This window comes from Heteronotia binoei, chromosome 1 (genome assembly GCF_032191835.1).
Source record: "Heteronotia binoei isolate CCM8104 ecotype False Entrance Well chromosome 1, APGP_CSIRO_Hbin_v1, whole genome shotgun sequence".
In the NCBI taxonomy this organism is placed as follows: domain Eukaryota; kingdom Metazoa; phylum Chordata; class Lepidosauria; order Squamata; family Gekkonidae; genus Heteronotia; species Heteronotia binoei.
Genome location: NC_083223.1, coordinates 240,390,585 through 240,534,763, shown reverse-complemented (window position 1 = coordinate 240,534,763; position 144,179 = coordinate 240,390,585). Strand labels below are relative to the sequence as shown.

At 43.8% G+C, this 144,179-nt stretch overlaps 1 long non-coding RNA gene across 1 annotated transcript; it reads right to left on the bottom strand.

Annotated features, from left to right (window-relative positions):
- Positions 1–77,291: 77,291 nt before the first annotated feature.
- Positions 77,292–133,913, bottom strand: LOC132579465 (uncharacterized). The gene is made up of 3 exons (XR_009555972.1): positions 133,834–133,913; positions 124,489–124,553; positions 77,292–77,418 (listed from the first exon to the last, which is right to left on the bottom strand). It is a non-coding gene; the product is annotated as an uncharacterized LOC132579465 (long non-coding RNA).
- Positions 133,914–144,179: the final 10,266 nt, after the last annotated feature.

Here is a 144,179-nt window from a genome sequence, read left to right as displayed (position 1 = left end):
CCCCCTTCATTTGCATGGATACATGAGAGACCCCTCCAGATAGGGTCTCCCCAGGTCATGTGAATGGACCCCCGACAAGGTCCGAGCAACGTCGGGGATTTCCGTCTGGAGCATGCTCCGATAGAAACTTGGCTTCACTGTGGGCAGCCTGGATCCAAGGGGGGGGGTGGGATAAGCGACGCAGACTACTCGGCGCCACCAACCTCCTCCCCTCCAGGAAAAGACTACAGACAAGCCGAATGAGAAGGGAAGCCTCTTCTTTCCCCAGCGCGGAAGATTATCGAGGGGGGGAGAAGAAGAAGCCTGAAGACCAAAGGTCAGAAAATAGCTAGATGAATTATGTATTAGCATAGTGTTAGGATTTATAAACATGAAATGTAACATGACGATCACGAATGATTGCTTTGCCTCATGAATCCGCTGATAATATGTACTGTTTATTTCCTACCCAATCAACTATTGCAGCCTAGCTGGCCTAGACTGCGCGCATGATTTTGCTTTTAAGTAATCTTTGATTCAAATACTTTGTACTATGTGATTTTACCATGTGTTTTTATGGATTTTATAATGCTACATGAAAAGCTGAGTATGCACAATGTATCCCAACAGGCCTCCCTGTAAGCATGAGCGCCAAGGAAGGATCTGATGGCCCATTGGCATTTTTAAAATTGTGTTTTGAGTAGTCTTAGATAGTGGCTCCAACCTTTTTGCAGGTAGCCGGTATTCCATAGTAGACACCTCACGTTTCATGGGCGCACCGCCCGCTTACTGAAGCCCCCGTTTTTCTTTTTCTATCTTCTATGTATACGAGACTTTGCCACTAGACGGTGACGTCAGTCTCGAGGGGGGGAACTGTGAGAAAATGACCCCTCTGTCACACACACATACGGTTGCCAGGGCGCCTGGAGTAGTAAGCTTGCATCCGCCTGGCCAGTGAATGCGAGTAAAACTATCCAGGACCACATAGGACTCATGTGTACCATCTACTCATTATACAAGTGCTTGAGACAGGCACAGAGTGTCTGCAGACGCACACAAACGTTTCCCCGCTACCGCGTGGAATCCGCCATGGCGAGGAGGAGGCTACGCCGCTACGGAGCTGTCCAGGCGAACGGTGTTGAAGCGCTAAGCATGGAAGCCACTGTGTTTCGCTAACGCCACATGTAGCCATCTTCCTGCCTGGTCGGGCCTCATTCCTTCTTAGTGGGAACCTCACGTACACACCTTGAGTCATTCCTAGCCCACAAGCAACCTATCTAGTTTATGAATGGATTAATGGCTCCACTATTAATCCTGATTGCCAAGTAATATCCTGAACAACAGGCTTCACCCAGGAGATGATGAGAAAGAGGAAGGATCTCTCCTGATATCTCCAAGCCCTTTTGTCTACACCGGAATACCTAGGTCCATATCTGATTCTCTATTGTCACCTTCCCAGTTAATCCCATCTCCTCCCAATCACCCAACCATTCCCATACTGATATCATTGGAGCCGCCCCAGGCCCTGTCGCAACTTGGAAGTTTCCAGGATGCCCAGGATGAAGGTGATGTCCATTGGTTGAAGCATACACCCAATCAGGTGTCGCCATGGACTCGCCATTGGTCTAGCCGATGTCCAGCCTTCTTGGTCATCAGCGGAACCTCCCATTACCACTCCCAGTCACCTCCCATTCCCTCAGGACTAAGGTGACTCTATATAACCTGTGGACTAGCTACCCACAGGTGTGCTCTCTATTCAGCAACCCCCTTAACCCGCTGTATAGATCCATCCCCGATTCCTGATCAGTTTCGGGTCCATTCCCCCATTCCCTCATTCGTCGCCATCGGAGTCTTCCTTGGAGCCTGCGAGAGGTAGTATCACCCTGTACGTCCATCCTTTTTATGTTCCCCTATCGATCTCTCTATGTTTCTTTAGACCTGTGTGAATGTGTGATTGCTTTTGTACCTTGTGTGAAAGAACTATTGTTTCAAATAAATTACAATTGATTTTATTAAATTAGAGTCCTTTATTGAGCATTGACTATCTGAGTGGTTGAGCCTGGTATACACAGATAACAAAGATTCCTATTGGGCTAGCTGTCTCTCAACCTAATTCCCCAATCTCATTTTGAGAGCAGTTTCCCTAACAATCACTGCCCTAGACATAGCGTTCCAGTTATACTTTACAGCTAGTAGCCAATGATGGCCTCAACTCCATATGTTTATCTAATCCTCTCTTGAAGGTGTCCATGCTTGTAGCTGCCACCATTTCCTGTGGCAGTGAATTCCATGGTCCACCTTGTCTATATGCTCCTCCACACTTGAGAGGAGATGTGACAACAGGATCATAAACTGCCTGTCTGTAACCAGCCATAATCACTCTTAATATTCCTAACACTCTAAGACATGTATTTGCATGTCTTCTCTTAGAACAGAGGTGGGGAACAGTGGCTCTCCAGATGTTTTTTGCCTACAACTCCAGCTCTCTCTCTCACTGTCACTCTCTATCCCCTGCTCTCTCTGTTGCTTTTGCTGTTGCTGCCTCCTCTTGCTCGCCCTCTCTCTTTCGCTGTCGCTGTCTCTCCCTTGCTCTCTCTCTCTATCATTGCCTCTCTCTCTGTCGCTGCTCTCCAGCTCTTTCTCTCGCTGTCACTCTCCCCCCCCCTGCTCTCTCTCTCTCTCTGTCACTTTCACTGTTGCTGTCTCCTCTCACTCTCCCGCTCTCTCTCTTTCCCCCTGCTCTCCCTCCTTTCTCTCTCTTGCTCCCTCTTGTACTCTCTGGCGGGGGGGGGGGAGAAATAGTTTGGAGGGAAGGGGGGCTTAAATAGAGTGTCCTGATCTGCTCCCCCATAGCTACAGGCCTAAGCTGCACTCCTGTGAGCTCCTGCTGAATTCAAGCCCAACCAAAACATATAAAGCAGACAGATGGAAATCTTCATCATACCACTGTGGCCACATAGGAGAAAGTAATTTTAAAAGTATGATGCGAGTAATCATTAGTTGCTAGTATCTTAAAGGCTAGCTATGATTAGAGTAGAAGTCATTGCATTTGTTTAAGCAAAAATTATCGACTGGCTTGCTCTTTATATAATGTATAGTGATGTTTTGCAATAGTATATTTTATATAATACATGTTCCCTAATAATAGATATATTCCATTCAACTACATCATGTACCAAGTGTTTTGAATTGCAACAAGAGGAAGATAACTACTAAGCAAGCTAAAAGATAGCCAAGAGGGAGACAATTAATGAAGAATGAAAAGCTATGAAGATGTAACATGAAACAACTTTATGACTAGTTGCTTGTTTAAGATTATTTAATGATTGTTATTGTTATTTCTTCATGTCAGTTAAATTTGTAAATTTACCAAATATACAGTATAGTAGCCTAAATATCATAGTGCTTGGGGTTTTGTATGTACAGTAATTCATTCAAGTCTTGACTACTGTACATGTCTATGCAAGGCTAACTTTGAAGATGCTTCAGAAGCTGCAAGTGGTCCAGAATGCAGCTGCCAGATTGCTGACAGGAGTGTCTGAAAACTGTCCCTAAAATCTAAATAAAAAAAAATTAAAAATGTGTGTGGGGGGCTTGACCTCTCCACTTACTTTTAGACTCCGAGAACAAATGCCAAAGGGCCAGAGGAAAAACAGTTTGACCAGACTCAGAGGAAATTTCCAAAATCCATTACAATGCAAAACCAGAGAATAATGGGGAATTCAGAAAGTTCAATTGTAAAGATAACTGTTATGTATTGGGACTGGAGTTTGGCCTTAGGGCCAGCTGAGACTTGGCTGAGCCTGTGTGACAGTATGTAAATGTTACCTAATTTACATAATGAACACCTACCACTTTTGGACCCAACGTTTGTACCACTTAAAAAGACAGCAGGGAGGGGAAAGGGGCAAGGCTGGAACAGTAGAAAGACATGTCAAGCAGCTTCTCTCACCTATTCCAGGAAGATCGAGATGACCATTTTCTCAGGTGCATGGGGTGAATGAACAAGGAAGGGAAAGGGACATCTATTAGAAAAGCAGTGTGGAAATGTGCAAGAACTAAGTATCTGGGATCAGACTCAAAATGTTCCATAAACACTGAGTCAAGCAGGTAAGGTGAACAAGGAAACACATCACAGAATTCCACCTTCTTTGCAGCAGAACTGAAATATCTCTTCCTTTTGATAGCTTTTTTCAGCATACAACAAAAATTGTATGATCATACAAAGTTTGTATGTTGTAATAAGGTCCAGGGACTGTGATATGGACCACCCATAGCTCTGAATTTCAAGTCCACCATCTGTGGACTTACTGGATTGAAGAAAATCTATTAAATTGCAAGTATGGGTCTGGGGAAGCAGGGCTGGAGAGAGAACAGCCACCTCTCCTGTGTGTTTTTCATGCATACAAAGTGAGTAAAGCACCTACCACTTTAGAACTATGGTACTGATTCATGGTTATAACCTTAAGGATTAAATACCCCATGCAGGGATTGAATAGGCAGGATAAAAAGAATCTGAAGAGTTGAATGGGCATTTCTGCATAAGGTTTGCCTTAAATGCCAGCCTTAGGCATCAAGTTGAAGGTGACTGGTGAATAGTAAATAAATAATTCATCCATGAAAGAGTTTAGATTACAAACCAGAGGGCAAACTTGGCAAAGTACTTTCTTTTTACTTTTTACCATACCTGGGTTCCATACATACATCATCAGCATCAGACCAGTGTATTGTAGTGGTCAAAATATTAGACTAAGAGCTGGTTTCTCCCATGAGGCTCATTGGGTGACCTTGAGCTAGTTGTTTCTCTCTTTCTGCCTAGCTTGTTTCACACAGGTCAAGATGGGTAGCCATATTAATCTGTCTATAGACTGTAGCTGTAGAAAAAGTGTATTTTGAAAAAGGCAAATGCAATTTTGGGCTATATCAACAGAAGTACAGTGAAGAGATGATATTGCTTTACTCTGCTCTAGGGTTGCCAATCCCCAGGTGGGGGCAGGGGATCCCCCGGTTTGGAGACCCTCCCCCCACTTCAGGGACATCAGAAAGCGGGGGAAGGGGAGGGAAATGTCTGCTGGGAACTCTGTTATTCCCTATGGAGATTTATTTCCATAGAAAATCATGGAGAATTGATCTGCGGGTATCTGGGGCTCTGGGGAGGCTGTTTTCTGGGGTAGAGGCACCAAATTTTCAGTACAGCATCTAGTGCCTCTCCCCAAAATACCCTCCAAGTTTCAAAAAGATTGGGCCAAGGGGTCCAATTCTATGAGCCCCAAAAGAAGGTGCCCCTATCCTTCATTATTTCCTATGGAGGAAGGCATTGAAAAGGGTGCAGTCCCTTTAAATGTGATGGCAAGCACTCCCTTTGGAGTTCAATTATGCTTGTCGCAGCCTTGATTTTGGCTCCACCCCTAATGTCTCCTGGCTCCACCCCCAAAGTCCCCAGATATTTTTTAAATTGGACTTGGCAACCCTACTCTGCTCTGGTAAGACCTCACCTAGAGTATTGTATTCAGTTTTGGACACCACATTTTAAGAAGGATATAGACAAGCTGGAATGGGTCCAGAGGAGGGCAAAGAAGATGGTGAGGGATCTGGAGACCAAGTCCTATGAAGAAAGGTTGAAGGAGGGGGGCATGTTTAGCCTGGAGAGGAGGCAGCTGAGAGTGATATGATCACCATCTTCAAGTACTTGAAGAGCTGTCATATAGAGGATGGTTTGGAATTGTTTTCTGTGGCCCCAAAAGGTAGGACCAGAACCAGTGGGTTGAAATTAAATCAAAAGAGTTTCTGTCTCAACATTAGGAAGAACTTCCTGACCGTTAGAACAGTTCCTCAGTGGAACAGGCTTCCTCAGGAGGTGGTGGGCTCTCCTTCTTTTAAACACAGGCTAGATGGCCATCTGACAGCAATGAAGATCTTGTGAATTTAGGGGGAGATATTTGTGAGTTTCCTGCATTATGCAGGGCATTGGACTAGATGACCCTGGAGGTCCCTTCCTACTCTATGATTCTATGAAGTGTGCAGTGACTCCCAGAAGCTCATAGTCTTTAAGATACTACTGGAGTCTTGCTGTTTTTTTTATTATTCAGGGCTTTTTTGTCAAAAACCCCCAGCAGGAACTCATTTGCATATTAGGCCACACCCCTTGATGCCACACAAGCCAGAACAGCGTTCCTGTTCAAAAGAAGCTCTGCTATTATTTCACACAGTTGTTGTGATGATACAGTTGGAAAGAGAGTAGCTGACACTTTAGGATGAAGATTGAGATAAAAATGTATAAATATTAATTCTATGCATTTTTTGGCTTCTAACTCTTTATTAAATCATAATAAACGTTTACAATAACTTGAATAAGAACCTAGTACAAAGGCATAGAAAGGCTTACAAATATTTACAGACCATGGGAATCTGGTGCTAATATTACACTAATGTGGTGGCTTGGGTACATATTACATTGCTGGTGGACATGCAAACACATTCAAACCTACTGGCATCACATTCAAATTCTGTACATTTTCATCCCACGCTCCCAGCAAGTGGATGTTGTTAATGAGGTCCCTGTAAGCTGTAGGACTTTGCTACTACAAGTTCTATAATCCTAGAAGCTCAGATAAAATACATACCACAAGTTAGGAAAGGCACAAACAGGCATAAGAAAAGGCCTGCGTGGTTAACAAACAAAGAAATGGAAGCTGTAAAAGGTAAGAAGGACTCCTTTAAGCGGTGGAAAACCAGTCCAAGTGAGATTAGTAAAAGGGAACACAGGCTGTTGCAAATCAAATGCAAGACTGTGATCAGGCAGGCAAAAAGGGACTATGAGGAGCATATTGCAAAAAACATAAAGACCAACAATAAAACTTTCTTCAAATATATTAGAAGTAGGAAACCAGCCAGGGAGGCAGTGGGGCCCTTGGATGACCATGGGGTAAAAGGATTACTGAAGGAGGATAGGGAAATGGCTGAGAAGCTAAATGAATTTTTTGCCTCCGTCTTCACTGTGGAAGATGAGAACTTTTTGCCCGCCCCAGAACCACTAATTTTGGAAGGGGTATTGAAAGAACTGAGTCAGATTGAGGTGACAAAAGAGGAGGTCCTACAACTGATAGACAAATTAAAAACTAATAAGTCACCGGGTCCGGATGGCATACATACGAGAGTTCTGAAAGAACTCAAAGTTGAACTTGTGGATCTTCTAACAAAAATCTGTAATCTTTCATTGAAATCTGCCTCCGTTCCTGAGGACTGGAAGGTAGCAAATGTCACCCCCATCTTTAAAAAAGGTTCCAGAAGAGACCCGGGAAATTACAGGCCTGTCAGTCTGACTTCAATACCGGGAAAGTTGGTAGAAACCATTATCAAGGACAGAATGAGTAGGCACATTGATGAACACGGGTTATTGAGGAAGACTCAGCATGGGTTCTGCAAGGGAAGATCTTGCCTCACTAACCTGTTACATTTCTTTGAGGGGGTGAACAAACATGTGGACAAAGGAGACCCAATAGATGTTGTTTACCTTGACTTCCAGAAAGCTTTTGATAAAGTTCCTCATCAAAGGCTCCTTAGAAAGCTTGAGAGTCATGGAGTAAAAGGACAGGTCCTCTTGTGGATCAAAAACTGGCTGAGTAATAGGAAGCAGAGAGTGAGTATAAATGGGCAGTCTTCGCAGTGGAGGACGGTAAGCAGTGGGGTGCCGCAGGGCTCGGTACTGGGTCCCATGCTCTTTAACTTGTTCATAAATGATTTAGAGTTGGGAGTGAGCAGTGAAGTGGCCAAGTTTGCGGATGACACTAAATTGTTCAGGGTGGTGAGAACCAGAGAGGATTGTGAGGAACTCCAAAGGGATCTGTTGAGGCTGGGTGAGTGGGCGTCAACGTGGCAGATGCGGTTCAATGTGGCCAAGTGCAAAGTAATGCACATTGGGGCCAAGAATCCCAGCTACAAATACAAGTTGATGGGGTGTGAACTGGCAGAGACGGACCAAGAGAGAGATCTTGGGATCGTGGTAGATAACTCACTGAAAATGTCAAGACAGTGTGCGTTTGCAATAAAAATGGCCAACACCATGCTGGGAATTATTAGGAAGGGAATTGAAAACAAATCAGTCAGTATCATAATGCCCCTGTATAAATCGATGGTGCGGTCTCATTTGGAGTACTGTGTGCAGTTCTGGTCGCCGCACCTCAAAAAGGATATTATAGCATTGGAGAAAGTCCAGAGAAGGGCAACTAGAATGATTAAAGGGCTGGAGCACTTTCCCTATGAAGAAAGGTTGAAACGCTTGGGACTCTTTAGCTTGGAGAAACGTCGACTGCGGGGTGACATGATAGAGGTTTACAAGATAATGCATGGGATGGAGAAAGTGGAGAAAGAAGTACTTTTCTCCCTTTCTCACAATACAAGAACTCGTGGGCATTCGATGAAATTGCTGAGCAGACAAGTTAAAACGGATAAAAGGAAGTACTTCTTCACCCAAAGGGTGATTAACATGTGGAATTCACTGCCACAGGAGGTGGTGGCGGCCACAAGTATAGCCACCTTCAAGAAGGGTTTAGATAAATATATGGAGCACAGGTCCATCAGTGACTATTAGCCACAGTGTATGTGTGTATATAAAATTTTTTGCCACTGTGTGACACAGAGTGTTGGACTTGATGGGCCGTTGGCCTGATCCAACATGGCTTCTCTTATGGTCTTATGTTCTTATGTTCATATCACCCTGGTGGGTGTTAGGGTTGCCAATCCGCAGGTGGGAAAGCATACTACACAATTAAACAAAACTGCCACTCTCTTACAAATTATTCTATACTGTTTATAAAGCTTGAATCTACTCGCATCTCACAATTTATGTTACTAATAAAAAAAACACACAATTCATAACAATATAAAGTGCCACAATTGTTAAATATTCAGTGTCCCAAAAAATTCTCTTAAAGTCCAAACTCCATTCTTGAGAGACAAAAGGTGCTTGTACAAACGTGCTTGTAACACTCAAACTTCCATTTTTTACTGGGTACAGTGACTCCTTGTGCCTCCTCCAAGGTAGAACTCCATTTCCAAGAAGATCTTTATCAAGGAGGGATCTAGAAGAAACTCACAATTCCAATGTCTTATATCGTTCACTATTACAAGCACCCATTCTTTGGAGATAACAATTTCAATCTCTGAAGAATGGGTGCTTTTGTACAAGCACATTTTGTCTTCCAAGTATGGAGTCTGGACTTTAAGAGAATTTTTGGGACATTGAATATTTAACAATTGTGGCATTTTATATTGTTATGAATTGTGTGGGGTTTTTATTAGTAACATAAATTGTGAGATGTCAGTAGATTCAAGCTTTATAAACAGTATAGAATAATTTGTAAGAGAGTGGCAGTTTTGTTTAATCATAGTATTATGTAGTATGTTTTTCTTCTGTCTGTGATTCTCCTGTAATGCTTAGAATCCCCATGTGGGGGCAGGGGAGCCCTCAGTTTGGAGGCCCTCCCCCTGCTTCAGGAACACCAGAAAGGAAGGAGGGAAGAAAATGTCTGCTGGGCACTCCATTATTCCCTATGGAGACTGATTCCCATAGGGTATAATGGAGAAATGATCTGCAAGTATCTGGGGCTCAGGGGGAGGGCTGTTTTTTGAGGTAGAGGCACCAAATCTGCAGCATATATCATCCGATGACTCTCCTCAAAACACCCTCCAAGTTTCAAAAGGATTGGACCTGGAGGTCCGATTATAGGAGCCCCAAAAGAAGGTACCCCTATCCTTCATTATTTCCAATGGAGGGAAGGCATTTAAAAATTGTATGGTCCCTTTAAATGTGATGGCCAGAACTCCCTTTGGAGTTCAATTATGCTTGTCACACCCTTGCTCCTGGTTCCACCCCCAAAGTCCCCAGATATTTCTTGAATTGGACTTGGCCACTCTAGTGGGTGTTATTTATTATTATTATTATTATCAATTAATTTATTTATTTAAGGCATTTTTAGTTCAGCTTTCTCACTTGGGCTCTAGGGGCTGACACAGAGCATATGACTTGCAACAGGAATTCACAAGTTCCCTAATGTTTAGGATGGTCAATTAAATTTTGAGAAATTCCTGGGAGGAAGCTCAGTGAGAATGTGACACCATGGAGTCTGCTTCCCAAGCCTGCCATTTCCTCCAGATTTCTGTTGTCTGGAGATTAGTAGTAATTCAAAGAGAGTGCCAGGCTCCACTTTGAGGTTCATATCCATAATGGTGTTTCTGATATGAGGTAAATGGTTTATTGGGATGTAGGGTTGTCAGGCCTGTATTAGAAAATACCTGGAGATTTGAAGGGGGGTGGATCCAGGAGAGGGCAGGGTTTGGGGAGGGGAAGGGCCTCAGCATGGTACAATGCCATAGAGTCCACTCTCCAAAGCAGCCGTTTTCTCCAAGGAAGCTGATCTCTGCCAGCTGGAGATCTCCAGGCCCCACCTGGAGGCTGGTAAACCTAATTGGAATCAGGGCTTTCTTTGAGCAGGAAGGCACAGGAACACAGTTCCAGCTGGCTTGGCATAAGGGTATGGCCTAATATGCAAATGAGTTCCTGCTGGGCTTTTTCTACAAATAAAGCCCTGATTGGAAGGCTCTATTTCACAAAACCCTAAGAAAGGCAACTCATGATACATGAATGAGTGGCAAAAGGCATGGATGCAGAAACTCCAGAAAGATGTTTATGGCTACCATAAATAATATGGGAAGCATAACAGGAAGTGCATAAGCACAAATTGCAAGAAATGAAATTTAGGTTTAGGATTGATATAATCTCTACAATGAGTTTCCTAGCTGAAGATAGGAAGAAGAGGTGGAAATGCTAATGAACTCCCTGGCCAGAGACAATGAAATAGCCAGCTTGCACTTTAACTGGGGATCTGAACTTCAGAAGGGACATAGAGACTTGGAGGTCCAAGAAGCTAGACTGTATTTTTCTGGAGATTTAAGGAAACCATTCTTTGATCCACAAGGAATGAGAAAACAGAGATAACAAAGTCTTTGGGAATGGAGGGAGTGATCCATTTTTTGCAGGTCTGTCTTGGCTGATTAGCAGCCCCGTGGCACAGAGTGGTAAAGCAGCAGTACTGCAGTACTCTCTGCTCACGACCTGAGTTTGATTCCGGCGGAAGCTGGATTCAGGTAGCCGGGTCAAGGTTGACTCAGCCTTCTATCCTTCTGAGGTCGGTAAAATGAGTACCCAGCTTGCTGGGGGGGAAAGTGTAAAAGACTGGGGAAAGCAATGGTAAACCACCCCGTAAAAAGTCTGCTGTGAAAACGTTGTGAAAGCAATGTCACCCCAGAGTCGGAAATGACTGGTGCTTGCACAGGGAACCTTTCCTTTTTCCTTGGCTGATTATATCTGGCAGAAGGAGCTTTCACACCAGAACTCCATCTGATGACTGCCATTCTCAAATGGAACAGACAAAGGGCTGACTAGACAAAGGCTTCCAGGTAATGGATAGCTTTAAGAACTCTGCAACTTTCAGTTTAATATGACCGACTAGGGCATGTATAGAGTGAGGGACAGAGGAATTGTGTGTTTTCAACTTTCTTTTGTATTTTTGAGCAATCCATTGTTGTGCAGAGAGTCCGCTTGTAGACTTTTTAACTTTAATATATATATATATATATATATATATATATATATATATATATATATATATATATATATATATATATATATATATATATTACTATTTTGAATGCTGGTAGTTGTTCTCTGTTCAACATAGTACACCACCATGCAAACACACTATTCAAAACAGGTACCAAGGGAAGGGAAGTGGTCAATGGAAAAATCATTATTTTTGCAGGTGTATCAGGAACCTATCATGAACCTATCACTGCTCACTTCTTCAGAAAACCCACTCAGTGTCCTTGGGTGTATTCACACACATTAAATAACCTGCTTTGCAACTGGATTTTTACTGTATGAGAATAGCAAAATCCACTTGCAAACAGTTGCTGTGTGAAAGCACCGCTTGTTCTGAAGAACTGAACAGTAACTCATGAAAGCTCACACCCTAATTTTTTTTAGTCTTTTAGGTGCTACTGGACTCTTACTCTTTTCTATTGCTTGTGAGGTTTGTGCCATTAATATTGCAGACCTGGCACTGAGATCTCAGCAAAGGCCCTGTGGTATGCACCTTGGATATGAGGAAAGCTGCTATGTAAGATATGGTTTTCTCAGAATAGCTGTGAATTTCTCATTGCTGCTGCCTGCACCTCAGAATCCTAGTTTTGATTTCATTTCTCCCTTCTGCTGAAGTCATGTTCTATGGGAAGGGCGGGCTAAAAATCAAATTATAAATAAATAAATAAATAAATAAATAAATAAACCTGTGATGGTTTCTTTGCCCTTTTCTGCTTCCCTGCACTGATTTCCTCCCCTATACAATTATGGACAAAATTATTTGTGCATGAATATCAACATTCTACATTAAATGTACATAATGGTGTGTCCAAAAATGTGCAAGAAATTACTCCATTGGCAGGGTGTGTCTTCCTCTAAAGCATCATGCCAGCCTTAGCTGAGCAGCATGGTTGGATACAACCCCAAAGAAATAATGAATGTTTTACAGGTGAATATCACATAAATCAGAACTAGAAACCATGCAACATGCCCACACAACAATGACAAACACAAAAAAATGGAGAACCACATCCACTGACCAACACAGAAATGAGTATACAAAGAAATCTTGCTCATTGCCCTTCTCCAGTCGAATGTCCTCACCTTTACCATATGAGGGAGGGCAGGAGAGGTTGCACTAGTGCTTAGTTCTCTGGCCTTTTCTTACATCCCAGGAAATGCTGATCAACACTTTGGGGTCAGACAGCAATTTTTCTCCAGATCAGTTTGGCCAGGGATCCTGGAGGGTTTTTTTTTTGCCATCTTCTGTGTGTGTGTGTGTAGGGGAGGTATTTATGAATTTCCTGTATTATGCAGGGGGTTGGACTAGATGACCCTGGAGGTACCTTCCAACTTATGATTCTATAATTCTATTATTTAGTGCCTACTCTTACATAGTTGCCAATGGAAAACTTGCTTAGAGAATTTTTAAAAATCTGCAGTAGGAACAACACAAAAAAACAGTAAAGCATCAGAACATATAGGTGATAAAACAGAGGTATTAAGTCTTTAAAGAAGGCAACTGAAACAGGCTGTAAAGCCAGCCAAACAATAAATCCTACTCAACACTAATCATAAACATTATGAAGAGCAATTAATAGTATATGTGTTGTGTATGTGGGCTAATATTACAAATGTTCCTGTCTGGCTCATTGGAGCCTTTAGGACTGAGCTTGGGGACTCAGGAACAATGGACAGTAGGATTCAAATCCCTGCTGCCCTGCTCCACTCACAGGTCCCCTGCTGGTATGAATGATCCAATGGCGTCCTAGCACAGGAATTTTGGTCTGTATATAGTTGGCCCCGTTGGCCCAGTTCAGCAGTCTTCTTTGTTCAGCTGCTACCATGCTGTAACTCAATAAAGAGCTATGATCACTGCAACCGCATCTCCTCCTTGCATTGAACCCACTATATTATAATATGATTTTCCAGGGAATCAAAAAAACACCAGGGACATGAATAAGGAGAAGCTACCCAGGCTGAGACAATGTTACTGTACCATTTCACCCACATCATGTCGTGCACCCACTTTTCTGCCACCTTCATGGGCCAGACTAAAGTCCTTTGTAAAATGTAGCTGCTTCTTGGGGTTTTTTGGCAAGCATTGCATTTGTGAAGGTGGCAGCTGTTTCCTGGTTAATGTTGTTAAAGTTCATTAAACAGACGGAATCCCCATCTATTGGTGCACTGCCAAGTTGTTACCTCTATTACCAATCAGTCCTCAGGGGTTTTCAGCTTCCTTTTATAATGGCAAGTGGGCACTGCATGTGGCCTATAAGCCCTACAGACGCAGTTGCTCAGGTGATCCTGATTGACCTCTGGGTTGTTGTTATAGTGATGAAGTGTGAGTCCAAGAAAACCCACTCAATGTCCTTGTCAGTTCAAGGAACCTTTGCAAATAAAAATAGTTGGAAGGCAACAGCCTGTATCAACCTCAGCCACAAACTACTGATCTGTGACAGATTTCTGGACATGCTGCTGGGGTAGGCAGGCAATGGCCTGTGTCCAGGCATGCACTACTGACCTGTGACAATCTTCTGGACTAGCTGTTGGCTTGGACTTCCATTGCTAGGTTGAAGATAGGTGCAACTGAGCTAGGAAAGATGTTCTCTGGGATGATCAAAACTTGAAATATCAATAGCATTTGAATGAAATTTATAATTTATTGGCTTTATAAGCAGAAGGCCAGACAAGAAAAAGTAATGAATTAAGAACATGAGAACTGGTGTGGCATAGCGATTAGGTCCTGAGACAACAGGGACAACAACTTCTGCCATGTAAGCTCATGGGGAACCTTGGTCATATCACATTCCTACAGCCTAACCTGCTTCATGCAAGGTAGTTGTGGTGAGAATGAGGTCAGGGAGAGGGGAATGATGTGATAAACTTTGGGTCTTTATCAGGAAGAAAAGTGGGATATAAATAAAATATAAAATATATGGACAAATTGATATGGATACAGTGGATCAGACCAAGAAATCTCTAATCTGGCATTCCATCATCAACAATGGCCAATCTGAAACTCAAGATTGTCAGTCCAAACTCTATAGCTGAATTCTACTGATATGAAAGGAGAGAAAATATCATTCTCTTCACTTCCTTCTCACTTTTCATGATTTCATAAATCTCTTATATTCTACTGTAAATTTCATCTTGGTTTGTGTTTAATTGGAGGGAAGGTTGGGCATAAGACCGCCTCATGCCATATTGTCCAGCCTTCCACAAGATCTGCCTTTTAAGCCTTGCTCTCTGTGCTTCTACATTCAGAGGTGAGGCAGGTAACAACCAGAGACAGGGTTTTTCTTTTCCTGAAGTGACATCTCATTTATGAAATGCTCTTCCTCTCAAAGTTCACTTGGTTCCTACTTTGCTTTCTTTTAAGCACAAGGCCAATTTTTTTATTTCCCCCAGGGGGCTGGGCTAAGTTTTTAATGCTAGGTTCACTTTCTGTGAATGTCTCTCTCTGGGTGCATTCACACAGCACTAAATAATGCATTTTGCACCTGGATTTTTGCTGTGTAAATATAATATAGTGGGTTCAATGCATAGACAAGACGCAGTTGCAGTGATTATAGCTCTTTATTAAGTTACAGCATAGTAACTGTGGAACTGGAAGACTGCTCAACTGGGCCAATGAGGCCAACTATATACAGTTCCAAGTTCCCGCACTAGGATGCCATTGGGTCGTTTGAACCAGCAGGGGGCCAGTGATTGGCTCGGGAAGCTCCGTATTGTTCCTCTGTCCCCAAGCTAAGTTCTAAGGCTCCAATGAGCCAGGCAGGAACTCCCAGAAACCAAACATGACTTTGCCCCAAATGTGCATTACCTTGCACTTGGCCACATTGAACCTCATTTGTCATGTTGACACCCACTCACCCAGCCTAAACAGATCCCTTTGGAGTGCCTCACAATCCTCTCTGATTCTCACCAACCTGAACAATTTAGTGTCATCCGCAAACTTAGCCACTTCACTGCTTACTCCCAACTCCAAATCATTAATGAACAAGTTAAAAAGTACTGGACCCAGTACCAAACTCTGCGGCACCCCACTGCTTACCACCCTCCACTGAGAAAATTGCCCATTTATACTCACTCTCTGTTTCCTATTAATTAGCCAATTTTTGATCCACAGGAGGACTTGTTCATTTACCCCATGATTCTTCAGTTTACTAAGGAACCTTTGATGAGAAACTTTATCAAAAGCTTTCTGGAAGTCAAGGTAAACAACATCAATTGGGTCCTCTTCGTTCACATGTTTGTTCACCTCCTCAAAGAACTCTAACAGGTTAGTGAGACAAGATCTTCCTATACCATTTAATTGGTCTCAAAGTTTTCCCTCCTTGCCACAGCTCAGGTGAAGGTCTGGGTGGCAACACACACTCTAAACAGAGTGATATTGTGAGCTGTAGAGGTAGGTGGTCACCTGCATGATAGTCAGCTACCATAAATTCACAAATCCTAGGCAACAAGTAGGTTGAAACCAGTACATAGTCGATTTACGCTAGCTCCTCTATGTGTAACACAGGTGAAATCACCCATGGGGGGGGGGGGGGTCTCAATTCTCAATTCCATTTAGGATTACCAGACCATAATTCATCATAAATTTAAATAGCTGTTTGCCTGCCAAATTTACTTTAGAGTCCTTTGATGTTCTTTGATGTAAATAAGGATATGTGGGGTTAGTCGGAGAGCCCCTGTCCACAGTTGTTATCAGAGCATTGTCATTCTGGCCAATACAGGCATTAAAGTCACCTGCTAATAAGAACATAAGAGAAGCCATGTTGGATCAGGCCAATGGCCCATCCAGTCCAACACTCTGTGTCACGTAGTGGCCAAAAAAAAGGAGGTTCACAAGTGGGGCTAGAAGCCCTTCCACTTTGCCCCCCCCCCCCCCCAAGTACCAAGAATACAGAGCATCACTGCCCCAGACAGTTCCAATAATATGCTGTGGCTAATAGCCACTGATGGACCCCTGCTCCATATTTTTATCCAAACCCTTCTTGAAGCTGGCTATGCTTGTAGCCGCACCACGTCCTGTGGCAATGAATTCCACATGTTAATCATCCTTTGGGTGAAGAAGTACCATATTTTTCGGACCATAAGATGCACTTCCCCCCCAAAAAAAAAGTGGGGGGGAAAGTGTGTGCGTCTTATGGAGCGAAGGTACCTTCCTCGGGGGGGGGATCCGTTGCCCCCTCCACAGCAGGCGCTTGCGAAGCGCTGGGTTGGCGGAGAGGGCGGTGCTTCCTCCGTGCCTGTCTGCCTGGCTCCAGCTCTGATGCTTAAAGCAAGTGCTGGGATTGGAGGGCAGAGGGAGCGATCCTGGTGCTTGCTGTAAGAGTCAGAGCTGGAGCCAGGCAGACAGGCACGGAGGAAGCACGCTGCCCTCTCCGCAGCCGGCGCTTGCGAAGCGCTGGGTTTGTGGTGGGGGCAGTGTGGAGCGATCCCAGCGCTTGCTGGAAGAAGCTGGAGCCAGGCAGGCAGGCGCGGGGGAAGCGCCGGGATCGGAGGCGGACGCAGCGGATCGCCCCCCAGGAGGAAGGTGCGTCCTATGGTCCGGAGCGCCTTATGGTCCGAAAAATACGATACTTCCTTTTATCCGTTCTAACCCTACTGCTCAGCAATTTCATTGAATGCCCACAAGTTCTTGTATTGTGAGAAAGGGAGAAAAGTACTTCTTTCTCTACTTTCTCCATCCCATGCATAATCTTGTAAACCTCTATCATGTCATAGTAGAGCTCTAGGATATTGTTGAGTAACCACATCAAGAAAATCCCTCAAACTCTTCCAAAGATATTCTATTTCTCTATGAATAGATAGAGGGGGAAAATAAACTGTGATGATTATCAGAGAGAAATCTGAAAACTGTAGCAATAATGCAATTGCAAACTGTTCAGCAGTTATTTGGGATATCCCAATATAGTTTAGATCTGAAGAGATGAAACATGTTAATCCAGCCTTTGGATGGCCACTAGGTAGGCTAGGGTGGGCATCTACTTCAAAAACTGTAAAGCCAGGTAGACTAATGCCCTCTCTAGCCCAAGTTTCTTGAACCATAATAATGTGAAAATCTGATATATATGACCTATGACCTAATGACAGGGTCCTTCAATCTACAGCCCCAAGCTGTTATGTTCCAGGATAATATTTTCATATGAACACTTGGGAGTTGTTGCTTCGTAGGAGCCTTAGAGGAAGAGTTAGTTGGGCAGGGGCCATCCTGGGATTTCATGGGTTCCTTTTTTTACTATAACCACTGGCTCCAAAGGGATATGTTTAGTATTTTGTGGCAGAACATCTGATGTTGTTGTAATCTTATCAATTGTTTTGGGAAAGGCAGCGTTAAGCGAGGGGGACTCAGCTGGCAGATGTGGGTTATTTCTAATCTCTTTGAGGGAAGACAACAGAGCCTGATGTCGACTTCACAGGTCATCTTGCTCTGTTGAGGGAAGTGCCCCAAAGGAAGCAAGAAGACCTTCAACATCTTCAGTTGTTTCAGCAGGTTTGGAGGTTAGCACTTCCATTAATTCAGACCCTGGCCTAGACAAAGTTTCAGGCATCATAGGGGGCTGAAGTTTCTCAGTCCCAACAGGAGGATGCACTTTTACAGGAGACTAAAGATCCATTAACATTGATGGATTGGATGATTCTGAAAGTTTCAATCCACTCTGCTTCTTCTGTTTATTCATTGTATTACCTGTCTTCCCTTTCAGTGGGCAAAACTTTGGGACTATTTGTTGAACAGGACTGATTGTTGAACAGCATGGTCTCTAAAATATCTTTGAAACTTAATCCCAAATTTAGCATACTCAGTACAATGTGCCAGCACATTAGTAGGTACTTGGTTAGAGCAAAATAGCAGCAGGAAACGTTCATAGTGTAGTGGATCTGGAATTTGTTCAACCTTAATAAGGTCAATAGAAAATGGTCTAGTTTAAAGAAGAAAAGCTAGATGCTTCCTAGCGGACCATCTAGTAGACCAGTTTATATATCTTCCTTGGTAAGGAAAAACATTTATAACCACACAATTTGGATCATAAATTAGTGAAGCACTCTCTGGCCTCCTATTAGGAGAAGATGAAATAGTTCCATTAGGTTTTAACTTAGAGTTCAAGGTTCTCTCACATTCATTTTCCATTCAGCTTCTTAGGTTTCCTTGATGATTAAAGGAGCCATCTGGTACAAGGTTATTCATTTCACTTCCCGAGAAGTAGGCTGTTATCGAGTAGAGTTTATCATAATTTTTAGGGAGTGACACAGCAATTAAGTTTGTCTGTGCTGCTAATAGGCTCAGTTCCTCAGCTTTACCAAGCTGACCTGCTGGTGGGGTTGAGCAAAGATCATGAATCACTGCTGTTATTTGAGATCAGTGTCTGTTCAGAGGAATGGGTAGAGTCCTCCTCTTGAGCAAGGCAGGCAAATCTATTAGGGGTAAAGAAGTCTTCCAGCCTCATTTGCTTCCTTGCCTAGGGGATGCCATCCTTCCTAAATGGGTAATGTCAGTTTCCCCCCTCCATAATAGAGCTTATGCTACAAGTCTCACAAAGCTGTTCTGGTGAACTGCTGGCAGGTTTTGGCTCTCAATTCAATTTTCAGTTTCAAGGCCAGAAGGGAAATAAACCCCTATAAAACAGCAAAATCAGTGCCACCATTTCCTTTGTTATGAATAAGTGTTAAATCAAAATCTTAACTACTTCAGTCAAATAGCAATAGCAATAGAGCTGGCAAAGAGTCAAGCATAGAGGACTGGCATTTAGTCTCAGGTGCAGGAATCACCTAATTGGCCTCAGTCTTAAAAGATTAGAGATAACATTCAATTAAGAATATAGTTGCTAAGAGGACTCCTTCTCAGCTCCTTCAGTTTCCTAGCAATTGGTTTAAAATAGTTTAGATAAGCAAATGCATTTATCTGTATTTGGAGAAGTCTCTGGAGTGATTCCGTCCTCCTTAGATGCTTCCCTGTAGGTTGGTGTAGAAAAAGAAGGGGGAAAAGCCTCTCAGAACAATTAAATTAGTCCAATTGTTTTACAGCCTTGTCCAAAGTTTATTTTTGTCTTTAAGAGACCTACATTTAACACAAATTACTCAATAAAAGTTAAAGAAAGTTATTAAGACAGTTAAAAAAGTTATAACAATAAACATTTAAGAAAAAACTGTTTGGAATTCTTTCTGAATCTTCGTCTCTCTGTTTTGTTTTTGCTTATTTTGCTTACCAGTTAATGACAGAAGGTACATTGTAAATGGGGGGGGGGGCGGTGAAACCCAACTTTGGTGGGTTAAAATCTAATTCAAAACTAATTTGAAACTTAATTTTCATGGTGGTAGATCACCAGCACTTTTGTCCAGAAAAAATAGATCACGACCTGTTCAAAGTTGGACATGCCTGCCTTAGACCAACAAGATTTCCAGGGTATAGCTTTTGAGAGTCAAATTTTCCCTTGTCAGATACGGACAGAAAAGGAGATTCCTAAGCCCTTATATCCCAGTCAGAATGTGGGGAAAGGGTTGCGCAAAGAAGGGGGTTAGGATTCAGAGGTACAATGCAAATACAAACCAACACAGCTACCCACTTGAAAGAATTAGAAAGCAATGCATTAAAGACCAGAATGAGATACATAATAAACCATGCAATAAAACTGGATCGTAAAGTCAGATGAATACTCAAAAAAACTTCAATACTCAAAAAAACAATGCAATAAACAATCTACTAAAACCTTTTAACAGACATTAAAACAAATATCTGAGATGTATTTGACTACAGCATTCAGCCACTAGGCTAAGACAGACAGCAGCAGTCTCATCCAGGGTAATGTATAGCTGGGAGTCATCAGCATATTGTTGACAACCTATTCCAAAACTGTAGAAGATCTCATTAATGGGACATATTAAACAATGTAGGAGATAACACAAAGCCTCGTGGCATCCCCTTGTCAATTCCCAAGGGGCTGATTCAGCTTCTCCTGCTACAGTCAAGACCAGACCCACCTCAGCACTGCTCTACCCCAACATCTTCCACGTCCCTCAGCAGTTTTGCATGGTCCATCATATCACATGCTGCTGACACATCTAACAACAATAGAGATGCATTCCATTTGCCCATCTAAAGGCAGAAATTGCCCAAAAGAGTCACAAAAGCCATCTCTATCCCAAACCTAGGCCTCAATTCATTACAGTGTTAGTTGCTTAATCAATGAAGTCTAATTTTAATCAATGCAGCAGAGTTGTGCATGCATCATGCTATGGGTTTGTAAATCAAAAGATAAGGAAACACCACCACAGGATGTAATGATAAATACAATGATAAGTATAACGTAATGATACAGTACAGTCCTAAGAATGCTTTTGTGGGAGAAAGCAGAAATCTGAGTAGACCTGCTTAAGGTTGCACTTCATGTTTATTAAATCATGATGATGATGATCCTGCCCTATACTCTGAACTTCAGAGTCTCAGAGCGGCTCACAATCTCCTTTATCTTCCTCCTCCACAACAGACACCCTGTGAGGTGGATGGGGCTGAGAGAGCTCTCCCAGAAGCTGCCCTTTCAAGGACAACCTCTGCCAGATCTATGGCTGACTCAAGGCCATTCCAGCAGGTGCAAGTGGAGGACTGGGGAATCAAACCCAGTTCTCTCAGATAACAGTCCGCACACTTAACCACTACACCAAATTGGCTCTTAGATGTTAGATTAACACCTGTTAAATCATAAATCACCCTAGACTAACACTCAAAAAGGCACCTCTATTGAGACTTTGGTAATAGGTTTAATCAATTTAAAGGGCTGTAAGAATATAACTTAAAATTCTTTTATCTATGGGCAGTTCAGATGCCAAGAAAGGACAGAATCAGAAGGTTAGAAGATCTCTTCTTCATTTTGGAGGCCACTACTTAAAACTGCTTCCCCCATTCACAAAAGTTCTCAAGAGTTTCCCCAATAAATTGGGTCACCAAGAACTCAGTGTGACTTGGATGGTGTTCAAATTATATAATATGTAGAGGGGTTAATGGATATCCATCTTACACATTGCATCATCATTTGTCGCACAGTTGGAAATTTGCAATTTAATGAGCAAGTGCTAGTGTTTTCCCCAAACCATTAGGGACAGTTACTTATTGACAAGCACCCCAGGCCTCTGCATTTCACAATCATTTCAACTCCATAAATACACTAGGAGCTTTCAGCTTCGTCCTCCATAAAATCTCAGCCTGACAGCTTCAAGAGTTGTTGAATTTCTTCCTTCCTTCAAAGCTCAGCCTCAGTCAGTCACTCACCATGAGAGCCCTTTTCCTTTTCGCCGCTGTGATCGTCTTAATCTTCCAATTTTCACCAGGTAAGATGAAAGAGAATTGGGGTAGAAAAGAAACCTCCCCTAAAAAAATGCTAACACTTGAGAAAAGGAAAACAACTTTAGCAAAAAGTAGAGAATATTTATTTAACATAAGAATAGCCATGTTGAGCCAGTCCTAGGGTCTATCTAGTCCAGCAGCATGTTTCCAGCAATGGCCAGTCAGATGCCGCACAGAAACAAGGGCTGATAACAGACGGCCAATTTGGGTCAATTTCAAGCCATTCCAAAGAGAGCCAGCCAGAAATTGAGCACCCCGGAGCTTCCAGATGGTGCTCAGAAAAGGGGTTGGCCGTGGGTGCCCTGGGAGCATCTGGAACACTCTTGCATCCCATCCACGGCTCCCTGGTCACTCTCCGTGTGCCTCCTGGCTTTCCAGACAGCTGGGGAGGCACCCCAGAGGTGCCCCAGCAAAAAGGGACCACTTTGAAAGTGGTGCCTTTTCGAGCTGGCTCCCAGCAGGCTGGGGGCGGGACTGGGGCAGAACCGAGATGGGAGACAGATGTGCACATGTGAACATGTTTTTTGGTTCGCCTGCCTCCCGACCCCTGGGCAGCTTTAAACACCTGTCTGGTATCACTCAAGGGTTGCCATGCCAACTCTGGGTTTGGAAATACCTGGAGATTTGAGGGTGGTATTAAGGCAGGGGAGTGACCTTGGTAGACTATAATGCCATGCAGTCCAACTTCCAAAGCAGCCATTTTCTCCTGGAGAGTTAAAATAAATGTTTTAAATAAATAAATAAGCAATTTAGTTAGTCTGGAGATAAGTTGCAATTCCTGGAGACCTCCAGCCCCCATCTGGAGGTTGGTAACTCTAAGGGAAACCTACTGGAAATAGTTCCCATCAGCTGACCACTCCCTAGTATCTGACAATCAAGGCACTCTGACCCTGAGTCTGAACCCAGAGGTCCCATTCAGCTTTCACAGCCTAAGACAGACTGATCCTCTTTACATATATCCAGCCTTTTAAAATCGTCTAAGAGTATGGCTACTGCCATATCTTATAGCAGTAGTTCTATGCATCAAGTACTCACTGTATGAAGCAGTACGTTCTTTTCTTTGTCTTGAACAAACCTCCAGTTAGTTTTGGTGCCTCTGAGCTCTATTATTACAAAGACAGAGAAAAGTTTCTATATATCCTGAAATCTCAGTCAATAAGGTTCAATTAAGTGGCAGTGGAACAGGATATTAATTTAATTTCATTTTCCCTCCATCTTTCCTCTAAACAGCTCAGGGCAGCATGAATCATGTGTGACTCTTCCCTTTGCTTTACCCTCATAACAATTCAGTGAGCTATGGTACATCAAGGAAGCCCAGTTTTGGTTTTATTTGGAGGGGGGTGGGGTGATATGACTGATGAGTCATTAGAACTAAGGTTCTTGGTCCCTCAGTAATGTATACTGTTTTACTGATCTCATTGAACTGTAAGAGAAAATTAGACTGGGAGACTTAAGCATACATAAAATAGTTAAGTAGAATAAGCACTGCATTTTTAAATTTTTTGCATTGTCCTACATTCTGAATCCCCAAACTGTGAAAGTCATCCCAAAAGATACTTAAGTTTTAGATGGTCCCAGGAGAAAGAGAGTCTGGCTTTTATTGAGCAGTCATAAAGAATGGCTTCCAATAGTACCAACATTTCAAAGGGCAGAAGAATCACCTGACGATCAGATCAATGCCCATTTAGTCTGGCTCTGACAGCAGACACTCAGATGCACAAACAGAGCACAATACTCATCCCCTGTTCTAGAGCTGTTCTGGCTTAAATTAGATGTGGATAGAGGAAAAAAAAAACTAGAGAACCTTCTCAATCAAGCTTTGAAGTCAGTTTGTTGGAGAAGGAAATCTCCTGGGTTTGGTTGGTACCAGGTCAGACGCTTCTCTGCATGACCTAGCAATACATGCTTAGCTGATTCTCCCATAAAATTTGCAACTAATCTGAGAGAAAAATATACAGTAAAGTGGATACTGGATTGTTGCAATGGCACTTTGAAAGGAACGCCTTGAACGGAAGCATGTTGGTAGGTACCGTATTTTTCGCACCATAAGATGCACTTCCCCCCCCCAAAAAAAAAGTGGGGGGAAAAGTGTGTGCGTCTTATGGAATGAAGGTACCATACGTACCTTCCTCCGGGGGAGGGGGGGCAATCCGCTGCCTCCGTCCCGGCGCTTCCCCGCGCCTGCCAGCCTGGCTCCAGCTCTGACGCTTACAGCAAGCGCCAGGATCACTCCCTCCGCCCTCCGATCCCAGCGCTTGTTTTAAGCATCAGCGCTGAAGCCATGCAAACAGGCAGGGAGAAAGCACGCCGCCCCCTCCACAGCTGGCGCTCGCGAAGCGCTGGGTTTGCGGAGGGGGCGGGTGCTTCCTTTGTGCCTGTCTGCCTGGCTTCAGCTGCTGCTTATAGCAAGCGCCAGGATCGGAGGGCGGAGGGAGCGATCCTGGCGCTTGCTGTAAGCAGCAGCTGAAGCCAGGCAGACAGGCATGGGGAAAGCACCCGCCCCCCTCCGCAAACACAGCGCTTCGCGAGTGCAGGCTGTGGAGGGGGCGGCATGCTTTCTCCGTGCCTGCGTGCCTGGCTGGGAGACAAGCGGCGAGATCGCTCCCTCCGCCCCCATAGCAAACCCAGCACTTCGCAGGGAGCGATCTCGCTGCTTGTCTCCCAGCCAGGCACACAGGCGCGGGGGAAGCACACCGCGCTTGCGTGCTTGGCTGGGAGACAAGTGGCGAGATCGCTCCCTCCGCCCCCATCGCAAACCCAGCACTTTGCAGGGAGCGATCTCGCCGCTTGTCTCCCAGCCAGGCACCTGCGTCTAATGGTCCGGAGCGTCTAATGGGCCGAAAAATACGATATCTAATAATTTTATTGACTTCATTTATAGCCCATCTTTCTCACTGAATTTTGAATTGGACTACATGTTTTATTTAAAAAAAACCCCACACAGTTCAAGCCAATGACAAGGCCCTCCAATACACAATATAATAGGACTAGGATTATACAACTGGGCTGTGATCTCTCTCACACACAAGCTGCAATCACACACACTGAATAATGCACTTTTCCAACTGGGTTTTTCCAGTTTACACAGTAAAGTGCATTATTTCGTGTGTGTGGCCGCAGTCAACTGGAAAACCATACAAATAACAGCAACACCAACAACACAACCATGCATTCATGGCATACTATAAGAAGCAAAATGTGAGGTATCTCCTTGACTAGCCACTGTTGTTTTATTGTTTTCTGTGCATCAATGCCAAGAAACTTATGCTGTACTTTCTCTCTGCAGGTTATGCTCAGCCTCCTTCAGATACTATGACATGCAAAATGGGAGGACATATGTGTGCAATGACTTGTCCTCCAGCTAGCACTGAATCAGGAACTTGCCAAGGAGGAATACTGAAGTGCTGTACAAAGTAAGTAGTTTTATCTTTAATCTTTTCCACCCCAATGCTGATGCGCTTTTGCATAAGAATACTGACAAGTCAGCAATGGTCTTTCATCCCTTTTCTTATGTACATCCTTCTATGGGGCAATGTGCTAGATGTAAGAACTGGTACACATGTCCAGGTCGGCCATTCAGTGACTGTAATGCCCAAAACCAGCTTGCATGTCTGAAGTAGCTATCCGAGGCCAAACATCACAGGCAGGATTTTCTTAATAATGCATACAGAAGCATAGGAAAAAGATTAGTGTAACGTATTTCACAAATTACCAAATATATACACGGCTGGTTCCTGGTTTTCATGAGCAAAAAACTGAGTTCCTCTCCCCCCTTGGTATAGCCACTTTCCCTTCTAATCATGCCCTTTTAGTTTGGCCCTTTCCCACTTGCTCTACCATTTCTTCTTTAATTACATCCTTTCCTACTGCAATTTGCTTACTCTGGTAAAGAGAAATCATACCAAATTTTGTTTTCTTGGCTGCATGAAAGCAACACAGAAAAAATCCTGTGCATGCAGCTGTAGTGTGCTTGGTTTTCAGTGGAAAAGTGGCTTACAACTGAAAAATAATTTCCATCACACTGTATGATAAACAAAGCAGGAGTCAAGCTCCACCTTTAAGACCAACCAATTTTTACTTAGAACGTAACCTTTCATGTGCTCTTAAGCACACTTCATCAGATGAGGAATCCAGCACAGTGAGCAAAGCCATACATAGCTGAGCAGAGCCATACATAGCTGGTAGGCAGTGGCCCAGAATGCAACATGGTACAGATTTAAGAACCAATGACAGTGAAGTAACATTATCTGATAGTCAGTAGTTTAGAATGTAAAATGGTACAATGATAGAATAGTAAAATTAACAAATTGAGCAAACATTTGATCTGAGTAGCATGAGCATACATGAGTGATCGAGGAGCAGTAAAACCTTCCATTCCTGTAGATATGTAAAAGGAAATCGTAGTAGGAAGTCTTATGGGAAACAGGGAGGAATGAAGGCATGAGTTATTGATATGGAGCTTGCTTTTATGTTCCTTGCCCTGCAGCAACCTGAAACCTGAATCTCTGCTCTTTATTGAGCTGGGGATTCTTATTTATTTAGACTACCCAAGCGGGCAGCCTTGTTGGTCTGAAGCAGTAGAACAAAATAGGAGTCAAGTTGCAGCTTTGAGGCCAACAAAGTTTTGTTCAGAATTCAGCTTGCATTCAGCTTACATTCTGAATAAAACTTTGTTGGCCTCAAAGCTGCAACTTGACTCCTGCTTTATTTAGACTATGTTTACCAGAAATCTTCCCCAGGTGGCTTAAAAAATAAAAATAATAAAAGCAGATAATGTTGGTGAAGTTTTGGAGTGGCAAATGGCAGCTGTTAGCTTTTAAAGTGCCACTGGACTTTTATTTTATATTGGAATTATTTACAAGTAGGGGCATTTACACACATGAGTGGGCCCCAGGGAGGCCTCAGGCTTTGTTATATGTCCCACCTCACCAATTGCTGATGCTGGATTATACGTATATATGTTCATCAGTCCAAAGGATGAAATTACAGTTTACAAGGGCAGGGAAAGGATTTCAACCACCTACCAAATATTCTTTGCAAATGAATCCCCTGCTGATTTTAGACTGTATAGCTAAATTCTAGGGCAAATAACTGGCATAGGTAGGGAATAATTGCTTCAGGGAGCCTTTGCAGGGGAATCAATAGATGCAGAAAGGGTTAGAGATGTGCCAGTATCTTCTCTCATACCTATAGGAAAATATATCAAACAAGCTTTACAAGGTGTCTGTTCAACCAGAACAAAACTGAAGACAGATGATTCTAGCTTAGCAAGGGCTTTGTTCCCTTTGTTATATTGTTTATAAAAATGGCTGTGTTTATAATATGCAAGGTCCTTAAACAATGAATTTACCGCTGTTAGATAGCAGAGGTTCAGTGAGCTGGAGTTGTAACTCTGTCCCTTTTAAGTCCTTACAGGCCCCCACGTGTTGTACAAGGATAGGTGCAATGATAGGTCCATTCACGCAAGGACCTGTCCTCTTCTTCCGGAAGAAACTTCAAAGCACTCTTGCTGCTCACCACCTGAAGAAAGTTTCTGCAAACCTTATCACACCCATCTGTGGCTTGACTGCTAACCCTTTCTCTGCCATTATCATACCACTTTCCTTCCCAGAGTCTGTTAACTGATTCAGAAGCCAAGACAAGATTATGCATGCTTTCCCTGTCTTACCTCTCCTGGACATGTTTTAATGTTACCTTGGTCCTTTTTGTGCACAGTTCTTTGAAGTACCTCACAAAAGACCAATTTCTTTAAAAAATTATTCATCAAATTAAAAATAAAATATAGGAACCTTGTATCTGTGACCTCTCATTTCAAGTGCAATTTAAAACTGTGGAATCAACGGGCAGAAAACCAAGGCATTGCTGGCAGTTAGATGGTTAATTTGCAAAAATCAAATAGCTTTCATTGACACTTAGGGGCAGATTATATGATATATCATCCAAGTGTTTCACACATGGACTTTCAGCAGGTGGGCTCTGGGTGCATGAAGACACAATTCATATAAAGACCATGGCTTCTCAGGAGAGGTACTTCTCTTTTGACATCATTTCCCCAGCCTAAAATGGACCCAGGGAACCACTATTTACCCATTGAAGGAACTTAAAAATCCTTATGCATTTGACTTATGACAATCCCAACAGAGGGGCTTTCAAAGCAAATGAGAAGCAGTTCACCATTGTCTTTGTTGCCTTCCTTGCTGCCCCCTCCCCCAAGCTGAAGTACCAGCCCTGTTTAGCTTCCAATTCTGATTAGATCAAGCTATACTATAACATTCCAGACCTGAAATGTAGCTATAGCTACCTGTAAATTTCCTTAGTGGAACAAATTGCAGATACCTGAGACAGTTTCAGGTTGGGAAAGTGGCATGGACGGAAGGCTAGAGATCCTTCTCTTTATGTGCCACTATCTTAATCTGAATTGGGACTCATCTGGAGCTGGGCTCCTAGCATGGAACTCCAAATGCATAACTGACCCAAGGTCCTCATGGTAACCACATCTTCTGCAGGGATTATATAACATGTGAATCAGCCCTCAGGCAGAGCATCAGAGACCCTTAATGTCCTGCCTTTAAAAGAACAACCACAAATTGGTGATGCAAGATGTCTGGACCAGTTTAAAGTGGCATTTACAAACACCTAGCATAATTAAAAAATAAGAGCATAAAATGTTTGAAAGGGGGGGAAATGCTGCAATGCAGGTTTGAAAATAAATTAAAAACTGAAAATTAAAAACTAAAAAGAGTGTGTGTGTTAGAACAGTTTTTAAAAAACTATACAGTCATGCATAAACATTTGCAGATATTGGGGGTGGGGAGTTGGGATGACTTGGGGTTGTTGCAACTCAATATGCTGTGCAGTAATGGTGGAGATAGTCAACAAGACTGGATAACTGAACAGACTCTGGATCAATAGAGGAATGGGGAAGAGGAGGCATCCCTGACAACCAACTGCAAAGAGAGAAACTGTGTGTGTGTGTGTGTGTGTGTGTGTGTGAGAGAGAGAGAGAGAGAGAGAGAGAGAGAGAGAGACCTACACCTTTAGGTATGTGGATAAACTGCTTGGGGAGGGAAAGCCAGATTGATGGATGAATAAAAGCAGCAAGCATGAAGTATGGGTGTTCAACCTATGGTTGGAAGAATCAGGCAGGTGGACAGGTAAGGCAGAAAGGAGGGGGATATATGAACATATGAAGCTGCCTTATACTGAATCAAACCCTTGGTCCATCAAAGTCGGTATTGTCTACTCAGACTGGCAGCTGCTGTCCAGCTGAGGTTTTTCATGCCTACTTGCCTGGACCCTTTTTGGTTGGAGATGCTGGGGATTAAACCTGGGACTTTCTGCTTACCAAACAGATGCTCTACCACTGAACCACAGTCCCTCCCCGAAACAGCAGGTGGGTGGATCAGGGTGGGAATAGGGTTGCCAGGCATAGCTTGACAACCAGCAGCTGATGAGGGTAACTTACAGTTGAGGGGGAGGGGTAACCTGGTTTGGCGAGTGATTGGTGTTCCTGGTGAAATGCTGTCACTTTTGTTATAACCTGGCACTGACATTATCATGCAAATGTGATGGTCTAGTTGCAAACAGGCACTACTATTATTAGAAAGGGTTTTAACACCAGTGCACTTTTTTAAAAGATTTCAGATTTTTCTGCAAACTTAGTTTTTTTCTTCTCAGGTATGTAGAAAGATCTGTCTTGCCTGACCATGGCTTTAGTTTCTGGATTTAAGTATCCACAGATAAGCTCCTTTGAGAATTAGATATAGAGATAATAAGATGGAAGAATTCCAGACATATTGTAGAAAAGAAAAAAAAACTATGCAAGCCCAACAAAGTGAACACATGAACCTCTCTTATACTGAAACAGACCCTTGGTCCATCAAGATCAGTATTGTTGTCTTGCCAGAGAGCTGATTTCCAATGTCCCCAACACTTGACTTTGGACTCTGATGGACTGCAACTAAACTGGCATGCATGCCACACCAGCTTTTGGACATTTAGCCTTCCTGAACCACCATGGTGCTAAGCCTAGACAGTTAACAGGCACCCCTCACTAGGAATATCATAACGTGGACAAGAAACCACAAGGACTTTGGACTGTACTTCATCCTCTGGTTGCCCAGCCCTGTTGCAGAAGCCTGCAGTCCTGTCTTCACAGAGACAAGTTCAGCAGCAGACCAGGGAGAAGCCATAATTTCAAAAATAACTGTTCTTGCAGCAGCCATAAAGAGACAGCTTCTTCACCACACATGGCATTCCAGTCTCTGCACATCAGCTTTACTCATGCAAATGGATGCCCAGCAGAGACAAAAGAACTGATGCAGAAGAGTCTTCCTGACATCCATTTAAAACTGCATCTTTGCCAACAGAACATTGTTGGGTTAATCTCTCATTACCAGCTAGATTCTGTCTCCCCTTTTTGTGATCCTTTTTGTGATCCTAGATGACGCTTCCGTTCTTGACCCGTGCCAGTCTGGTTTCCGACCGGGCCATGGGACGGAGACGGTGCTGGTCTGTTAGAGTATTTTGCACGCAGCAGAAGAGCTGAAGGAGAGGGACAGGCAAAACACAGGAATTAATAGACAAGAGAAACAGCTGTATTCAATGGTAGATATATTTACCAGGAATGATCTGACATTTTGGTACCTTATGTCAGTGTATCTATTCCTTGTCTTTACTCCTTCTGCTTTTGCAATCTCAATCACAGCTTGATTGTCTTCCAGAATTTCAACAGGCTTCTCTGCCTCTATATGCAGGTCCTTTAGTAGCTGTCTAAACCATTCTACCTCAGTACAAGGGGTAGAAAGGGCGCAGAACTCTGCTTCTGTGGTGGACAAGGCAACCACACGCTGCTTTTGTGTCTTCCAGCATACTAATACCTCTCCCAAATATATGGAAAGACCTGTTGTTGACTTTCTGGTTTCACAGTCACTTGCAAAACTTGCATCTGTATAGACTTTCAGTGCTAGCTCCCCCCTAGGTTCGATATAAAGACACCAGTCAGCAGTGTTCTTTAAATATCTCAACACTCGCTTAGCAGCAATCCAGTGATTCTGCTTAGGGTTCTGGGTAGCTCTTGCCAACAGATTACAGGCTACTGATATGTCTGGCCGTGTCCAATTACTGATATAGCTCAGACTACCAATTAACGACCTGTACATTTCAACATTACATGGTGGGCTATCTGTAACATCATTTACAAAGCCAGTCACCATAGGGGTTGAAACAGTTTTGCAATCAGTCATCTTGTACTTGTCCAACAAATCTATGATTTTAGGTTTTTGTGACAGTTTAAAACCTTGTGTAGTTTTTGCAATATCTACACCCACATAGGTCTGTACAGTACCAAGATTTCTCAGTTTAAACTTCTTACTTAAGGCTGAAACAATATCATCTGTTTGTTTCTTTGTCTTGGTTAGAATCCCCAAGTCATCCACAAAAGTAAGAACAATACATCTTGTTTCACCACTTCCCTTGGTAAACACACATGGATCAGCAATGCTCTGGGTAAACCCTAGCTGTTTAAGTGTACCCACTAGGCATTTTGACCATTGATGACCACTTTGCTTTAGACCATACAAGCTCTTATTAAGTAACCAGTATCCCTTTCCAGTACCAGGAATACCTTCTGGTCTCTTTAAATAAATTTGGTGCTCCAAATTAGCATTTAGGTATGCCACACAGACATCCAAATGGGTAAAATGGAGTTTTTCTCTGGCTGCCACAGTTAACGCAGTCAGAAGTGAACTGCTTTTTAACGTTGGAGCAAACACTTCGTCATAAGTCTCATTAGTCTGTCTGCAACCTTGTGCTACAAGCCTCGCCTTATACTTTTTTCCCCCAGACTGGTCTGTTTTCACCTTGTATACCCATCTACTGCCTATGGGTTTTACACCAGCAGGTACAGTATCAGTCTCAACATAAACATTTAAACGTTTCAGGGAAGAAAGTTCATCGTCCATAGCAGCCTTCCAGTTACACTGCTCTTCCTTGGACAAAGAGAAAATGTCAGTATATTTCTCAGGCTCATGTATAGCAGACATTACAGGACTAAATCTCTCAGGAGCTCTTCTTTCACGTGTAGATCTCCTCAATGCAGGCTCATCAGTTGGCACATTCCTCCCGGATGATTCCTCACGAGTAGGCTTCTCCTCCATCTCCTCCTCGTCAGGCATCTCTTCTTTTGGGGTTAACTCAGCCGCCTCTCCCGCCTCTGGGTTGCTAGGCATCGAGCTGACTTGTAACCGGATTCCTTGGTCATCCTCAGGACAGAACGCTGGCGATTGGGTGCAACGATCCCAGCCCTCTGATCTCTCCAGAAACGTGGCTGAAGCACTAATCACCACCTCACGACTGTCGAGCGTGCCAAAACGATAACAGCTCCCGTTTCTCTCATACCCGAGAAACCTCATACGTCTAGCCTTCAGTTGGCCTTTACGTCTGAGCTGTTGTGGAATATGAACAAAAGCTGTAACTCCAAATACATGCAAATTTGCCAAGTTAGTTACCTTGTCATGCCATAGGCTTGCTGGTATTTTGCCAGTAGATGAACACCAAACTCTGTTCAGGTTGTAGTTGGCACAGCACATAGCCTCTGCCCAAAATCTCCAGGGCATATCTGCATCACGTAACATACACTGGCACATGTCTTGCAATGTACGGCCTCTTCTCTCACAAAAAGCATTATGGGTAGGTCTGTACGGAGCAGTCAATCTGTGCTCAATCCCAAGCTCTGCAAACAAACTTTGAAAACGTTTATTAACAAATTCCGAGCCTCTATCAGAAATAATGCATGCAGGCACATTTCCAGTTTTTCTCTTAACAAACCTTAGCCAATTCTGCATATTTTGAAAGGTTTCAGTTTTAGCTTTCAACAGGTAAACAAAACCATACCTTGAATAGTGATCTTCTATACTTAAGACATATTTGGCCCCGCCCACTGACTGCTTAAAGGGCCCTATCAGGTCTAAGAACACTAGGTCAAGAGGTTTTTTACTAGTAAATTTACTTGGAGTACGCACAGGAGCTTTTGTAGACTTTACCAGCTTGCAGATTTCACAGTCAAGAAATTCCTTGCAAGGTTTAAGACTAAGGCCTTCTGCCTGTTCAACAGTCTTCTTTAGAGCAGGAAAAACAGCATGGCCTAATTTCCTGTGTAAAAGATGACAGCAATTATCATGCACTGGTTTATTTACACAGACGTTATTACACGTTTGTACCTTGGTATGCAAGAAGTATAAATCTTCCTTCAGCATAGCCTTTACACACAAGCCGTCCTTGGTCCTCAGTTCACAGCACGAGGTGTCAAATTGCAGTTTGAAACCTTCCCTGCACAGAGCAGACACAGACAGCAGATTCATCTTAAGTGAAGGAACAAAACCCATAAGCAGCTCCTTCCTTAGGCTTGGCAGGAACACTTTCCCTCTGCCAAAAACAGTTGCTTTAACGCCATCTGCCAAAACAACAGACTGGTTATCAACAGGTGTGTAAGAAGTAAACAAACTCCTCTCTCTACAGAGGTTCTCCGATGCTCCGCTGTCAATTAGGAAAGATTGAGTGTGATTAGTTGACTTACCAGTAGTAACGAGATGCACATTACCACTCTTATCAGCAGACCTCATTTCAGACCGTCTCTCTTTCCCTTTCTGGCCTTGACAATTCCTAAACAAATGTCTAGATGAGCCACACCGGAAACATTTCTTCCTTACAGCCATTACATTACCTGTTTGACAGTCAGGATCCTCCTTAACAGTAAATCCACTGCCCCTCTCTGGCTTACAGACAGGCTTTTTCTCCACACGTAGAGAGGAATTGGACTGTCTCTTGCCATATTCATCAAGAAGCCGTCCAGTTACGACGTTCATGGTTAACCCTGTCTCAGGCAAACCCTCCAGGCTCGTTATCACAGCGTCATATGATGCATCTAAGGAACTTAAAAGTATGCACACCTCCTGTGATTCAGAAAAAATTTGGTTATGCTCTCTTAGCTCTAGAAACATCCTACGCATAGACTCTATATGAGATAACATATCTGCATTAGCTGCCAGCCTGGTATGCAGAAGCTTCCTCACCAAACGAATCTGAGAACCGACAGTTCCTCGGACGTAAATTTCCTTCAAAGCATTCCAGCAGTCATTAGCCGTCTCCAGTCCTGCTATATGCACCAGCTGGGAGTCGTCTAGAGAAAGACCTATTAAAGACAAAGCCTTAACATCCTTTTTACGCAAAAGGTCTGCAGCTTTTCTGTCTTCAGCAGCTGCCAACAACCCCCGTAAAGGAGCAGCCACCACCTCCCACAGCTCTTGGTGCTTTAATAACAGACTGACCTTCTGGGACCACGTAGCATAGTTAGTCCCATTCAGCTTAGTAATGCTGAGCCCAGAGAAGGAAACAACATTTGCAGCTTCCATCTCTGCTACTTATCACTGGACACCTGGGCAACTTGGCAGTCTGCCTCCGTCTCTTCCAAAACACTGTGTTGCCTCCTCTGTCTTCAGAACAGCAGCACCTCTAGAAACACTGGGAGCACTGGGAGCTCTGGGCCCATAACCAATGTTAGAGTATTTTGCACGCAGCAGAAGAGCTGAAGGAGAGGGACAGGCAAAACACAGGAATTAATAGACAAGAGAAACAGCTGTATTCAATGGTAGATATATTTACCAGGAAAGTATCCAATATTCAGAGTCGTTGCCAGGCCAAGGTCATACACAGTAATCAGTACACACTTCAGTAGATAACAGTATACAGCAGTAAGTATACACAGCACGATAGATAACAGTATACAGCAGTAAGTATACACAGCATGATCCAAGCACAGTAGCATAGGATCCAACACCAGCAGTGTCTCGCTGCCACCCAGATAGCGGGCCTCACAGAACCCACAATCCTTACAGGCAGACTGAGCAAGCTCACTGAGCTTCCCTAAGTACACGTACCAATCATCAGGGTTGCATCAGCTCTGTGAGTCAGCACAAAGCCTAATTACAGGTGAGGTCATTCCACCTTACCTCAGTAACAGGTAACAGCTGGATCATGATGCAGCATGACTCAGCATGACATTGCAGAAACAACATTACTATTACTAAGATGAAGTCAGTCAGCCATTTTAGGACTGAGTTCCAACATGGTCGCCTTGGTGGATGACCTCCAGCGGCAACTGGATCGGGGCGGCGTTGCAGTACTGATGTTATTAGACCTGTCGGCGGCATTTGATACAGTCGACCATCAATTGCTAAAGCGCCGCCTCACCGACATTGGGGTTGGGGGGTTGGCCTTGCAATGGCTTTCCTCCTTCCTCTCAGGTCGGGGACAAAGGGTGGCTATTGGGGGGGAGTGATCCCAGAGACACACACTAGCTTGTGGTGTGCCTCAGGGAGCAGTTCTCTCCCCAATGCTGTTCAACATTTATATCAATATGCAGATGACACCCAGCTCTATCTACTAATGGATGGCCATCAATATGCAGATGACACCCAGCTCTATCTACTAATGGATGGCCAGCCTGGCTCCGCCCCAGGGAATTTGGATCGGGCTTTACAGGCTGTTGTGACATGGCTCAGATTGAGTGGGCTGAAGCTGAATCCAGCGAAGACAGAGGTCCTTTGTGTGGGTCGCGGTGCGCTAGGAGGGGAAATAGCTCTCCCAACCTTTGATGGCGCACCATTGAAATCAGCGTGCCAGGTAAAGAGTTTGGGTGTTTTACTGGAGCCTTCATTATCAATGGAGGCCCAGATAGCAGCCACTGCCAAGTCAGCATTCTTCCACCTGAAGTGGGCAAGGCAGTTGGCCCCTTTCCTGGAGCATCGCGACCTCGCAACAGTGATCCATGCAATGGTCACCTCAAGATTGGACTACTGTAATGCCCTCTACCTGGGGCTACCTTTGTGCCGGACCTGGAAGTTGCAGCTAGTGCAGAACGCGTCAGCCAGGCTACTGCTGGGGCTCCCGAAATGGGAGCACATACGGCCGGGGCTGCGCGGACTGCACTGGCTGCCAGTTACATACCGAGTCCAGTACAAAGTGTTGGTCATTACCTTTAAAGCCTTATATGGCCGAGGACCAGCCTACCTGAGGGACCGTCTCTCCCCATATGAACCCCAGAGGGCACTGAGGTCAGTCGGAAAAAATAAAATGACTATCCCTGGGCCGAGAGAGGTCAGGCTCCAGAACACCAGAGCACGAGCCTTTTCAGCTGCAGCCCCTGCCCTGTGGAATCAGCTTCCGGAGGAAGTGCGGGCCCTGCGGAACCTTGACCAGTTCCGCAGGGGCTGCAAGACCGTCCTTTTTAAACAAGCATACATCGACTGCTGAATTGTCGTGAATAAAGGATCCGCCAGCATAGTCCTGCTTAGGGACCTACATTACTATGGAACTATTTAAACTGGCAGAACCAGCGTCAGAATATCACTATCGCTGCCAGATTAATTTAAATCATCTTAAATTATGTATTTTAAATATACTAACTGGTTTTTATAATGTTTAATCTTTTATTGTTAAATTTAAAGTTTTTATTCATCATTGTAAATGTATAAAATGTTGTCAGTCTCCCTGAGCCGCCTAGGTGGGGAGGGCGGGATACAAATAAAATCTATTATTATTATTATTATTTTGTTTTCTCCATATTTCCTCAAAAGGTGCCACTGGAAACCCATCAGGCTCTAAATTGCCTAGCATAGTTTTCTTTGTTTTAGCATATAATACACTCAGAGAAGCGATTATCACTTTCTGGGTGCTATTGTCAAATTTCCTGGGAACCACTGACCAGCCAGGTAATCTCCTCACGAGACCCAGCCTCAAGTCACAAAATTGTCTATTAAGGCAGACCCCTCTGCCATTCAATTGTGACACTTTCCAGCCCCCTATCTCGCTGGAAAAGCCATCCCCATTCTTGATCAGTTTAGGTCCATTATTGCAGGTGGTCATCTCATGCTTACCTTTTCCCTTCCCGTATCTTCGCTGCTGAACTTCTACTTCTCTTCAGGACAGGTTTAATATTACCCCTCAACAATATCTTCTGCTAATGCAAACATCCCTATCTTTTCATAGGTATTTTTCTTAGCTCTGAACTGCTTGTAGAGTGTGTGGTTCTTATCTTGTATGCTTGCGTTTTTTCCAATATAATACTATTTTTTCAAATATAACTTGCTAAAGTTAAAGTCTTGTCATAGATGCCAGTGTTCCTGGGAAGAAAAGACTCTGGTATACTTAGGTTATTGACCCTGTGATATTTATACAATCTTGCCTAATTAACTAAAAAAAAACAAATTAACTTGAAAAAAAGGCATTTTGGCTAACAGTTGACTCAGGCTGGCAGGATCTCAGGTAAAGTTTTCAGCACATTCCAATTCCATTTAAGAACATAAGAGAAGCCATGTTGGATCAGGCCAATGGCCCATCCAGTCCAACACTCTGTGTCACACAGTGGCAAAAATTTTTATATATACACACACACTGTGGCTAATAGCCACTGATGGACCTGTGCTTATATCGACATATTTCAATGGTCAGCATTAAAAAGTAACAGGCTTTGTGTGTGTGACAGATTTTTTTTGTATCAGTTCCAACCTTACCACACATTTAAAAATTTACAATAAATTGTTGGGATTTGGTAACCTCACCTGATTCCTACCAAGTTAGACACAAACCATATGCAGTTCCTTGCTGGGAAAATGAAAACACAATAATATAGCCATTTGTTAAATAGCAGAGACTGAACCTACCTACAGTCTTCACAATTCTTAATATTCTTCACAAATATTCTTAATATTTCCTTTTATACCCACACCCTGAAAATCAAGACCAAGACAGCCAAGCAATCCCCCCCCCCCCCCGCAAAAAAAAAGGGACAGGAATAGGGTTTAGGTTTGCTAGTCCTAAAACAGTGATGCTCCAGTGAAGCTTAACAATAAAACCAGCAATACTTCCAATCGAGAGTGTGGCTTAAATAGTATGAAGTTTGGCAAGGAGCACAATCCCCAACTGCATTTTAAAAGTTTTGTCCCCTTTGAGTTGGGAACAGGTGGGGGCAGGGGAGTCAATGCAATGGCTTTCTGGCTTGTCTGTATACATATGTTAATAGATTTAGCTAAAGACAATGGGGTGGGTCAAGCCTTCCTCCCTTTTTCCAAGCAGGGAACACAGAGTTTGGAGGACTTTAGGTTGGAACAGCTCCAGGGATAATCCCCATGAAGGAGCTGGAAGAAATGCTTCTCTGACTTGGCCTGAACAGATCAAGTAGGAAGGGGAAACAGAGATGATAAAATCTCCTGGCAAGAGGAAGGCAGTCTCTTTTCCTGGGATGCTGAGTCCATGAGAGGACACTCAGACAACTCTCCTCTGGGAAGGCAGCCATTTTTGAGCATGTGCTCATCCAGAGAGCTGCAGACAGCAGCAAAATAATGGAGACTCTGTAGAGATTTATACCACACTAAGCTTTAGGAGCCTCTTCTATTTTAACATCAAATAAGGCATGTTTCTTTTGCTCATATCTGGTGTGGTGCTAAACATATGCTTGTAAACATTTTGTTTTAAATAAATACTTTATAACTTTTGATACCAGGAGTGGTTCTCTGTACCACATAGACCTCCACTGTCTCAAACGCACTATCTGAAGAGGGGAGCCCAGAGAAAGGCAGGCAGTTGACAAGCAGCTATTCCTCCAAGGATGCCAAAGGCATCACCCCGTGGTGAGGAAGTATTGGGCAGCAGTAGACACTGAAGCAAGGCTTTTGAACTTGGAAAGGAACCTTGGAGTCCTGATCCTCCCAGTGAAAAATCCCAAATATGATCAGGAGGTGGTGGTGGGCTACCTGAGAGTCAAAGAAAAGCCTGTCCAGGAAGCTGGGAACCCCTAGGAGGGAAGGGCCAAACAGGACCTTCAGGCCAGAGCAGGCCAGTTCTTCTACAAATACTATTAGAGCTCAAACCATTCCAACAACGGCTGTTTCTGACTGAATGGTGAGAGCATGGGCTGCATAGGGCTACATCCTCATGGGATTGCCCAACTATTTTTGGCCTCCCCATTAAATATATTCATCAAAATCAAACAGGTTTTATTAAAGGTACTGAGAATAGATATTTAATAGATAATAAAAAGCAAGCTATACAAGTTATAAAAAGCTGTAAAAAAGATGGAAGAGACGATGACAATGTTACTTGATGTGGAGAAAGTATTTAATTGCATGAAACATGAATTTCTGTATGGAATTTCACAAGCTTTCAGTATTTAAGGTAATTTTTAAATATAGTAAAATCAACAAACAGGCCAATTAGGATGAGTTTTCAGATCCATAAATTTCCTCTTCTTCCAGTTACCTTAAACTGAGGAACAAGACAAAGATGTTGTCTGCCATCTTCTTTGCAGTTAGTAACAAAGTCCTAGCTGAAATGATAAAGAATGAACAAGATATAAAAGTCATCAGTACTGCTGGGAAGTATTTGAAAATATATTTTATGCTAATTACAGCTTATTGTTACCAACAACTCATGTAAATTCAACAAAGCTTGCATTGGCAGGAAAGTAAAGGCAAATTGTCTGGATTCCAAATTAATGTAAATGAAACAGATTTCATCATGGTAAATGTGAATTATATCAGAAAAAAAAATCTAATTTGTATATTCTTGAATGGTCTTCTCATCCCTTAGATAGGTAATATAGCTGTCCTCCAACAATCTCTGTGAGAATAATTATTTAAAATTATAGGTTCAGATTAATGGACTTCCTTTCATTTATCTTTGTTTGGGTGGTAATATTTCTTTTAGATGTGTCTAATAAGTTTTACCAGTATCTACAAATATGGACAAAAGACATCACTATGCAGGTTCATCACTATGCAGTTTTTAATGGCCAATTTATATCAGGTAAATATGAAAGTTGGGTATAAAGGGGTCCTCAGTGGACAGCCCCCCACCGCTTTCTGATAACCCTGGAGCAGGGGGAGGGGCTCCAAACCAGAGTACCCCTGCTTCCAACTGGGGATTTCTTTACTTTGAGGAGGAATTCACAAATAATATAGTCTCTTATGGCAATATTTCAGTCTTCCATGGATCCAGTTCTCATAGGAATAACTCAGCTTATTCATTTTTCATGCACTTTTCCCATCTCATTCAAATTGTGCCCTCCTTTCTCTTTTCTGATGGACTACAGCTGAGAAACTGGCAAACCTTCCTCCCCCTCTCCTATTTCACCAAAGCACAAAGGCTTCGTTGCTATAAGAGCTGGATCTATGGAAGACTGAAATTTTGCCATAAGAGACTACATGATCTGCAGATCCCCCCACCGCCCTCAGAATAAAGAAATACCAATCTGGAGAGTGAGATTATCAATGGGACTTTAGATATAGGATGTTTCTATATTAATAGTATGGTTGTATGATGCGATGTCACTCCAGAGTCGGAAACAATTGGTGCTTGCATCTTTTTGTATGATTTACTTTTGTATGAAAGAAGTTGATTTTTGAAATTACAAGAGATTTTTCTGATATTTGTGTGTTGTGTTCATATGGTATATGATTGGTTGTTTTTGAGGCTGGCTTTTTCCACTCGTGTCTGTGATTCTCATTTGGGTTGCCCAACTGGGGATTGACAACTCTATTCACAAACAAGTACACTATGGGCCACTGTGCTTTGATCACATCATCTTCAGTTCACTGATTCCTTGCCTTCCAGATCAAATGCACATCTGTGATAATACTTTGTCACAAATATTTATTCTCACCCTTTGCAGCAAGGGGTCCTCCTATCACATTCTGCTACTTGCACAAAATTAGGAGGACAAGCCAATGAGACACAGGATGCCCCCATTCTCACACAAAATTCAACCTTCTGATTGCCAATAACTCCTGTAGACAAAGACAACTGTTATTGAACTGGACAAAATGAAAGATCACTATAAACCTATATTTCACATATTTCTAGAGCAGGAAAGATTCCTATTTCACAGTGATGTTGTGCGGGCTGCCGTGGCCCACCATCTCCCAGGCCCGCAGTAGCCTGACCTCACCCAACCCCGGGCCCAGCAATGGAGGACTGTCCCGGTGTGACTGGGAGGTTGGGGGCTTGGCCCCCAGTGCCCCCACACTTTCTTACCTCCAGTGCTACCGGTGGGCATCTTGGGGGCCGGCTGAAGGAGCTACCCATCCTGAGGTTGAAGGCCTGGTGGGGAACAAGTCCTGGGCCCATTGCCCTGCTCCACCACCCTGACATGATAGCAGCAGTCCCTGCCTGGCTCAGACACTCTGGAGCCAGAATGACCAGCAGCGCAGTCAGTGATGCACAACCCTGAGAGGGCCACAGAAGCAAACATGCCCACTGTAGTGAGTGCACCCCACCCCACATCTGTCCCTGAGGGTGGGGCTCATGCCGGGACGCTCAGGAGGGGGCAGGAAGAGCCCACTTTCAGGAGTGAGCCAGCCAATTGCAGAAGGGGGTTGGTGATGGGCAGGAGAACATGGGACTGGGAAGGGGAGGAGAACTGGGGCACGGAGGTGAGGAGCATATAAAAGGGGGGAGAACGCTGACGGCCAGGGAGGAAGAAAGGTGGGGAGTAACAGGTGAGTCCAGAGAGAGAGCAAGAGAGTGCCTGACTCCACGGAAGAGGTGGTGGCATGAGGCAATGTCCAGCCCCCTCCATTTCTGAAACCATAAGCACTCCTTTTTGGTCTCCCTCCACCCTGCCAAGGATGCCCCATGGGGTGGGCCAGCAGTGGGGGCATCACAGACGTATTCCTTATATTTACAGATGTGCCAGCCCTTAGTTGACTAATGATTTCATCAATGTTTGAGGAATGGTCAGACACCTGCCAGTTTGGTTCATATCTTGTTCACTGCAAACAGGGGGCCAATTTTTTGATAATCAATCTGACTCTTCATTGCCTTGTTATTGGGTGTTTGTTGGCTTGTCTCACTGCTTGCTTCCTATCTACACAGTATAGTGCAATTGGCTTTTACTGAGCATGTGTGTCTTCACACAGTTCAATTAAGAACATAAGAGGATTCCTGCTGGATCAGACCAGCAGTCCATCTGGTCCAGCACCTTGGTTCACACAGTGGCCAACCAGTTTCTCTGGATGCCCAACAACAGGGTACAGAGGCCTGATATTGCCTCCTGGTTCTGAGATTCAGAGAATTAGCACCTCTGAATGTAGAAGTTTGCCTCAGTCACCATGGCTAGTAGCAGGGGCGTAGCTAGGGCTTTGGGGTACCGGGGCCCAAGATTTATGTGGGCCCCCCTATGTGTGTGCACGCTGCCAGAAACAGGATATGATGTCACTTCCGGTGATGTCACTTCTGCAAGATGGCCACCACTTGCGAGGGATTTCATTTTCATTTCATTTTCAGGTACCCCTCTCAGACGTACCAGGTTTTCCGTCAATTTACAGTCCTGCAATACAGCTTTCTCTTGCACACTTTTTAAGGTGGAATCATATTATTTTACTATTTTCTCCACCTCATCCACTTTTTTTGATGTTACCACAGTTTCATTTTTAAGGTCTTCATTTTTTTTTCTCTAGAGCTACTGTACTAGCTTCAATGTTCTTTTTAATTTCTTTCTTGAGCTCCTTCATTCCTTTCATCAGCCTTGCTTCCATAGCCTCTAACTGCTCCTGCATCTTTTCCATTGAGATGGCCCTTGTACATATTGGCTTGTGATCTGAGCAAAAATGTTCTGTCTAGATTTTTTTCTTATTCCTCCCTTGCTCCAGGGCGGTGAGGGTGGCATAGATACTTCTCTCTTCCCCATTTTACCCTCACAGCGACCTCGTGAAGGAGATTAACTGGCTGGAGGACACTGGACAGCTACATGACAGAGCCGGTATCTGAACCCACCTCCCTGGCCCTGCTCTGGCACTCCTAATCTCATGCTCAACAATACCATTTTAATAACAAACGTTTTTTCAAATATTTAGCACATCTTTGACTCTGAATCATCTCCCCCCCCCCTCCCCGCACTATGCCTGATGAGGTCAGAAAGGCTCCCACCTTTCTGTAATTCCACAGTCTACTTAAAACAGAATTCTTCACGAAGGTATTTCTATAAAGGTAATAGAACTATACTACAAAGAAATTGTTCAGGAGGGCACTTTATACATGGAAAGGACTGTTATCCATTGTATTGACCTCTTCAATTAATGTATTATCCTGATGTCACTGTATCATTTTCTATGATACAATACCATTTTTCTGCATTCTGCTTCATGTCTAATATTCTTTGCTCGTTCAAATATTTGTAATCCTAGTCCTAAAGTAAAGGTAGTCCCCTGTGCAAGCACCAGTCATTTCTGACTCTGGGGTGATGTCGCATCACAATGTTTTCATGGCAGACTATTTATGTGGTGGTTTGCCATTGCTTTCCACAGCCATCTACACTTTCCCCCGCAGCAAGCTGGGGACTCATTTTACTGACCTTGGAAGGATGGAAGGCTAAGTCAATCTTGAGCCGGTTACCTAAAACCAGCTTTCTAGTCCTAGTTCAATGCTTCTTAGATGTCTCATCATATTGACTACATTAATGTAAACAGTGTAATTTGCTCAGAGTCTCAGTGAGAAGGGTGGACTATTAATACAGTAAATAAATACCGTACATATCTAATATACATGTGCTATATCCCATTCAAGGACCTGCAAACAATACAGCCACATTTGTTTTCCAGTTTTTCCCTGTGGAGTAAGCTGCATTTACTTCATAACTTCATTTAACTGCATACAGAGCCAGATCCTACCCATGCCACTTGTAATAGCAACAGATGACACTCCAAGATGGTCTAAAGCATGTTCTTGTTTCCCTGCACTGCCTTGCAAAATGCACATTAGCAAACTGTGCAAAACTGATTCAAGTAGGTAGGCTTGTTGATCTAAAGCAGCAGAGCAAAGTTTTTGAGTCCAGTGGCCCCTTAAAGACCAACAAAGTTTAATTCTTGGTATAAACTTTCATGTGCATGCATATAACAGCTTACACCAAGGATTAAACTTTATGCAAAACTGAGTAGTGCTTTATTATAACGGAATGGCTCCAGAAGAATGCTTTCATTAAGGGACAAACACTATGGGTGATGCCACCTCATGCAATACCTACTATCTGTTGCAGAATGCATTACCCTATTATGTCATCTCTGCATCATTTAATATGCCACGTTTGTTTTGTTCCAGATTTTTACCCGGTTTTAAGTTTTACTTCCTAATCCCATTACATCACTTACTGGCTGTCCCATTCTATTGACTGTATCGATTTACACCATGAAATCTGTCTTCATTCACATTGAGAAAGCTGGACTATAAATAAAGCAAATAAATAAACTAAAACGTCCATTCCCAGCCACTCTTAATTCACAGTGAGTAGCCCATGGCCTTTCAAGCCTTACTCCAAGGCAAAACACCAGATACAACGTCAGAACCAGAAAGCGGGAGTCCAAGTCTTTACTTTCCACGGTACTGCTGAGAAAAGAGTTCCCCGGGCTACCTCGCACTGCACACGCCATGTCCGATTCAGACATTACAAGGTGACACGTAAGGATCCAACGCCTTGCACACCTTTTCATGCTGAGAAGTCCCACTGAGCTCAGCGCGGTTCCTCCCAACTAAGCACCACGGAGCTGCAGCAGTGGCTCGGAAAGCTAAAACCCACAACAACAAATGCGTGCAGAGAAAGCCAGACCTGCGAACTGCAGCCTCTTCGGGGCAGACAGATCCCAGCAGGCAGCCGTGTTGGTCTGAAGCAAGAGAACAAAGCAGTAGCCAAGTTCAGCTTTAAGACCAACTGAGTTTTATTCAGAATGTAAGCATACAAAAGCTTACATTCTGAATAAAACTGAGTTGGTCTTAAAGCTGAACTTGGCTGCTGCTTTGTTCTTCGGGGCAGAGCTCCTCCCCGCCTCCAAAGCCCCTTTTCATGGCCTGGAAAGGACGGAACCCCTTCCTCAGCACGCATGCGCGGCTCTGCTCGTCTCGAGGCCCAACCCTTTCCCATGCGCAGGCGCACACTCTCCAGGGCGGTTACCTGAGAGCCGAGTCCGGGAGCGGCTCCGCCCGGGGCGGCCACCCGCCTTTTCTTAACAGCGCTGCCATTGCCGGGGCTCGAGGGACGCTTCTTGCTTCGCGCCGAAGCGGCTGCGGCGCCTGTCCCGGGAGGGCCGGCAGTGGCTGGGGAAAGCGCCGAGGGGGAGACGCCGGCACCGTTCGAGGCCGCCATTAAGGCTAAGGCAACGGGCACCCTCGCTCGCCTCAGGAGCTCCGCCCACAAAGGGCGGGGCCAGCCGTAGAGGACCTGAGCTGCCCCAGAGGGGGCGGGGCTCTGGAGGCCTTAGTGGCACGTGACCTGCCTGGCCCGCCCCCCCCGCCTGCTCTGCAGCACTCAAGATCTCGAGGCGCCTGGAGCCGCCTTCCCGGTAGAAGACGCGGGCCCTCCAGGCCGTGGTTGCAAAGCCGGCCCCGCTCTTGGGAGCCAGCGGGCTGCTGCCTCTACATCGGCCTCGACCCGCGCCAGGAGTCCGGTCAAAGCCGTTGCCGGACATGTCGGCCTCCTCAGTCCTTCCCGGAGGCGGGGACGCCAGGCAGCCGGCTTCTGAGGGGCCCTTTGGCATTGCCAAGGGGCCCCCCAGACCCCCCAGACCTGGGGCGACCCGCCCCCCGCCCCTCCTCCCTACACCACTGGCTAGTAGCCACTGATAGACTTATCCTCCATGAATCTATTTAATCGCTTTTTAAAGCTATTTGTTTTTGTGGCCATCAAAGAATTCCACACTTTAATCACTCCTTGTGTAAAGTAGTATTTCTTTTGTTTGTCCTGAACCTACTGCCCATCAGCTTCATTTTTTGTTGTTGTTCAGTCACACAGTTGAGTCCGACTCTTTGCAACCCCATGGACAAAGTCACACCAGGCCCGCCTGTCTTCCACCATCCTCCAAAGTCTGCTCAAATTTGTATTTGTTACATCAGTAACGCTGTCTAGCCATCTCATCTTTTGCCGTCCCCTTCTTCTTTTGCCTTCTGTCTTTCCCAGCATCAGGATCTTCTTGAGGGAGTGCTCTCTTCTCATTTGGTGGCCAAAGTATTTGAGCTTCAGTATCTGACCTTCCAGGGAACAGTCTGGGTTGATTTCCCTTAGGACTGACTGATTGGATCTTCTTGCAGTCCAAGGGACTCTCAAGAGTCTTCTCCAGCACCACAGCTCAAAAGCATCTATTCTTCTGCGCTCGGCCTTCCTTATGGTCCAGCTCTCACAGACATACATTACTATTGGGAATACCATCGCTTTGACTGTATGGACTTTTGTTGGCAGGGTGATGTCTCTACTTTTTATTATACTGCCCAGGTTTACCATAGCTGTCCTCCCAAGGAGCAAACGTCTTTTAATTTCATGGTTACAGTCACCATCTGCAGTGATCTTGGATCCCAGAAATGTGAAGTCTGTCACTACTTCCATGTCTTCCCCTTCTATTTGCCATGGTGTGATGGGGCTGGATGCCATGATCTTATTTTTTTTGATGTTGAGTTTCAAGCCTACATTTGTGCTCTCCTCTTTCACCCTCAACAAGAGGGTTTTTTGGTCCTCCTCACTTTCTGCTTTTAGAGTGGTATCATCTGCATATCTGAGGTTGCTGATGTTTTCCGCGGTAATCTTAATTCCAGTTTCCCCTTCATCCAGGCCAGCATTCCGCATGATGTATTCTGCATATAAATTAAATAAGCAGAGTGACAATATACATCCTTGTCGAACTCCTTTTCCTATTCTAAACCAATTAGTTGTTTCATATCCCGTTCTGACCGTTGCTTCTTGACCCTTATGAAGGTTTCTCAGGAGACATGTAAGGTGGTCTGGTACTCCCATCTCCTTAAGGATTTGCCACAGTTTGTTGTGATCCACACAATCAAAGACTTTAGAATAGTCAATGAAGCAGAAATAGACATTTTTCTGATACTCCTGTGTTTTCTATAATCCAACGAATGCTGGCAATTTGATCTCTAGTTCCTCTACCTCTCCGAAACCCAGCTTGAACTTCTGGTAGTTCCCGATCGACATACTGCTGAAGCCTAGCTTGTAGGATCTTTAGCATGACCTTGCTGGCATGCGGAATGAGTGCAATGGTGCGATAGTTTGAACATTCCTTGGCATTACTCTTCTTTGGGACTAGAATCTAAACTGACCTTTTCCAATCCTGTGGTCACTGTTGCGTTTTCCAAATTTGTTGACATAATGTGTGCATCACTTTAACAGCATCATCTTTTAGGACTTTGAATAGCTCTACTGGGATACCGTCATCTCCGCTCGCTTTGTTGTTATTAATGCTTTCTAAGGCCCATTTGACTTCACACTCCAGGATGTCTGACTCAAGGTCAGCGATTTCACTGTCATGGTTGTCAAGGACATTGAGATCCTTCTTGTATAATTCTTCTGTGTATTCTTGCCACCTCTTCCCGATCTCTTCTGCTTCTATTAGGTCCCTACCATTTTCGTCCTTTATCATGGCCATCTTTGCACACAACATTCCCTTGATTTCTCCAATTTTCTTGAAGAGATCTCTTGTCCTTCCCATTCTATTATTTTCCTCTTGCTTTGCATTGTTCTTTCAGGAAGGCCTCCTTATCTCTCCTTGCTGTTCTCTGAAAATCTGCATTCAGTTGGGTGAATCTTTCCTTTTCACCTTTGCCTTTCACCTTCCTTCTTTCCTCACCTATTTGTAAAGCCTTACCAAACAGCCACTTTGTTTTCTTGCATTTCTTTTTCTTTGGGGTGGTACTGATTGCTGCCTTCTGTACAATGTCATGAACCTCCATTCATAGTTCTTCCAGCACTCTGTCTATCAACTCTAGTTCCTTAAACCTATTCTTCACCTCCACTGTATATTCATAAGGGATGTGATCAGTTGAAGCCTGAATTTTGCAATGAGTAGCTCATGATATGAGCCGCAGTCAGCTCCGGGTCTTGTTTTTGCTGACTCTAAGGAGTTTCTACATCTTTGACTGCAGAGTATATAATCAATCTGATTTCTGTGTTGCCCATCAGGTGATGTCCACATGTAGAGTCGCCTTTAAGGTTGTTGGAAGAAGGTGTTCGCTATGACCAGCTTATTCTCTTGTCAAAACTCTATTAACCTTTGCCCGGCTTCATTTTGTTCTCCAAGGCCAAACTTGTCAGTTGCTCTGGTCACCTTTTGACTTCCTACTTTGGCATTCCAGTCCCCTATGATGAGGAGGACATCTTTTTTGTGTGTTAATTCTAGAAGGTGTTTTAGATCTTCATAGAACTGGTCCACTTCAGCCTCTTCTGCATCAGTGGTTGGAGCATGGACTTGGATTACTGTGATACTGAATGGTTTGCCTTGGATATGGACTGAGATCATTCTATCATTTTTGAGATTGTATCTCATTACTGCCTTCCTCACTCTCTTGTTAACTATAAAGGCCACACCATTTCTTCTATGGAACTCTTGGCCACAATAATAGATGTAGTGATTCTCTGAGTTAAATTCACCCATTCCCATCCATTTTAGTTCACTGATTCCCAAGATGTCAATGTTCAGACTTGCTATCTCTTGTTCGACTACATCCAGCTTACCTTGATTCATAGATCTTACATTCCATGTTCCAATGCAGTATTGTTCTTTGCAGCATCGGACCACTCTTTCACCATCAGACACATCTACAACTGAGCGTCCTTTCGGCTTTGGCCCAACCGCTTCACTCTTTCTGTGGTTACTTGGACTTGCCCTCTGCTCTTCCCCAGTAGCATATTGGGCACCTTCTGACCTGAGGGACTCATCTTCCAGCGCCATATCTTTTAGCCTTTTGTTACTGTCCATGGGGTTTTCTTGGCAAGGATACTGGAGCGGTTTGCCATTTCCTTCTCCAGTGGATCACATTTTGTCTGGGTTCTCAGCCGTGGCCTGTCCATCTTGGGTGGCCGTGCATGGTATAGCCCACAGCCTCATTGAACCACGCAAGCCCTCTTGCCACGTCAAAGCAACAATCCATGAGATTGCTTCATTAGATGCCCTCAAATTCTAGTACTTTGGGAGAAGGAGAAAAAATTCTTTGTCTCCATCCTATGTATAATTTTATAAATCTCGATTATTTCTCTCCTTAGTCTTTTCTAAACTGAAAAGTTCCAGAGTCTTCGGCCTTTCCTCATAGGGGAGGTGCTACAGCCCATTAATCACCTTGGTCGCCCTTCTCTGTACTTTTTCCAGCTCTGCCGTGTCTTTTTTGAGATACGGGGACAAGAACTGTACACAGTATTCCAAATAAGGCTGCATTATACAGGGGCATTATAATATTGGCCATTTTATTTTTAATTCCTTTCCTAATAATCCCTAACATAGAGTTTGCCTTTTTCATCACTTCAGCATACTGGGTTGACACTTTCATTGAGCTATCTGCTATGATCCCATGATCTTTGTTTCTCTTAGCCTCAACAAGTTCAGACATCAGCAAGTTCAGTCTCAGTGTTCAGATCCCATTAGTCTATACTTGAAGTTGGGAGTTTTTGTCCCAGTGTGCATCACCTTACACTTACCAATGCTGAATTTCATTTTCCACATTGAGTTCTCCTCTATCCTTGCTGCATGATAGTTTTTCTTGGCAAGCAATTGTTTAAATAGACAATGAAACCTGGCATAAATCATATAAATCATTTATACAAAATGCAATGTTTTTACATGCTCTTTGTTGTTCATCTAAGTGGTCCCTAGTGATGGTAATAGCTGTTGAATGCTTTGAATTGGCAGCATCTAAAAAGCAACTAAAAAAAACCCTAATGCAAATCTGTTGGCAGGCATCCATGGAAGTTTGGCATGTATCAAATGCAGGGGGTGATCAGCTCATAGATGGTCAATACTTTCAAACATATTTACAGCAAAATTCACAGCATTCCTATTTTCAGTATATTCAGTCACTGTGCTGAACCTTATTCCTTGAGACTTGTAAATTTACATGAAGGGAATATTGAAATGGGGGACTTTTGTTCTGATTAAAATGTTAAACCATATGTGCAGCTACCTCTACCCATCCTTAACATGTTTAAGGTTCTCCAAATGGGCTTTTTGGCTAAATGGGCATTCTCAAAAAGAGAACATTTTGGATCCAGGATATTTTAAGAAACATCTTGCCTGATCTGCCTTCCCTTTCCATCATCTAATGGAGTTCCTATACTACACTAGTTTTTGGCAATATTTTTTTTCTCCTATCAGCAGTTCTGATACTGTAGTGTAAGTTATGCATGAAAAATATAATGCAATCCTAAGCAGAAATACATCCTTCTAAGACCACTGAAATTAAAGGTGTGCTTTCAGACACCCTCAATCTGAAAATATACACAAAATTCACTATTTGGGTTCAGTTCAAGGACACTAGAAATGAAGCAAAACACTCCTGAAATTTTGGGACGAACAAAAATTTATCTATTATAAGATCAGGAGTGCTTTAGATTTTGGGAAAGTTTAAGACTGCAGTGAGGTAGCACCTGGCAAACAGGTGTTTGGTGGCACACTCTGGTGACCAGGTTTAATAACAGAATATAACGGCTCATTAAATTTTAAAGGGATAAAAAACACTGAGTAACAACTGATGGTTTGAAAGACCTGGCCAGCTGAGGCTGGAGTCCAGGTCAACTCCCAAATCCCCTTTAAATTTTAAAAGCAGAAAAAAGAAAAAAAGAGAAAAGAACTAGCCTTGGATTTATCTGGCCAACATCAACCTGGATGATGTTTCTGATGCTGTGTTGCAAACCCTTCTCTTGGCTAAAGGCCACAGCACTGGTGCCAGCAGAGTGCATTTTGTTTCTAGAATTGAAAGCAGCCATACTGACCAAAAGCAAGGTCCACAAGTTGGGGTTTTTTGCACATCAAAGTGCAAGCTTTCATGTTTTCCAGAGCTCTTCATCAAATTGCATGTTTGTTATTAACACTCCTCCCCCCAAAAAAAGAGATGTTATCTGCCATGATCTTGCAGCCTTCTCTTCCACGGCCTGAAACATCCCCCTCCCTCAACCAGCTCTTTTTTAGGTAGGGTGGTGGTGATGGTTAATAAAAAATCTCTAGCCTGAAAAAGAGTTCAGGAGAATTCAAAGTTTGCACTATTTTGTGTAATTTTATTTTGCTTTAGACCGAGCAGTTAGCAGTAGGAGGAGCCACCCTGGGCTGGCTCTGGTTTTTGCCAGTGGAGAGAAGAGCCACTAGGAGTATCCTAATGAGCAGTGCCTCGCATGGGATCCCTAGTAATGGAGTGAAGGGATAAGTTCAGGTGACACGGAGGAAACATAGAGAACAATTTTACTTATAGGAAACAAGGATGGCTGGGGGCATCTGTAGTGGTTTGTAAAATCAGACCCTGCAGTCAAGTTCACTCAAAACCTTAGGGATCTTGTGTGGGGGCGCAGAGTGGTAAAGCTGCAGTACTGCAGTCGGAGCCCTCTGCTCACGACCTGAGTTCAATCCCAGCGAAAGCTGGTTCAGTAGCCGGCTCCAGGTTGACTCAGCCTTCCATCCTTCCGAGGTCGGTAAAATGAGTACCCAGCTTGCTGGGGGAAAGTGTAGATGACTGGGGAAGGCAATGGCAAACCACCCTGTAAAAAAGTCTGCTATGAAAACATTGTGAAAACAATGTCACCCCAGAGTCGAAAACGACTGGTGTTTGCACAGGGGACTACCTTTACCTTTATGAGGGACTTTGTTCCCTGAAACTTTAGTACCATTTGGTTCAGATAAAGCTGCTCTGGAAAGCTGTTTATTTCTCCATAGGAAAAAATAGTGTAGATACTAAAAAACAAAAACCTTTCCCAAAATGTACTTATTAAATGATATCAATATGCCCCACGTTTCACAATAACTATGCCCTTTCTGACATTATAAAATGAAGTGAACATGAGAATTTTATGAAGTATATACCCTTGCTAAACTTATACTTGACTCTCCCTTAATGTGCAGTGGGATATGGGGGGTGGGGGGAGGAGGAAGAGCCCCATTAGAAGGAGAGCCCAGCTGACAAATTTTTCCCAACAAGCTGTTATTGTTAGAGGTTGTTCTGTTTAGAACTAAAATAACTGCTTACCTGGATTAGAAAGGAATGCCAAGTAGAGCACAGTAAAGAAAAGGCAATAGTTCTTCATAGCCATGAGAAGAAAACAGATATTTGGCTGGGAAACTTGTATCCTAGGACAAAAAAACCCCAGTAATATGAGAGGATGCAACTTTTCTGATCATTCTGAAATGTGAAGCTGTCAAAGTCATAGAGGATACATAAAGACTGCATGCAATTCAATAAAAGACCATTTTTCTAGTTTTTGGAGGGATTGGTGGAACAGAAGTAATAAGGAACTCTGCAGAGCAAAGGTCAATGGAAGAGAGCAGTGCTCAACCTCTTCTTGATTATGCTGCTCTTAGGCTTGTTGATCACAGTCAATTATAATCCCAGAGGCAGCAAGGGAAGTGGTGTCATTTTCACTGGGTCATCATTCAAAATGGCAAAGAGATTTTTCAGGAACATGGTGTATTAACTGCTTAGCAAGGATGGTGTAGAAGATGCAGCTGTGGGTTTCAGTAAACTAGGCCCAATGAATGTTTCTGTAAGTAGATGCTAAGGGAAAATGGTGCTGCATGTCACTGTTTTGGAATGGAACCTTGTAGTTTATGCTGTATCACAGCGATGATACCAAAAATTCAACTGATCATGAGTTATTCACAAGGCACTCTTCCATTGTTTAGTATTAGCCTCTAAAGTTTAAAGATATACTGCCTTTGAATAGTAAGGTTCTGTTTAGCTATTACAGGCAGAAGGTATTGGTAGCAATCCACAAACTCTTTGTGACTATCTGCTACAATAGCATATGGACGTTTAATTTTTCTGAATCGCAGTGACTAGAGTGTTAATGATGCTAGGATTGTTCCCCATATGCCTTCCTTATGGATTTTCCAGAAGAATTGGCAAACCACTGTTGGCAACAGAATGGACTAAAAGAGACCTTTCTTATGATCCAGTAGGCTTTGGGTTATGTCCTTAAGTGCATTCTTAACTATCTACAGTCCAGAAGATGTTTGTATGTATGGAAACCACATGAACCACATGTACACATAAACACATGAAGCTTCCTTATACTATCCTAAATTGTGATTTTAAAATTTGCCTTTATAGTTTGTTAATTTTTTAAAAAAATCATTTAATATTGTAAACAGCCTTGAGGTCCATATGGAAGAAATGTGGCTACTAAATATTTTAAATACAGACAGACATTAGTCCATCAAAGTCAGGATTCAGGATTTGGAATGGCAGTAGTTCTCCAGGGTCTGAGGTCAAGAACTTTTGTGTCACTTCATACCTGATCTTTTTATTTGGAGATGCCAGGAATTGAGTCTGGGACTTTCTGCTTGCCAGAGTATAACATGTAAGGGTCAGGAATCACAGAGGCTATAAGGAACTGGGTGGCAGGGAGGGCTAATAATTTTAAGCATGAAATGATGCAGATACAGCATTCTGAGAACAATGAGTACAGTTTGCAAAGCTCATTGACCCTTTCAATGGGAACAAAAAAGACAATATTGAACATTTAAGTATTTCCATGGATCACAATGAAGTGGTCAAAGTTTTATTTAAAGGAATTTTTATTTATTTATTTTATTGGATTTATATCCTACCCTCCCCAGACTTCCGGGGTTGGAAAATGGCGAGCTGAGTTGCTTTCCCTAACGGGGGCAGGCTGGCACTTCTGTTCAGGGTAGTAAAAGGCAAATTAATGCCTTCTGCCTACATTTCTCAGCCAGAGAATTGTCCAAGATATGCACAGATACTTTGAGGAGACTTATCTTGGCTGAAAGGGAGTCCCGGGGGGGGGGGGGGGCTCCTTTGAGGGATCTCCAGAGAGAAGTTGCATATTCATCGTCTGCAGAAGTTTCTAGAGTCATCAATTTGGCATAAGCTCAACAGGATCCAAACCTTCTTTTACAATTTTAAACATCTAATCTACAGAGGACTGGTGTTCATTTGGATAAACTACGGAAAAAAGGTACTGATTGCTATCTCTTCATTCCGGGACTAATTAAAGTTAAACAAAACAAAAGTAAAAGGTGGAAGTTGGAAATACTGAAAGCCTGAAAGGAGAAGAAGATAAGGGGCTAAATTAGAACTTTGTAAACTTAAAAGACAGTGTTAAAAGAAGAAAGGAATTTATTGTTTAGTCTATCTGTGGTTGAGGAGACAGCTCCATTGTTACAGATCTGCAGCGTTCACAGTCAACACAGGAAATACATCAGATATCATGAGATTTCTCTACCAGTGAAACAAGATTTGAAGGCAAGAAAAGCAGGAAGTATTGGAGGAAGAAGAAGGAAGTCAACAAAGTAAACAGTTTACCAAAGAGAAACATCGGTGGCCATTGTTGTTGGGAGGACTAAGTTTTAACATCGTTTTTAAAGTGACTGGGACATTAAAAATTGGTGGAGTTAACAGATTTGGCAATTAAAAAATTACTACTGTTGGATAGTAGATAAGAAGACTTGAACTGGTAAAAGGGAAAAAATAATTTTTTTTTAAAGTGAAGCAAAAGTTGCGACTGCCATTTTGGAAGAAATAAAAGCTTTAAACATTAATATCTGAGCCTGAGAGGCTCAGAGAACAGCGAAATTGGGTGCATTGGAAAGAGCAAGCTTCACTTTATCAAACCTGATGGTTCAAATTTAATTTGGTGAGATCAAAATTTTTGATCTTTTTTTACATGTCAGACCCGAAACAAACTCATGCTAGGTCTGCTTCAATAGAGAAAATGCAAGCCTAATTAGATGCAATGGAAGCTAGGATAATGAAGGGGGTGAAAGAAATGATAACTGCCTCTAAAAAAGAAATAAGAAAGGATATTGAGGACTCAAAAAAAGAATTAAAAAAAGAAATAGAGAATCTCAGAAATGATACTGTGGTAATAACAAAGAAAGTACAAGAAGTGGAAGAGAGAGTGAAAACACATGACTCCACCTTGTTAAAATTACAAGAAAAAGTGACAATTCATGACTGCAAACTGATGGAAACTCATCCATCTGAGAGGTGTACCTGAAAATGAAGAATCAGACCTGAAAGAATACATAATAAAAATAATTGCAGAATTTTTGGAGGAAGATCCTGAAGGGAATACAAATATATATGTCTATATGTATATGTATAGAGTCTATATGTATAGAGTAAATTCACTCTATGCAAAAAAAGAACAATCTGCCAAGAGATGTGGTCATAAGATTTACTTGTGAAAGAGTGAAAAAAATATTGGCAGATGATTCAACAAGAGATTTCTAAGATCTCGGGATACGAATTTAACAAAGTTGCAGAGATCACAAATGTTGGGATCACAAATGGAAAAATTTCCAAAAGAAGATAGAACTTTAATCTGGTACTTGCTCTCAGCTGCTAGGACATTGTATGCGCAATTGTGGAAGCCAGAAAAAATACCAGAGAAATGGGATTGGATTGTAAAAGTTATGAGTGAAATAGACAAGTTTGCTGGTTTGGGTCTAGAGTATGTATGAGACATCATACATCAATCTGACATCAGTCTTTCCCCTCCATGCTTTGTTTCAAGGTAGAATGCCCACCTTTTATTTTAATTTATTTATGATCTAGCTCACATTAACTCAGCTTAGAGGTAACACTGTTCATCACCCACCTAGGTATGAGCAGTTTAGCCATGGGTTCACCCCACACCACTGCAGCCTTGAACCACAAGCAGGCCCAATTGCTCCATTCCTAGGCATTGAATTGCTGTCCTAGAAAAAACTGGAATGACTGGCCCATTTATCTGATGCCAGCCACATGGATCACTTCTCTAATGCATTAAGGGTGTCTAAATCATGATAGAAAGAAGAAGAGAGTTCTTATTAAATCAGCCCTACATTCTAGTGTGTCCAGTGCAGATTTCACACTGGACACACTGACATTTCAAATCCATATAGCAAGGCAGTGGCTGCTTGTCAAACAGCCACCCAGAAGAAAGGCTTCAAGATAGAGTTTTTCTGGAGAGCTTTGTGTATAGACTTATCCTGGGACAAGGAGGGTATCATGTAGTGGAGCTAAATGTGCTTTAAGGCTGGTTTTGTAGAATGGTTTTAATGTATTGTATATCAGCTGTTAATTGTTGTTTTATTTGCTTTTAATAATTCTTTTTATAGTATTGTGATCTGTGATCTGTAGAAGGAAGGTGGGGGTAGAGATATTTTCAAAGAATAAATAAAGGCAAAATAAAATTTTTGATCTATATCATTGCTTCTAAGGAATTGTAGTTTTATGAAATACTGATAGTTATACATGAAAGATTCCAAGCTCTGCCTCACACAACTCCAATACTTAGCATTCCCTACAGAGATGGAATAGTATAGCAGTTTACATCTGTGGTGGACAAGGACTAATATACTGTGTTTCTTGTCTTTTCTACTCCATATTATTAACATTTAAAACACCTATAAAACCCATTTGAGAAGATGGAAGGAAGAATGTTGGTGATATCATGGGTGGTTCTACATAAGATGTCTCATAAACTGTATATGTTTTCCCAGGGATACCAGAAAGCTGTAAACCAGTACTTTGCTCCAAGACAGCAAAGTGTTGCCAACATTCCCAGCATTTTCAAGGCAGCAAAGGAACTTTCAGATAACACTCATCCCTTCAATTCTTTCTCACTCAATATGATGAGTTCCATGGCACAGAAAAAAAGACATCATGGGCTTCAGGATAAGTCAAGTGAAATGCATCACATTAAAAATTTAATATCAGCAACCAGAGGAGATATCAAATGTCCTTCTGAAGGTGACACCTCCTCCCGTTTTTAGAAGGCAACTAATAATGAACACTCATGTGACTAGATGGAAAAATTGGACTGACTGACAGTTTCAGTTAATATAAGAAAATGTTCCATAAAACAGGATATTTATGGCTCAGAAATCAGCCAAGGAAGATATACCTTCATTTATTTACTTATTCATTTGTTCTGAAAAATCCAGAATCATTTTATAGCTATTGTAGGATGAAGTCTTCCCAATCCTTTAGTGAATCTTAAGAAAATAATTAGTTAAGAAAATGCCCAATCAATGTATTGGATTCTGTTCACTCACCAGTTTCTGTTCACTCACTCACAGTCCTTGCTGGAGGAGACTGGACCTGCTTTTTCAAAGAGCCTGCTGGCTTGGACTCTCCCCAGCAGGGTTCAATGGTATGTGCTGCAGGGGCAGATGCACCAATGAGATCAAGGGGAGGAATGGCAAGGAAGAGCCTGTTGTTTCTTGAGGGCAAATCAAGTAAGAACCCCCCCCACACACACACACACACACTACCACTTTATGGGCACTGCCTTGTTCTTCCTTCCTTCTGGACTTGTGTTCCCCCTGCTTGAGCCATCTCACACAAGTGGCCACCAATGGTGCGGCACTTTTATGGCTCAGAGAGAAAAAAATCAGCAGAGCAAGTTTTCTTATTCATTCTAGGACCTGAGAGGCTCTCAGAAAAAAGAGACAACATTCATTGATTTGATTCATATGCCAGCTTTCTTCAGTCATGCTACTAAAGGTGGCTTATAGCAGGATGTTTCCTATTCAGTTTCTGACTGGATCCAGACTTTCTCAATCCAGCAGCATTGTTGCAGCATGTGCCCTCCAGCTGCATCCTGGGATATGACCTTTCACTGCAAGGAGCCTCTCTGCCAAATTTCATTCAGATTGAAGAAGGCATTTAGGTTTTATAGGCAAATGGAACATGACATGTATCCCAGTCTAATTTTCCTGGTGTTCCAAAACAACTGAAGTGACATTCTCAGAGAGTCCATCTTTCACCCAAGGGCAGCAACAGATGGCTTATATGTACAGGAACGCTTCCTTTGTCTTCCTCCCCTCCCCCATTTAGTTCCATATGGAGACCAGAACAGTAATGATGTAAGAAAATACCCCTAATATTCAGAACATTATAGTCACCCGCCTGGTTGCCAGGGTCCTGGAGACTGAACTCACACACATCTGCTAGGAGAACGTGGGTTTGGCTGCCAGACTGGAAAGGACTATGAGTACTAACAGCCACAATGCTAAAGCAGCACTCCGTGGAGCACTAGCAAGAAGAACGGATGGTTTCCAGTCGCTTCGAGTGAACACCATCCCTATTGTTGCAGCGGAAGAAGGTGCGCCACTAGGAGCTATCCAGGCCATGCGGTTTTCAGCCTTGACCATAGAATCCACTTTGGAAGGCTAACACCAGCTATCTTCCAGCAGTGCCAAGACTCCATTTCAGCAAAGTGAGAGACTCACGTACTCAACAGATGTCACCCATCCATGAGGCTATCAAGCTTAGGCGTGGACCCTGCCGGAACGCCTAAGCCATTGTCTAACGGAACTAAGGACAAAGACTGGTGTCAGGAAGAACACTGAAGAAGAGAAAGACCATCTTCAGCCAGAGCCAAGTTCTTTGTGTAAACCGGGTGTTACCTAGGTAGTAATTTGGCCATCTATTGTCACCTTTTTAGATAAGTTTAATAATCCTAAGCACCCCTCCACCCAGTAATTTCCCCCATTCTTCTCCCTAACGGTCATCCTGGAGGATCCCCACCTTGGTCCATTGTTACCTGAAGGACCAACCAGGTAACCAGGACCCAAGCTTGTTCATTGGTCAGTTATGGGCATCCAATTAGCTGCCACCAATTAACTTGGTATTGGCTACTCCAGAAGTCCAGCCCTTATGGTCACTGCAGAGCCTCCCCTTTTTCAGCCCCTGTACCTCCCATCCCCTGAGGGTCCAAGGTAGTCCATTTAACCTCTGACCCAACTCCACTCATGTGTGCATCTAGCAGTACCCTAGTTCTGCTGTCTAGATCCATCCCCGATTCCTGATCAGTTTTGGGTCCATTTCCCCCGTCCTCTATCATCGCCATTGGAGCCTTCTTGAAGACTACGATTGGTAATTATCACCCTGTTTGTCTATCCATGTGTTGTCTCTCTCTCTCTCTCTCTCTCTCTCTCTCTCTATTTTTCCTAGGACTGTATGTATGTTTCATGAGCACATTGCCTTGTATGAATGCCTATATTTTATGGAATAAATTTTAATTGTTTTACTTAATTGGAGTCCTTGATAAATTTAAGCATTAATTTCTGGACGTGGATCCTGTATACACGGATAAAGGATCCTTATTAAGCTAAGTACCCACCTGACAATTCCCCAACCTCGTTTAGAGGGCATTTTGGCTTACAGATATTGGTGGAGAATGCGGGCAATCCTGACTGTGTGAATACATGCGAGTCGACACGCGTGTCTTCAGACAGCCAGACGTTGGATTACACCACCCAGAAAGTCTTGCTAGCTAGGCTGTTGTGTGAATGAATGAGTGATTCTTGACTTGTGTGAACGGCTCTAGAGAGCATTTCTATATTGTGGGTTGGGCTGCTCCCCCTCTATCATTCAGCGCAGATTCTCTAGCTGCACCCAGAGGGCCAGATATTGCCGAAAGGGGCTGAGCCTGCCTGGATCGCAAGGGGAGAATCTCGTGAAGTCTGGCCACTGTCCCAAGGCCTTCCTAAACACGTCTGTCTGGGGAGGGAACGTCAGGATAGGTCAGGACTGTTTCTGAACGGATAGGGCTACCTTCTCACATTTTCTCTTTACTTGGAGCACTGTGCACACATGCATATACACTTTACACGCATCCACACACATAAAAGTCTGTAGAGCTGGGCAAGGTAAACAGATCAGCTCTAGGCATACACATAGAAAAGTCCCGGGGTCCGCTTCTGCCGGTTGCAGACAACCTTAGTGTAGGGCACTGAAGAAAAGTCCTAGGAGTAAGCAGGCTGAGCAGATCAGCTTCAACTAGGCATTCCCTTGTTAGTTCGTGGGGCCAAGCAAATCCTACAGTTAGGACAAACTGAAAGGACGACGTGGCAAAGAACTTTCCCTTTTAATTCCTGGGGTCCAGAGCGCATCCCACAGTAAGGAGAAACTGAACGGATTAACTGGCAGGAAATTTTCCCCTTGTAATTCTCGGGGCTGAGCAAATCCCACAGTGAGGAGAAACTTAACGGATTAGCTGGCAGAGAACTTTCCCCCTCGTAAGTCCCGGGGTCCACTTTGCTGTGGCAAAGTGACCTTAGTGTGACGGCAGACTAATTTCCCCAGGCAATCATCCCACGTGTCGTTATGGCATTCTTTGCAAAGAAAGAAAAGGAACTTCTAAAGCTAAAGAAGTGGCTTGTGAAGAAGGGGAATAACCCGTGATTAAAGAGATCGTTCACGAGTCCCAGCCCCTACCAGCTCTTTTGAGACATATTCCAAGAACACTGCACAAAGGAAAAGCTTAGCACTGGCAAGCGAGACCTTTTTGCATCTTGGGGGTTGTTCACAGCCCTGAAGGATAGCTCCACTGTTATTAAGCAGATGCAAGAGCAGTTGGAGCAGGAGGATAAGGAGGCAGAACAACTGCGTAAAGGCAATGAAATGTATGTCTGAGAAATTATGGAAGAAAATAATAACTTGCAGTGTGAGGTCCAGGACCTGAGGGAAAAGGTGGACAAGCTGTCCCGAGGCCTTCCTAGACAAGCACACCTTAACCCTGGCACAACAAGAAACATTGCCAGCCTTACAAAAGGCCCAAATGCAAGTAGCCACCCTAGAGAAAGAATTAGAGGAAAGCCGAGCACAGGTCAGCAAATTGCAGTATGCTGCCGAGTACTTGGCTGAGAAAAACAGGAAGGTACGTGACGCAGTCACAAATCTTGCCAAAAAGAAATAGCTGTGTTCAAAAAGAAATTGGAGCTAAAGGGAGATCTAATCTCAGCTGTTGCGCCTCCAGCCCTGTATGATTTCTTATCAGATGAGGATGAACAGATTGAGTTTCATAACCTAGAAGAGCCAGCCCCAGTCCATCCCGTGGTTGTTAAGAAAACTACCACTAGGAAGGAGGATGGCTCTGAAGCAATAAGGATAGTGAGGGAGACTAGACCTTGGCGATTGGAGGACATGAAAATGGAGCATCAGTTCCTAGGACCGTACACTAGAGACACATCCATTATGTGGATGGCTCGGGCTCGGAAGCAATATCCGGGTATTACAATTGGCAAATTGAACCAGGTCCTAAAGGTAGCAGCAACAGGCCGGGAACTGACCATCATAGAACGTACCATAGATCGCAGGAATGCTAACGTCCTCACCACCTTAGAGTGGCTGCAATAATATCTGCCACATGGGATGGAGATACTGTTAAATACCTGTACAACCAAACTGTACAGAGTCCCGAGGAAGATCCAATGGATTATCTAACCAGGAAAAAGTTCTTGGCTGCAGCAGCAGATATTGTATTCCTGATGGAAATGCAGAGCCTGACTATGACAATGAGGAGTTTGTCAGTGACATCATCTTGGGACTCAGTATGGCTACGCAACAGCTATTAGGACTAGGAAATGTTAGGAATCCTAGATGGGAAGAATTAAAGGCTAATATAGAACATGTTAGCACATTCATGAGCAAGCTAAAGAGGCAGACTAAGGCTGGGAAGAAAGAAAAGGCAAAAGAGGCCGTTAATACTGTAATGTATGCAAATAACGGACCTCACTCCCAGTATCAAAAGAGGCAAGCAAACCATCAGTACCCCGTGCCAAACACTGGAGAGCCTCCACAGCATAAGGGTGGAGGGAGTCAAACCAAACAAGGAGGAAAGTCCGGTAAACAGAAGCAGGCTGCTAACGTTCTGCGCAGTAAGCCCTTTACAGAGACAGGCACTGCGCCCCAGGGAGGCAACCAAGGTAGCCCAAAGACTTCCCAGGACGGAAGCAATTAGTTTGCACAGCCTCAGAAACTGTATCCAGACTTGAGTGCAATCTGTAGGACTCAAGAGAGAGGGTACAATAGGAGAGAAATCTGGAAATTCCTGGTCAAAGCAGGAGAGAACATGGAGCAATTTGACGGAGCAGATACCGCTGTACTGCTTTGGAGGCAGGCACAGTTCATGAAGGAAAGAGGGACTGTGTATCCATCAGCACCTCCTCTCCCGCAACCACAAGCTCCCTACATTCCCGTGGCTGCTGTGCAAATGCAGGAATGCACAAGCAACCCCTTTTCCCTGGACATGGATTTGTGCTAGGGGTGCCCGGAGCCCACTGATCTCCCCAACGGAATCATAGCTAGATTACAGCCTGATATGTGGGGGAGACCAATGGTAAAGGCAGGCATTGGGGCTCCAGGGTACAGCAAATCTGCCACATTGCTAGTGAACACAGGAGCCTCCATTAATGTGCTTCATCCTAGGTTAATGACACAAGAAACCCAGACTGAGAAAACTATGGAACTGGCAGGGTATGCAGGTGGTAGTCATGCCTCATACATTTGGTAAAAGATCCCAGTCACCGTAGGCAGACTTCACGCCATCATGAAATTCTGTAGCAATCAGGGAGAAGACAATGGCATGATAGCAGCTCCTTTCCTAACTAAGAACAGACTAACAGCTGATATGACCAACTGCCTCCTGTGGCAGATTCTAGGAGGGCCAGAATTCATTAATGCTATTCACCGGTACGCAGCTTTGAAGGCACCTCTCCCACTAGCATCCCTCATGGAAGATGTTTGGGTTCAAAAGTTTCCCAAAGTATGGATTACCAACAAGGCCGAGTGCGGGACAGTAAAGAAAGCCTGTGTCTTGATTGAAGGTGTGGAGAAACGCCATCTTAGTTGGGAGGGAACATGAAACTGCTAAGCAGGCTTTGGCCTAGCCTCCCTCCAACCCCTGCTCCCTTCCAGAGCCAAACCAGCAACTCTAGGGGGAAAGTCTCCTAGAGCAGCAGGAAGTTCTTTTGTCCTTTGCATTTGAGTTAACCAGGAAGAAAGGCAGTCCTCAGCTGGCGCTCAAAGGAGGAGGCTGTGAGCATGGGGGCTCCTGACTGTGGGATAGGCCTAATCAGGAAAAGGAGGCCCCCAGGCAGTCAGACTAAGTAAGTCATCCACAAAGCCGGGCAAGTTTAGACCAGGGACAGTAGGATGCATTTATAACCACCTTTTCTTTGTCATGCTGTTTGCTGTGCGGCTGCTGTGCTGTGCTAACCTTTTACATGCAACTGTTTTTGTTTTGTTCTTTTCTTTTCTTTTTCTCTTTTAATTAAATATTTTTGCTGTTTTGAATGCTGGCAGTCAAACTCTGTACCACATAGATCCCCAACTGCTTTAGACCACGCTGCTTTAAGAAGGGGGCCCCGGGAAAGGGGGAAGGCATGCAGTTGGATAAGGTGCCAATCCTCCAGGGGTTCCCCGAAGAAGTGCTGTGGTCTCTGTGACACCCAAGTACTGGGTGGCAGAGGGCCTTGAGGCCTGGCCTCATAGCTGGAGAGGGGGATTGGGAGTCCTGTTCCTCTCAATCTGAACCCCTAGACTGAGCAGGTGGTGGCAGCGAGCCCAAGTGGAAGGAGGAGAAATAGCTCCCTCCAGGAGTTGGCGACTCAATAGGGAGTTGACGGGACCGGGTCTGAAGGCAGAATTGGGCCGGTTCCGCCACAGAAGGCAAGGATCCTCCTTCGCAGCATCAGTACAAATACCCCGCCGAAGCAGAGGCAGGCATAGGGAAAACAATAGAAGGACTTCTAAAATGGGATGTCATTATTCCAATGCAATCCATCTGCAATGCCCCCTTGTGGCTAGTTTTGAAAGCAGACAGAATTACTTGGAGGATGACAGTTGATTATAGAGCCCTGAATGCAGTTACCACTCTCGTTGCCCCAGTGGTTGCTAAGTATAATGAGATCGTAGCTGCCATTGCTGCAGGGTCCAAATACTACAGTGTTTTGGACCTGGCTAATGTGTTCCACTCGATCCGCTTATATGAGTCCTGTTGGTACAAATTCGCGTTCACTTTTCGCGGCCAACAATACGTCTTTAAGCGGACGCCCCAAGGCTTCCACTCAAGTCTGAGCATTTGCCATGCACATGTAGTGCAAATGTGGGACCACTTGCAACCAGATTGAAGGGATTACATGTTAAATTACATTGATGATGTGCTTATACACGCAGAAACAGAACAAAAGATCCGGGAGGTCACTGAGGAAGTGTTCAGTCTCATTCAGGACACTGGATTCAAGGCTAGCAGAGAGAAAGCTTAGTTGGTAAGAACTGAGGTGAAGTACCTAGGAATTACGCTAGGGGCAGAAGGCAGGACGCCAGACTCCCAGAGGATAGAAGTAATTTCTAAGCTCCCTGCTCCCACAGACACCCACTCACTGAGAGCCCTACTGGAAACTTTCAACTTCTCCCGAGACTTCATTGAGCTGTTCTCAGAAAAGGCGCGTCCTCTTTACGAGCTTTTGAAAAAGGATGTGGCTTGGCAATGGGGACCTGAGCAGCAGAAAGCATTTGTAGAGCTTAAGACGAGTCTAGCAAAAACCCCTGCTCTCGCGCATCCCAATGTGACACAGCCCTTCTATATTCAATTGGCTTTCTCTGAGCACAGTCTAGGCAAAACCCTGATCCAGTAGCAGGCAGGAGTTCAATGGGTGATAGCTTATGCTTCACGGAACCTCTCTGCTGTGGAAGAGAAGTTTTCCCCATGTGAGAAAGTTTGTTTGGCACTTGTCTGGAGCCTTACTCACTGGGAATTCATCATAGGGGGAGCTAGGGTAGTTGTGCAGACCACGCACTCTCCTCTTAAATACATTCTGTCAGGGAAAGTGAAAGATGGACAGGTTTCCAACCAGCACATTGCTCAGTGGATACTGGCACTGACAAACAGAGCGGTAGATTTTCAAAAAGAACAGAAAGAGCCTCCTTCTCCATATGGCCTCATTGTAACTGGGGAAGAGCATGAGTGCCCATTGCCCATTGTGCAACACGCACCCTGGCCAGCAACGGGAGGAATGACTTTAGCAGAAGCCAAACAACAGGGGTGGGTATGTTGGTTCTGTGATGGGTCTGCTTGAACCGGCTACGGAGCCATTAGAGTACAGGACTCTCTAGTTCTTAAGGGGACAGCCCACCCTCACTCTAGTCAAGCCGCGGAAGTGGAAGCTGTGCTAGCAATCCTCAATTTTGAACCTCTTGATGTTCCGTTGGCAATCTTTATTGACTCTCACTGGGCGGTGCAATCAGTAACAGTTTGGCTTCCCATATGGAAACAGCAAGGGTGGAAAAATAGTGAGGGGAAACCAGTGGCACATCTGGAAAAATGGATCCAGATAGCAGATAAGGTAGAAGCTAGGACAAGCCTTACTCATGTTACACATGTAAAAAGACATCAGAGGAATAATATTGAAGTCAGCATTTGGAACAATCGGGAAGACGCTATTGCCAAGGAAGCCGCGTTTGCTGACACAAACCCTTTCCACTCCCCTCCGGTTTTTCCTTTGCAAACAGTCATGACTAGGATGCAGAGCAAAAAGCAGGAGGTCCTAATGGACCTGGCAGAACTCCAGAAAGATGACCCAGAAGTACTCCAGCTAGCTCAAGCTCAGAAGGACAGCACAGGCAGATACAGGATTGAGCAACAGGATGGAATTTATTGGCAGTTGATAGAAAAGGGGAAGAACATTGGATTGTGCCAATTCAAGTGAGGGGTGATTTAATTAAATTTTTACACGAGCAAGGGCACAGAGAAAAAGATCTAACTCTGGAACGAGTGAGAGAAATAGGGTGGTGGCCAGGCATGTGCCAAGAGGTAGCACAATGGGTTGAGAATTGCCTAGCATGTGCCATCGTAAATGCTGATTCCACCGGCCCCAAAGCTCCCATTCAGCACCAGAGAATAGAAAGGCCCTGGGCACGCATACAAATTGATTTTATCGGCCCCTTCCCTCATACAGCTCGAGGAAACCAGTACTGCCTCACAGTGATTGACCCGTTCAGCAAATGGATTGAGGCATTCCCATGCAAGTACAACACAGCAATGACCACAGCTAAAATTCTGTACAATCATCTATGGACTCGTTGGGGAATCCTGAGAGTCATGGACTCCAATTTAGACTCGCATTTCATTGGGGAATTAACCAAAGAACTCTGCAAAGCCCTCGGAGTAGAGCAGCGATTTCATATCATTGGGCACCTGCAAGCATCCGGGGCCATTGAACGAACTAATAGGACTGTCAAGGAAGCTCTACGCAAAGCAGTTAAATCCTCAGGCAGAGATTGGGATGAGAAGCTCCCAATCATCCTTATGGCCATCAGAGGAACTACTGCCGTCCATGGCCACATGCCACACATGGTTATGACAGGAAGAAAAATGGTGTTGCCTGAAGCATTCTGGCTTAAAACACAACTTCCTTCTGACCTGGTACCAGTGGTAGTAAACGATGCATGGGTGCAATCTTTAATTGCAGAAGTCCACAACATCCACATGGAGGTAGCTAAGCAGCCAGGAAAAGCACAGCTCAGCATGACCCAGAGGTTGGGTAGGGTTAAAAACCCTCGTGTATGGGATCCTGGAAAACTAGTACTCTATAGGAAATTATCACAGGACGAGCATTCCCTGGAGGCTAAGTGGCAAGGTCCAGTCCCAATCACACAAAGGATTAGCCCCGCTGTATACCAGGTGGCAATTACCAAGAGGAACGGAGAAACTTGGTACACATATTTCCATTGCTCTCAGCTGAAAGAATGGAAAGGGAAGACACCCAACAATACAGCCCAGCTTCAGCAGCCAGTAACCATGCAACCTCCTGAGAGGGTAGAGATCCATCAAATCTCAGTCATGCCCTGCCCAGATTTAGTGGATTTCTCAATAGGAGAAACATTCATGACACTAGATGCAACCTGAAGAATTTGGTGTTAAGAGATTTCTGATAGCACATAGATATGTACAGAGAAATCTAGGGGGGGCGTGATAGAGAAGAGCACGAAAACGCTACCCTAGAGCTTACACTCATTTTTTTTTAATCCATATCTCTCACTTTTCACCCTTTACTATCTCTAGACTGTAAGGACCAAAGGGTTGTCAACAGTGTAGCTTTTGTCATTCTATCCCTAGGTACACACTATGGGAAGTTATGTCAATAAAGAAATCAGGAAGGGAAAGGTGAGATTGATATGCTGGTCATTGTATGTTATGTTGTTGGTCATTGGTCCACAAAATTGTTTAACAGACAACATTGTGGTCCCCTTTTCTCATTGGAGATGTAAAAACAGCTTGAATCACAAGGAAGTGATGTTATGTAAAGTTGTTAAGTCCAATTACAAGGAGAATTATGTCTTACTTCCCACAAGTAGTCATGACTTCCGTAGTTGTGATGAAGAATGAATTAGACCTCCAGATCTTGTTTTACTGTGTGTAGGAACAAGAGCAGATGTGCAGGAATTGTATTGTTTCTCCCATGCTGATAAAGGAAGACTCTTGGTGCCATTACATTGCACATATGCACATACGTTCCAAAAGGCCCACACAAATTGCGACCAAAAGAGTTAAAGGCAATCCCAAGCGTCACTCCAGCCTCTACAAGCTTTCTAGAGAACATGGGACCATACTGCAACATAGCTAATGTGTCGACTGTGGTATGGAAAGCAGGGGATCCCTTTAAACTAATAGTCATAATTGGCTCTACACCAAACTGGCTCTCCTTCTGCGGCCTGCCTTATGATACCCATAGCCATAGCCTTATGCCCTTCTGTGGCCTGCCTTTGGTGTAGTGGTTAAGTGTGCGGACTCTTATCTGGAAGAACCGGGTTTGATTCCCCACTCCTCCACTTGCACCTGCTAGCATGGCCTTGGGTCAGCCATAGATCTGGCAGAGGTTGTCCTTGAAAGGGCAGCTGCTGTGAGAGCCCTCTCCAGCCCCACCCACCTCACAGGGTGTCTGTTGTGGGGGAGGAAGGTAAAGGAGATTGTGAGCCGCTCTGAGACTCTTCAGAGTGGAGGGTGGGATATAAATCCAATATCTTCTTCTTCTGCTTCATATTCCTTAGAGATTAAGCAGCTAATCAGACCCGAAATTTCAAACCTGGAATTGGAACCAGAGTCATGGTGGAAGCTGGTAAATACTTCCTTCTTAGCAGAGACTCAGGAATTAAGATTGTTACTCCTCATGCGAAAATATTTTTTTATGTGCACCCTATAATTCCATTAGGCTTGCAAACAGGACCAAATGAGGTTCTGTACTCTCTAGACTCAGATAAATGGGCTAGAACTAATGGAAGTGAATGGGAAGCCATAAGCTTGCAAGCATGAATGCACAAAGACAATTTGGGTTTCATTTGCGAAGAGCAAACCCTCCAAACACATCACCCCTGCATGTTCCCTTTAAGGGACTCCGCACAAGAATGTCACTATACCCTGAGGTATGAAAATGCTTCAGCATTTGTGTATTTGGGAAACAGGTGTGCATGTGTGAGGACTTTTTGTGATTATGTAGTCATAAACACCTTCCAAATTCAGCCCATGCTCCCAGGAGTAAATCGGTGTTTTTGCAATTTTTCCTCTATTCTGGGATGTGCAGTTCATGGTCCCCATCTGGACTAAGGAAGAAATTGTAATAGCACCCGCTGTTTTTAAATCTATCAAGCCAGTTTTTCTAGGGATGGGTCTAGAAGCGATCAGATCGTTATTAACCCATCCCCGCCTGAGGCAAACCTTGTAAGAAATCAAAAGAGCTGGAGACATAGCGACCATGATAGCAAAGCACAATGGCAAAGAGATCTCGAAGATTTTTACAAAAATTAAGGACACTGGGAAACATTCGTTCCTTGACTGGATTTTGGACTGGAGTCCGACTTCGAGTGCAGTTTTGAATGTGCCCAATAGATGTTGTTTACCTTGACTTCCAGAAAGCTTTTGATAAAGTTCCTCATCAAAGGCTCCTTAGAAAGCTTGAGAGTCATGGAGTAAAAGGACAGGTCCTCTTGTGGATCAAAAACTGGCTGAGTAATAGGAAGCAGAGAGTGAGTATAAATGGGCAGTCTTCGCAATGGAGGACGGTAAACAGTGGGGTGCCGCAGGGCTCGGTACTGGGCCCCATGCTCTTTAACTTGTTCATAAATGATTTAGAGTTGGGAGTGAGCAGTGAAGTGGCCAAGTTTGCGGATGACACTAAATTGTTCAGGGTAGTGAGAACCAGAGAGGATTGTGAGGAACTCCAAAGGGACCTGTTGAGGCTGGGTGAGTGGGCGTCAACGTGGCAGATGCAGTTCAGTGTGGCCAAGTGCAAAGTAATGCACATTGGGGCCAAGAATCCCAGCTACAAATACAAGTTGATGGGGTGTGAACTGGCAGAGACTGACCAAGAGAAAGATCTTGGGGTCGTGATAGATAACTCATTTAAAATGTCAAGACAGTGTGTGTTTGCAATAAAAAAGGCCAACGCCATGCTGGGAATTATTAGGAAGAGAATTGAAAACAAATCAGCCAGTATCATAATGCCCCTGTATAAATCGATGGTGCGGTCTCATTTGGAGTACTGTGTGCAGTTCTGGTCGCCGCACCTCAAAAAGGATATTATAGCATTGGAGAAAGTCTAGAAAAGGGCAACTAGAATGATTAAAGGGCTGGAACACTTTCCCTATGAAGAAAGGTTGAAACGCTTGGGACTCTTTAGCTTGGAGAAACATCGACTGTGGGGTGACATGATAGAGGTTTACAAGATAATGCATGGGATGGAGAAAGTAGAGAAAGAAGTACTTTTCTCCCTTTCTCACAATACAAAAACTCGTGGGCATTCGATGAAATTGCTGAGCAGTCAGGTTAAAACGGATAAAAGGAAGTACTTCTTCACCCAAAGGGTGATTAACATGTGGAATTCACTGCCACAGGAGGTGGTGGCGGCCACAAGCATGGCCACCTTCAAGAGGGGTTTAGATAAAAATATGGAGCAGAGGTCCATCAGTGGCTATTAGCCACAGTGTGTGTGTGTGTATATATATATATATATATATATATATATATATATATATATATATATATATATAAATTTTTGGCCACTGTGTGACACAGAGTGTTGGACTGGATGGGCCATTGGCCTGATCCAACATGGCTTCTCTTATGTTCTTATTGCATCCCATTGTCATAATTTTGGCCTTCCAACTAGTTTTCTGTGCAGCCCTAATTGGACTCGGGTGCTGGATGAGAAAACAAATTAGGAAAGTGGAAGTGTTCCACAACATGATGAAATATTATCCTTTGACCGAGGAGAAATAGCAACAGTTAGTCTTGACCTTGCCTTTTCTCCCCAGAATTCTCTTGCATTTTTGCCCCGTTTCCTCTAGCCTGGGTCTCAAGCCAGCAGACCCTGGCCATTAAACTTTACTGCTTATTTTTGAATTGTTCTATCATTTAACACATGATGTGAGGGCTGAAGAGCCCTAGATGTGTGTGGGTCCGAACCGGAGAGTGCCCTAGGATAGGTATTCCCAAACTCCGGATACCCTAATAGTTTTGAAGCATTGTTTGTTGGGACTCCAATGGCAGAGTCAAAGCTTCAATGCACAACAAACAATCATTCACCACTGGGCTCCAGGGTAGCGCTTGGTCTGAGCTGTCCTGACCCTCAGATCCACCAGAAGGTCAAGCAGACACTGCGCAACAAGCTGTTGTATACCGTGAGTTGCCTCTGAATCTCCATGAGCCTTCAGTGCAATCGGAGGCTGGAGAGAAGAAGGATTTTGCCCGACGGTGCCTGAGTTTGAAACCTGGGCAGAAACTGTCCTGACCCTCAGAGCCATCTGGATGTGCAGCCCTTGACTGCATCACTGAAGAAGGGAACCAGAGTAGCCGTACCAGGGATCTGAAATCGGCCACTTTCTTGGGACAGCCTATCCTTGCCAACTAGCTGTCTGGTCACAGCTAGAGCCAAATAGGCACGGCCCCTTCACTAAAATAATTTTTGTAATCCCTGCCCAAAGTTTAAAATCTTTTTTCTTGGATTTCTACTTGCCATTATGTGTATTTTTGTCCAACCTGCCACGTATCCATAGCCCCCAGCCAGCCTCGGTTTTGGATCATTTGCATTTGGACATTCTGCACATGCTCCAACCTGTGCTAGGGAAGATGGGAACATGAGTTTTCTTTTTAAGCTTGTATGCATAGAAGTTCTATTTGGATCTATCTTTTACCAAAAAAGGTAGGGCAGTACCATCGGCCCAGAGGGTTAAAAGAGGACAGGCAGTGACACTTGCCCTCCGGAGCACGGAGCTCCAGCTAAAAACTTCTCCTGTCCAGGGTCTCAAAGGGCCAGAACAGATCTTCTCCAGACTTCAAACTAAGAGTATCTGTAGTTTGGACTGGGCCACACAAGCCCCCGGTGGAAGAAGGAATGGTTAAATACCGCGGCCAGGCCAAGACACGCAATGGGAAGTGCTTGTCACTTACAGTTATGGAATGCCACAGTGTATTTTACAACTCAGTACAAAAATATTATTGTATATTGTGAGATGACAATGTCTTTTTCCAATGCTATAATATCCTCAAAAAGGATATTATAGCATTGGAAAAAGTGCAGAAAAGGGCAACTAGAATGATTACAGGTTTGGAACACTTTCCCTATGAAGAAAGGTTAAAATGCTTGGGGCTCTTTAGCTTGGAGAAACGTCGACTGAGGGGTGACGTGATAGAGGTTTACAAGATTATGCATGGGATGGAGAAGGTAGAGAAAGAAGTGCTTTTCTTCCTTTCTCACAATACAAGAACTCATGGGCATTCAATGAAATTGCTGAGCAGTCGGGTTAGAACGGATAAAAGGAGGTATTTCTTCACCCAAAGGGTGATTAACATGTGGAATTCACTGCCACAGGAGGTGGTGGCGGCTACAAGCATAGCCAGCTTCACGAGGGGGTTAGATAAAAATATGGAGCAGAGGTCCATCAGCGGCTATTAGCCACAGCGTGTGGACTGGATGGGCCATTGGCCTGATCCAACATGGCTTCTCTTATGTTCTTATGTTCTTAATGTCAATATGTTATATGTTTCTGGGAAAACAATATGCAGAAGCCTGGAAGTCCTAGGCTTTGTAAAAGGGTAATTTACATGGCCCCTCCTACGCAAACTTGTGCTTACACTCCTCCCTTCTGTTCCTTGCAAGCCACCTTGGCCGCCAGCAGGATGCCACACTGAGTAAAACATATGATGTGTCCAGTCAACAGTTGTCATCTCCTGGGTGGGAGAAGTCACAAAAATTGGGTTTTTAAAAATGGAGATGGATAAGCATAGGTTTGTCCCGTCTATTTTTCACAAAGAAAGAGGTAGCCCTAAAGAGGGCTAGGATTTGAGGTAGTCTATCAGCTCACCAGAGGAGTCTGGACCTGTATTAGGACCTCGAAGGATCCCAGTACAAGGCCATCAAAGGCAGAAGCAAGGGGGCAAGCCCCTGCTCTTGCCAACGGGTTCAGAGAGAGCCACCTCCGCATGCAGCATTCCCTTCCACCCTGCCAGTAGCCCTTCCCATCCAATATGTTGTCAGGTCTGGGTGCCCCAAGGGACCCGAGAATAAATGACCTACACATAAGCACTAGAGGTCTACTAGAAACTACTACCCAGTGGAAATGAAATTTTCAATGTTTATGATTGTGTGTGGGAAATATTGTTTATAAATATGTTTACCAGCATGCTTTGCATACAATCGGGCCCATTTGCATAAATCTGCCCACGTTCTGGATATGCCCAAGTAGACACGAGGGATATCTGCACGTGTACCATGAAGTATATGGCACAAGACTGTAATGGTCCCTCCCCCTTCAAGCAAAGCAATAGGCTTATTGAGGGACGGATCTCAGTGAGTGACAGGCTGTGTTAAATTTTTGAATGTTCTATCTTTTACTGTGTAAAGGGGGAGTCCCCCCTCCCAGCCAGAGAGGGACTCCAGGTAGGCCCTAAAAGAGGGCCAGGCTGACACCGGGCCCTTCAGAGCCACAAAGGCTCTAGATTAAAAAGAGAGAAGGCAAGCGAAGTTGGCTTCTCTGAACCCAGAGCAAGAGGAGGGGCACTGTACATGCGCAGACTCCCAGGTTCGGAGTGCCAACCCAGCAGCCTTTTGCTCCCAGGACACATGACCCTCCGTAGCAACTAGTGCTCAGGCCATGCCAACTAACGTGCCTTGAGAATACAGTGTGCATCATTTGTCTACTGTAAAAATGGAACCTCAGAGTCTGGGTAGTGGGAAACCTATTGTACTGTATGTTATGTACTTTGTTTACTAACATGTCAAATGCAATAAGAGTGTAAACTTCTACCCCAGAAGCCTTTGCATGTCTGTATTACATATGTATATGGAAACCTCTTCATAATTGGGTCTGGTCGATGCCATGTGAGCCCAGGACTGAGAGAGATGAAGGAACCCGAGCTGGCTTGGGAAACACGGGAGAGCCCCGCATCGAGTATGCTCTGCGGAAGTTTTGGCCTCGACCCGGGCATTCTCCATGCAAGGGTGGGGGCGGTGTGTGTGGAAAGACTAATGACTGCCGCCAGGCGCTCTTTATCTCACCTCTGCCAGGACATTCACCTATTTAATGGATATAGGGAAGAAGAACCTCTTCAAACCCCAGTATAAGGAGCTTATCAAGGGGGGGGGGGAGAAGACGAAGAGAAGAAGATTCAAGGTTAATATAGAAATAGAAAACAAATGTATTAGATTAGTTATAGGGAATAGTGTATGAATTCACTTGTAACCATGAATTCTAATGTACTTGTGTGTTTTTCTAATCAATTATTGTCATGATTGTGTGTGCTTTATCAATCAATTTTTGTTATTTATCTGGCTGAGATAACAGCAATGATTTTATGTACTCAACTTTTATTTCAATTATTTTTAACCTTGTGTTTTAATACTGTATGCCAGACAATGTTGCCAATGTTTGTTGTTCCTGTTATCGTAGTATTCAAGGAAGTATCCTTTGGCCCATTGGATACTGTACTAACAGCCAGAACGCTAAAGCAGCACTCTGTGTCTCTGGAGGAGCGCTAGCAAGAAGAACGGATGGTTTCCAGTCACTTCGAGCGAACACCATCTCTATCGTTGCAGCTGAAAAAGGTGTGCCACTAGGAGCTATCCAGGCCATGTGGTTTTCAGCTTTGACCATAGAATCCGCTTTGGGAGGCTAACACCAGCTATCTTCCAGCAGTGCCAAGACTCCATTTCAGCGAAACGAGAGACTCACGTACTCAACAGATGTCACCCATCCATGAGGCTATCAAGCTTAGGCGTGGACCCTGCCGGAACGCCTAAGCCATTGTCCAATGGAACTAAGGACAAAGACTGGTGTCAGGAATAATACTGAAGAAGAGAAAGATCATCTTCAGCCAGAGCCAAGTTCTTTGTGTAAACTGGGTGTTACCTAAGTAGTAATTTGGCCATCTATTGTCACCTTTTTAGATAACTTTAATAGTCCTAAGCACCCCTCTACCCAGTAATTTCCCCCATTCTTCTCCCCAACGGTCATCCTGGAGCATCCCCACCTTGGTCCAATGTTACCTGAAGGACAAACCAGGTAACAAGGACCCAAGCTTGTTCATTGGTCAGTTATGGGCATCCAATTAGGTGCCACCAATTAACTTGGTATTGCCTACTGCAGAAGTCCAGCCCTTATGGTCACTGCAGAGCCTCGCCTTTTTCTGCCCCTGTACCTCCCATCCCCTGAGGGTCCAAGGTAGTCTATTTAACCTCTGACCCAACTCCATCTAGCAGTACCCTAGTTCCACTGTCTAGATCCATCCCCGATTCCTGATCAGTTTTGGGTCCATTTCCCCCATCCTCTATCGTTGCCATTGGAGCCTTCTTGAAGACTACGATCGGTAATTATCACCCTGTTTGTCTATCCATGTGTTGTCTTTCTCTCTCTCTCTCTCTCTATTTTTCCTAGGACTGTATGTATGTTTCATGAGCACATTGCCTTGTATGAATGCCTATATTTTATGGAATAAATTTTAATTGTTTTACTTAATTAGGGTCCTTGATAAATTTAAGCATTAATTTCTGGACATGGATCCTGTATACACAGATAAAAGATCCTTATTAAGCCAGGTCCATTAAGCAGAGGTCCATCAGTGGCTATTAGCCACAGTGTGTATGTGTGTGTGTGTGTGTGTGTGTGTGTGTGTGTATATATATATATATATATATATATATATATATATATATATATATATATATATATATATATATATATATATATATATATATATTTGGCCGCTGTGTGACACAGAATGTTGGACTGGATGGGCCATTGGCCTGATCTAACATGGCTTCTCTTATGTTCTTATGTTCTTATGACAATTCCCCAACCTTGTTTTTAGGGCATTTTGGCTTACATGATTGTGGAGTTTATTAGATATTGGGAGCATTGTTCCAGTATCTCCAGAATGAGATATCCAACCTGAAAGTGTGAGGGTGTTGCAAGGAAAAGAGCCAGGACTGCGATATAAGGACTCAGGGGTCTCCATTCCTGCTTCTATCTGGAGGCCAAAATGCCCTAAGCCAAAATGCCCTAAAAACAAGGTTGGGGAATTGTCAGGTGGGCACCTGGCTTAATAAGGATCTTTTATCTGTGTATACAGGATCCATGTCCAGAAATTAATGCTTAAATTTATCAAGGACTCTAATTAAGTGAGTTTTTACTCTCAAAGGCTCATATCCCTCATATCTTGTTGGTACGGTGCTACTGGCTGGAATCTAGATTTTCTGCTGCAGACCCACATGACTCTGAAACTATCTCCCTGTTAGTGTGAGACTGCAGCAGAGTAAAGGGTGTGTTTTAATTTGCACTCACAGGTAGAAACACTTTGCATCAATGGTTTTGTGCTTAGGAATCCTTTGAACACACAGGAACATGCAAAGCAGCCTTATACCTTAGCAGTCTATTATTCTGATTGACAGTGGCTCTTTGGGTTTCCAGTAGAGGTCTTTTGCATCAGCTGCTACCTGATGGGCCATGGCTCAGTGGCAAATCATCAGTGTGGCATAAAGAATGTCCCAAGTCCAATCCCCTGTGTCTCCAGTTAAAAGGAACAAGTAGCAGGTGATGTGAAAGACCTCTCCTTGAGACCTTGGAGAGCTGCTGGAAGTCTAAGTGAATTATATTGACTTTGATAGACTAATGGTAACTGGAAATGCCAAGGACTCAGCCTGAGGCCTGCTACACATGATTGCCTTCCCACTGAGCCGCAAGCCCCCCCCCCCCTTTCCATGGCATATGCAGGTAAAGGCCCTGTGGAATATGTGGTTTAACATATGTAATTATACACTGTACAACATCTTAACTGACAGGGAAAGAGATTCTAGAGTTGTGGTGGATGAAAAAGTTGTCCCATTGTGCAGCAGCAGTGACATAGACAAATTCTATGATGGGGATTATTAGGAAAGGGAATTAAAATAAAATGACCAGTATATTAGAGGTAACCAAATTTGATTTAATTTTGTATAGTTCTAGTCACCCCATCTCAAAAAAGAAGTTGCATGAAATGACCAGTATATTAGAGGTAACCAAATTTGATTTAATTTTGTATAGTTCTAGTCACCCCATCTCAAAAAAGATGTTGCAGAGCTAGGGGCACCTTCCTTATGGAATCTATATGAGGTATACATAATAGAGGTTTATACCATTTATAAAATTATGCATGATTCAGGAAGATAGAATCCAATACAGCTGATAGGACATAGGTGCAGAACAGATTAAAATACTTATTTGCAAATGGCATACTTGTGGATCTCACTGCTACAGAATGTAGTGATGGCCACTAAAGTAAGTGACTTTAAAAGGGGACTTTATACATTCAAGGAGGATTGGACCTTCCAATGGCTATTCATTATGATGGCTAGATGGGTCCATGTTCAGATGCAGTATATCTCTGAAAGTCATGTGCTCAGGGGCAAAAGCATAGGGGAACTTTGGTTTCCTGCTCTCCTGTGGATTTCGTAGGGGCACTTATAGATGACTGTAGGAAGCAAGAAGGTGATCTAAATCAGTTGTTCCTAATCATTTTGGCACCAGGAACCAGTTTTGTGGAAGACAATTTTTCTATGGACCAGGGGAGGGGGCAATGGTTTCGGGATGATACAACTGTGTGCTTTATTTCTATTATTACATTGTGATATATAATTAAATAATTATACAACTCATGGCCCAGTTGCTAACAGGGCATGGACTGGTACCAGTCTGTGGCCCAGGGGTTGGGGACCCCTGATCTAAATAGATGTGATCAGGGCTTTTTGTTTTAGCAGGAATGCACAGGAACGCAGTTCCGGCTGGCTTGATGTCAGGGGTGTGGCCGAATATGCAAATGAGTTCCTACTGGGCTTTTTTGTAGAAAAAGCCCTGTATGAAACAATGATGATATCAGGAGGTATGGCCTAATATGCAAATGAGTTCCTGCTGGTTTTTTTCTACAAAAAAAGCCCTGGATGTGATCCTTATGACTTTATATAATACTACTCACCCACACCTTTCAAACACAAGAAAATATTTGACACAGAGGGATACTTTATTACTTGTTTGCATATCACAATAGCTTGTTGGAAGTAAAGATTTTTAAACAGTTCACATGAGAGATTATTTTCTGGTTCTTTAGCTGATAATGCAGTTTGTCAGGCTGGCATAAAAGAAGAAATTATGTTTCTTCAAGCAGAGCTGTAGTCAGCATGTCACCTAAAACATGGCATTGTTTCCAGTCCTGAAAAACACAAAATGCTCTTACAACAGCACTACCAAAAAGATTAGAATTTCAGCAGCCAATCCATAAGCAAAAGAATCTCCTCAGAAAAGCTCCTCAATTAGCATGTCACAGCCTAAGAAACTCCCACAAAATGACGACTCAGCCCTATGTTAATGATAATTTTAATATAACTTGTAAATTGTTTTAATGATGATGTTATAATTATAATTGTTGATGTATATTATATTTGTATGCTGTGAGCTGCCCTGAGCCTGCCCCGGCGGGGAGGGCGGGATACAAATAAAAAGTATTATTATTATAATATTATTATTACCCCACCTTCCTGTGTAGATATAAATTAACTGGCTATCATCTTCTTCTCACTTTGACGCAGAGAGAACTCTAGCCTTCTGTGTTATTATACCTCTGAGGATGCCAGTCACAGCTGCTGGTGAAACGTCAGGTTCTACAAAACCAAGACCACGACTATACAGCCCGAAAAATCTACAACAACTAATGCTCTTACATATGTTATACAAATGCCCAGAACATGGTCAGAAATAAATTATCATTACTATTGCTCCTCTAGAATGTGGTGGCACTACAACTGAACTATTAACAAAACAATACTTGATTTAAGTTACATGAAAGAAGATTTTGTCACTCAAGCTGCCATCTTTCTTTCTCCCTGTACCTGAAACAGAGCCGACAATATTCGGCAATTGCCTCGGGCACCGGCTCTTGTGGGGCACATTGTTTCTGGGCACTGAGTGGTCAGAGGAACTCTTCTGGCCTCCTCAACACCGAGAAACAACGGCACTTTCAGTCTTGGACGAACTCAGAGAGCACCCAGGACTGAAAGCGTGGGTTGTTCCTTCAGCTTTGAGGGATTGGAGAATTTTCCTCCATTCCCTCAAAGCCAAAAGAGCTGCGTTTCCTTCCCCTCACATCCTCTGAGGGTGCAGGCGTGTTCCTTCAGCTTTGAGGGATCAGAGGATTTTCCTCCATTCCCTCAAAGCTGAAAGAGCTGTGTTTCCCTCCCCTCATGTCCTTTGAGGGTGCAGGTGAAGGGAAGGTGACGTGTTCCTTCAGCTTTGAGGAATCAGAGGATTTCCCCCTGATCCCTCAGAGCTGAAAAAGGGGCACTGAGTGCCCAGTGGCCAGCATGATGATGTCACAGTGATGTCATCATGGCGTGCACACACAAGGTGCACACACAAGTTTCAACTTGGAGGGGGCGCATGTTGGGGTTCTGCCTTGGGCAGCAGAACTCCACATGCCAGGCCTGACCTGAAATAACCCCCTTGGCTCTTTCTGCCCTGTTTCATTCTGGCCAACTCAAACCATCCAAGGAGCAGGTCTCATCTACTCATTTGCCTTGGCTGGACACAGAAACAGAGAGGTTTTTCTGAGCAGTGAAGAGATGGCAGAGGAATTATGCCCCATGGCCTGCAGGATATCCTTTCATTTGCCCAGGATCAATCAGGTTTTGCAGAGTTTGTGGCTCTCTAAAAGCCTTTAAAATTGTTTATCTAGAGCCAATAGTGGGACAAAAGAACATTATGACATACCCTGGTAAAGTTACTTTGATCACATCAGCGCCTTCAAGGTTTTCCTTGGGCACTATTTTCAGAGGTACATTTACACTTACCCTTTGCAGCAATGAAAATTCCTGTCACAGCTTCCAACATTTGCAAAACCAGGAGGACATGTAAACAGGACACAGTACCCTACGATTTCACTACACGAATTGGCATTGTTTATTATAGCAAATCCTGTATAGACAGAAAAACAAATGGGAGAACAGCTGAGCAGATAAGCAGAGATACATTGCTATAACTATCATTTAACATTTCTTTATAGCTTGCAAAATTATTTCATAGTGCAGTATTTATTTGCTTTTACATTCTTAAGTGGATCTAGCAATCTTTTCTACTGCAAAGAAAGAAGGAGGTCTGATCAACCAAAATGACTCTTCTTGGGCTCATAGAATCTGCATGAACAAAAGCCATGCAGTAAGTAGGAGAACGAAGAAGAAGATGATGATCCTGCTCTCCACTCTGAGTCTCAGAGCAGCTTACAGTCTTCTTTAACTTCTTTCCCCACAACAGACACCCTTTCAGGTGGGTGGGGCTGAGAGGGCTCTCACAGCAGCTGCCCTTTCAAGGACAACCTCTGTGAGAGCTATGGCTGACCCAAGGCCATTCCAAGTGGAGGAGTGGGGAATCAAGCTGCAAGTGGAGGAGTGGAGAATCAAACCCGGTTCTCCCAGATAAGAGTCTGCACACTTAACCACTACATAAAACTGGTTCTCCACTGGGCAAGACTGAACAGAAAAGCTGGCTGGCTGGATTCAGCCTTTCCAGTAATCCTATTCAAAAAACAGTATGTTAAGCAGATATCCACAATATCCCATCAGTATAACTGAAGAAAGGGGGCTGAATATAATGATGTTTACAGTAAAGATCTTTTTATGCACTCCACACCATTACGTACCTGGTGCCTTCTTCTAGAACACACGAGAATGAGAAAGAGGGGAACAAAATTGGGAAGTTGGCAGGATTGGGTGGGCAGAGGGAATTGTTGTCTTGAGCCTATAGAGTCTTTTAATGGCCCTGACTGTTTTATTAGGCTCCTTGCACCAATTAAAACATATTTTTAATCCTCGCTGGTCTTTTTTGTTTTTATCACTGGTGTTGCTCACTTGCTTTCTTTTTTGAAATCCCAGATCTTCTTGGCTACTTATTGTAGAACAAATTAAATTTCTCTATATTCAGATAGCAATTGTGGCAACAACAAAATCAAGTCTGGAGATCATATTCTTTTTGACTGCCCCAAGTTTTCAGATCAAAGAGTCGAATTGATCTCTCCATTATTGAATCAGGACTTTATTTCTTCAGAAGCTAAATCATCTTGGCTGCCCAGAGATAAATATAAACAAACTGTTTTGTGGGGGTGAAATTTCAGGCAGCTGTTGTTAAGTTACACAGTAACTTTTGTACAAATTTTTAGGCTCTCCTTTTGTGGGGTGAAGGTTTGCTGTTTATGACTCTGTTTGTAAAAACAGGAATCAAGAAGCAACTAAGTAAAAATTCATATACATCTTCTTGGTGTGCTTTTGGGACACCATAAATCAGGCAAGTAATATATTATTAGGGGAGAAGGTGGGATGGTATAGCCCTATCTTGTCAGCTAAGTAGGCTTGGTACATGGACGGAAGTCCATCAGGGAAGACTCTGAAGAGGAAAGCAAAGGCAAAACATCTCTGTTTCTCACTTGCCCTTAAAGTCCTTTGCTGAGGTCTCTATAACTTTAGAGCACTTACCTTTATGAAATATGTTGCTAAATATTAAATCTCCTCCTCCTCTTCTTCTTCTACATTCCCCACATATTAAAGAAGGCTGACTGAAGCACAGTGACTTTCTGAAGCCTAAGCTCATTGGTTTTGTTTATAGCAAGAAGGGAACCCCTGAGATTTTTTTCAGTGCTCTGGCTCATGGCCCTTATAAAACAGCAGGTCTTCCCTAAAAACATCTAGGACTTTAACTCTTCAGTAATGTATGCAGACATAAGAAAGGAAGCAAACAGATGGAAGAATGTAACAGAAAAAGAATCCAATTTCAGAATTTGAAATATGAATCTTGTCATTTTTAAGTGACCTACAGCTAAAACAGTTTCTTACCTGGATCAGGAAGGAGCACCAAGGCAAGAACAATAAAGAAGAGATAACAGGTCTTCATAGCTCAGACAAGACAAAGATTGATGTTTAGTGGGAAATTCTGATTCAATGAAAGACTCCAAGGGAGACTGGAAGAAGACTAAATTGTGTTACAAATATTTTCCAAAAATTAATTGGCCAATACATCAGGTAATCAATCATCTGGGAAGAATAGGATGTTCTTTGTACTTGGAACAGCTCTAAGTATAATAGCTGGTCCTTGGATGGAATGGTAGAACACTGCTTCCTCTTCCTGTTTCCTGAGACTCACTCATGAACAAGTCGAGTGCAAATAATGTCAGTCCTAAGATTCTTGAATACTGTGTATTTATAATTCAAACAAATAGGCATCTCCTTTGTCTTCTTTGTAATTATAATTCAGTGTTACCTAAGCATAAGTACTAGGATTAATACCAGATCAGTCTATCCTTTTTTTAAAAAAATCCCACACTCCCTCCAAAGAGCTCAGGATGTCATACATGGTTCTTCTTCCCTCTATTTTGTGCTCACAGCAAGTCTGTGAGACAAGTCAAGATGGGTAGCCAAGCTAGTCTGTCCGTAGCAGCAGAAAATAGCACTAAAGTCCAGTAGGACCGTAAAGGCTACCAAATTTGTGGCAGAGCAGGAGCTTTCATGAGTCACTGCTCACTTCTGTTACTTCAGGTGCTCATGGATTCTTGCTCTTTTCTACAAGTCTATGAGGTAGATAAAGGAGTGAGAATACTGGTCTGTATTGCTTCATGACAAAATGATTATTTTAATCCTGATTTTCTGTTCTGACATTTCAACCACTACATGTTACTGCTGTATGAAGGAAACAAAGATGCTTGACGTTACTGAAAACAGACCTCATTTTGGGCAGGATCTCACAGAAGTGAAGCTCTGGAACCTCTAAATTTTATTGTGCTCTTTGTTTCTTAAACCACCCCCCACTTGCTTCTGGTCTCTATTGTTCAACCCCCCCCATGAGAATTTTGCTGAACTCTAAGAAGTTACAAACTTTCTATTTTTCCCCCCCACAAAAAAAGGGAAATTAACCAAAACATATAAAGCAGACAGATGGAAATCTTCATCATGCCACTGTGGCCACATAGGAGAAAATAATTTAAAAAGTATGATGGGAGGAAGGTTTTATTATGACAATTATAATTCAAGAAGCATTTTAAAGTAGATGCTGAACTGATATAATTTAGAACACCTTCTGTTGATGTCAGGAGTGTGTGGCAAATGAGTTATGCAAATGAGTTGTGCTAATGACCTCTGGCACCTCTTTTTCTACAAAATGACTCCTGACTGCAACTTTCTACAAACTGTGCCCAAGTGAGTAATTCAGCAATTTGGCTATCCGGGAAGAATGGTCTGACTGCTTCTGCTTGGGAATTGTTTCACTTGGAGTTAACCATGCAAAAAAACCTCCTTCAGTTAATCATAAATAAAACATGCTGATCTCTCCTATTTTCAGTTCCCAGCATCAGAAATCCCAGCTTTTTAAAATTCAGTGGTTCTTAACATTGCCAGAAGCCTATTCTGAATAGCCCTGTTCTGAATGATTACTTCAAATATACTGATTTATCACTCTAACAGTAAACTTGCTGATCTTCTTATGGATGATAGAATCAGTAAACTGGATCTCTCACAGGCAACGTAAAGTCTGCTTCTTTTGGAAATTCCTCAAGTCTGAAGGAAAAAAAAGTATGGATGTTCAAAAAAAATATGAATGTCCAACGCCTTTGTTGCAAAGCCAAAAGATAAGATAAAGGAATGAAAATGCACTGAAAGACATAAGCTGGTAACAGTTGAGCATCAGAGCAGACCAGGTACCCCAGGAGGACCATGAGTCTGGGGAGAAGGTACTTCAGCTTTTCCCATACATTTTTCCTGACTCAACAGTCCCAAAACCATTATATTCCCCATTGGGTGGCTGCATGTCAAGCATCAGTGCATGTGGTGTTATTCAGTGAGTCAAATAATTCCCCACCCTGCCATTTCAGGTTGAGGAAGAGGTAGGATCCTCTACTCCCCCAAGCCATGGTCCTGACCAGAATCACAGCCTCACAACACTCTTGGAGAGAGCTCTCCATGGAGACCAACACCTGGCATGGAGAGAACACTTGATAAGCATCACACCTACTTTGGTCCTCAGAAAAAGGAGGAAAAAAACCATCCTACTGAAGCCACAAATATCCTGGGAGATTGAAGAGGGTGGGGCATCTAAATTATGTGATGCACAAAGCCCATAATGTCTGATGCATAGAGACTACAGTGGACTAAATGAATTATTTAAGGGATTTGAAATGACATGGAACACATACCGTAATTTTTACCAATATGTGTGCAATATTCAGAGATCATCAACTTTGCTCCATTGGAATGAACAGAAAAGACCTTAAACATTGAAAGTGCCTTGAAATGTTGCAGAAATGATCTTTTCCTTTGAATGGATTTTTCAGATTCACTTGTCTTGTTTCCTCCAGGAAGTACAAGGTGTTGTATATAGAATCCTTGGTGAGTCCCTCCCTCCAAACACTGACAAGACCCCAGACTTCTTTTACTTTATCAAGACAGTAGGGATTGTCTTTCTTCCCTAGGAAATTCTCCCTGCCAGAAAGGGGATGAAATTGACATGGAGGCCTGAATTTACAGACCATTAAATTCCTTCCTTGCAGAAAAGGCACAAGGCACATGGCACCATGGTGATCACTGATGAGTGCCCCCCCACCCCCCGCAGTTCTACTCTTTTTTTCCCACTGGCTCAATAACCTCCTGATTTCATTCATAGAATCATAGAGTTGGAAGGGATCTCCAGGGTCATTTAGTCCAACCCCCTGCACAATGCAGGAAACTCACAGATACCTCCCCCACACCTCCAGTTACTCTTGCTCCATGCCAAGAAGATGGCAAAAACAAAAAATGCCCCTCAGAATCCCTTCCCTTCCTCTCATGATCTCCAAAGTTTACAGAAACAGCACTTCAGCACCTTTCTTCCAGCTCATTCAGCCTCCAAGGAAACTCAGCCATTACTAAGCACATCTTCCAAATATACTGAAGTATTTTAATCAAACTGTTGAATAGGGGCAGTAACTAGGTGCCATGTTATCAGAATTTCCTAGAATGTCTGGACTAGCACAGCAGCTAAGAGACTGAAATCCAAAGTTCCCTCAAACTTCATCTCTTGCAGGAACTTGCTAGGTGGTCTTAGACCAGGTGTTTAGTTCCCTTTGTGCAACAAAGAGAAATACTGCAAAATGTGTGGTACACAAGTGTGGGAAGTTTTGGAAACTAATCATGCTGTGATCAGCAGTAAGTGGCTCCACTACAGTTGGCCTCAAGCAGTTCCTGAAGGGGAAGAATGTCTCTGTAGGGAATAGGAGTGGGGTGAAAACACTACCCAGGTGAGGAACCCTCAAGCATCTCTGACTCCAGAGTGGCCTCCTACAGAACTATGCAGGAACTACTTGGCCAGAGCTCTGGCGGCAGCTACTCTCAACCAGGGCTGAGGGGTGTGGCTGGTGCCCCTGACTCTGTTCTCCTCTCCTCTCCTCTCCTCTCCTCTCCTCTCCTCTCCTCTCCTCTCCATTTTCCTCCTGATGCCCTCATCTTTATACCCATTCAGCAGCTCCTCCACAGGGAAAGGGGATCTTCCTAGAATTAGAACTGGTGTCCTGGCATTTCCCTAGCCAGAATTGGCAACCCACCGAAGAAGCAGTATAGCCCATAAAGGGGGATGGTTGTGCTAGAGACTGGCAGGCAAGGCATGGAATGAGACAGCAGATATCTGAGCATCTCTAATATTACTAACACAGGTTTCTGTAAGCAATACAATGCAGTGCAAAAATAACAGTGCAGTGTAAGCAATACAATGCAGTGTAATATTAAAAGGCACTATATAAATGGATGCTGATGCTGATGATGGCGATGGCAATGATCCAATTGCTAGTGCCATTTTCATTTCAGCTGCTGAATAATGTCCAATGTCAAAGACTAAAATAAAATACAGACATGGAGCATGTGTGTAAGAGCATATGTGCCAACATTCATGAAGAATTTGGGAGGAAATTTCTTTTTGCTCTGCTGACCTACAGCTAATGTCTCTGGACTCTGCACACAATCCTGATGCTGCCCAAAGCGTTGCAACTTGGTTAGTCATGGGGGGGGGAGGAATCATTAACCGTTCATTAGGTGAGTAGGCTTTGTGACAAAGCCAGGACAGAGGACCACAAATGACTTTAAGGCAAAAGGTCGAGCAACCAGGATCAAGGCCTGCATTGCAGAGACCCACCTTCCTTCTGCTCTGATATTCAAGCCTTTATGGAAAGCAGCCCAATCTGAGTCATCTGAATTCCTTTCAAGTTAAACAGTAATCTATGTACTAAATGGGGCTATAGGAAAGGAATTGCAATATCTGTATCCCACCAAGTTCTGTGATGAGAAAGAGGCATGGAATTCCGGGGTTTGGAAATTTCACCATGTTGTAATTCTCCCCAAACCTTAATAAATACAGACCCTCTGTTGCCATTTCACCAAGAGCTTCAGGCCAATTTCAAACACTCTTCTTCAGAGTCCAGCAAGAACAGGACTGCACCAAGCTCAAACCAACTATGAGGATCCTTTTTCTACTCTTTGCCATCCTCTTATTCATCTTCCAAACAATTCCAGGTAAGTGATTTGAGAAAGTGAAAATAATATGGCAAATTAGCATAAACTGTAAAGACAGGTCAAAAATCCCACCATTTGGATAAAAGGAGTGCAGACATCATGCTAGATCCATTTTCTCAGGAGCCCCACCATGTTCAATGAACATTTGTCTCATGTTTCAGACTACAAGCTCAGAATACAACAATAGAAAGAGGCTCTGTATTACTTTATGCAGCAAAATTTATAACTGCTAAACACTGGAAGAATAAAACACCACTAACACTAGAACAGTGGCATGGGAAATTGTGGGATTCATGTGCCTGCAGCCTACAGCACAGCGGCTGGGCTGCAGAGGCACAAGTTTGCCTCCCCGGACGGGGAGAGACAGAGGGCGCCCGTTTAGGCGCGCAGGCTGGAGGGCGAGGTCTGGCTGATTGACAGCCAGACCTGTGCTCCTCTCAGTCTGCGTCAGGCAAGGCTTCGGCCCCTCCCACCCGCCCTGTATGTTATGTAGGCATTGCTGGTTGCCTCTTTGAGGAGCCGGGTAGGAATTTTTTCGCACCCTGGCTGATTGGCGCTGCCCAGGTTGTGTTTTTCGCCTACCCTGCATAGCATTGCAGTGGATTGTGGATTTGGCTATTGGGAGGTGCTGTTAAATAGGCGGTCACTTTAGTGGCAGGTTTTTTTGGGTTTAGGGCACTATGCAGCCAGGGGAGGACTGTGAAGCATCCCCCTTTTGGGGAATTTGGGGTCTGGCATGATCAACCCTGGGGTTTGAAGACCCGGGTGGAGATTGCAGACTGCTGGGAGACTCGGCTAGAGGGTGCTTTCTGGCAAGATGTGCATCTGGGTTTGGGCCCTCTGGTGCGGGCCTCCCTGCTGGGCTTGCCCGGAGGGAGCTGAGGCGCTCAGCTCTGGCCGGGGGGCTGGGTCTCTCGCCCGTTATGGCAGGGGAGCGGTCGCGGTGACCCCTAGTCCTGGCCAGGCCGCTGGTGGGGTACCCTTGCTGTTTGTGAGGTTAATAAAGTGGCCCAATTTTATTCCAATCACTTGGTGTCTATCTCGTTATTTCGTCCTTGGGGGGCAAATGTACATGTTAGCTAAAGTTACTGATAACATCAAATATTTAGAAAACTGCAATGTTCAAACCAATTTCACTTCAGTGTGGTTACCTATTTTAGAATATCTAATTGAAGTTGGAGACATTCCTAAACAAGTAAATGATTTAGGTTTATGACAACAGTTTTGTTGAATGGTGCTTATTACATGGATATGATGCATCATGATTGTTGTAACTGTTTAGATTGACTATACTTGAAATAAAAATAAAAGTTAAAAAAAAAAGGTGGTGAAATTTTGTGGTCTTCTTGTTGCTGCTGCTTCAGTCCTCTGCATCCCTGGCTGTGTGGAAGGCTGGCAGTACCCTTGCATAAGTGCTTTGTGGGAGGCCTCTGCTTCCTACTTCCCCACCTTTTGTCTCCCATCCTGCAAGTATTGTGCTCCCCTGAAAGCTTCCCTAAGCTAATTTCTCTCATTGCTACACTGAGAGTCCGTCCATTCAGACAAAATGCAGTAGTGTGGCTGATTTAATAATGATGAGTTTGTGAAATCAAATTTTATTAAACCAGTGATCTCTCAGATCTTGGTTTGCTAAACATATGCTGGTTTTATTTGCTTGGGACAGAATTCCCTGTTGCTGGAGAGTGTGTGAGGGCAGCTGGAAGGAACAAGCCAGGCTTAGGCCAGGATGTTCACAATCACGTGTTATATGAAATCATAGTTAAGACTGGCTGTGTGTGGCTGCTTAACTTCAAGTCATAGTTTCTAATCTTGGTTTGCTAGAGTCTATGGTTTCTGATGTTGGTTTGCTAGACTCTTTCATAATAGCGGTGTAAATCAAGTTCAGAGAATGACAGGAACCAATAGTTAATTCAATATGGTTACCTCTGTGTTAATTGAGCCTGAGCTTTTCGTGTTACCACAGTTAAAACTGCTTCATGATTCAAAAGGTGGTATTTTCTCTGTGGTTCCAATGGCATAGACTATCCTCTACTAGAACACCTAAGTTATGAAACATCATAGAATCATAGAGTTGGAAGGGACCTCTAGGGTCATCTAGTCCAACCCCCTGAACAATGCAGGAAACTCACAAACACCTCCCCTAAATTCACAGGATCTTCATTGCTGTCAGATGGCTACCTAGCCTCTGTTTAAAAACTTCCAAGGAAGGAGAATCCAACACCTCCTGAGGAAGCCTGTTCCACTGAGGAATCGCTCTAACGGTCAGGAAGTTCTTCCTGATGTTAAGCTGGAAACTCTTTTGATTTAATTTCAACCCACTGGTTCTGGTCCTACCTTCTGGGGCCACAGAAAACAATTCCACACCATCCTCTATATGACAGCCCTTCAAGTACTTGAAGATGGTGATCACATCGCCTCTCAGCTGCCTCCTCTCCAGGCTAAACATCCCCAGCTCCTTCAACCTTTCCTCATAGGACTTGGTCTCCAGACCCCTCACCATCTTTGTCACCCTCCTCTGGACCCGTTCCAGCTTGTCTATATCCTTCTTAAAATGTGGTGTCCAAAAGTGAACACAATACTCCAGGTGAGGTCTTACCAGAGCAGAGTAAAGCGATACCGTCACATCACGTGATCTGGACACTATACTGTTGATACAGCCCAAAACTGCATTTGAATTTTTAGTCACCACATCACACTGTTGACTCATGTTCAGTGTATGATCCGTTAAGACCTCTGGATCCTTTTCGCAGATACTACTGCTAAGACAAGTTTCTCCCATTCTATAACCATGCATTGGATTTTTCCTACCTAAATGCAGAACTTTACATTTATCCCTGTTAAAATTCATTTTATTGATTTTAGCCCAGTTTTCCAGCCTGTCAAGGTCATCCTGTGTCCTGTTTCTGTCTTCTTCTGTGTTTGCAACCCCTCCCAATTTAGTATCATCTGCAAATTTAATAAGCATTCCCTCTATTCCTTCATCCAAATCATTGATAAAGATGTTGAACAAAACAGGTTCCAGGACAGATCCTTGAGGCACTCCTCTTGTCACTCCTCTCCAAGAGGATGAGGAACCATTCACAAGCACTCTTTGGGTGTGATCTGTCAACTAGTTACAGATCCACCTAACGATAACAGGATCCAAACCACAATTTACCAACTTATCAACAAGGATAATATGTGGAACTTTATCAACATTCGCCTGCCTCCAATCTTCCGGCACCTCTCCTGTTCTCCAAGAATTCTCAAAAATAATAGCCAGAGGCTCAGAAATTACATCCACAAGCTTGGATGCAATTTATCTGACCCTGAGGACTGAGTTTCATTTAAAGAAACTAGGTGTTTATGTACTACCCCTATGCTGATCCTAGGTTGGAACATCATAACAATAACTTCAATCATAGCAGTAACAATATGCAAAAATATGCAGTATATTAATGAAATAAATTAATTCCACATATCATATGTTACAATGTGAAGGGGTAAATGTATGTGGATGTCCTGAAGTCCACTGAGTCCAGTCTCATAAAGACGCTGGCCCTTTATCCTTCATTTTGAAAATGATCTTCCACTGATGGACTGTACTCTATAACTGTCAGCACAACTTATTCCATCGGACACCAAATATTGAGCACTATGCAATACGAAATTGATTGATTTCTAGCCTCACATCATTACTACTGATTCAGTCACAGAATATATGAATAATAAAATAAATGAAGTGAAATGAAATGAGATCCCAGTTACAGCTGGGTGTCTTGATTCAAAAGGTGGCATTTTCTCTAAGGTTTCAATGGCATGGGGCCCCTCTAGTAATAAATATAGCACAGCTATCATCAGTTTAAAGGCATCTTTATTGATTCACTGTGCAAATTTTAGTTGATTGAATGGGCATAGTAATAAAATATAGTTGGTGTATAAGGAGACAGGAGACAGTATCCCCCCCCCCCCAAGAATATTAGCACCCCATCATTACTGAGTGCAGGTTTCTTTTTACTGGGGCGGGGGGGGGGGGAGGAAGTTAGCTGGCCATCCTTTTGTTCTTGCTGGTGACTTCCGTACCTTGACATGATAGGGTTGCCAGCCTCCAGGTGAGGCCCTGACAGTCTCCTGGAATTACAACTGACCTCTAGAAAACAAAGATCAGCCCCCCCCCCCCCCGGAGAAAATGGCTGCTTTGAAGAGTAGACTCTCTGGCATTATATTCTGCTAAGGGCCTGACCCTCTCTAAGCCCCAGCATACCCAGGCTCTTCCCATCAAATCTCCAAAAATTCCCCAACCCAGAGTTGGCACCCCTACCTAAAACATCTGTTTTCCACACTGCCTTCTTGAGAGGCAGAAAATTGCTCTGTGGGAATTCGTGGGTTCAAATGCTGATTTTTTTTAAAAAAACCCTGCTTCCTTAATTAATTAGCAAAAGAAATGTGGTATAAGTTATGGGATCAGTATGTAATGGGAAAGACAATGGATAACCCTTTCTTCGATAATTATACCAATTTGGCTATAGATTATGATTTGCTTTGGGCCCCGGTTTTGGAATTCCTTTGGAAAATTTCTTTTCCACTTAATAGAATGAATTATAGGTTATCTCTCAATCCTAAATACCTAGTATATTATGTACTGTTTTTGTAAATTGTTTGTTATATTCATACAATGGTCTAAATTGGATCCTTGTATGTTAGATTTATATTTTTATTATTTATTTTCCCTGTGCTCCCTTTGTATTGGATTAGATTTAATAAAATAAAATTTATTTTTTAAAAAGCAATAGAAACCTAAAATATAGCATCTAATTAATTCTCTTTGAGGAAAATAGACTGTTTAAACTAGAGTCAAATACAAAATAAAATGCGGTATTACTTAAAAAAGAGAAATAAAGAAACATGACCTAGACTGTAAGTCTTTGCAGCAGATTCTCCTCTCTCCCCTGTGACAAACTCAAAAACACCCCTTTTTGTCTCCTTTCTTCCAACAGGATATGCTCATCCTGCAGATGATACTTTGGAATGCAGACGGAGTGGGGGTTTCTGTAAGCGTTATGCATGCCCTGGGATCACTCAGCCTACTGGAGGGACCTGTCAGGATGGATATTTGATCTGCTGTAAACGGTAAAGGAAAGTTAATTGTGCTAGACAGGGCTTTTTTTGTAGAAAAAGTCCAGCAGGAATTCATTTGCATATTAGGTCACACCCCTGACATCATGACTGTTTCACACAGACCATTTTTGTAGAAGCCCCACAGGAACTCATTTGCATATTAAGTCACATCCCCTGATGCCAAGCCAGACAGAGCAGTGTTCCTGTGCATTCCTGCTCAAAAAATCCCCTGAGCTTTTCATTTTCCCACAGTTAAAACTGCTTCCTGATTTAAAAGGTGATTTTAGAGGATGGAAAAAGGGGCAATGGGTTTATGACACCGGAAAACAGATTTAGGATAAAAGATTAGGATTAAATCCTAAATCCAGTGGCTAAATAAAGAAACTGCAGGCCTAATTCCACATGAAGTTCTTGTTCTGCTAAAATCGTAGCCAGAGGTTTAGCTCCAAATGTTTCCACCATCAGAAGGCAGCAGGATCAGTCTTTTCTGTGATGGCACCAAGATGGAATATCAAAGAACACCCCCTGCCCTAAAAAACCCCTCCCTCTCTCTTTCCTTTTGAGATGGCAAGTGTAAACAGCGCTGTGTAAATATTTATATAACTGGCACTTCTATGTGATTCTTTTGAAGCAGGTTTGCTAGGTACCTCGGGCACTTTCAATTTCAACAATATATTTAAATGTGGAGTGGTCACAGGAAAGCCTGAGGCTGCAAGGGGAGTGTTAAGGCACGGCATGCTTCTCCATAACATCTCCAAATGACAGGGTGCCCCTCCAAGTGGTGTAGGTCTCCCTTTCATTACACTGTTATTATCTTCCAATGTAGTGTTTTATTCTCAGATGAATGAGAGTGAAGAATGTTCCCTCTATGCTGCAGAGTCTTGTGAGCAAAAATTCTACTTTGTGAGCTACTGGCATTAAAGTTGTGAACTACTGCATAAATAGTTTTGCTCCTGGGTCATCCTTCCTGAGCTAAGACAAAAATCTGTGAGCTGGAGGCTAAAAATCTGTGAACTAGCTCACACGAACTCAGCTTAGAGGGAATACTGGAAAGGACATCTCAAATGTACATTGTTTAATTTAAAACCTTATTTTCCCCCATTTTATATTCACAATTACTAGCCTTGCCAGCCTCCAAGTGGTGTCTGAAGTTCTCCAGACTACATACATCATTTGTTCTAGAGGAAATAACATCTTCGAAGGGTGGACTGTATAGCATCATGTTTCCACTGAGTTTCCTCTGCTGAGTGAACTATGCCCTTTCCAAACACAGCCCCTCAATTTCCAAGAATTCCCCAAGCCACATTTGGCAGCCATAACAATAACTCTTTGAGGTAGGTAAGGCTTAGAGAGAGACTGGCCCAAGGTTACCCAGCAAACTGGGGATCTGAACATTGATCTCCCAGGCCTTAGACTGACACTCTAACTACCACATCATGGCCTTCCTGTTTCCTTACAGCGTCTAAGAGGTATTGCTTCCAGGCAATAAAAAAATAAACAGTGTTCATTGGGAGCTTTTTGGCATCCCTTGCTTCATAATAAGCAACAATACCTTATTGATAAAAGAGGCTTATCTGCTCTTCCTGATTCAGTTTTTTGGGGGCGGGTCAGATTTTGCCTTTTCTTTCATATGTTGCACCTTTTTTGCTTTATTTCACTGATTCAAATCTGGAGACTCCCCATCCCTTCATTAATGTATCACCTTGAAGATTGGACCTTGGCTTAAAAGTAGAATGATGAATCTTGAAGACTGCCTTTCCAGATCATGCAAAAAAAAAAATAATATTGATAAAATTAGTTACAATATATTGATCTTTTCTTTCTGTAGGCCCTGGAGAGATGGTCGCAGACAGTGAACCAATCATAACAGACAACATCAGTCCTCTGTCATGTAGGAGAAAGTCTACCTCTTTCGGATATTGATGGTACCATCTTCCAAATGATGAATGAAGAACTGATCTGTGACTGTGCTGGAGAAAAATCTGTACACCAACCATGTTCTGCATTTGTAATAAAATAAAAGTGATGTAAAACTATATAACTTGGTCAACTACACTTAATTAACTTTGCTGCTTTTAAAATAAGACGAGTCCAGTTTTTAAGAAATGGTCAAATATTAATTTCTGCCTACAATAACATAATCTGCTGTCTTGAATGAAGACACAAGAGCACCTTTGAGCACCACTTCCCCATTTTTTAATAGCTTTTTCTGGAAAATCCAGCTTGGCAGCAACAAAAGGGTAGGTCTGCTCAAGGTCAATACTCCTCAGCTTATAGAAAAGAACTGATGTTGCATTAGCAATACACCACCCCCCTTCAGTTTTTGAATAGGGGAAATATCTGTATTACTACTAGAATAGAACGGCACCCTCATTCCCTGCTTCTGTGACCCATTTTATGTTTGCAAATTATGAACCTGGAATCATCAGGCTTTAGAATCAGTAAATTGCAAAGCCCTTCATGAAGCCTTATGTCCTGAGTATGGTTCCTGGTTTAGCTCTAAAATGGTTCCTGGTTTAGCTCTAAAATGACACTAGGCCTGAAAAGACAGTTCTCTGGTTCCTGGTTTAACTCTAAAATGACACTAGGTCTGAAAAGACAGGTCTCAAATAGAGAAATACACTGATTTTTCAAATCTTCATGTTAGTACCCAAGCCTCAAGCATCTTTCTAATTCTAAAATCCCCCACAGCAGGGTTTCCCAAACCACTCCCAATTTAGTATCATCTGCAGATTTAATAAGCATTCCCTCTATTCTTTCATCCAAGTCATTTATAAAGATGTTGAACAAAACAGGTCCCAGGACAGATCCTCGAGGCACTCCACTTGTCACTCCTCTCCAAGAGGATTAGGAACCATTCAAAAACACTCCTTGAGTGGAATCTGTCAACATTACATATCCATCTAACAGTAACAGGATCCAAACCACATTTTACCAACTTTTCAACAAGGATAGTATGTGGAACCTTATCAAAAGCCTTACTGAAACCAAGATAAACGATGTCTGCAGCATTCCCCTGATTCAGCAAGGTAGTCCCATGCTGGCTCTTGTCCTTGAGAAACCCATGTCCATGGGGTTTTTTCTTTGGGATTTTTTCCTTTGCGCTTTTTTCCAGTTACCCATCGCATCACATCCCTGGTGTCCTTTTTCTCTTCTCAACAGGTGTGCAAAGACATGGAAGAGGCATGATACCCCTGCTCTCTCTATCTGCCTGCATGCTATATGCACTATAGACAAATTGTTACAAATTATTACATGACAATGGCTAAGTCTATCAATGTACATGTGTAATGCCACCCATAGCAAAGAACAGGGCTTTTTTGGTAGAAAAAGCCAGCAGGAACTCATTTGCATATTAGGCCACACCCCCTACAATCAAGCCAGCTGGAACTGCATTCCTGTGCGTTCTTACTCAAAAAAAAGCCCTGGCTAAGAAAAAATACTAAAGCCCGTCTGCCGCTCATGTGCATCGACTGCACTAACAGGTGCAGATCCCTGGGTGCTCACCTGCAAGGTATAAACCCCTTGCTCCTTCTGCCACCGCCAATGCCAAGCCTCTGCTTAGGCATTAGCGCCCCACCGGGTGGCCTAAAGCCACCCGAAGCCCTTGCCGAATGTCCTCTAAGAAGGCCCGATTACCCGTGTCCGATAGATGAACCCCATCTGGCCGGTATAGCTCTCCCATCTCCACCTTAATTCCTGGGTGAGGGAAGAAGGTACCCAGACCTCCCTCCAAGGCCTTCCGCAGGGCCCGATTCGCCTTTCGTCTGGCCCACTCAACCCCAGCTGGGTCCCAGGCAGCCCGCCAGACTCTTCTTGGTAGGATGGTGGACCAAATCAGGCAGACTCTGGGCCACCTCTGCACGATGACCCGCAGATCTGCCACCGCCTGTAATGAAAGGGCCTTCTCCTTCATCAGCCCCAAGTCATTCCCGCCCAGGTGAATGACTAGAATGTGAGGCAGGGGGCCAGCCCTGCCTGAAAACAACAATGGCAGGAGCCCATTGCCATTCAACTACAGCCCACGTCGCCCCTGCCATTCAACTACAGCCCACTAACTCAGCCCCAATTTGCTGCCAACTGGTGATCTCCTTGCATAGTGGGCCACCCAGAAAATAAAGCTGTGCCTGCAGATGAGTATCTGCAGCCTCTCCTGGTGAGACACAGCACCTAGAATGAAAAAACAGTCACACACAACTGAACTTTAAAACATATAACACATGACAGCCACCCCGATCACCCTCATGGAAGCACCAATGGGCGTACATAAGTGCGAAAAGCTGCTGAACGCCAGTGGCCCACCTTTTGGATGGCCGGCCCCAAATAACCCATTGCTGCTGTAGTGGATGCGGCCCCTATCCAAAACGAATGACTTATCCAAGGCCCGAGCTGTAGCCGCCCAAAACTGATACTTCATGAGGGGAGCCCCGCCCTTATGGCAAAAAAGGGGGCCATGGGCGCTCCCCCTTACTGCTATGTAGTGCTGCAATGCTTGCATGGGGCATAAACCAGCCTCTTCACAAGGCCCCACAGTGATCTTGGTGCCCTTACCCCTCTGATCCATTTTGGATCGCCGTACATTCAGCACCACATCTCTCCCCGCAAATTTAATGTCATTATGCTGCAATGCCCCATCAGACTGATCATTCTTAGACCACTTGACCAGTTCGCATACCCGTAATGCACCAAAAAATGCAGTCAGTGCTGCTGCATTAAACAGTGCAATCTCATAGTTAGAGCTACACACCTCCGGCCATATACAACCCAACCCATGAAGTATGGACAGCAAGATGGCTGCCAGGCGTCCGCCCGTGCCCCACGCTCGCGCGACCAGCCTTCCAACATCTTTTTAACTCTAAAATCCCCAATCACTACCGGAAAGCCCTGTGCCTTGCTGATAAAAGCTAAGGCGGCCAACTGCCCCCGAATAGACTTAACCGTTAGGCCCTTATCTTTCAGATGCACACAAAACTGCATCAAATGTACCAGTGGAATGGGCCAACTATCCCCCAATTCAGCCATATGTCTAAACTCCTTAAAGTGACGAGCAGCACGTTCATAGGCTTTCCGGGTACTCGGGGCCAAAGCTAACATAATCGCCCTACCGGCTTCAGCTTGCCAAGCTGCCACAGGTCCTGGGGCATCTGCTCCGGCAATGGATCTGCCTCCGGAGCCAGCTGGTGAAAACGCTCCATCTGTCGGCGAGTCAGAGCATCCGCCGCACCGTTACAAACACCAGGCACATGCTTCGCCAAAAACAGAATATTTAATTGGAGACAGTGCAATGTAAAAGCCCTTACCAGATTCATAACTGGAATTGACTTAGATGTTAATGAGTTAATGACATGCACGACCGACAAGTTGTTGCACCAGAAATGAACAACTTTATTAGCCAGCTGTTCCCCCCAAATCCATACTGCCACCACAATAGGAAAAAATTCCAAAAATGTTAAATTTTGGCAAAGCCCGCTGTCCTGCCAATCCCGGGGCCACTACCAGGCACACCAATGGCCACGGAAAAGAACCCTGAACTTGGTGAACCCAGCAGCATCTGAGGATATCTGAAGGTCCGTCTCTACTTTCATGTCCTCACGCCAAAAAGAAACCCCATTGAATGACTCCAGAAAGATTTCCCATACCTCCAAATCGCTGCGCATACTAGCTGTTATCCACGCCCTGTGATGGGGGGACTGAAGGGCCCCCATGGCATCACAAAAACGCCAAAGGAATGTTCTCCCTGGTGCTACAACTCTACAGGCAAAATTGAGATGCCCCACAAGTTGCTGTAACTCCCTAAGCGACACCTTGCGTTTAGGTTTAATGGCTGCGATCCGCTCCCTAAGTTGCTGAACTTTTTCAGCCGGCAACGGTGACACCTGCTGAACAGTGTCCAGCTCGATGCCCAAAAAGGTCAAACATGAAGCTGGCCCCTCAGTTTTCTCATGCGCCAAAGGAACTCCAAGCTCCTCTGCCAGCTCTGTAAACAATTTAAGCAGCTGGGTGCTATGCCCGGACCCAGCCCTGCCCACAAACAAAAAATCGTCCAGGTAATGAATTATTTCCTTATGCCCCGATCTTGTCATCAACAGCCATTCCAAAAAGAAACTAAATCTCTCAAAGGCCGCACAGGATACAGAGCATCCCATGGGTAGGGATGGTAGAAAGTAGAGAAAGAAGTACTTTTCTCCCTTTCTCACAATACAAGAACTCATGGGCATTCGATGAAATTGCTGAGCAGACAGGTTAAAACGGATAAAAGGAAGTACTTCTTCACCCAAAGGGTGACTAACATGTGGAATTCACTGCCACAGAAGGTGGTGGCAGCCACAAGCATAGCCACCTTCAAGAGGGGTTTAGATAAAAATATGGAACACAGGTCCATCAGTGGCTATTAGCCACAGTGTGTGTGTGTGTGAGTATATTTGGCCGCTGTGTGACACAGAATGTTGGACTGGATGGGCCATTGGCCTGATCTAACATGGCTTCTCTTATGTTCTTATGTCTCTATCCATGTAATACTTCCCCTTGAACTGGAACCCTAACAACTCAAAATCTTCTGGGTGAACTGGTAACAGGTGAAACGCCGACTTAATGTCACATTTCGCCATTGCTGCACCCGGCTTGCACCCACGCATCACTTTGACCGCTTGGTCGAAGGAAGTGTATTGAACTGAACATAGGTGGTCAGGAATTCCATCATTCACCGATCCACCGCTAGGATAGGAAAGATGATGAATAAGCCTATATTCACCAGGTGCCTTCTTAGGCACAACACCGAGAGGAGAAACCTGTAAACATGGAACAGGGGGGTCATCAAAAGGGCCAATGACTCGCCCCTCAGCACATTTCTTAGCTATTTTCGCCCAAACGACATGCTCGAGCCCTACAATAGAATGGAGGTTGGATGCCCGACAAGGCCCTTGAAATGTAATCCTAAACCCCGACTAGAACCCTTCCCATAAGTAAACCCTATCTGTCTCCTTGGGAAAAAACCCTCCAGGACACGCTTAAGTACTTTCGGCCGGATGGGACTGGGACCCTTTTCCAGGCGCCTGACTGCTGCCCCTGCCCCGGGGCACTTAGCCCCCCCTTTCTGCTTTGATTTGCTACATGCTGAAAATGTGTGGGGCCTGCCGCATAATGGGCACTAATGCTTAAATTTACAAGCCTTGCGGGAACACACTCCCTATGAGGTGAACTCCCAACACAGCAGCCGGGGTTGAACCGGCTGGCCCGCTGGTGAGTGGGCAACTGCGACTTTCGATTGTCTGTGCACCAGGTGACCACTATCAGCCCTGTCCCCCAAATTGGGTTTTGCGGGGGCCATCAGCTGTAGCCACAACTGCTGGTTAATTTGGTCCCAAGGTAAGGTCGGATTAATTGCTGCCCGCATCCTAAACGTTTCATCATGCTGCAACCAGGGAGCCCCCGCAAAATCCGAGTAGGCTCTCTATATAATATTGCAGTATTGGAAGAGTGGTGCCACCCTACATGGCTGCGCTCTAGCAATAACTCCTGCGTATATCAAAAACCCCGGTAGCCAGTTGGCCCAGGTGCGGTCCATCTTCCTACGCCGTAGCTTCTCTTTTTCCTTCTCATCCATTTTGTCCTTACTTTTCTTCTCCAATTCCCTGTAAAGGAGGCTGAATACATCAAAATATTCCCTCCTTAATTTTTTTTCCCGCGTCGTGGGGGTCAAATGGTCCCCTAAGGGGAGCGCAGTATCCCCGAAGGGAAGAGCCAAAAAGGGGACAGACCCATAAGGATTCGGAGGATAACTCCAAGAGTTCCATTGCCTACTTGGCCACCCCATAGGTTGAGCCATGGCCATATGCCCGCCCCAGGGGAGAACCCCAGAAGATACAGATGGTGCGGCCACACCCTGGGCTGCCGTCAAGGTCTTTAAGGCCAAGGCCCTCGCCCAAATGTTATATGGGGCACCTTTGAGTATAACACCATATCAGCATCTCTGGCAGTTAGCGGAGAAAGTGCAATCCAAATTCCTTAGGCATATACTACAAGTCCCTCCATGTGCTCCCAACTCACTTATCAGAGTAGAAACGGGTATGGTTACAGTGAAAGCAAGATTGTGGATTGCTGCTATTCTCTACTGGTACAAACTAATGATTCAGCCCACCAGTTTGGCGGGGCTGATAGTAAGAGATTCATTTGTTCCTCTGTGGATCAGAGAAATTGAGTCCAAGTTGGGCTATTATGGACTATCTAAACAATTTTTGCTCAATATGGAGCATAATCTGGTTAAACCCTTTCTTAAACAGAGGATCTTGGATGTTGAAAGACAGCATGATCTGAATCAGCTTAAAGGCTATTTACCAGGAATAGAGGAGTTACATAAAATAACACTGATGCCATACCTGCAAAATCTTGACAAAGCAGAGTATAGGAGAGCATTTACTCTTCTCAGATTTGATATGTTACCATCAGCTATTATTGAAGGCAGATACACAGGACAATTATATGAGGAGAGACTGTGTATTTGTGGGGACAATAAACCGGAAGATAGGGAGCATGTACTATTCCAATGTAAATTATATCAGCATATTAGGGCCGAGTATATACTCCCGATCTGTGCCAGTGTCCCTGGAAGAAATATTAGATTTCAGCTAGACAGATTATTGGCTGATAGGAACAAAGGAACCACTTTATGTGTGGCAAAGTTTGCTTCGCGAGCCATAAGTCTCCGGAAGCAATTCTTAAGGGGAATACCCAATTGAACGCCTTGGTTCTGGAATTTAATCAGTGTTTTGGGGAGGAAATTATATTTTATACTGTCTATGTTTTATTCTCATTATAGTATTGCCTAATTATATTTTATACTGTGTATGTTTTATTCCCATTTTACTATTGCCTGACTGTATCTTATTAAGTTATTTGTATTTAATTGATTGGTCTTTGACCGTATTAAACTTTCATTCATTTGATAATCATTCCCTCCTCAGCAGCCATTAAACTCCCTCCCTTACACCCAATCATAGCCCTCCCCAGCACTACATAAATCCCAGCCAGGATGCCCCAAAATTCAATAGGTAGGGCATGCATAAGAACATAAGAGAAGCCATGTTGGATCAGGCCAATGGCCCGTCCAGTCCAACACTCTGTGTCACACAGTGGCCAAAAAAAAAAAAATTATACACACACACTGTGGCTAATAGCCACAGATGGACTTCTGCTCCATATTTTTATCTAACCCCCTCTTGAAGCTGTCTATGCTTGTGGCCGCCACCACCTCCTGTGGCAGTGAATTCCACATGTTAATCACCCTTTGGGTGAAGAAGTACTTCCTTTTATCCACCCTGGGCTGCCACCGCCCCTGTAGAAACTACCGGCGGCTGGCACCACTTAGCATAGTGCCCTGGGCGCAGCCCATCAAACTGCCACCTGCAGCCTATTCCGGGCCAGGCTGGACAGGGAAAACCCATTGCCCCCTTTGCTCCACTGGTGTAGAAACCTGCCCCCCACTGGAGGGGCCCGTCACCGTGTTAAAGCCCCAAGGCCCCCATGGCCACACTTGGGAATGTTGTGTAGGTGCAACCATACCTTCACCGCCAGATGGCGTCACTGCCACTACTACCATCTGGTCTGGCTGTTGCCCTTCCTCCACCAACTCTAGGTCCTCATGTTTGTCCCACGCCAAGGCATCTCTGCTCGTCCCGGACTCTTGACTCTGGCCAGGCGTTGGTCTGGGTCCCATGCCCTCCTGTAATGCAGACAGTCTCACCAGCACCTCCTGTTCAAAAGTAAAGGTGCCTGACCGCCCCGAAGCCCTGTTACGCCCTGTCCAGGTTGAAGGTGCGCCAGCTGCGCCCCTTTCCCTCTCCAAGGCATATAGCCTATTCATTATGGCCTGCCTCATCTCTGCATCATCCATTTGCTCCTCACCCGGTGTACCTGGGCGAGCCCGCTTATTGGGGCCTTTGGCCGGCTGCTTTCCCTTGGAAGGGCCTTGCCCTTTTTTAGGCCCCATACTCTGCTGCTCCCACTCACCAATACCTTTCACTAAGACAAAACAGGGTGGGAGGGGGTGTTTGTCACACCCTCCTATCCTCAATCCAAAATATATGAAGCTGCCTTATACTAAAACAGCCCCAATGCAACCACTTGCCAAAGACCTTCAAAGGTGGTTTGCCTTTGCCTGCCTCTACCTCACAACCCTGGATCTCTGTGGTGTTCTCCCCCTGAAATAGGGACCAAAAACAACCCTACATAGCATCCAAGACCTGATGAGATCAGGCCAAACTGGGCTATTCAAATCACAGCCTATATATGTGGGGGGTGGGTGGGGGGTGGAATGGGAGGGCGGGGAGGGGGCAGGCAACCTAAACACCCTCACCCAAATGGCAAAGCCTCCAGGAAAAAGGGGGGTACCCCCTCAAGGCTCCTTCCTAGCCCCCCAAACGCCTGCTGCCATCTGCCCGCCGCTCAGCCCCCTTATCCAGACCCCACTGGTCCCCACCGCTCCAAACCGCCTTGCCACGCTGTCCCAGACGCTCCACAGGTCTGCTGCTGCTGCCTCACACTAGCCCGGCCTTCCCTCAGACGCTCTCAGCCTTCCCTCAGCCTTCGTCCATGCCAAGAGCTGCAATCGAACTGCGCTGGTTGGGCGGGGCTGGGGCTATAAATAGCCCCGACGCTCCGTCCACCTGCAGTCCCCGGATGGGCGGGAAGCCATCCAGCCTCCCATCCTTCCGGGGAGGCAAAGAACAGCCCCGCGGCGCACAGCCATGTTGCGGCATGGCCAGAGTGGGGCCAAATTCTCTGGGATCCTGAGTCCATGAGAGGACACACAGAGAACTCTTCTCTGGGAAGGCAGTCATTTTTGATCATGTGCTCATCCAGAGAGCTACAGGCAGCTGCAAGATAATAGAGACTCTGTAGAGATTTATATCATCCTAAACTTTAGGAGACTGTTCTGTTTTAACATCTAGGGCACGTATAGAGACAGAGGACTTTCATTCTTTTGTTTCCATCGCTCAGATCTGGTGCTGTGCTAAAAGTACGCAGGTATGCTTGTAAACATTTTATTTTTAATAAATATTTTATAACTTTTGATACTGGGTGTAGTTCTCTGTAACACATAGACCTCCACTGTCTCAAACTCGAGGGAAGGCAGGCAGTTGGTAAGCAGCTATACCTCCAAGGCTGCCCAAGGCATTAATCTATCCCAGTGGTGATGAAGCACTGGGAAATGGTAGACACTTGAGGCAAGGCCTCTGAACTTGGAAGGGGAGCTGGGAATCCTGATCCTCCCAGTGGGAAATCCCAACAATGATCAGAGGGTGGTGGCGGCGCAGTGTTCCCTCTAAGCTGAGGTAGCATGAGCTAGTGCACAGATTTTTAGCCTCCAGATCACACATATTTGTCTTAGCTCAGGAATGGTGACCCCAGACCACACTAATTTATGCAGTAGCTCACAAGGTAGAATTTTTGCTCACAAGACTGCAGCTTAGAGGTAACATTGATGGTGGGCTACCTGAGAGTTGAAGAAAAATCCCTCCAGGAAGCTGGGAACTCCTAGGATGGCAGGGTGTAACAAGGCCTTTGGGCCAGAGCAGGCTGGTTCTGCCACAAATAGTATTAGAGCTCAACCCATTCTAACAACGGCTGTTTCTTGGACTTCATCTGGTAGATATTTAGCTGGAGCACAGTCCAGCACTGAGGATATAGATGCAGGAGCCCCAGTCTGAGTAAATGGTGAAAGCATGGGTTGCACAGGGCTACATCCTTATGTGATCACCAAACTATTCTTGGCCTCCCCACTAAATATATTAAGAATCATATTGGCTTCATCAAGATCAAACAGGTATTTAAAGAATAATAAAAAGCGAGCTATATCTGTTATAAATCAAGCTGCAAAAAGAAAGAAGAGACAATGCCAATGTTTCTTGATATGGAGAAGCATTTAATTTCATGAAACATGAATTCTTGTATGGAATTTCACAAGCTTTAAGCATTGAAGGTAATTTTTAAATGTAGTAAAATCAACATACAGATCAATTAGAATGCGTTTTCAGATTCATCAGTTTCTTCCTGCTCCAGTTACCTTAAACCGAGGAACAAGACAAAGATGTTTTTCTGCCGTCTTGTTTGCAGTTAGTAACAAGGTCCTAGATGAAATGATAAGGAATGAACAAGATATAAAAGTGATGCTGAGAAATATTTGAAATAAGTTTTTATGTTAATTACAGCTTATTGTCACCCACAGCTCATGTAAATTCAACAAGACACAGCTTGCAATGGCTGGAAACTAATGGCAAATTGTCTGGATTCCAAATTAATGTAAATGAAACAGATTTAATCAGGGTAAATGCAAATTATAACAGAGGGGGAAAATCTGTTTTGTATAATCTTGAATGGTCTTTTCATCCCTTTGATATCAGGGAATATAGCTGTCACCCAAAGATCTCTGTGAGAATAATTATTTAAAATTATAGGTTCAGATCAATGGACTTCTCTGTATTTATCTTGGGTTGGGTGGTAATATCTCTCCCCCACCCAGTTGGAATAATGAGGCAGACAGAGTATTTGGGTAACTAAAGGGCCACATTATTTAAACAACAACTGAAATGGCAAGGGCAAGCTTAAGAGAACAGATCAAGCCAATGGTCGAATGATAGACCCTTGCTTTCTCTGTTTAGGGTGAGCGTCCCTGCCCCTGGCATGGGCCATCCAAGATATGGCTCATTCCAGGCTGGTCAGGCATTAATCAACCCTCCCTTTCTGAAGCTCCAATCTTCCCAAACCATACAGTTTGCAGGAAGGAGTCATTCAAGGGGGGCTCCCCATGTAGTCCGCATTCACAGCCACGAACCGTATAGCCCACTAGCCAATCCTTACAGACCAGTTGCACCTCCATAGGGGATGTGCCACAGCTGCTCACCTTTCATTCTCCTTGCTCCAAACTCTCTCTTGCCAAATGACCAACCTATTTAAACATCACCACCAATCCCATTACCTCAATCCACTGTCAAACAGTACAAGGTAGGCAAAAATGACTGATCTACATCAGCTAAATATGAATTAGTGCAAGTTGGTACTAACAAGTAGCTTACTATAGCTCCCAGCATTTTAGGCAAACCTACCCTGGCTCCCAACTTGTTGATAATTTCATAGAGTTCTTCCAAAGATACTCCCATGTATCCATCTGTATTTCTTTATTTACATTGATTGCCCACTTAATCATTTGAGATTTTACTACCTCATCTTCCGTAGACCATTTTAACGGTAACTTATATATTTTTGAAATTAATTTCTCATTATCTCCAAGCAGAACTTTTTCCATTTCTGTTTGCTCATGTCTTATTCCTTCAGTTTTGATATCATTCTCCACCAGGCTTTTTATTTATTGCATTTGAAACCAATCATATTTTTTATTCAACTCCTCAGCAGTTTTCAATTCTATTTTGCCACTTTGTATTTTTAGTAATTGATTGTATGACAATCCTCTCTCTTCACTGGTTTCAGCTGTTATTTTTATTACTTCTGCTGGCACTATCCATAATGGCTTTCTCTCATCACCATATTTCTTGTACTTCATCCATGTATTTAACAAATTATTTCTAACATAATGGTGAGGAAAAAAACCATCCATCTTTTTCTTCCCATAGTACATATAAGCATGCCAGCCGAATTTATTTCCATGAGCTTCCAACATTAAAAGTTTTTTATTCAACACCGTCATCCAGTTTTTTATCCATACTAAGCAAACTGCATCATGATATAGTCTTAAATCTGGTAGCTGGAATCCTCCTCTCTCTTTAGCATCTGTTAAAATTTTCATTTTAATCTTTGGTTTCTTCCCAGCCCATACAAATTCTGAAATCTTCCTTTGCCATTTATTAAATTGTTTGCTATCTTTCACAATCGGAATGGTTTGAAACAAATACATTATTCTCGGCAGAATATTCATCTTAATTGCAGCTATTCTGCCCAGCAATGACAGATTAAGTTTATTCCATTTCACCATATCTTCATCCCTTTTATAGCGTAGCTTTTCATAGTTATTTTTGAACAAATCAATATTCCTCTTTGTTATCTCCAAGCCCAAATACTTTACTTTAGAAGTAACTTCACATCCCGTCAGTCTCTGCAATTCCTTTTGCTTATTTACTTGCATGTTTTTACATAAAATTTTTGATTTTTCTTTATTAACATAAAGTCCCACCAACTCTCCATATTCTTGTATCTTGGCTAATAGCAAAGGTATTACTTGTATAGGATTTTCAGCTATAGCTGAAGGGAACCATTTTTGGCTCAAAAAGGCAGCCACTTTTTAGACATTAGGAGCTAAAACATTTTATATTTTATTTATTTTATTTATTCTATAACTTATATCCCGCCCTTCTCACAAAATGGCTCAGGGCGGCTCACAGCAAACAATAAAACAGAGTTCAGAATTATTACATTTAAAAGTTAAAACATTTAAAGACCTAAAAACCTTAAAATTTTAACATTAAATCTATACCGTCCCATGAATCTCTATCTCTATCTATCTATCTATCTATCTATCTATCTATCTATCTATCTATCTATCTATCTATCTATCTATCTATCTATCTATCTGTCTGTCTGTCTGTCTGTCTGTCTGTCTGTCTGTCTGTCTGTCTGTCTGTCTGTCTGTCTGTCTGTCTGTCTGTCTATCTATCTATCTATCTATCTATCTATTTGTCCCATGAATTGAAAGCAAATTTTAAATAGGGGTTGGGTGGGTTACTCATGTGTCTGCATTTAGATATATTCTATATGGCTTCATGAAGTAAATATGAAATAAGGGAAGATTTTTCTATTTGTACCCAAGCCTTAGTTTTATAAGTTGATGCATAAAAGCAATATTTTTTTTCAATTGTGCAGCCAAGTAATAGTTCTCAAATTTGGCAATGCCAATCCACTTAGTTGAGTAGGCCTTCTCAACAATGCAAAATTTCTTCTAGGGTTTTTTTTTATTTAACCAGATATATTTAGAAAGAAGATCTTGCCAATTATGCAAATCTTTCAATGATAAATAAATTCTGAAATAAACATAAAAATGTAGGAAGTATAAAAGTTTTAATTAAATCAGTTTTTCTAATAACATCATGTTTAACTTAACCCATTCCTCTCAAGATGATTTCACAGAACTAACCAAAGGTTTGTAATTATAGTGGTATAAATCAGATAAATTTAAGGGAATATTAATACAAAGACACCTCCATGATTATGTAACAAACTTAAAGGGAAAGACAGACTCTATAGATTCTTGAACCTTTTTGAAATATACATTGGCTATATTTCAGACAAAACCTGATATTTGGCTGAATATTTACAACTTTAACATTAACAGTGCAATCCTAAGGAGAGTTACTCCAGTCTAAGCCTATTCATTTCAATGGGCTTAGAATGGAGTAGCTCTCCTTAGGATTGCACTGTAAATGACTTAAAGAATTCAAGGGGTTAGAAAAATTAAAAGTGTCATCTGTAAAAAAATCTTAATTTGTAATTTTCAGAATTAATCTGCATTCCTGTAATATCAGGGTCTTGCCTTATAGTATATGCAAGGAGTTCCAAAGAAACAGCAAAAAAGGTGATAGGGTAAAAAGTCTTAAGTCATCAGATCTATAATTATTAGTACTAATTTGTGCCCTCAGATCTTGATAAATTGCAGCTATGGAATTCAAGAATTTAGGATCAAATCCTATATGTTTTAGTATTGTTTGAAAGTAAGGGTATCTCAATATCAAAAATTTTCTGAGCATCAAGTGCCAACAGAATTGAATTAATCTTAACATCTGAAATATTACTAAATTCTATTAAGTTATATCACTGCTTCCTGGTTCCTCGTATCTTGTGTGTTTTATCCAAATTGGGATCTATCATAAGATTTAAATCACAGCCCACTATAACTTCTCCTATCTGCCAATTGTCTTTAATAAAAGATTGTTGGTTTTGGTTAGGAGCATAAAATTGAAGCTCAGAAAGACAGACAGACATAACCTTTATTGGCATAACAGAAAAGAAAAACAAGGTCCAAAGGAATTTCAAAATGGGACATATAAACCACAGTAATTTGCAAGCTCAACCAGCATGGGAATACTAGGTTACATTCAAAACTTATCTAAGAAAAGTGGGACAAGGTATTTCCCTACCTGACTCCATTTTTAATTTCTTTTTTATTCACTGCTAGGGCCGGAAATTCTGCAACCTGCTCAGTAACTGAGGGACATTTGTCAGCCAACAAAAACTCTATCATTTTGCTTGTCACTAAGTTGGGGGTTAAGAGGAGAGGTTTGATCAGGTGCCATCGGTGCTGGGAAAGTAACGGGCAGTCTAGTAGAATATGCCATATAGAGTCAGGTTCTCTACCACATCTGCACTGTCTCTGTTCATAAGGGCTACCCTTATATCTACCAGAGACCACAGACGATGGAAATATGTTGAGTCTGGCCAACCTAAAAGCTCTGCATTGATGTGGGCTTATTAGATTTGTGAAGTACTGAACCATGCAGATTTGGGAAGGGGGAAGGTCCAAGAACTGGGGTGAGCATGTACCCCTTTGCTTCAGCAGTTGTTAATTGGGAATCAATTTCCAGTATTCTCCTGCAGATCAAGTGAAATATGTAAGTTTCACTGCAGTTTATCAATGAATCTAGATCGATACCAATTGATTTAATTTTCCCGAGTACTGAACAGAATCATTTAGGGGTAAAAGGGTCTGCAAGTAAAAGAGAAATCAGACTGGGGTGGAAATGAAGGCGGAGCCAGTATTTGATTGTGGTAATCCAGTTTCTAGACCATTGAAGCTATGGTTAGGGGAGAACCATCTAACTCACCTCTGATGAAAACAAACCTGCCTCTTGGATCTACTTTTATCTGAAAACGAATGGTCTTTGATTCCACCAACGTTCCCTTTGATGAACCTGAGACCTGAAAAAAATGTGTGAACCATTTAGTTTTTAAAATTCAAACAACCTTTTTTTTCAAGTGGGTTTCATGAAGACAAAGAAAATTGGGGTATTCTTTTGACATAATTTAATTCCATACAATTCCAAGTACTAATTTTATATAGGTGCGAGGCTGGGCCGTGCATGCCATAAAATGTAATGCCAGGTAGAAGTTATATACATTTTATAAAGGACACACAAACACAATTAAATACATTTTTAAAAACTTAAAATACAAACATGTTTAAAACTCTTGCGATATTTTGTTTAAAATGGAAAGGTGGGGGAATGGTGGAATTTGGCAATGCAATTTTTAAAATAAAACATCAAGAAAAAGCACAAGGATCACAGCAGAAACTAAAAATAAAAAATGCTCTGAGCCTAGGAAAATATGAAATGGCTGGACATTGCAAGCTCCCCCCCAGGTCTACTCAAATTGGCAATGGTTCTTCAGTGTAATACCCCCCTTTGGCTGTGGGTTTCTAGGTTACAGTACTCACTAGGCACCAGTTCTCAGGTCCATTCAGCAGAGACACATTGGCTCAATTGACACCATACCCAACGCCATGCTGGGAATTATTAGGAAGGGAATTGAAAACAAATTAGCCAGTATCATAATGCCCCTGTATAAATCATTTGGAATACTGTGTACAATTCTGGTCACCGCACCTCAAAAAGGATATTATAGCATTGGAAAAAGTGCAGAAAAGGGCAACTAGAAGGTTTGGAATACTTTCCCTATGAAGAAAGGTTAAAACGCTTGGGGCTCTTTAGCTTGGAGAAATGTTGACTGCGGGGTGACATGATAGAGGTTTACAAGATTATGCATGGGATGGAGAAAGTAGAGAAAGAAGTACTTTTCTCCCTTTCTCACAAAATAAGAACTCGTGGACATTCAATGAAATTGCTGAGCAGTCAGGTTAAAACGGATAGAAGGAAGTAATTCTTCACCCAAAGGGTGATTAACATGTGGAATTCACTGCCACAGGAGGTGGCGGCAGCTACAAGCATAGCCACCTTCAAGAGGGGGTTAGTAAAAATATGGAGCAGAGGTCCATCAGTGGCTATTAGCCACAGTGTGTGTGTATCAACCCTTTCTTTGCAAAGACACAACAACTTCAACTAGCCATAGGAATGCTTGAAGTGAAACTGAGTTCCAGTCCATTGAAACACATTGCAGCACAAAGTTGCAAGGAAAACGTGGAATGGATTTTCAGTAAGGTCTCTGGGCCCAGATAGACTATGGGTGCAGAGACCTTAATGGAAAATCCATTCTGCATTTTCTTTGCAGCTTTGCAAGCCCAGAAGAGGGCCCTGTTGCAGTCAGAAAAGATAAGGCAGAAGGAGATGGAAACTTCAGCAGCCTCAGAGCTTCAAAGGGTGAGGACAGGAGGGGGGAGGAGGAGAAAAGAGCTCCACGGGCCTGATTAAAGCCCTGGTCAGGCTGGTTCCTGTGGGTTAGACATTTGACACCCCTGGTTTAAAGCTTTCAACAAAAAAACCCCATCTTAATCTACTCCATTCATAAGAGTTATTACCACTATATTTCTAAATAACATTTATATAAGTGCTTATAAATATTATTCCTAAATGTTTTACTATTGAAATTAATTATGCACTTCCCATTTTAGCCTTATAAACTAACACCCCAAAGTATCCAAACAAATATATTTTAATAGTGGCATTTTAAAAATTTACATTAAGCTATTTAAAAAATGATTTAATCCTACCGACATAAATTACTGTTATTCAACCACTAAATAATGAAATCACCACTATTTCTAAGACTTATACCCATCAAGAAATCCTAGTCCATTCTTCAAGTTTATTTTAACCCTTCCTCCTCTCCATAACAATTTAATTAAGATTATTTATCCTTTTATTCTTTAACTTGATTCATATTCATAAAAAATAAATTTTATAAAATATTTGCTTCATTTTAAACTCTGAAATTAGGGCTGCTAAGCCCCGGTCCGGGTGGAGGTTCCCCCAACCAGGAGGTTCCCAGCCTGCTGGCCCACATTGGGCTGGTGGGGGGAACCTCCCCTGAAGTCGTTGGCACAATGATGTCACCCAAAAGCGATGTCATCGCGCTGGCACTGGTGCACGGCGGCCGCTCTAGGCATTTCTGGGAAAACTCTATGATTAATACTGGTGTATATTGCAGGGGATTAAAAAAAGAACAATTACAAATATTTTGACTCTACAAATTTCTTTTTTAAATGTTTTGTATATGACAATGATAATAAAATTATGGTTTCAAGCAACAGTTGGCTACTGATAACTATTAATACTAATATTCTCTATAAAGTTCACAGTGTTGTGAGCAAAAAGCTAGTAGCATTAAAGTTGTGAGTGAGTCTACATTTGAGTATTGCATAATTCATTTTTAGAAGATTATTTCCATAAGCATGTAAAAATCTCAGTATGAATTCTTTTAACTATATTTAAATTATATTTTAAGAATACTTTAAACATAAGAGAGAAGTGAATCAAATCAAATTTTATTAAAAATATTATCCTCTATGGGGGTAGAGCATGCCTCTGGAGAACAAGTTTACCTGCCCCTTTCCACTATACAGTAGACCAGGCCTCTGAAGAACAGGTCTCCCTGTCTCTTTCTGCTATATTGGTAGACCTGGCTTCTGGAGAACAGATCTACCCTCCTGTTTCTACGATGTTGGTACACCTGCTAGCTTCCAGAGAACAGGTGTGCCTTCATCTTTCCACTATATTGGTAGACCTGGCCTCCAGAGAACAGGTCTACCCATCAGGACCGGATCTACATGTTTTTTGAGGGGGGGACAAAATTAAAAAAATGGTGCCCCCTTATGGGCCATTCTATCTTATGATCTTATAGAATACAATTGACACCATACCCAATTTGGCACTCCCACCTCTGTCAGCGCCCAGGGCAAGCACCCCCCTCTGCCCCCACTAGATCCAGTCCTGCTACCCATATCAATCTATTGATAAACCTGGCCTCAGACTGTTGCCCTACATTGAGGCTTAAAAAACATAACAGCATTTTTTTTGCGGGAAGGGGGGGGGACTCTTGCAGTCTTTTTAAAAAGTGAAATATCACAAGTTCACAGGCACACTTGTCAGGGATGTTCAAGGCAACTTAGAAATCATACTGAAAAGCATAGTAGGGATGCGCAAAAAAAAAAAAAGATTTCCCCCTTGCTCCATTATAGCCTATGGGGACCATTACAGTTGCAGCATAGCTGCTGGTGCCTCTCCTCAAGCCACACACACCCAAGTTTCAGAAAGAAGGTGTCCCCATCCTCCATTGCTTGTGAGTTGGAAGCTAAAATGCCTGAGCATCCATCTGAAATTTTATGTGTCAGTGCCTCCAGAGCACTTTAGAGGGAACACTGGTGGCTAGACAATCTCTAATGGAGATTGTCTATTACATATAGGATTATCACAAAGAAATGTACAGGCTCCATGCTTTCAATATTTTCAAAAGTGTAATGCTATTTAAAAAAAAAAAAAGCAGTGCATCAACCATGTATAAAGTTAAAAAAAGTTTGAAAGGGGAATGTATACAATAGACAATCATCCATTTATGAATGTTTACTACATGATTATTTGACAGACAATTGCAATACTTTCAAGAAACAGGAAAATCTCTAATAGATCATATTTTTCATGGCCTTAGAAGAATGATTTTTTTTTTAGAATTCCAACAAGATTCTTGATGTCATAGATTTGAAACAGTGCAAAATATTTGAATAAACAAATATGATATGGAAAATAACAAAATTATCAGTTTTTGAATTACAGACACACACTTAAATACATGGTACCATGAACCAAAGTTTGAATCCAGTGGCACCTTTAAGATCAATTTTTTTTAAAATTTATTCATGATTTGTATCCCGCCCTTCCCGCAAGTGGCTCAGGGCGGCTTCCAGAAGTTGGTCAAACATAAAAATTAAACAATTTTAAATATATAAACAATTAAACAGTTAAAACCTTAAAAACCAGTAAACATTCTAATTACATATAGAACAGACGTCTGGCCAAGCTACATTGAGTTCTCATCTTAGCTAGGTGTAGGCTAGCTGGAAGAGGGTCGTCTTACAGGCCCTGCGGAACTGAACAAGGTCCCGCAGGGCCCTCACCTCCTCCGGCAGATATTCCGGCCACAACATCAACAAAGTTTTATTCAAGATATAAGCTTTCATGTGCATGCACACTTCTTCAGATGCAGTGATACTGTATAAATGTTGAAGAGATTTGACAATTGAAAAAAAAACCATAAGAGGAACCATGCTGACAACAATAATCCATATAATCTGGTATCCTATTTCACTCGGTGGTAGAACACATGGCCTTGAAGGACTAGAAGGCCTTGAAGTACAGCATGGAGATGAAAGCCTCTCCTAGACCTCCTCCATTGGTATTCAGTGTTCGGTATTCACTGTTGCTTCTGAACATTTGGCCTCTCTTTAGTCATGAAGAATAACAGCCATTGATGGCCCTGTCCTTCACAAACATGTACACTGCAGGGCACTGTGATTTGATCACATCATCTTCAGTTCATTGATTCCTTTTGCCTTCCAAGCCAATACACATCTGTGATAATACTTTTATTGCAAATATTTATTCTTACCCTTTGCAGCAAGGGGTCCTTCTATCACATTCTGCTACCCGCACAAAAGCAGGAGGACAGTCCTGTGAAATGCAGAATGCTCCCATTTTCATACAGTAGTCAATCTTCACATTTCTAGTAACTCGTGTAGACATACAAAAGGCAACTGGAATTGAATTGGAAAAAATGAAAGATGATTATGTCACCATAAAGCTATACTTCACATACTTCTAGAGCAGGCAAAGTTCCTATCTCACAGTAATGTATTTCTTATATTTACGGATGTGCTAGCCCTTAGCTCACTAATGATTTCATGAGTGTTTGAGGAATGGTTCAGTTTGGCTCATATCTTGTTCACTGCAAACAGGGAGCCAATGTTTTGATAATCAGTCTGACTGTTCATTGCCTCGTTAGTGAGTGTTTGTCAACTTGCCTCACTGCTTGCTTCCTACCCACACAGTATAGTGCAACTGGCTTTTCTTGAGCACATGTGTTCTCACACAGCTCAATTAAGAACACAAGAAGATCCTTGCTCAATCAGACCAGTGGTCCATCTAGTCCAGCACCTTGGCTCACGTAACTTTAGCCATCTTATGTGCAATTGTAACTGATGTTTGATAGTATGTAATTGGGACGACAGAATTTATAGCACCTATTTTTATCTATTTTAATCTATTTATGTAACTGTATTATATTTAAAATGTTGTTTATTTGTTTTAATTGAATCATGACGTGTCATGTCTGTGAGCCGCCCTGAGCCCGCCTTCTGGTGGGGGACGGCGGGATATAAGAATAAAATTTGATTTGATTTGATTTGATTTGACAGTGGCCAACCAGTTGTTCTGGCTGCCCAACAACAGGGTATAGAGGTCAAGGCCTTCCTCTAATACTGCCTCCTGGCTTTGGGATTCAGAGAATTAGCACCTCAATCACCATGGCTCAGGGCTGGATATGGAGAGGGGGGCAGAGGGGGGTGCTTGCTCCAGGCGCCACCAGAGGGAGGGGGTGCCAAATTGGGTATGGAGTCCATTCTATTCTATGGGCCCATAAGGTAGAATGGGCCCATAAGGGGGCACCATTTTTTTTTAATTTTGCCCCCCTCAAAAAACATGTAGATCCGATCCTGCCATGGCTAGTAGCCATTGATAGACTTATCCTCCATTAATTTATCTAATCCCCTTTTTAAAGCTGTTTATTCCTGTGGCCATCACTGCATCCTCTGGCAGAGAATTCTACCTTTTAATCACTCTCTGTCTAAAACATCCTGCCCATCAGCTTCATTGGCTGCCCTTGTGCTTTTTGGGAGAAGGATAAAAAATTCTTTCAGCTCTCTCGAGCCCATACCTGATTTTATAAAACTCTGTCTCCCCTTAGTCATCTCTTTTCTAAACTGAAACGTCCCAGATTTGCAGGAATGCTAGAGTCTGCCCACTAGCCCAGTAGCCTGCCTGCCATTTGCCATCTGTCAGAGCAGGCTCAAGTTTCCAGAGCCCTTAAGTTTCTAGAAGAAAGCAGCCATATTGCTCCAAAGCAAGATCCATAAAAAAAATTCCACAGTATAATACAAATGTTCAAGTTCTCCAGAACTCTTCATCAAACTTGGAGTTTGTTATTAGCACACAAACCCCCTCGGAGATGTTGCAGGCCATGATCTTGCAGCCTTCATGGCCTGACACATCCCCCCCCCCCAGCTACATCCCCCTCAGCTCTTTTTTGGGCATGGTGGTGATTAATAAACATCTAGCCCAGGAGTGGCCAAACTTGCTTAATGTAAGAGCCACATAAAATAAACATCAGATGTTTGAGAGCCACAAGACATGAATGTCAGATTTTTGAGAGCCACAAGGAAAAGAGGGAGGAAGAGAGGGAGGGAGGCAAATAGATGAGGGTGGGGGAGGGAGGGAGAGGTGGAAAGAAATCAACTTTAAATTTTAAATGCATTCTCTAAGCCACTGGCCGGCTTGACTTGGCTTAGATAAGTCATTTAAAGAGACAAATGCCTTCTCCAAGCTGGCCAGTGGGGCCTTTGAGAACCACACAATATGTGTGAAAGAGCCACATGTGGCTCCTGAGCTGCGGTTTGGCCACCCCTGATCTAGCCTGAGGAAGAGTTCAGGGGAATTCAAAGTTTGCACTATCTGTGTAATTTATTCATGCATTTTGCTTTAGACTAGGTTGTTAGCAGTAGAAGAAGCCACTCTGGGCTTCCTCTGGTTTTTGCCAGTGGAGAGGAGGGCCACTAGGGGTATCGTAATAAGCAGTCCCTCAAGTGGGATCCCTAGTAAAGAATAAAGGGGTAAAGGGTTCAATTGAGGTGGCATGGAGGAAACATCACATTTTTCTCATAGGAAACAATGGAGGCAAGAATGGCTGGGGGCACCTTCAGTGGTCTGTAAAATTAGACCCTATTGTCCATTTCACTCAAAACCTTAGGGATCTTGTATGTTCCCTGAAATTTTGGTGCCATTTGGTTCAGATAAAGTTTCTCTGGAAAGCTGAGTTTATTTCTCCATAGGAAAAAGTAGCGTAGGTACTCAAAACCAAAAACTTTCCCTAAAATGTGCTTATGAAATTATATCAGTATGCCCCACGTTTCATGAAAATAATTGTCATGCCATTTCTGACATTATAAAACGAAGTGAAAATGATAATTTTTTCGAAGTATAAAACCTTGCTAAACTCATACTTGACTCTCCCTCAATGTGCAGTGATGTATATGGGTATGAGAAAGGGAAAGGGTGAGAAAAAGACCAAAAGAAGGAGACCCAGCTGACAGATTTTCCCAACAAACTGTCATTGTTAGAGGTAGTTCTATTTAGAACTGAAATAGCTACTTACCTGGATTAAGAAGGAACACCAAGAAGAGGGCAGTAAAGAAAAGGCAATAGTTCTTCATAGCTATGAGAAGAAAAGAAATATTTGACTGAGAACCTTGTATCCTAGGACAAAAAACCAGCAGTATGAGAGGATGCAGTTTTTCAGATCATTCATAAATGTAAAGCTGTCAAAGCCATAGAGGATGCAGATTGCATGCAATACAATAATAGCTCTTAATGTTTTTCTGGTTTTTTAAGGGAATGGTGGAACAGCAGTAATAAGGAACTCTGCAGGGAAAAGGTCAATGGAAGAGAGCAGTTCTCATCCTCTTCTTGATTATGCTGCTCGTAGAGTTCTTGTCAACAAGTTGTTGATCACAGTCAGTTATAATTCCAGAGGCAGCAAGCAAAGCGGTGCCTTTTTCACTGGGCCATCATTCAAAATGGCAAATGTGGTTTATTAACTGCTTAGCAATGATGATGTAGAAGATCCAACCGTGTGTTTCACCAAGTTAGGCCTAATGAATGGTTCTGTAAGTAGGTGCTAAGGGAAAATGGTGCTGCATATCACTGTTTTGGAATGTCAACCTTGTAGTATATGTTGTATCACAGTGATGGTACCAAAAGTTGAACTGATCATGATGAGTTATACACACAGCATTCTCCCATTGTTTAGTCTTAGTATCTAAAGTTTATTCTGCCTTTGAATATTAAGGTTCTATTTAGCTATTACAGGTAGAAGATATTAGTAGCCATCCACAAACTATTTGTGAATATCTGCTACAATAACATATGGACATTTAATTTCTTTGAATCCCAGTGACTAGTGGGTTACTGATACGAGGATTGTTCCCCAAATGCCTTCCCTATGTCGTTTTCCAGAAGTATTTGGCAAACCACCACTGGCAACAGAATGGACTAAAAGAGACCTTTGTTATGATCCAGTAGGCTTTGGGCATTCTTAACTAACTATAGCAGGGGTGGCCAATGGTAGCTCTCCAGATGTTTTTTGTCTACAACTCCCATCAGCCCCAGCCATTGGTCATGCTGGCTGGGGCTGATGGGAGTTGTAGGCAAAAAGCATCTGGAGAGCTACCATTGGCCATCCCTGATCTATAGTTCAGAAGATGTTTGTATGTATGGAAACCACATGAACACAAACACATGAAGCTGCCTTATACTATCCTAAATTGAGATTTTAAATTTTGGTTTTATGTTTTATCAATGTTTTTATGTATTTTATGAATATTGTAAGTAACCTTGAGCCTTATATGGAAGAAAGGTGTCTACTGAATATTTTAAATGCATACACACTGACTCAAACCACTGGTCCATCAAAGTCAGTATTTGTTACTCAGAATAGCAGCAGTTCTCCAGAGTGTGAAGTCAAGGACTTTTGTGTCACTTCCTACCTGATCTTTTCTATTTGGAGATGCCAGAAATTGAGTCTGAACTTTCTGAATTGCCAGAATTGACTTTCTGAAGGCCAGAGTATAACATGCAAGGGTCAGGAATCACAGAGGCTATAAGGAACATGAAAGGGAGGGGGGAGAGGTTTAATGATTTTAAACATGAGATTATGCAGATGCAGAATTCTGAAAACAATGAGTACAGTTTGCAAAGCTCATGGACCTTTTTTAATGGGAACAAAAAAGATGATATTGAACATTAAGTCATTCACTGGAACACAATGAAGTGGTTATAGTTTTATTTCCTTTTTGTGGGTCTCTAATGATTACTTGGCAAAGGAGTTTTTACTTGCAGATATGAAACTACATGAAAGTTCTACTGCTGCTGTTCACACACATGCAAATGGCAGACAGTGCAAATCACATTTTGGTACATTTCTGCCACTGTCTTCCACACTGGAATCCCAAGTGACTTACATACAGTTCCAGAAAGTCTCTATACCTGTTTATTGTCAATGAACAAACAGCTATACCTGTTTATTTTCACCAACAGACCTGCATGATATATCTTTACACTATTCTCTGGTCATTAGCATAGTTACCATCACCAATGCTCCCTTCAAGATGTGGAGTCTTGTGAGCAAAAATTCTACTTTTTGAGGTATCAGCATTAAAGTTGTGAGTGAGCGATTTGGCTGCTGCATAAATTAGTTTGCTCTGGGGCCATCCTTTCGGAGGTAAGACAAAAATGTGTGAGCCAGAGGCTAGAAAACTATGAACTTGAATTACAAGCAGGCTCAATTGCTCCAGGCTTTTCTGTCTCATTTAATCTCATTCCTAGCCAATAAATTGCTGTTCTAGAAAACACTGGAATGACTGGCCCCATTTGTCTGATGCCAACCACATGGACCACTTCCGTAATGCATTAAGGGTGCCTAAGTCATGACAGAAAGAAGAAGAAAGTCATTATTACATCAGCTGTACATTCTAGCCAGTGGAGATTTTACACTGGACACACTGACATTTCAAGTCCATATAGCTTCAACTAGGCTCAGGCTTTGTCAGTGGCTGCCCCATGCTTGTTGAATAGCCTCCCAGAAGAGCAGCTTCTATGTTTGCTTTCCAGAAAGACTTCAAGACAGAACTGTTCTGGAGAGCTTTAGGTATTTACTTATCCTGGGACAAGGAGGGTATCTTCTAGTGCAGGGGTGTCAAACATGTGGCCCATGGTCAATGCTCCCTCTAAGCATGCGGTGAACAAACACTCATATATTGTGTTCATCATATTTTCTCCTCCATATTTATAACATTTAAAACACTTCTAAAACCCATCTGAGAGGGGGGAAGGAGGAATGTTGGTAGTAATATCATGAATGGTTTCAGGGCTTTTTTTTCCTGGAAAAAGGGGGGGGGGCAAGAACTCACATCCTTCTCACTCAAGAGGATGAGTTCCATGGCACAGAAAAACAAGACATCATGGGCTTCAGGATAAGTCAAGTGAAATGCATCATATTAAATATTTAATACCAGCAACCAGGAAAAGTAAAAGGAAAGGTCCCCTGTGCAAGCACCAGTCATTTCCAACTCTGGGGTGATGTTGCTTTCACAACGTTTTCATGGCTTTGCCATTGCCTTCCCCAGTGGTTTGCCATTGCCTTCCCCAGTCATCTACACTTTCCCCCCAGCAATCTGGGTACTCATTTTACCAACCTCGGAAGGATGGAAGGCTGTGTCAACGTTGAGCTGGCTACCTAAAACACCCGCTTCTTCCGGGGATCCAACTCAGGTTGTGAGCAGAGCTTATCCTTCTGAAGGTGACCTCTCCCCCCATTTTTAGAAGGCAACTAATTATGAACACCCATGTGACTAGATGGAAAAATTGGACTGACTGACAATTCCATATAAGAAAATGTTCCATAAAACATGTTATTTGTGGCTCAGATATCTGCCAAGGAAGATATACCTCCATTTATTTACTTATTCATTTGTTCTGAAAAATCCAGAATCATTTTATAGATGTTGTAGAATGAAGTCTTCCCAATCCTTTAGTGAATCTTAAGAAAATAATTAGTTAAGAAAATGCCCAATCAATGTATTGGATTCTGTTCACTCACCAGTTTCTGTTCACTCACTCACAGTCCTTGCTGGAGGAGACTGGACCTGCTTTTTCAAAGAGCCTGCTGGCTTGGACTCTCCCCAGCAGGGTTCAATGGTGTGTGTTGCAGGGGCAGATGCACCAATGAGATCAAGGGGAGGAATGGCAAGGAAGAGCCTGTTGTTTCTTGAGGGCAAATCAAGTAAGAACCCCCCCCCCCGCCACACACACACACACACACACACACTACCACTTTATGGGCACTGCCTGGTTCTTCCTTCCTTCTGGACTTGTGTTCACCCTGCTTGAGCCATTTCACAAAAGTGGCCACCAATGATGAGGCAACTTTATGGCTCAGAGAGGAAAAAATCAGAGCAAGTTTTCATATTCATTCTAGGACCTGAGAGGCTCTCAGAAAAAAGAGACAACATTCATTGATTTGATTCATATGCCAGCTTTCTTCAGTCATGCTACTAAAGATGGCTTATAGCGGGATGTTTCCTATTCAGTTTCTGCCTGGATCCAGACTTCCACAACCCGGTAGGGTTGTTGCAGCATGTGCCCTCCAGCTGCATCCTGGAATGTGACCTTTCACTGCAAGGAGCTCCTCTGCCAAATTTCATTCAGACTGAAGAAAGTACTTAGGATTTATAGGCAAATGGAACATGACATGTATCCCAGTCTAATTTCCCTGGTGTTCCAAAACAACTGAAGTGACATTCTCAGAGAGTCCATCCTTCACCCAAGGGCAGCAACAAATGACTTATAGGTAGGGTGATTAACATGTGGAATTCACTGCCACAGGAGGTGGTGGCGTCCACAAGCATAGCCACCTTCAAGAAGGGGTTAGATAAAAATATGGAGCAGAGGTCCATCAGTGGCTATTAGCCACAGTGTGTGTGTGTATATATATATATATATATATTTGGCCGCTGTGTGACACAGAATGTTGGACTGGATGGGCCATTGGCCTGATCTAACATGGCTTCTCTTATGTTCTTATGTTCTTAGGTACAGGGATGCTTCCTTTGTCTCCCTCCCCGTCCCCATTTAGTTCCATATGGAGACCAAGACAGTAATGATTGTGGGTTTTATTAGATACTGGGAGCTTTGTTCCAGTATCTCCAGGATGAGATATCCCGACCTGAAGGTGGGAGGGGTGTTGCAAAGAAAAGAGCGAGAACTGGGATATAAGGACTCAGGGGTCTCCATTCCTGCTTCTATCTGGTGAAGTGAGTTTTGGCTGTCGAAGGCTCATAGCCCTCATATCTTGTTGGTAAGGTGCTACTGGACTGGAATCTAGATTTTCTGCTGCAGACCCACATGACTCTGAAACTATCTGCCTGTTAGTGTGAGACTGCAGCAGAGTAAAGGGTGTGTTTTAATTTGCACTCACAAGTAGAAACACTGCATCAATGACTTTGTGCCTTAGAAATCCTTTGAACACACAGGGACATGCAAAGTAGCCTTATACCTTAGCAGACCATTATTCTGATTGGCAGTGGCTCTCTGGTCTTTTGTATCAGCTGCTACCCGATGGATCATGGCTCAGTGGCAAATCATCTATGTGGCATGAAGAATGTCCCAGGTACAATCCCCTGTGTCTCCAGTTAAAAGGAACGAGTAGCAGGTGATGTCTTCCTGAGACCCTGGAGACCTGGCAACAGTCTAAGTGGACAATATTGACTTTGATAGACCAAGGGGTAACTGGAAAAGCCAAGAACTGAGGCTTGCTACATATGAAGCAGGTGCCTTCCCACTAAGCCACAAGCTCACTGCTTTCTGTGGCATATGCAGGTAAAGGCCCTGTGAAATATTTGTCATGGAAAAGTTTCCCTCAGAGAAGGAAGTCTGAAAACTAGCAACCTAGGTTTAATTTCCAAAAATTGGTGCAAAAATGTGGCAGCATGGCTGTTTACTGGATTGCCTTTATAGGCAAGCAGTTGACTGATGCTGTGCAACTTCCACTGGTTACCAATTGAGTACTGGATCCGCTTCAAGGTTCTAGTACTGATATTCAAAGCCTTGTGTGACCTGGAACCAACATACCTGTGGAACCACCTCTCCCCATATGAGCCCTGAAGACTGCTACGATCTGCTAACCAACATCTTTTGGCCATCCCTGACCCAAAGGGCATCCAACGTGCCTCAACCAGGGTCAGGGATTTTTCAGCCCTGGCCCCAACCTGGTGGAATCAGCTTCCTGTGGAGATCTGGGCCCTGCTGGATTTACTACCATTCCATAGGGCCTGCAAGACGGAACTATTCCACCAGGCCTTCGGTTGAGGCAAGCGGGCATCCTTCCTCTACTGCCTATACCATCTATTGTCTTCCCCTACAATGACTTATCATCTGATTATTATACTTGGGCTGATACTTAATCTGCAATATGTGCCTGCTCTGCCTATGTTATATTTGTGCTGTTTGATTTTATATTATTATTTTATTGTTGGATTTTAACTGTTTTTATTTTGTATGTAATCTGCCCTGAACTCGTTATGGGAAAAGGCAGAATATAAATCTACCTAAATAAATAAATAACTCTCCAATCATAATATCCCCAAACACCCATGCATTGGGTATAGCAGAGTGCTGTACATGGCTTACTTAAGTGGCTTCTATGTAATGCATCTCAGTGTGCATGTAGAGGCAGGGCTTTCTTTTTTAGCAGGAACGCACAGGAACAGAGTTCCAGCTGGCTTGATGTCAGGGTGTGTGGCCTGTTTAAGAATATAAGAACACAAGAGAAGCCATGTTAGATCAGGCCAATGGCCCATCCATTCCAACACTTTGTGTCACATAGTGGCCACAAAAAAACAACAACAACCAAGTGACATCAGGAGGTTCACAAGTGGGGCTAGAAGTCCTTCCACTGTGCCCCCCCCCCCAAGCACCAAGAATACAGAGCATCACTGCCCAAGACAGAGAGTTCCAACGATACACTGCGGCTAATAACCACTGATGAACCTCTGCTCCACAGATTTATCCAATCCCCACTTGAAGCTGGCTATGCTTGTAGCCGCCACCACCTCCTGTGGCAGTGAATTCCATGTGTCAATCACCCTTTGGGTGAAGAAGTACTTCCTTTTATCCATTCTAACCCGACTGCTCAGCAATTTAACCCGACTGCTCAGCAAGGTTGATGTAGTGGTTAAGTGTGTGGATCTGGGAGAACCGGGTTTGAGTCCCCATTCCTCCGCTTGCAGCTGCTGGAATAGCCTTAGCTATTGTGGGAGTTGTCCTTGAAAAGGCAGCTGCTGTGAGAGCCCTCTCAGCCCCACCCACCTCACAGGGTGTCTGTTGTAGGGGGAGAAGATATAGCAGATTGTAAGCTGCTCTGAGTCTCTGATTCATAGAAAAGGGTGGGGTATAAATCTGCAGTCATCATCGTCATCATCGTCTTCTTCTTCTATGCAAATGAGTTTCTGCTGGGATTTTTCTACAAAAAAGTCCTGTGCAAAACAATGATGACATCGGGGGTGTGACATAATATACAAATAAGTTCCTGCTAGTTTTTTTTTTTTTTAACAAAAGACTGCTGCCTCTTCTGAAGCAGGGGGTGGCATTTGCCAGCTCCCCTCACCATCTCCTCAAAGGAAGCACAAGGCTGGGGAAAACCAATTGGCGCTCACCGCGGGAGTGCTGGCCAATGAGATGTTGGCTCATCAGCCAGGTCTGGTGTCAGCCAGACAAAAATGCCCTTTGTAGAGATATAACATGATTTGAGGAAGAAGAAGTAGAGATTGGATTTATATCCTGCCCTCACTCCCCAAAGGAGTATCAGAGTGGCTTACAATCTCCTTTCCCTTCCCCTCCTAACAACAAACACCCTGTGAGGTAGGTGGGGCTGAGAGAGCTTTGACAGAACCTGCTCTTTACAGAACAGCCTCTGACAGAGTTATGACTGACCCAAGGTCATTCCAGCAGTTGCATGTGAAGGGAGTGGGGAATCAAATCTGGTTCTCCAAGATAAGAGTCCACACACTTAACCACCACACCAAACTGGTTTTGGGAGTATTATACAACATATAAGCAAAATGCAACAATAATGAGAATAACAGAACAGGCCCTCTCATCGAATAGTAACTGGTTAAGCAACCTGGAATCATAGGTTGAAGTAGAAGGATAGCCCATGTAGGTAAGTAATGGGTTCCCCAGGTACCTGTATTAGGCTGGGTGTTATTTAATCTTCTGTAGTCAGAGGTGAGTAGTAAGTTGCCATGCTTGCAGACAATACTAAACTATTTGTGATATTGAAAACCAAAGAAAGTTGTGAACTATGGCAAGAGGATATTTCCAGATCAGGTGAGCGGGCAATAAGGTTGGTAGATCAGGTTAATTATGAGTTAGTGATATTCAATATAAATGAGGTTCAATATATGTACACTGGGGTAAAATATCTTAACTCATTGATGGGATCTGAACTGGAAGTTACTGATCTGGAAAAAGATTTTAGAGTTGTGATAGATGAACAAGTTGTCTCACTGTACAGCAGCAGTGACAAAGACAAATTCTATGGTGGGAATTATTGTCAGAACTTGTAACTTTCCTGTGTGCTGTTAACCTGACTGACTCCATATTGTAACCAGATACTAACCCAGTGTACCCTGCTGTAGGCCACTAACCAAAATCCTTATGCATTTCAAACAAACTGTGCTCATTGGAGGGTGACAGATAGCCTCTGGTCAACATCTGCAGGTGCCCCTTTGAAGCCAGGCCGGCCAGGCTTTCTCAGCAGGACTCCATCCTCCCTCACTGATAACAGACCCTGAGAAACAGACAGTTGTCTCTGGCCGTGTGAAAGATCGTTTTATTGTTGTTGCCATAACCGCATAAAATGTAACTAATGCTAGCTTTCGGTATCAGTGTTATCCTGTACCTTCAGCCTTGTAGTTCTCAATAAACGCCTATACTTTTGTAACGAAGTCCTGGGCCTCGATTGAAGTTCTTCCAGTTCTGACAATTATTAGGAAAGGGAATTAAAATAAAGTGACCAGTATTTTAGAGGTGACCAAATTTGGGGTTTTTTTTAAATAGTTCTAGTCACCCCATCTCAAGAGAGATGTTGCAGAGCTTGGAACACCTTCCCTGTGAGAGCTATATGAAGTTACTTAATAGAGGTTTATAATATTTATACAATTATGCATGATTTGGCAAGGTAGATAGAATCCAACAGAGCTGACAGGCAGTAGATTCAGAACAGATAAATTACTGATTTGCAAAATACATAATTAACTTGTGGAACTCACTGCTATAGGATGTAGTGATGGCCACTAAAATAAGTGGCTTTAAAGGGGGATTTGATACATTCAAGAAGGATTGGACCTTCCAATAGTTATTCATTATGATGGCTAAATTGAACTTTCATGTTCAGTATATCTCTGAAAGGTAAGTGCTCAGTGGTATAAAGATAGGGAAATGTTGGTTTTTGCTGGGGCATTTGTTGATGACTGTAGGAAGCAGGATGGTGGTCTAGATAGGTGTGGTCCAGAAGGATTCTTCTTATGACCTTATATAATACCACCCATCCACCCCTTTCAAACACAGAAATATATTTAACACAGAGGGATACTTTATTACTCATTTGCATACCACAATAGTTTGTAGGAAGGAAAGACTTTTAAAGAGTTCACATTAGAGATTATTTTCTTGTTCTTCAGCTGATAATGCAGTTTGTCAGACTGGCATTCAAGGAAGAAATGAAGATTCTCCAAGTAGAGCTGCAGTGAGCATCTGTCACCTCTTTGCTAAAAGAAAATGAGATCTTGAATTAGCATTCAGAAGTGTTCAGTTTAAACATCTTCTCTCTGTGTGTGCCTGTAAAACAATTTCTTTGACAGCCCTTACATCGTAAGACCAGGACTTTTTTTTGTAGAAAAAGCCCAGCAGGAATTTATTTGCATATTAGGCCACACCCTCTGATGCCAAGCCAGCCAGAATAGTGTTCCTGTGAGTTCCTGCTAAAAAAAAGCCCTGTTCTTTTGCAGCTCTCTAGCTGAATCATTCTAGGGTCAATTCTTACATCACAGAAATAATGCAGTTATCACCCTTGCACTGTCTCTTCCTCTACTAATCAAATCTGGTTTGAATTTGCAATATGATGTTGCTGTGGTTTATGATTTGCCTGCTGCCAGTGCCCTCTGATTTGTTCCTCACATATGATCTCTGGTGTTCAACCATCACTTTAGTGGTAGGCAATGATGTCTCAAGAGAAGCATACCATGGGTGTAAAATAATTAAAGCAGGGGTAATATATAATTATATATGGGAGATGTGGTTCTCAGAAAGCCTCATCTGTATATATCATTCTATCATCCTAAAGATGATCAGTATTCCTGAAACTCAAAGTGGAAGTGTTAGAAGTACTGCTTGAACTGCACACTGAACTGGGGTGAGGGAAACCTGCAAACCTGTGTGACTTGAGATACACAGTTTCCTCTCATCTCAGTTTCATAGCCTTTCAAAATTAGTCTGTTATGTTCAGACTGACTTTTGCCTACCCCTCCCCCCATGGCTTCTTTCAGTCATTACAGTTTTGGCACTTAAACTGTGCATTACTGAGTGGGTAGGGGTTTGTGCTACTTGCATATTCACCATTCTCTGTCAGTGGGGCAATGCATATATTTTCTACTCAAATATCTAAATTTATCTGTGTGTACCGAAGCTTGCGGGGGGGGGGGGGGGGAGGGGAGTGTGCTTTGTCCTATTGAAGCAAAATAGTAGTTTGAGTTATGAGTGGTTTGAGTCTCAAAACTGTGATGACTGAAAAGGGCTCAGACAACTCTAGATCTGCACCTCCCTGTTTGGATGGCTGTAGATTTGATGCCCTCTCTGCATAGGCTGTTCCATATATTATAAAAATGCTCAGAGCATGGTCAGAAACAAATTATCACTACTATTGCTCCTGTAGCATGTGGTGGCACTACTGCTGAAATCTTAGCAAAAAAAGAAAAGTTGGTTTAACCCGCATGAATGCGGCCCCTTCCCACCCACGCCGCTTTATGGTGGCTTAGGGCGGGGGCCGTTTTTGCCTCCCCAGATGGAGTAGAGGCAAACGACTTCCCTCATCCGGGGATGTCGGGGGGGGGGGGGGGCGTGGATCGGGGCTTCTTAAGCCCGGACACGCCTCCTGTGGCGCAGTTTGTCCGGGCTTTTTTCGGAGCAGCAGTCTTCATCTGCGCTCTGAGAGAGTTGGGGACCGTCAATCATTGTGCAGTTTGACTTTGGGCCTGGCGCGTGGCTTTTGGGGGTGGTGGTTCAGTGCTCCCCCCCCCCACCCTCCCTAGTCTCTCTGATGGCCTCCTTACCTGTGGGGACATGGTGTTTTTTCTTCCCGCTCACTGGGAAGGGTGGGAGGGATGGAAGCTGTGCGGGGAGGTGAGATCCTGTCCAGTTCTTAGTTGAGTGTGCCTGTTAGCCCCAGCTGAGTAGCCTTGCGAGACAGAGAGACACGGAGCTTGAACTGGTCTCAAGCCAGGGCCGGTGGGGTGTAGTGGTTAAGTGACTGGACTCTAATCAGGGAGAGGTGGGTTTGATTCCTACTCGCCCACAGACCTTTCCATCTTCCTTGGCTGTTTTACTCTCCTTTGGTAGGGTGAAACCCCCCCCCCCCCATTTTGAAGGAGTTGCTCTCTGGGGACAGTTATGGGTCCCAAAAAGGGACAGGGGGGTGCCAAAGGCAAACAGCCTCTTAAAGGAGTTAGAAGGCGCACACCACAGCCACGCCCTGGGGAAGAGGATGAGGCGCGCACTAGGCATGCCATAATTGAGCATTTGAGTGTTTGGCTTGCACCCTGTTACGTCTGGGTTAGCGAAAAGCGTAAGGCGGCAAGGACCTCAACCAGGGCTTTTGAGCAGGAGGTTCTGGCTCATCTCTCTTCTTTACAGGACATGGCCGCTCGGACTGATCCAGCTGGTAGGCCGTGTCGGGAGCTGGTGGATGACAACTCTGAGTCGGAAGGGGAGGGCATTTCTCCAGATAGGGCAGGCCCATCTAGGCTTGTTGGCATTCCAGCTCCAGTGGTGTTGGCGGTTAATGTTGAAGACCCTGATGGTAAGTGGGGAAATCAAGGTAACAGTGGTGGTTGGCCCTGGGGTGGTCGGGACTCCGCCTACATGCCGGGTCTGTCTAGCTCCATGACAATATTTGGTCCTGGTAGCACGGGTGGGTCCTCCGGCCTCTCAAGCGGTCCTGGGGCTTGGATATCGACTTCTCATGGTCATCCTTGGGGCACCTCTCAGGTATCTTCATCGGCAGCCGTGCCCTCTACTTCACAGGGGGTTTGGACACAACAGTTAACAGGCGGGACATTGCCATGGGGTCAACAGCCTTATGGTCATTGGCCTGTGGGGTGGCCTGCCGCCCAATGGGGCGGGTGGGGCCTGGCCCCGACACCTTATGGCTCAGTACCCTTTCAGTCCCGACCCTTTGGGGACACGGCAATGCCGCTGGGTGACCATTTGACGGTTGCTACCAGGGAGAAGATTCTGCGTGGAGAGAACGTGGATGTTTTTAGCCTTGTTTATAGGGAGCTCGAGAAGAAGGATAAGGATGAGCTGGATGAGAAGGACAAAGAGAAGCTCAAGCAGAGGAAGGTTGATAGGAACTGGGCCAATTGGTTGCCCGGATTTTTGATATACGCAGGTGTGATAGCACAGACGCAGCCTTTACGGGCCGCTCCGCTGTTTCAATACTGTGATATCATTTACAAGGCTTATACAGACTTTTCTGGCACTGCTTGGCTACAGTATGACGAGGAGTTCCGTATGAGGGCGGCGTTGAATCCCGCCATTCCTTGGGACCAGATTAACCAACAGCTGTGGCAGCAGCTGATGTCTCCAGCTAAGCCCAATAGTGGGAATAGGTCAGACAGTGGGCATTTGGTTAGCAAACAGGCTGGTTTAGTTGGTCCCCACGTAGCAGCAGGGCAGCCGGTTCAACCCTGACTGCTGTGCTGGGAATACACATCACAGGGCATTTGTAACAGGAAAATGTGCAAGTATAAGCACGAGTGCCCACTGTGTGGGCGTGCAGAAAATCCAAGCCCAGGTCAGGGGGGAAGCGGCCAGGTGGGGGTAGCGGTTCCCAGTGAGCTAACAAAGGGACCCAGCCCCATCAGGCTGAAGGTACTTAATGAGCTTTTAGCTGATTACCCCACGGCTGTGAATAGAAAGTATCTTTCAGATGGTTTTCTTTTTGGGTTTCATATTCCATTTCAGGGCCCTAGGGGCCCTTGTATGGCAAAAAAATTATGTTCACTCCAAGGGATGGAGCAGGTGGTTTGTGACAAGATAGGTAGGGAATGTCCGGAGGGCCGAGTTTTGGGCGCATTTGATAGTCCATCTGTCCCTAACTTAAAGGTATCCCCTTTGGGTGTGGTGCCAAAGAAAGCGCCGGGGGAGTTCTGGCTTATTCACCACTTGTCTTTCCCAAAAGGAGGGTCGGTGAATGATGCCATTCCTGATTATTTGTGTTAGGTTCATTATACCTATATATACCTAATACCTAATATATAGGTTCGGAGTTGCGGGGTAGGCGCCGAAATGGCGAAGAGTGACATCAAGTCAGCATTTCGCCTTCTTCCGGTGTACCCCAGTGACTTTGAGCTTTTGGGGTTTATGTTCGAGGGCAAATATTACATGGATAGGGCTTTGCCCATGGGCTGCTCTATATTATGTGCTGCCTTCGAGCGTTTTAGCTCCTTTTTGTAATGGGCCCTGCGTAGGAAGGCGGGCTCCGCCAATTCTGTTCACTATCTGGATGATTTTTTGTTCATGGGAGCGGGAGGGTCCGGTCAGTGTGCCCTAATGCTCCATTCATTTTTGCAGCTGGCAGAGGACTTGGGAGTCCCGCTAGATCACGAGAAGACCGAGGGCCCTTCACAGGTTTTGACCTTTTTAGGTATTGAATTGGACACAGTGAGGCAAGCTTCACGGCTTCCTACTGAGAAGGTCCAGGCACTGTGGTTGAAGTTAGCCGCTTTGACGGGTAAGCGCAAGATTTCATTGCTGGAGCTCCAGCAGATTGTGGGCCATCTTAACTTTGCATGCAAAGTGGTGGCTCCCGGTAGCGCTTTTTTACAGCGACTTTGCGACGCCATGGGTGGGTTACGTTTGCCCCATCACCGGATTAGGATTAGCCGAGGCATGTGTCAAGATTTTGAGGTCTGGGAGCAGTTTTTGTCATTTAACGGCGTTTCATTTTGTCTTGAAGATATGAGGATTGAGGCTGATCTTCAGATTACTTCCGATGCAGCTGGTTCTGTGGGGTTTGAGGTCTACTTCCACGGCCACTGGTGCGCGGAAAGTTGGCCTAGTGAGTGGTTGACGAGCGAACTTTTCCGTAACCTTACATTTTTTGAGGTTTTCCCAATAGTGATGGCGGTTCAGCTATGGGGGGATGAGTTGGCCAATCATGTTGTGCATTTTTAGTGCGACAACATGGCTGTGGTTCACGTTATCAACACTCTGACTTACAAATCTGTTTCTGTTATGGGCCTTGTTAGGGCTTTCATGTTACGTTGTCTGTGACTGAACATTTTATTTCTTCCTAAGCACGTCCCAGGTGTTTGCAACGAAGTGGCGGATGCTCTGTTTCACCGGCAGATGGAGCGGTTTCGGCAGCTTGCACCAGAGGCCAACCACTGGCCAGCACGGATGCCACCGGAAATGTGGCGGCTTGGAGAGTTGAAGCTGACCGGGCAATGCAGTTAGCCCTGGCACCCAGTACCAGGAGGGCTTATACTCGGTCCATCAAGCAGTTTCAAGTTTTTAGGGAGCAGGTAGGGTTGGGCTCGCAGTGGCTCATTCCAGCTCAGCACCTCATGCAGTTCTGCGTCCATTTAAAAGGTAAGGGGCTTGTGGTTAAATCTATAAGGGCAAAGTTGGCAGCATTGTCATTCGACAGCAAGATTAAAGGCTTTGCAGATACCACGGGCGATTTTCAGCTGTGCAAGATGCTAGAGGGTTGGGCACGTGAGCAAGGCCCCTGGCCAGATACTAGGCGCCACTTCTCTCCTTCAGTTTTAAGGGGCTTGCATGCGGTAAGTCCACGTTTGAGGCTTTACTGTTTCATGCTGTGGCTTTAACAGCCTTCTTTGGGGCACTCAGAGTTAGCAAGCTAGTGCTTAGCTTGCGCCATGATTCCTCCGGTCAAGCCCTTCAGTCGGGGGATGTTAAATTTGAGGGCGACCAGGTATCCATTAGGGTACGAAGGTCCAAGACTGATCAAAAGCAGAAAGGTATTGTGATCACCTTGGGCCAGTGTCATGAGCAGGGCATTTGCCCGGTGTCTGCATTGAAGCAGTACGTTGCCGTTCGGGGTGATGAGTTGGGCCCCCTTTTTTGTCATGTTGACAGGTCACTGTTGACCAAGTTCCAGTTTTGGTCAATCACCTCCAGGGCCCTGGATAAACTGGGGTTGGGAGGGGTCAGATTCAGTAGCCATTCTTTTCGAATTGGAATGGCTTCTATAGCTGCTGCTATTGGGTATCCGGGGCCAATTATTCAGCTTATAAAAGTTATGTTCGCCCATTGGATGCCTGATTGGGGCTGTATGGGTGATTGTGTTACCATTGTTTTGTCAATTGGTGTTTTTTCTGTTTCTTGGGTACTTTGGCGCAGCCTGAGCGGCGCAGGATTTTGATCGCTGGCCACAGCATGGTGTTTTGGGCGGCCCACCAGCTCAATGTTCACCAATTGGATCCCAGTTGGGGCTCAGTGAGTGGGCCATGGTTGAGTGGCAGGGCCAGCGTGGCCTGCGATGGGCCAGGCTCCTGCCACTCTTATTTCAGGGGAGGAACGGTCCTCCACCACATATTTTGGTCATCCACCTCGGTGGCAATGACCTGGGTTTGCTGAAAGGGAGGGCCCTTTCACTGCAGGCCATTGAGGACCTGCAAGTTATACGGAGCAGGTGGCCCCTGGTGCTGATTGTGTGGTTCACCATTCTTCCTCGCAGAGTCTGGAGGGCTGCATGGGATCCAGCTGGGATCAAAAGAGCCAGGCGCAAGGCCAACAGGGCAATTAAGAAGGTGCTTTGCTTGGGCCTGGGCATTTATTTGCCGCACCCCGTGATAAGGGTCGAGGTGGCGGACCTGTATTGGCAGGACGGTGTTCACCTGTTCGTGAAGGGTAACAGGGCCTTTTTGCATGAACTGCGGCTGGGGCTTCGTTTGGCTTTAGGCCAACCAGTGGGCGCAATTGCCTAAGCTGAGGCTTGGCATTGTGGTGGCAGGAGTTTTATTGGCTAGATAGGTAACCGGTGAGCACCCTCGGTTTATTCCCTGTTGCAGGGAATGTGGCGGGATGGAACGGCAGATGGGCTGTACGGCTCTTTGCTCGCATGCCCGCTATAGGGTTCCCTTCTCTGGCAGGCTGCTCTGGAATACGGCGCCTGGCCAGTTGAGGGTATTCCTGGCCTTTGCCGGCCTGGCATTAGCTGGTATCAATTGGCTATTGCCGGGGGCTGGGTGGCTCGCCCCACCAGACAGGGAAGGGTCTGGGGTTTCCCTTGGCCTGTCCGGCTAGTTAGGTTGCCCCATGCTGTGTTATGTTCAATAAAGTTGCACTGTTTTGTTTACCCATATACTTTGTTTGTCTCTTTCTTCCGACTGGGGGGGGCAAAGAAGATTTTGTCGCTCAAGCTGCCATCTTTCTTTCTCCCTGTACCTGAAATAACCCCCTTGTCTCTTTCTGCCCTATTTCATTCTGGCCTTACCAAAACCATCCAAGGAGCAGGTCTCATCTACTCCTCTGCCTTGGCTAGACACAGAAACAGAGAGGTTTTTCTAAGCAATAAAGGGATAAGAACATAAGAACATAAGAGAAGCCATGTTAGATCAGGCCAATGGCCCATCCAGTCCAACATTCTGTGTCACACAGCGGCCAAATATATATATATATGTATATATATATATATATATATATATATATATATATATATATATATATATATATATATATATATATATACACACACACACATACACACTGTGGCTAATAGCCACTGATGGACCTCTGCTCCATATTTTTATCTAACCCCCTCTTGAAGGTGGCCATGCTTGTGGCCGCCACCACCTCCTGTGGCAGTGAATTCCACATGTTAATCACCCTTTGGGTGAAGAAGTACTTCCTTTTATCCGTTTTAACCTGTCTGCTCAGCAATTTCATCGAATGCCCACGAGTTCTCGTATTGTGAGAAAGGGAGAAAAGTACTTCTTTCTCTACTTTCTCCATCCCATGCATTATCTTGTAAACCTCTATCATGTCACCCCTCAGTCGACGTTTCTCCAAGCTAAAGAGCCCTAAGCGTTTCAACCTTTCTTCATAGGGAAGGTGTTCCAGCCCTTTAATCATTCTAGTTGCCCTTTTCTGAACTTTCTCCAATGCTATAATATCCTTTCTGAGGTGCGGCGACCAGAACTGCACACAGTACTCCAAATGAGACCGCACCATCGATTTATGCAGGGGCATTATGATACTGGCTGATTTGTTTTCAATTCCCTTCCTAATAATTCCCAGCATGGCGTTGGCCTTTTTTATTGCAAACGCACACTGCCTTGACATTTTCAGTGAATTATCTACCACGACCCCAAGATCTCTCTCTTGGTCAGTCTCTGCCAGTTCACACCCCATCAACTTGTATTTGTAGCTGGGATTCTTGGCCCCAATGTGCATTACTTTGCACTTGGCCACATTGAACCGCATCTGCCACGTTGACGCCCACTCACCCAGCCTCAACAGATCCCTTTGGAGTTCCTCACAATCCTCTCTGGTTCTCACCACCCTGAACAATTTAGTGTCATCCGCAAATTAGGCCACTTCACTGCTCACTCCCAACTCTAAATCATTTATGAACAAGTTAAAGAGCATGGGACCCAGTACCGAGCCCTGCGGCACCCCACTGCTTACCGTCCTCCACTGCGAAGACTGCCCATTTATACTCACTCTCTGCTTCCTATTACTCAGCCAGTTTTTGATCCACAAGAGGACCTGTCCTTTTACTCCATGACTCTCAAGCTTTCTAAGGAGCCTTTGATGAGGAACTTTATCAAAAGCTTTCTGGAAGTCAAGGTAAACAACATCTATTGGGCACATTCAAAACTTTTGTCACCTCAATCTGACTCAGGTCTTTCAACACCCCTTCCAATATTAGTGGTTCTGGGGCGGGCAAACACTTCTCATCTTCCACGGTGAAGACGGAGGCAAAAAATGCATTCAGCTTCTCAGCCATTTCCCCATCCTCCTTCAGTAATCCTTTTACCCCATGGTCATCCAAGGGCCCCACTGCTTCCCTGGCTGGTTTCCTACTTCTAATATATTTGAAGAAATTTTTATTGTTGGTCTTTATGTTTTTTGCAATATGCTCCTCATAGTCCCTTTTTGCCTGCCTGATCACAGTCTTGCATTTGATTTGCCACTGCCTGTGTTCCCTTTTATTAATCTCACTTGGACTGGTTTTCCACCGCTTAAAGGAGTCCTTCTTACCTTTTACAGCTTCCATTACTTTGTTTTTTAACCATGCTGGCCTCTTCTTATACCTGTTTGTGCCTTTCCTAACTTGTGGTATGTATTTTATCTGAGCTTCTAGGATTATAGTTTTAAATAGTCTCCAAGCTTCCCCAAGGGTTTTGACCGTATTTACCTTTCCTTTCAGTTTCCTCCTCACATGCCTCCTCATCTCAGAGAATTTACCCCTTTTAAAGTTAAATGTGGTTGTGGCGGTCTTTTTGGGCAACTCCCTATTTATACAAACGGTGAAATCAATAACATTATGGTCACTGTTCCCAAGCGGCGCAATCACTTTTACGTCTTTCACTAAGCAAAGGATGGCAAAGGAATTATGCCGCATGGCCTGCAAGATCTCCACTTGCCCAGGATCAATCAGGTTTTGCAGAGTTTGTGGCTCTCTAAAAGCTTTTAAAATTGTTTGTCTAGAACCAATAGTGGGACAAAAGAACTTTATGACATACCCTGGCAGAGTTACTTTGATCACACCAGCTCCATCAAGGCTTCCCTTGCTCTTACAGTTTGCAGCAATTAAAATTCTTGTCACAGCTTCCAACGTTTTTCATACCAGAAGGACATGAAAACAGGACACAGTACCCCATGATTTCACCACATGAATCAGCATTGTTGATTGTAGCAAAATCTGTAAACACATAGAAAAACAGGACAGCTGAGCAAATAAGCAGAGATACATTGCTATAACTAATATTTAACATTTCTATAAAGGTTGCAAAATTATTTCACAGTGCAGTATTTTTTTTTGCTTGCACATTCTTGAGTGGATCTAGCCATCTTTTCTGCAGACAAGAAGGAAGGATCAGCCAAAATGACTGATCAGCCTTTGATCAGCCAAATGACTCTGCTTGGACTCATAGAATCTGCAGGGACAAAAGCCATGCAGTAAGTAGGAGAACACTGGGCAGGACTGAACAGAAAAGCGGGCAGGACTGAACAGAAATAATAATAATAATAATAATAATAATAATAATAATAATAATAATAATAATAATAATAATAATAATAATAATAACAACAACAACAACAACAACAACAACAACAACTTTATTTTTATATCCCACCCTCCCCCGCCGAAGCGGGCTCAGGGCGGCTAACAGACATGGAAATCCCATGAATCATATAAAACAATGTAAACAATTTTAATATATCAATTATATAATAAATTAATTTAAAATAGATAAAATATATAAATGTGTGCTAAAATACTGTGATCATAATATCCATAAGATGGCTAGATGTGCATACGTCAGATTAATCGGGTTCCATCTCGAAGGCAAGCTGGAAAAGAAATGTTTTGCAAGCCTTGCGGAATTGGTTCAGGTCCCGCAGGGCTCGCACCATCTCTGGAAGGTGGTTCCACCAACGAGGAGCCATCACTGAGAAGGCCTGCTCCCTAGTAGCCTTCAACCTAGCATCTCTTGGCCCAGGGATTGTTAGTAAGTTCTGAGAGCTAGATCTCAGTGCTCTCTGGGACACATATGGGGAGAGGCGGTCTCTTAGGTAGGCAGGTCCTCGGCCATATAGGGCTTTAAAGGTAATAACCAGCACTTTATAGCGAACACGGTACACAACCGGCAGCCAATGCAGATCCCGCAGCCCAGGCCGCGCAGGTTCCCACCGTGGTAGTCCCTCCAGCAGCCTGGCCGCCGCGTTCTGGACTACCTGAAGCCTCCGTGTTCGGTATAAGGGCAGCCCCATGTAGAGGGCATTGCAGTAGTCTAGTCTCGAAGTGACCGTTGCGTGGATCACAGTTGCTAGGTCGCTGCGCTCCAAGAAGGGAGCCAGCTGCCTCGCCCTCTTGAGATGGAAGAAGGCGGATCTAGCAGTGGCGGCTATCTGGGCCTCCATTGATAGAGAGGATTCCAGTAGCACTCCCAGGCTCTTGACTTTGCGCACTGGTACCAGTGGCGCACTGTCAAAAGCCGGTAGGGTAATCTCCCCTCCCGGTCCGCCGCGGCCCACGCAAAGGACCTCAGTCTTCGCCGGATTCAACTTCAACCCGCTCAGCCTGAGCCAGTCAGCCACGGCTTGTAATGCCCGGTCCAAATTTATAGGGACCTCATCAGCCCGGCCGTCCATCAATAGATAGAGCTGGGTGTCATCTGCATATTGATGACAACCCAGCCCATACCTCCGTGCAATCTGGGCAAGGGGGCGCATAAAGATGTTAAACAACATCGGGGAGAGAACTGCTCCCTGGGGCACACCACAATGAAGTGGGTGCCTCTGAGACAGCTCCCCCCCAATTGCCACCCTTTGTCCCCGATCATCAAGAAAGGAGGAGAGCCACTGTAAGGCTAGCCCCTGAATTCCTGCGTCGGCGAGGCGGCGGGTCAGCAGCCAATGGTCGACCATATCGAACGCAGCCGATAGGCTGCTTGGATTCAACTCTTCCAATAATTCTGTTCAAAAAGCAGTATGTTAAGCAGATATTCACAATTTCCCATAATTATAGCTGAAGAAAGGGTTTGAATATAATGATGTTTACAGTAAAGATCTTTTAATGCATTCCACACCACTATGTACCTGTTGCCTTCTTCCAGAAAACCTGGGGATGAGAAAGAGGGGAACAAAACTGGGAAGTTGGTGGGACTGGATGAGCAGAGGGAATTGTTGTCTTGAGCCTGTAGTCTTTTAATGGCCCTGACTTTTGTATTAGGCTCCTTGTACCAATTTAAAACGTATTTTTAATCCTTGCTAGTCTTTTTGTCTTTATCACTGGTGTTGCTCACTTGCTTCCTTTTTTGAAATCCTAGATCCTTTTGGCTACTTATTGTAGAATAAATTAAATATCTCTATATTCAGGTAGACTCTGTAATTGTGGCAACAACAGACTAAATTCTGGGGGTCATACTCTTTTTGACTGTTCCAAATTTTCAGATCTAAGAGCTGAATTGATCTCTCCATTATTTAAACAGGACTTTATTTCTTCAGAATCTAAATCATCTTGGCTGCTCAGAGACAAATATAAACAAACTGCTTTGTGTGTGGTGAAATTCTGGGCAACTGTTGTTTAGTTATAAAATAACATTTGTAGTAATTTTTAGGCCCTCCTTTTGCAGGGTGAGGATTTGCTGTGTATGACCCTGGTTGTGAAAGCAGGAATCAAGAAATAAGTAAGTAAAAATTCATATACTTCATCTTGATATGCTTTTGGGGCACCATAACTTAGGCAAGTATTATTAGGGAGGGGAGGTGGGATGATATAGCTCTATCTCATCACCTAAGTAGGCTTGGTACTTGGATGGGAGATCATCAGGGAAGACTCTGAAGAGGAAAGCAAAGGCAAACCATCTCTGCTTCTCGCTTGCCTTTAAAGCCCTTTGCTGAGGTCTCTATTGGTGCGTTCACACTATGTTTTACATCCAGATTTGTGCTATTCTTACACAGTAAAAATCCGGATGCAAAACACATAATTTAGTGTAGTGTGAATGCACAAGGTCAGTTACAACTTTAGAGCGGTTACATTGTTGAATACAGGGCTTTTTTTGAGCAGGAATGCTCAGGAGCACAGTTCTGGCTGGCTTAGCATCAGGGTGTGTGTCCAAATATGCGAGTTCCTGCTTGGCTTTTTCTACAAAAACAATATTGTGTGAAACAATAGAGATATCAGGGGGCGTGGCCTACTATGCAGATGAGTTCCTGCTGGGCTTTTTCTACAACAAAGCCCTGGTTAAATATGTTATTAAACATTCAATATCCTGCTCCTCTTGCTCCTCCTCCTCCTCCTTCTCTTCTTCTTCTACTTCTACTTCTTCTTCAGCATCATCTTCTTCTTCTTCAACATATCCCACAGATTAAAGAAGGGTGACTGGACTTTCTGATGCCTATGTAGCATTTGTTTTGTTTATAGCAAGATGAGAACATAAGAACATAAGAGAAGTCATGTTGGATCAGGCCAATGGCCCATCCAGTCCAATACTCCAAGAGAAGTCATGTTGGATCAGGCCAATGGCCCATCCAGTCCAATGTCACACAGTGGCCAAAAAACCCAGGTGCCATCAGGAGGTACATCAGTGGGGCCAGGACACTAGAAGCCCTCACACTGTTGCCCTTCCCAAGCACCAAGAATACAGAGCATCACTTGCCCTGGACAGAGAGTTTCAACAATACGCTGTGGCTAACCACTGAAGGGTTTTTTCAGTGCTGTGGCTCATGGCCATTACAAAACAGTAGGCCTTCTCTAGAACTCTGCAGTAATCTATGCAGACATAAGGAAGGGAGCAAGTGGATGGAAGAATGAAATAGAAAAAGAGAATCCAATTTCAGAATTTGAAATATGAATCTTGACTTTTTAAAGTGACCTATAACTAAAACAACTACTTACCTGGATCAGGAAGGAGCATCAAGGTAAGTACAATAAAGAAAAGATAACTGGTCTTCATAGCTCAGACAAGACAAAGATTGATGTTTAGTGGGAAATTCTGATTCAATGAAAGACTCCAAGAGAGACTGAAGGAAGACTAAATTGTGTTACAAATATGTTCCAAAAATTAATTGGCCAATACATCAGGTAATCAATCATCTGGGAAGAATAGAATGTTCTTTGTACCTGGAACAGCTCTAAGTATAATAGCCGGTCCTTGGATGGAATGGTAGAACACTGCTTCCTCTCCCTGTTTCCTGAGAATCACTCATGAACAAGTCGAGTGCGAATAATGTCAGTCCTAAGATTCTTGAATACTGTGTATTTATAATTCAAGCAAATAGGCAGCATCTCTTTTGTTCTCTTTGTAATTATAATTGACCATGATTAATATTACATCAGTCTATCCTTTTTTTTTTTAATCCCACACTACCTCCAAAGAGCTCAGGGTGCCATATGTGGTTCTTCCCTCTATTTTGTGCTCACAGTAAGTCTGTGAGACAGGCCAAGATGGGTAGCCATGCTAGTCTGTCCATAGCAGCAGAAAAGAGCACAAGAGACCAGTAACACCTTAAAGGCTAACAAAAATTTGTGGCAAGGTAGGAGCTTTTGTGAGTCACTGCTCACTTCTTCTGTTACTTCAAGTGCTCCTGGATTCTTGCTCTTTTCTACAAGTCTATGAGGTAGGCTAAGGAGAGAGAATAATAGGCCCAAGGCTGCTCTGTGAGCTTTGCGGATAAATGATTACTTTAATTCTGTTCTTCTAACTTCAATGACTACATGCTGCTGCTTTATGAAGGAAGCAAAGATGCTTGCCATTACTGAAACCTTCTACAAATTGTGCCCAAGTGAGTAATTCAGCAATTTGGCTAATGAGGAAGAATGTTCTGACTCCTTCCACTTGGGAATTATAAGTTTCACTCAAAGTTAACCATGCAAAAAGCCTTCAGTTAATCATAAATGAAACACACTATTCTCAGTTTCCCAGCATCAGAAATGTCAACATTTTTTAATTCAGTGGTTTTATTTACTTAACATTGCTAGAAGAGATTAATGCTCTGTTCTGAATGATTATTTCAAATATAATATAGTGATTTATCGCTCTATCTAACAGTAAACCTGATGATCAGCAAACAGGGCCACCCACAGGCAAGGTAAAGTCTACTTTCTTTGGAAATTTCCCAGGTTTTTTTTGGGGGGGGGGGGGGAAATATGAATGTTCATTAACCAAAAGAGAAGAAAAGACTAAAGAAACATCCTGATGAGGACTAAAAGAGATAAGAAGTTGATAACAGTTGAGAATCAGAGCTAACCAGGTACCCCAGGACCATGAGTCTGGAAAGAAGGTACTTCAGCTTTTCCCACACACTTTTCCTGATTCAACAGTCCTAGGACCATTATTTTCCCCATTGGGCTGCATGTGCAAGCATCAGTGCAGCGGTAAAGTGTGGCTGACTGGGGAAGGCAATGGCAAACCACCCCATAAAAAGTCTGCCATGCAAACGTCATGATGTAACATCACCCCATGAGTTGGTAACAACTCAGTGCTTGCACGGCGGACTACCTTTACCTTTTTACCTATAGACGGTACTCTCTGTCTGAGGCAGTTATGCTCTGTATTCTTGGTGCCTGGGGGGGGGGGGGCTACAGTGGGAAGGCTTCTAATATCCTGGCCCCACTAGTGGACCTTCTGATGACACCTCTTCTCTTTTTTTTGTCACTGTGTGACAGAGTGTTGGATTGGATGGGCATTTGGCCTGACGCAGTGTGCCTTCTCTTTTATTCTTATGACTTTGTTCTCCTCTCCCTGTTCCTTCTGATGCCCTCATCCTTTCTGATACCCATGCAGCTCCTCTACAGGGAAAGGGGATCTTCCCCTTTGAAAGGTAGAGAAAGAGTGAGAACAGTTCCTTGCTCTCCACATTTCCTGTCCAGAGAGAAAATAAATTACACTGCATTGCAGAGCGGTGTTGTGAGGGGCCCTCATGGGAAGAGGGCTGTCAATGTCCCAGTGAGGTCTCCTAGAATTAGAACTGGTGTCCAGGAATTTCCTGAGCCAAAGTTGGCAACCCACATGAGAAGCAGTATTGTTAGCCAAATTGCCCTCAAAAGTGATATGGAGGAATTTAATTAGGTGGGCAAAGATGGCAAACTTGTACAGAAGTATACTCCTATGTATACAGGAGTCAGTTCTTAGGAGGACTTTAAATAACGAGGAGACTAGTAAACTAAAATAGATTTTTTTATTAGAAAACACTCAAGCATACAAGACAATGCAAGTATTCAGTATACATACAGACAAGGGTGGAATTCTAGCAAGAGCTCCTTTGCATATTAGGCCACACACCCTGATGTAACCAATCCTCCAAGAGCTTACAAGGCTCTTTTTTGTAAGCTCTTGGAGGATTGGCTACATCAGGCATGTGTGGCCTAATATGCAAAGGATCTCCTGCTAGAATTCTACCCCTGCATACAGATCTAAGAAAAATAGGTAGGGAATTGACAAGGATATTTGCATGAGCAGGATAATCAATGAGGGATGATACTAATATCTGTGAATGGTGGAAGAAAGATGACTCCTCTGCAAAAACAAAGGGGGAGGGGGTATACTCTCTTGGATGAGCAGCATCACCCACAATAAGGGACCCCAAACTGATCAAGATTTGAGGGTGACTCTGGCAGGAAGGTAGGGGTACCATCAGAGACACACCTGAATGGCCTAAAATCTGGCCTTTTATAGTCAATTTCATATCCTGATGCAGGGTCTTGTGATGAGTTACATATGATTGGTGATGGCTCCCAGGAGATAGAATTTGATGGTCGATAATGGTGCATGGAGTACAGATCATCTTTTCCACAAAGAAACTGGAGTGGTCAATTTAGGGCCAAATATTCAATATTGTAACAGCTTGGATGGGGACAATGGGAAAAAATAGAGAGCAGATGGGTTGCTATTGAGCTGAAGGTTAATCTTGATTGGTGGCAGGAAGATTCTTTTGTTTAGAGAAGAGAGTGTTGCAGCAGTCCATTGTTGACAGCTATGCCTTCACATCTGTATTTCCAAAGCATTGGCAGGACTCTGGAATGTGGTGTATCCAGGAGAGACCTTCTCTGTATGGTGGTTTGCGGGGCGAGTGGCTTCTGTCAGGGCTGCTTCTGGTATCATCTTTTTGATGACAGGGATGCAGTTGCTGTTCTGCAAAGTTGAGCAGCTTGCCAATGAAGCACAGTCAAATGTTATCTCAATGTTGCAGGCATAGGCAAGTCTCGCAATAAAAGGCACAAACATGAAAAAGCTGGGCTCTGGTCTGGTACACTGCTGTTTAGTCCATAAGAGACTAAATGCTGTTTAATCCATAAGAGACAAATGTCCATAGCTGGGTTAGTATAACAGCCAGATGACTATAGTCCATAACAGTTCAGAGCAGTTCAGTATAGCCCTAAAGAAGGGTAACTCTCTGTGCCAGAGACTGGCACAGGCAAGACATGGAATGAGACAGCAGATATCTGAGCATCTCTAATACAATGTGGTGCAACTTTTAAAAATTCAAAACCACTATATAAATGCATGATGAAGAGGAGGATGCAGTTGCTAGTGCCATGTCAGCTGCCAAATACTGTCCAGTGTCAAAGATTAAAATAAAATACAGACATGGAAAATGTGAGTAAGAGCATATGCACCAAACCAACAAGCATAGAGAATTTGAGAGGAAATTTCTTTTTGCTCTGCTGACCTACAGCTAATGCCTCTGGACTTTCCACACAATCCTGATGCTGCCAAAAGAGTTGCAACTTGGTTAGCCATGGGGTGGGGGTGGGGGTTGGAATCATTAGTTTTACAACAAAGCCAGGACAGAGGAGCACACTTGGTTCCAAGCCAGAAGGTGAGCAATCAGAATCAAAGCCTGCATTTCAGAGACCCACCTTTCTTCCACTCTTATACTTGAGCCCAGTCTGAGTCATCTGGATACCCTTCAAGTTAAACAGTAATCTAGAGAAAATCCAGAGGAAATGGCATGGCAAGAGGTAGGGTCCTCTCCTCCCCCAAGCCATGGTCCTGACCAGAATCACAGCCTCACAACACTCTTGGAGAGAGCTCTCCATGGAGACCAACACCTGGCATGGAGACAACATTTGACAAGACTTATAAGCTGCCGACCGCCACCGGCCCATCCACTGAATAGCAGGGGGGGGTATATCCCATCGCCACCGCCGTAGATGCAGCCCCGATTCGGAATGAATGGGTCCCAAACTTGACACCCCCCAAACCCAGCGCAGCCAGGGCTCTCCCGGTCACTGCCCAAAACTGGTACTTTGTGAGGGGAGGGCCATCCAAATGCCGAAACAAAGGGCCGTTGCCCTCAACCCTGAACGCAATATATTGCTCCAACGCTCTGACTGGGCATAGCTCAGCTGTAGCACATTGGCCGATCACAATGACCGTCCCCCTCTGATGTTGGTCGGTTTTCGACCGCTGCACTGTCAGCTTGACCTGCCCCCCTACAAACTTTACATCACCAACCCCCAGGGCCCGGCCTGAATGATTTGCCTTCGACTGCACCACTAGCTCACTAATCCGTAGCGCCCTGAAAAAGGCGATCAAGGAGGCCGCGTGGAACAGAGAGGCCTCAAACAAAGAGGAACACACCTCTGACCAAACCCGGTGAAGCCCTTGAAGCACTGAAGGAGATATTGGCTGCTGTGGGTCCGCCCTGGGCCCCCGCTCCCTTGACCAACCCTCCAGTATCTTTTTTATCCTAAAATCGCCAGTGCACTCGGGAAAACCCTGTGCTTTACTAACAAAAGCCAATGCCTCCCATTGCCCCTTAATGGATTTCAGTCCTAGCCCACTCTCCTTCTGGTGCACACAAAACTGAATAATGTGAGTCACCGGCACTGTCCAGCTGTCCAGGAGCCCCGCATCCTTCCTGAAAAGCCAAAACTGTAATTCTGCCCTCCCATAGGCTTTTCGGGTACTAGGTGCTAGAGCTAATTGAATTGCCCTACCGGCTTCCGCCTCCCAAGCTGCCAAAGCTCCGGTGGCATTTGTGCTGGTTGCTGGTCCGCTTCCGGAGCAAGCAGGCGAAAACGCTCCATCTGTTGACGAGATAGTGCGTCTGCCACCCCATTACAAACTCCCGGGACATGCCGGGAAAGAAATAGTATATTCAGCCGAAGGCAACGTAATGTAAAAGCTCGCACCAGGTTCATTACCGCAACAGATTTTGAAGACAAGGAATTGATAACATGTACGACAGCCATGTTGTCGCACCAAAAATGCACTGTATGGTTGGACAACTGATCACCCCAGAGCCAAAGGGCTACTACAATGGGAAAAAACTCGAGAAAGGTTAAGTCTTGGCATAACCCACTGTCAAACCATGCCTCGGGCCATTGCTCCGCACACCAGTGCCCTCTGAAGTATACTCCAAAACCTATAGCCCCGGCCGCATCCGAGGAGATTTGAAGTTCCGCTTCTATCCTCAAGTTATCACGCCAAAATGAAATTCCGTTAAAAGAACTCAAAAATTCCTCCCAAACTTCCAAATCCCCTCGCATCCTGGCCGTCACTCGCAATCTGTGGTGAGGGAGCCTCAAGGACCCCATTGCGTCACATAGGCACCGCAAAAACGCCCTACCCGGGGCTACAACTTTGCACACAAACTTACCACTCCCCCCTGCCCAGCTCCAGGAGGCCCTCCTACCTTTGTGTGCGTGACTGCAACCAAAGTTCCCTTCAGAAGATCAGACGAAGGGGGCTTTGAATCTTGAAAGCTGTTTATAACCCTAAAAATCTTGGTGGTCTCTTAAGGTGTTCCTGGACTCGGCTTGGCTCTTCTCGTGCAGAGGAACTGAGCTCTCCACCTTAAGCAACTGCTCACAACGGAATCGCTTCCAGACGCCATACCCCCCACCCCGCTTCCAGATTTTTGGAAAGCGGGGGAGAAGGGGGCTAATTCTAGGGTCCCCCGCCAGGACAGGAGGTTTGGGAATCCTATGCAGGAACTACTTGGCCAGAGCTCTGGTGGCAGCTACTTTCAAACAAGGCTGAGGTGTGGCTGGTGTCCTTGACTCTGTTTTCCTCTCCCTTTTCCTCCTGATGCCCTCATACCCATTCAGCTACTCTGCAGGGAAAGGGCCTTTGAAAGGTAGAGCAAGACTGAGAGCAGTTCCTTGCTCTCCACATTTCTTGTCCAGGGAGAAAATAAATTGCATTGCATTTCAGAGGGGTGTTGTAAGGGGCCCTCATGGAAAGAAGGCTACTAATGTCCAGGTGGGGGCTGTTTTCCTAGAATTAGAACTGGTGTCCTGGGATTTCCCTAGCCAGAATTGGCAACCCACCGAAGAAGCAGTATAGCCCATAAAGGGGGATGGTTGTGCTAGAGACTGGCAGGCAAGGCATGGAATGAGACAGCAGATATCTGAGCATCTCTAATATTACTAACACAGGTTTCTGTAAGCAATACAATGCAGTGTAATA